Source organism: Buteo buteo, chromosome 28 (assembly GCF_964188355.1).
Source record: "Buteo buteo chromosome 28, bButBut1.hap1.1, whole genome shotgun sequence".
Lineage (NCBI taxonomy): Eukaryota > Metazoa > Chordata > Aves > Accipitriformes > Accipitridae > Buteo > Buteo buteo.
The window spans coordinates 3,203,214-3,347,392 of NC_134198.1; the positions used below are offsets into that span (position 1 = coordinate 3,203,214).

At 41.6% G+C, this 144,179-nt stretch overlaps 1 protein-coding gene and 1 long non-coding RNA gene across 3 annotated transcripts; one reads left to right on the forward strand and one right to left on the reverse strand.

The window, feature by feature from the left end:
• Window positions 1-21,401: 21,401 nt before the first annotated feature.
• On the forward strand, window positions 21,402-25,021 carry LOC142045470 (uncharacterized). Its single transcript, XR_012654611.1, has 3 exons — window positions 21,402-21,509; window positions 22,177-22,237; window positions 24,849-25,021. It is a non-coding gene; the product is annotated as an uncharacterized LOC142045470 (long non-coding RNA).
• Window positions 25,022-30,786: 5,765 nt separating this feature from the next.
• On the reverse strand, window positions 30,787-111,419 carry ANO6 (anoctamin 6). Of its 2 annotated transcripts, none has more exons than XM_075059224.1 (20): window positions 111,297-111,419; window positions 82,365-82,441; window positions 72,430-72,558; window positions 63,551-63,616; window positions 61,665-61,943; window positions 61,194-61,307; window positions 59,265-59,380; window positions 58,697-58,831; window positions 57,284-57,389; window positions 56,284-56,344; window positions 52,863-53,008; window positions 51,312-51,389; window positions 49,596-49,821; window positions 48,557-48,726; window positions 47,881-47,978; window positions 45,058-45,188; window positions 44,059-44,264; window positions 37,844-38,046; window positions 37,277-37,382; window positions 30,787-31,948 (listed from the first exon to the last, which is right to left on the reverse strand). In XM_075059224.1, exons 1-20 carry the CDS (start codon window positions 111,376-111,378, stop codon window positions 31,832-31,834), a joined length of 2,646 nt encoding a protein of 881 aa, XP_074915325.1. In that variant the 5' UTR covers window positions 111,379-111,419; the 3' UTR covers window positions 30,787-31,831. The 2 variants fall into 2 exon arrangements, with proteins under 2 accessions (XP_074915325.1, XP_074915324.1); XM_075059223.1 differs by lacking the exon at window positions 30,787-31,948 and adding an exon at window positions 32,054-36,442.
• Between the last annotated feature and the right edge of the window lie 32,760 nt (window positions 111,420-144,179).

The window sequence follows — 144,179 nt, forward strand, 5'->3', positions numbered from 1 at the left end:
TCTTCAGCCTTCTATTGTTAATGTAGTGCCCTTCTTGTTGTCCTCACATCCCTTGCAAGTCTCAATTCCAGCTGAGCGCTGGGTTTCCTGAGATCATTGCCGGGGCAATATTTCTAAACTTCTCCTTTGTAGCCTGTCCTTCTTCCACCTGTATGCTGCTGTTCTGCGTTGGAGCTCTGCCATGAGCCAAGCCAGCTCCTCTTACACCCACCCGTCTTCCAGAATATCAAGGTGGGCCCTGCCTGTCCTCGGAGGATGCCGTCCTTAAAAGCTTGCCAGCTCTTCTGAGCATCTTTCAGAGCTGCCCCATGGCATCCCACCTACCAATTCCCTGAACAAGCAGCAGCCTCCTCACCTGGAGTCCCAGGTCTGTGCTGCAGTCCTTTCTCACTCCTCACGGGGTCTTGGACCCCACTATTGAGTGGTCACTACAACCATGGATACCACTGACTGCCCTGTCCCCAGCCAGCCCTTCCTTGTCAGTGAATAGCAGGTGCTGGGGAGTATCACCCTGCACAGTCCACCCAATACCTCTATCAAGAAGTTCTCCCTTGTTCCAAAGTGAAACATAAAAAATAGGGATTGAAATGATAAAAATATGAGCAAGGTTTACAAGTTAGCATTCAGTAAACCATCCTCTGTATTTCAAGCCATCTCTGAGTTTGATCACATGCCTATTTTATGTATTAGTGGAAGAAAGAAAAAAGAAAACTTTTATTTTATGTCAAAGGAACAGAGTGGAAGGAACGGAGTAGAAGAACGGACCATTTTAAACCCTGGCTTCCTGCATGAGATTTTCAGCTATTGAAAGGTCAGAAAGAACCCCGAAAGATTCATAGATTGTCTTCTGGAATGTGAGAACAGCCAATTAGGTCAAATTAAGTCTCTGTCACATATAATGCTGAATCTAATACTGATCAATATAGGATGCCTAGGGTTTGAATATTAGAAAGAATACAAATGAAGGATGCTCTTGTGTGGAACACCATCTGGTACCCCAGGACACACACGTCTCGTCTTCAGCCGTCATTGGGTTTGGACTGTTGGGGCTGCAGACTGCACCTAAACCAGTCCTGGTAGTCCCACCCTTTACAAACTCATCTAATTTCCTTTAGAGCTCATTTATAACTTTGGTAACAATAAATTACACAGTTAAATTGCGTGTTGTGTTGGAAAAATGCTTCTTTTTTTTTGTCTTAAACACACAGCCGAGGCTGTGCCTAGCTCCTGTGTAACAGGAAACAATGGGGAACGATGAACAGCAATTCCCTGTTCACCTTCTCTCCACTGTACACATAGATCCCCATCAAAGCAGCTCTCGAGCGTTTTCTTTACTGATGAACTTCCCTTGGGATACATTTCATATGTCCATCTGTCTCTTATCCCCTTCCCATGTGTCTCTCCCACAAACACCAGTTTGAGAACTGTTTACAAAACAGTCCACAGATCTCCTGGCAGGCTCTTAAGCAAAACACAGTCTCTAGCCAAAGTCTGTGTTTTGGAAACTGTATTTCTTTAGTAAGTATAGTTTCATTTTTATTTGATTATCTCCATTTGCTAAATGTGGTTAGCTAGCATTTTACAACAACTATATTTCATCAGCTGGAAAGGCGGGAGGGACACTGGTGCTGCATTTGGAAATGGGAGTGGGAGAAAGATGTCAGGAATGGCCTTCACCAAAGTCTTTTAAGTTTTATGTATGCAGAGGGCTCCCCGCATCCTGTGTCAAGGCGACTGCCCCATGGAGGTCATCCCTGCCACTCAGGAATTCAGGTGGGAGGCTTTGGAGGAGGAATTGGAGATTGTCCAGGAGAGGCAGGACAGGGGTGCTGGGGTGCTCAGCCCCAGCGCGCAGCACGTGCTGGGTTTGCCCCCCGGGCTGCGGCATCCTGCTAAAGCCAGTGGGATTTGGGGCATTTTTTGCTTCGGCTTTAGTGCCCGTAGGAGCAATAGTCCTATAAATCGGTGCTAGAAAACTCTTTGTTGCCATGAAGGTAGAGTCTCAGCACACAGCAGATGGCAGGGGTGACGAAGCAGCACGTCACGGACCAGGTCCCCCCACAACTCCCTGCACTGATGTTTATGATTCAATATGTAGCGGAGCACCGCCTTGCCATTTTTTTTCCTTTTGGAGCTGGTCAAGGTGCATTTTACCCTTTTATTCGCAAGCCAGCTCCACTAGAAGTTTTAATTCTCAGGGGAGGACTTACTTTGGGTGTAACTCTTCTGGTCATTCAGTTCAGAGACACATGTGTTGTCCTTACAGACCAAACTCCTTCCCCTGCCTCTCATCCTCTCTCCGGTAAACACAAAACCCAGCAACCAAAGACATTATTCTACATATAGCTGGGACAGGACAATGTTTTTTCTTTTCCTCACAGTGCCCAATAATGCTGATCGAGATTAAAAGAGGAAAGAAAGGCAAGGCAAGGCTATTGATTCTTTCCTTGGTGACGTTTGGTTTTAGTCTCGGCTTTGGAAGACCTGGAGAAGTTTCCTCAAGTCTATCGTATTTTATGTCTGTCTGACTTACGTGTCAGTTTTGAGTTTGAGCAGAAGTCTTGGCTGTCAGACGCATGTTCGTAGGTTGTGGATGGAGAGAACCAGTGGGGAACTTCCTCAGATGTAGCCTCTGAACTTTCATTTTAAAGAGTCATACACTGTTTAACCTTTTTTCTAAGTAGTGTAGTAAAGTATATCAACACTCATGTTTTCTCTTCCACAAATAAAGCCTTTTGTTTTCTAGCAGCTCCGTTGCTGTAGCACACCAGCAGATGGATAGTTCTTTTTCTAGCTGTTTTCTCATCACAGTAAAAGGAGTAACTTGAAGGTACTTAACAAAGTTGATGGGCATTTCTTTTGGCAATAGTGTCAATATTTTTAAGACTTTTCACTTCCTTTTGGTTTAACCATTTAGCACATTGTTTTAGTTTTCTTTAGTACCATAATGTGCTAGACCCATTCCTCTTATCTATCCAGACTTCTCTGCTAATGGCTGCAAGCCTTAATTGTGTAAAGTTAAAAAGAGAAGATCATAAAGCATTCCTTTTGCCAGTGCAGATAACATACGGGAGATAACAACATTTACCTATGACTTTCTCCAGCATAATCTCTTACAGAGTATACTGAAAATATGCAGACAGGCAATCTGTGTAAGGTTTCTGGGAGTGCTCTGGACAATATTTCTGACCAGATCCTCAGCTGATTTAAGTTGGCATTAGTGTGTAGACTACACTTTTAAATGATTTCAGTTATGTGCAGTGAACCCATGTTTATCTCAAATTTAAACATAGTTTAAAGACGGCTGAAGATCACAAGCTCTTCTAATCAGGAGCCCATTTATTCCTACTTGAAGGATAGAAATTTTAAAGCTCGTTAAAACTGCTGTGCACCCAGATGCTGTTCACTGGGCAAACTGAAAATCCTGGTTCAGAAAGGCTTCCAGCACATATTCAGTCTCTTTGTAGAAAGGATTGATATGGTGCAGAAAAGTTCCAGAAGTTTTCAGGAAAAATAAATATTTTTCCCCTATTTATTCCAGGGAACTCATATGGGGAAAAAAAAAGTAGAACTAGATTGAAAATAAATTTTCATGTGAACCATTAAATTACAAACCTACTGGTGAAAGAAACTGACAAATATTTAAAATGTTCTTTCCACAGGCAGTATTTCAGATGATGATACTTTATTTTGGAATTTATCAGTTTGGAGTTACAATTCCTATGCATCATCAACAAAATGTACTGTTACTCTTTAATGTGGTTCTATTTTAACTACATTATGATGAATACTAACAGGAATACCATGGGTATTTTGAAAAATTTTCTCTATAGATGTCTGTATTCCATATATGTATTATAACATCAGGTTAAACTCAATTAAATCCTGTTTCAGAACTCTACAGATAACTCTTATTTTCATTTACAATTAAAAAATATTGATGGTTTCTGTTTTCAATTTTTTAAAAAAGATAAATCAAATTTCTATACCTTAGTTCATAGTACATCTTCATCTCTATAAATGATTAATTAGAAGTAAATAATGTACACATTTCTTTTATATATTATCTAATTGCACTTTATACTATTGAAATTACACATGCTACTTTTTTTTTCTTTAAGATATACATACCATTTAATTTCCACTTTGCTTAGTTGTAGTTAGCAAGTAACTATTACAGATTTTATTGCTTCACTCGTCTGTTTTTTGGTGACGGTATGTTCCTCTCAAAACCACACTCATCCATTTTTCCAGGTGTAGCTGTAGATGGACCTCTACTGCTGGAGAAATTGGAACAGTTGTGGTGTTCTCCTTCATTAGTGATCTTGGTGGGCATACTTTATTTTTATAGGACTTGTAGGAAATGTGGCTATAATTTAATAGGAAACATTCAGTTTAGGATTAAGACTTTCAGTTAGACCTTGAAAAGAGTCTGAGGAAACTACAGTACTTCATCAAAGTGCTTGAGGATCCTATTTCCTAAAGTGTGAGGAAAAAAAAAATCAATATTTTATTAAATAAGCTGTTAACCACAAAGGTTTAGATCATCCAGCGTGAGTTTTTGACAAGGGAGAGGCCAAAAAAAAAAAAAAAAAAAAGACGCAGAGACTTTGTGCTCTGCACCCCCATGGAGGGGCTGGGTGTATTCCCACCAACGTGCTGAGCTTTTCCGTGCCAGCCGTGGCTCAGTGGGATCCGGGGGGAAGCGGAGCTACCACAGCCCATGCTGTCCCACCGCCGCCGCAAAGAAAATTGAGCTTGTGCCTCTTTCCAGCAAGAAGGATTACCTCTGCATTTCTCCAAGCTCTGCAAAGGTTGCGGTTTAATCACTCTGTTTAACCCCAGGTTATTAGTACAGGTCTGTTGACTATTGAGTCGGCTCTTCTATTTTCTTTCAAGCAGGACAGAACATCATCTGATGCATTTCTAAGCGGTTGCAACGGCTGGAAGCACATCTGCTTGCTTTCCTGCATGGAGCTAGTTATATACCCGTTGTGAATGGAAGAAGATTTCTACTTCTCTAATTTTTCAGCTGCCATTTTTCACAGTCTTATCTGTGTTTGGAAGGTTTCCAACATGGAAACTGCTAATTCACAATTTTTTGTTGCACGTTATTGGATTTGCAGTTTTGGGAGTTCTTAAGAATCGATCTTCGATCAGCAGCTTAGACATTTTCCCAAATGCCTATGTTCAGACTGTTTAAAATATTATATATTTATATAATGTATGCCGTATATCAAACATAATTCAGTTTTGCAGTTTTTTTCTGAGGTTGCTTGCTGTGGAAGGATCACAGTTCTGATCAATCTGTTAGATCTACAGACGTTTCAGTGTTTCCTACCCTCTGTCACAGTTTTCTGTTTCACTGTGCGTTATTAGGACCCTTTTGAACTTTGTCCTCTAACTGACACCCCAGGCGATTACTCACTGGCCTTGTGCTAAAGGCAGCTCTGGATAATCTACCTACAGCAAGGGAACATGCTTCCTTGGGATTCACAGCAAGTATGCTGTCTTTCTACTTAGACACTATGCTGTTAGAGGATTAAGAAAGGTTTAAGAAACCACATGTTTATTTGACTTATCTTCCATTACGCACAGGGTTTCTCCAGCTCTCAGAATCCTTCACTCTCGGCAGTCCCCTGCCTCTCCAGTTGCATGGGGTGCGATGACCCTTCTTTCAGCTTTTTCTTTGTTTTCTCCTCTGCCGTTTCCCCTAAAGGTTGCCCTGGAACATCTTCCTTCTGCTGTTCCCACCCACACAGCACCTCCCGGGAGCTGGCTCCAGGACAGTACGGTGGTTCACGGCTTTCACTCCTTCAGGTTCAGACCGATGCTGTTGTCAAAATGCCAGTGATGACAAGCTAGTTCTGAGACTTACATTTTCTTCCTTCCATTCATGTTGGTAGAATTACAACAAAGAGTGAGTAAGCAAGCATCTTCTCCACACCACTCCTGGTTTTATTGACATTAAATGTCTCTTTTCCACATAACGAGTCCTGCTGATTTAATTTTTCCCCATTCAGAAGGTGTTCCAACCTGTGGACCGTCCCCCTTGTCTTTCTCCTACACCTGTACTATTTCTACAATGATTTTTTTCAAATAGAACCTGAACCATCAGCAGTAAGACAGGGTAAATTCACACCATCTACACAATGCCATCATTTCATTTCTGGTTTTTGGTTTCTTTTATTTTTTTTCTTTCCTATATGCTGACACAGTCCGTAGGCTGGGTCTCTGCAATCACTTTGGCAGAGCACGGGGGAGCAGAGAGGGCGATGCTGTCCAAATGTTCTCTCCCTGTGATCATGGTTAATAAAGCTCCCAGTCTGACCTGTTCTAAATTGCACCTGTGTTATTCTGCAGCTGGAGTCCCCAAATCTCCGACACTTGACAAAAACCCGTGTGTCTTTGTGACCGCTGTTAACAGTGAACTGAGAGCTTCCCACAGACCTACCAGCAGCGACTCCTAGTTCTCTTTCCCGAACGGTAATAGCCAATTTAAAATCCATTAAGTTATATATGTCTAGTTAAGGTTGTTTCCCTCCATATTCATTACTTTACATTTATTGACATTGAATTTTGTCTGTTATCTTACTGCCTGCATACTCAGAGCGTGTTCATCACACTAAATGTGTGCTCCCGTTACAGGCGGCAGAGAGAAAGAGGCATCTCTAGGGCGGTGATTCCCCCGATTCTAATGTATATATCCCAAACAGACCAGGGGAATCGAGCCTTAAAAGTGCCTGTTTCTCTCCACGGAGTACGAAAGGAGCCTCAGGTGACTCTCGGTTTCTCTAACAGCTATGTTGTAGATGTCCGTGGTTAGGTAAGATGAATCCCACGTGTGTCCTATGGCGAGCTGTCTCTGTCACACCGCAGACGGCTTTTGTTTATATTGCCCTGAACTATTTTGTGTCATCAACAAACTCCGCCACACTGCTTTTCACTTTTCTCAGATGATTTATGGGTAAATGGAGAACACAGCTTCACAGATGCTGTTGGGACTCCTCTGGAAATCTCCCTTTTTTAAAAAAAAAGACCTTTAGTTCCTACCCTTTCTTTTTTACTACAAGAGCTTTATTTATTTAAAAACCTTTTGGGAGGGACCTTGTCAAAACCTTTTTGGAAACACAAGTATGCTGCATTGACAGCACCACCGCAGTCTGTGCTTTCACTGACTCTTTCCAAGGAGCTCAGTGGATTTATCAGTGAGATTTTCCTCCCTACAGAAGTCATAGTATTTTTTTTCCAATTGTATCGTGTTTTCCCAGTGTCTCTTAGTTCTACGCTTTATCATAAGTTTCCCAGGCCAGTGGTCCCAAGTCAGAATTACAAGTCTGTAGATCTCTGGACCTTTTCTAATTTTCTTTTCCAAAACTGGGATCACATCTGCCTCTTTATTCCCTTAGGAGCTTTTAAGCAAGGGGTTGTGTGCTGCAGTTAGCAGTTCTTTTACAGTCCTGGGGAAATACGATACAGTCCTGCTGATTCATTACTGCCCATTTTATTGATCCATCCTAAATCTTCCCCTACTAGATTTGAGCTGCTCTTATTTGTTCTCACCAGGAAAGCCCATGCAATGGGAATCTCCCCGAGATCTTTCGTGGTTACCGACTCCACTTAGCTTTTCTCTTTCTGGAAGCCCCGTGGGCCTTATTGATTACCCGACAGACTGCCAGCTCGCAGGTTTGACTGCTGCTTTGGATTCCTTTAGCCAGTTGTCTCTCAAAATGTTTTCCTGACCTGCCTCCTTATGATTTCACCTTTTGCTTATCAGACCATATTCTTTACTGACCTCCTAGCCATTTGTCCTGTATGTTGTTTTTATCGATCAAATATTTTTTCTTTCTTTTTATGTTGTAAAAGAACAATATTCTGTTTATAGAGGATTAGATTAGGTGAAGCAATGAGCTACATTAGGCACATATTATTTCCTGATTATTACAGCAAAGAGGTATTTTGCCCATTTCTGCTCACAATCTATAGTTTTGGTAAAGAGAAAGAGAATAATTTCCATTAGTCTGAGATGGCCAAATGTAGGCAGCAGAGGTATTTGTGCTCTGGTACCCTTCCTTTCCATGCCATTTTTAGAATGTTCTCTGCTCCGTTAAAAAAAAGAAGAAACACCCTCCATTTTTAAATTAATTGAGTTAATACTGTTCTCACAAGAGAGGAACTTCCTCAGAGGAAGGGCAATAACATAATTAGCAAAACATAATTAAGAAAGTGGTGCTGAAGAACCGAGTTGCTGGCCAGATGCTTCCCTCAGTACAGCTGGTAGACCCATGGGGCGGTAGGTATATCCCTGACACCAAAGGCCAAATTCTGCCCTGAGAGAGCACAGCGATGCAAGGTGAGAGGCAGGGTCCATCCTTTGGCTAGGCGTGTAGAAAAGACAGAATTTGGCAAAAAAAAGCTCTGAGGGCTGAGTATCTGGTACTTGAAATTCAACACATACTATGATTTGGTTTTATAAGCACTTGGTCTTTTGCAGCTTTGTGTCACAAGTGTGCACCAAAGGCAGCATATATGTTCTTTGCTTCAAAAGGTAGTTTTTCATCATGTATTCATTTGTAATGTTCAATGTTTTCAATTTATGCTTGGATATTTATTTGCAGGTATGAGCCTGACTAAAGCCTGAAAAAAACCCATATAGCCTACTAATGCAGTCCACACTCTCAAATTTTTGATCTTAATGAACCCTCTAATCTCTGGAAGGTTTTTATAGAGGGAATCACAGCTAGTTTGGAATAATAGCCATATTTGAAATTTTGGACCTTTGTCTGTGACAGTTCATAAAGAGAAAAAAACAACGGTCATCCAATAAATTGCTGGCAATGAATTGTTGTCCTTGCTCTATTAATTATCACAGGAACAGAAGAATTGCTGTGTTTTAACAGACCACTAGTCTGACGAGTCCATTAACATTTCTTGCACAGTGGCCAATACCGTATGTTTCAAAGAAAGGTTCAACAAACCCTATGAAAATATTATGTAGTAAACCACCCATGGGAACAATTCTTAACTTCTGGCAGCTAGTGCCTGATTTATGGCCTCAAGCATGGCAACAAAAATCCTAAAGGGTTTCACATGCCTTTTCCCCAAATGACCCCTTTGAGTACCTGAAAGACTATAGACCAACACCTGGGTTCCGCCTGCACATTGTGGTTTTGGTTTTGTTTTTATTTTTTAAAGAAAAAATAAAAACGGCAGGAAAAGGACACTTGTATTTATCTCTGTAACAGATACTGGAAAGGCAGTGGAAAAGGGAATTTCCCCACACTGTTCTATGGGGATGATTTAACCACAGCATTAATAGAGGGAATGAAGTCTATCTTACCTCCTTATTTTGGCTTCTCAAACTCCAGCCCTTGTTCCATCAGAGCAGAAGAAGGTTTAATAATACAGCTACCTTCTCACTGCTGGTAACTGGATTAAGACCAACAACTAATTTTACATACAGGAATGTCATTTTCCAATTGCTAAGCACTGTTATCTTTCAGTCACTACTATGCAGAATCATTTTTATTAAAAAGTCAAAATCTCTGGGGATTTTTTATTGCTTGTGACCCTTTTTCCTCCTAGGATTCAATTCTCACCTGGGTATATAATACCAGTGAGACTGTAAACTCTAATAATTTGGTCATGCAGAGTGCATCGTTAGGTGTTTGAATGCTCTAAGTATGGATTTCCTGATGTTCATTGACTAACACGTGTTTCCAGATTTTATTTAGTGGCCTATGATTGTTTCTAAAAATACGTTTGGCCATGGACTGAATTCATTTGGCAACACTACTTAGGCATGGATGACTGATGGACCATTACAAGTCATTGACTGTGGAGAAGGTTAATCAGACAAATCTTCTCATTAACCTGAATCTGATTCTCTTCTTCATTATTGAAAGCCAGATAATTTTCATTTTCACTGTGAAGTTAAGCAATGAGTTATCTTATTATAAAATATGTTTATATACATATTAAGTATGTGTGTAGTTTCTATGAGAGCTTTATAAAATAAGGAATATATTGCACAAAAGCATTTTGTAGTGCTTTGCAATCAGAACCCCCCCCACACCAAACAGTACATGTAAATGAATAGAAGACTATTCTTTTCCAGTGCACAAATGCATGAAAATGCTTTTCAGAGACTTTTGTCAGCTGATTACCTTGATGGCTCTTCTTCTTTTCTACAATTTTTCTATTTTCTGTGTTCTTGGTTTGTTTTTTTTATCCTGCCCAATTTTTTTTTTCATTGTTTTATGTTAATGTTTCATTTTCATTTCATTTTCCTCAGGCTGCTTCCTTGCTTAAAATGACTTTCCATTCCCTTCAGTGGTTGTCTCCTAGTAGTGTATTTATGTTTTTAAAACAGGTCTGCCCGTTGTGAACTTTATTCCTCAGACCACTAGGTAAAACCCTATATATTTATCTTATTTGGCAAACACTCTGTGCCAGTATTCCATGGTGAGTGGTATGTAGATAGCAGGTCAACTCATTCCTTGTGTCATTCAAAAATGACATATTTATATCATTTTGAATTATTAATGGCAGTGTGCTACATGTATGCCTCCATCTACATGTGGGAGAGGGAACAAGACTAAATGAGTCCAGGGTGTCGTCTTTGTTTGCAGTCATTGGACTTCCCTGTAAGATTCATGTTGTAGAGAAAGCTGGAAGCAGTAGTATCTCTAGCACATCCTACATGCATATGGGGATGTCAAACCATAAATAAATACTTAAAATCTTGTCTGCTGATCCTGGCAGGATCTTAAGTCTCTACGCACCTACATTTCTGCCAGTAATGTCCTTAATTTCTTGAATGATAGGTTGGGAACATGACTAACACGATCTTATTGCTGAGAGTACCTAGGTATTCTCGGATATCCACTAAACATGGTCGTTTCTTCTATCAGATCAAGGTTTTGATTTTCTCTCCAATCAATGGTTCATGTCAAATAACTGAATAATCATGAGAGCAGAAACTGGAATGCAGTCCTCTTCCACTCCTCCTCCAGGTGACTAGATTAGAGAGTAATTTTCTGGCTTGCTAACCCAAAAGACATGTAATCATCTCATAAAAACTTGAACAATTTACCGGGAGAAACTGGGAGAGCGCCATCCAGTTATATGCCGATGGCCACAACAAGAGCTTGGTTAAAATTGCCTTGGCCAGAGAAGAGTGGCCAAGGCTCCCACAGACCTGGATGGGTGTCCTCGCTGCTCCTAGAAAGCAGGGAAAGGGAGAAGGTCACATCAGCAGGTTCCTGGGGCTGAGGGAGAAGAGGCTTTCACCCCCAGCCCCTTAGTGCCAGCTAGGGGAGAGGGTTCACAGTCCTTCTGGTGGCTTTCCTAGATCCCATTTGGAATATGCGGATGTCTCCACGTATTCAACCGGGAGACTAGGGACATAACGCAGGGCTGGTTATTTCTGGGGGGAGCCAAGATCTTGGATTCATCCCATGTAACAGTCAGCCTAAATTATTGCCTGGAGTTCTCCATTGACTTCAGAGGAGCTCAGCAAGTTTTTTGTTCCCGGCTAAGGTTCCCAAAGTTAGTGGGATGAAGCTGTCCGAAAGTGCCGAAAGTTCAGAATTGCAACACTTGATATTGCAACATCTAAAGCCTTTTGTGGACTGATCTGCTGGGGAAATTCTGGTTAGGTAAACGCAGTGGTATTTTACAATTGACTTTAATGGCCCTGGAAGTCATTTAAAGAATTCTGTACAAAAGCTAATGCTGCTACTCTAGAAGAAGGTATTAACTGCCTTTGCTCCGATAATATTGAGGGATCAAAGCCATTCCTCCTAGGTCTTGCTGTAATGAAAGATGGGTTTTAACCGTTCTTTAAAAGCAGTGAATCTTTTCAATTCTTTTTCTCCTAAAAGCTCTTTCTATCAGATGTATTTTGATAGAGTTAGAATCATGTCCCTGTTTTCTTACTAAATGTTCCTATTTATATGTTAAAAAACCTGGCAGGTTTGCAAGTGCTGAAAAAAAATCTCAAGGGGACAGCATTTTTTAAATGGAATGGGATTGAAAGTGAGAATTCATGAATATCCCTTTTGGCTGGGTATGACTGCAAATCTTACAGAGATCTGTGACACGCTCTTGTTCAGCAGAGTCCAGCTGGGAACCGGCAGGTTGTGTCTCTGCAGCCCTTTCTCTCTGCCTTGGTAGAGAAGGAGGTCAGCTCCCGGGGCCAGCTCCGTGGTGGGGAAGGATAGGGGTGCTCTGGTGCGGGTCGGAGAAGGGGCCGGTGCTTGGACGGTGGCTGTGGTTACAGCTGGAGAGGAGGCTGACTGCAAGGGTTGACAAAACCTGCATCACTTGCATGAAACTGGGCTACTGGCAGCCTTTTGTTTTGGTTCTTGATGGAGAAATTCAAGATCCTGGAAACTTTTCCGAGCTCGGCACTAACACACATATCGCTAGACCTCTGTTGGCTTTTGCTGGTTACTTCTCTTTTAATACCAACTCTGCCGACATCTTCAGAATACAAATCACCATATTGCACCATGCATCCTTAATACGGGAAGCAATTATAGTCGCTGCCAAGTCAAAAACATCTGCCTGAGGGAAGATCTTGCAGGCCTGGGCCGTGAAGGTGTTTTGGTGTGAGATAGCCCAGTGATGGGTTATTCCAGCACTGCCCTCTTATGTGGTTCAGCTCAGTTCACTTCATCTGATTGTGCCTCCATCCTACTTTTTTTCTACGGTGCCCTTAAACTGATGGATGAAAAGAAAAGAGCCCCAGGAGCTGAGAAGGGCTGGAAGAGCTGCTGTCAGCTGCCATGGGATTAGATCAAGCACTGCAAGGGCCATGGGGTGGTAGGAAGGATGGTACCACTCAAGATACTGGTCCAAATTGGTATGCCTGATTGACAGTCATTAAAGCTCAAGAATATACACAAAGATAACTCATTATTAGACTTAATGAGAGGTTGGTTCTATTGCATCAGGTTTCCTTTACGTTACAGAGTCATCGGACAAAGCAGAGTCTTGCGACACCAAGAGGCATCAACTAAAAGCCTGGAAATAATTCTGTATAAAGAGAGACGGGGGGACCACAGCTGCTCGATTCAGAAAGCAGATAAGAAAGTAAATGTATGAATAGAGTCAATATGGAGTGGAAGATGCACAAAATAATAAATGTTACAGAAAATCAAGGTCTCCTATTTATTCTTGAGCATAATGCCAAAACACCGCAATTTTAAATGGGAGTGAAAAGCACCATATCCTGAGTGGCCTATTATTAATTTATGGCATTGATTGATGCATCAAAATGAAGGATTTAGTAAAAATAAAAACAAGGAAATGTCTCTGTATGGAGAATGAGAAGATCTAAACCCTGTTAGACCGCACAGGATGACACAAGCCGTGGGAACAAAAGGCAGGCCCCTAATTAATTGGTAGTGGGTTTCTTGTCCCTTTCTTTTGGCAGTGATCCGAACAGGAGTCTGAGATGGCCAGATCATTTCTCTGGGCAGGTGTTGCAATGCTGTACAGACAGGTTCAGGCACGATTTTGCTAAAACGCTCAGGACAGCTTGCGTGTATCCATATTTCCAGCTAAAATATGTTTGACGTGACTTCAGTTGCATGCACTATGGCGAACCTGTTGTCAGCAACAGTCTCTTTTCACAGCCTAAGCAATACTAAGGAAAGTGAAGTTGGCAAGAAACTTAACTGAAGAAGAATACACTCATTCCTGACGTAACTCTCCTGACCTCGCTAGAGCTGCTCCAGAGTTCAGTCTAGCCTTGACCTGTTTTTCTGCAGTTCGCACGTCTTGCGGCTGGAGAACTGCTTCTGCTTCTGCTGTTCCATCCATCTTTGTTCAAAGTAATAACAAGAGAATTAAAAAGGGTTCAGGGAAGGGTGACAAACATGATTGGAGCAAAGGAAACCTCTCATATCAAGGGAGATTGATAAGGTTGGAGTTGTTTCCCTTAGAGATGAGACAAATAAAAAGGAGACATAAAAAAGGAGACGAAATAATAAATAGTCTAGAAGGACTCATCCGCACACCCCTTGTGATCCGCTAAAGGACCTTTAGAGGTCCATGACAATGTAATCAAATTAAGCTGTCGTTACCTGCCTCTCCCTGCCAGTTGGCTGCAGTCAGGCTCTCTGCCCTGTGCCTCTTTTGCTTTTTGGGGGTAAAAAGGCTGCAAACCATTAATATAGGGAAGGTAGGGCAGGGGCAGCTGTCGTCCCTGCTTCCCACCCGTGAAAATAGGGGCAGTCAGAGAATATTCCAAGCCAGAGGGAAGGGGGATACTTTTCCATATAATACACAAACATCCACTGGGCCAGGCAATAAGTAATGTTTGAAGGGATTGTGCTTTGTAAGAAGACTTTCCCGGGTTATAAGAGTTGCTGGTAAAGCTGGGTGCAGCTGTGCACACCGGGGGAGGCTGCACGCTGGTTTCTGCATCCCATGAGCCACAATGGGTGCACCGGTGGGTGCTGGTAATTAAAGGGCTACTGCCCTCCCAGCCTCTTGCTGTAAATCCTCCCCTGGTTACTAACAGGTATGCTAGCCTGTTTTCAACAGCTTACAGCAATTACCCTGAATCCATAACAATTCATTTCTTCCCCAATAGGGAAATAGCTCCTACTTTGACTCCAAAAGCAGCTATGTGTTGTCCAGAAGAGAAGTTTTTGCAAATGATTTTGTTTTAGAGAGGGGTCAGTGCTTTTCAAACGGGTCCTCCTGTGCTGTTTCAAACTCCATCCTTTCTTAGTTACATCTCATTCCTATGGTGGAGACGACCACCTAGTACCTTTTTGGATCAGTTTGGGCCTAAAGTCATCAAAGTTTGAAAGCCATAAATGGAAATAGGCTAAAATTACATGACATATATTGAGCTTTTCTAGCAGCTCATTGCTTTCACTAAATGAAACGGGTGCTTCGCACCCTGCCATTCCCACCTCCACCTCTTGCCTACCGCTGGTGTTTGCCTTGGGCTCTGTTGAGCTGATGTGACTCACCACGTGGGCAAAAACCTAACACAACAAAAACCAGGAATAGTCATCTGCTGGGATGGTGACCTGAACTGGCTGATTGCAACTGAAGCGAGTGATGACTGGGTACTGCTTTTAGTTGCAAGACACCCAGCTTAGTGTTTGGGGGTTGGTTTTTTGTTTTCTGCTTGAGATAATTTAAAAACTTTTAGATATCAGTCTTCTACAACCACTTTGCTAAGCAGGTAGGTGATATGGCATTGTGCGATGCAGCTTTCCCAGCTGCAACTAGTCCAGTCCTCCTGTTTAAAATACGCATTAATCCCAAAGGAGCACACACAGCCCAGAGCAGGCTGACTGTACTCACCCGGGCTGGCAGACATCTAGGCTATTGTTTCTGTGTCAGTGTTTCAATATTATACAGTAAGTTGCTTTTATTTGGATGAACAGTTTGATAATTGATGAACTGATTAAGAATCTCTTGCTCTGTTGGCACTGCTTGCTCTCCAAGAACGAAGTTTGGACTCATTCCTGCTTTTAGAGTACCCTGTTTCACACTACAGGTTTACAACATGCAGCTGGGAAACAGGAGACCTGCCCTCCTCTGCTTTCACTGCTGAAGGAAAAGTTAATTTCCCTTAATTGCCTCTCACTTACCGAGAGCCCGCTCCAGCATGTGGGAAGACGCCTGGCTGCTCCTGCGGGATGCGCGGTGCCCTGGACGGATGGATGGGAGAGGGGATGCGGAGGGACGGGCAGCGAGCATGGTTCCCAGGGAATCATAGAATCACAGAAACATTTAGGTTGGAAAAGACCTTCAGGATCATCGAGTCCAACCATTAACCATGCCCACTAAGGCTGAGGTGTCTGAGGCTTCAGCCACACTGGGGAATTATCTGCCTGAGTCAAGCCGTTATCCTGCATCAGCCGGGCTGCGATTGTCGACCTAGCACGGGTACGCTGCCCGTGGTCAGCGCGGAAAGCGGGATCTCACAGACGGATGGGTGAAAGTGGGTCAGATCGAATGTGGTTTCTCAAGCGTTTGCAGTAGACTGGCAGCAGAAACACGTAATCCGTTACCACGGTTCATTTGGTGTTTGGTAACTCTGGGCGCGGTGGTGAGATATCATGAGACCAAGTCCTAAAAACACGCCACCTCGTGCCTCTGTGTTTCGTAGGAAACAACCATCGTAACAATCTCTGAGGACTCACTCAAACGAGTTCCCTAAGTAGTCAATGACAGCGCTGGCCTTTCCCAGTAAATTCAATTTTGTGTCAGTGTACTTCATCCTATGAATTTTTCATTTTTTGCTGCACAGCTTCAGTAGCAGCAGGGATGGAGAGTGCCATGTCCTCGCCGGTTCGCTCACAGCAGACCTGGGTTTGTAACCTGGCAAGCCCCAGAAATAGTAAAAAAATGCATCTTTCGTGCCTAGGCTGGGTACTCTGGCTGGTCATTTGGAAAACGGGAAGGGCCAAGGCAGGTGCCGGGGCATCGGGATCCACTCGCAGGGACCCAGCCCTGGGGACGGCAGTGGATCGCTGCTCACATCCTTCTGGGAGATCTGAGTCTCTGGGGCTTTTCTTTCTAACTTCTCTTTCTTCCTTAGCGAGTCCTCGAATTCCAGGAGTTTATTCTTGTCTTAATACGAAGGGGTTTACACTGATCGTTCTTGTTAACAGCTGCTAATGGGAATTTTATTCTTACATCTCCTGTGTTTTGAAGTACCATTTAGTTTTCGACACAAACTCAAATTTGGTGAGCATTCATGGGAAGAAAAAAACCTACCAGCCTACCCTCTGCCACTGCCTAGCTGATGTTATACAGCCTTCTCTGATTAGGTCTTTAAAATTATTTTTGGCTTAAGTATGTAGCACAGAGCCCTAGACACAGAGCTTTACGATGCTTATCACTTCAAACATGGTATCAACAACCTCCACCCCCAAAAGAACAGAATGTAGGTGTGTAAGGGACTCCTTTTTTTCCTCCTGGAGAGAATCTTTACTCTTAATATCAAAAGGCTGACTCCAGCGATGGCTGAGGCTGCAGGTGAGCTCCCTGCAAAAACTGGAGCACCCCCCCAAGTCCAAAGCGAAGCAGCTGGAGCTGGATGGGATGCGCTCTGCAGACACGTCTCCTTTCATTATTTTTTAAATTCCCTTTACTATATTATTTTGCTATATTTCTCTTCTATTTTTCTTCTCGTTTTTCTGACCCAATTAATGTCGTTTCACTTGCAGTGGTTTGTACAGTGGTTAGAGGAGATATGGGGAGAGACAGCAGCTGTAAAGTAGATGCTGGGATGCTTTATCTGATAGCCCTCTGTGACTGCCCCTCTTTGTGTTCTCAGAGGCCTTTGTACATGTTAACCTGACTTAGGTGAGTTTATCTAAGGAATTTAGGCAGTCCTACAGATCTCAGTTTAGGGGGGGTTGGGTGGCTTTGGGATGCTCCCATGAAAATGGAGTATATATGTAGACAAAAACAATCGTAGAATAGAAGACTATGTAAAGGAATTGCCTTTCTAACACCCAGACAAAAAAAACCAGGTTTGTGTCCCCTAAAATACATAGGATGAGCGTTCTGATGACTGAGTGCAGGAATGCTTATTTAGGCCCCAGATATCAGGTTGCTAGGGTTTTTTTATTTTAATGTATGTGAAGAAGTGAAAGATCATTTGCAAAGTCAAGTCTAAAAGTAATACTGCCATGCAACAATTGCAATATTTTTTCAGGTGAACTTCCAAAATTTAGTGTTTGTGTATATATATATTTTTTAAAAGCAATAATTAAGAATATGTAAGCTTTTCCATCCTAACCACATCTGTTAAGCTGGTGTCATATATTTGTTCTTTTCTAGAATAGAAGTCACTTGCTTTTAGACTGAGCAAAATTTTCTCAAGTGGTCTTCAGCAGGAAAATGATAGAAAACATAGCATAATCATCTTCCTATCTTGTGAGATTTTCCCAACTTGAAAGATTCCTACGCCACTCTTCAGAATATGAATGCAAAAGTTAATTTATAAAGATATCTGGCAAATTATTTTTATAATGGAATTAGAAAACTGCCCTGCATTGCTGCAAGTGAGGAGGGCGGCTATTTACCACTCCTGCCATACCAGCCAATCTCTAGAAATGTGTCTGGCCAAAACAAAAAGAAGGAAGACAAGTGTAACAATCTGTATTTGTATTTTATTAACATTCAAAGTAGGTTGCCTTTTCACGTTAATAGGCTTTTAATGATTTTGCATGGGAGAATGTCCTGTTTAAAGAAAGAAGGACCAGCTGATAAGTTCAAATATAGGAAAAATAGTTTAACGTAACTCATGTAGCACGGCAGCATATTGAAATTTATAATGTAACTCGTGCTGCCTCAGTTGTGAAATGCCCTCATCTTTATTCCACTCCATACAGTTTAGTAGTCAGCTGAAAGACTGTTGCTAATAACTGTTTATCTTTAATACCTTCACTAACAGCATTATTTTGCAGCCTATTTTCAACACACGCTGCATTTTAGAAATAGACCCTGTATTAGATCACATCATAACGGCCTCTCTCCCAGAGGGCAGAAACAAGCTGCTTAAATAACTTCATTATTGCCTTTGCGAATGCTTTTATGGGCAACTCTGAGACTTGCAGCTTGTTGGACGATGGGGCTGGATTGCTGAAGTGTGTCTGCTCACTATTAATAGCAGTGGTGGGGTCTCCGGTGCCGGGGGGGGGGTCTTGGCTTTTCTCACGTACCCCTGGGGACCGGCCGTCAGCAGGACCTGCCCCACCGTCATTAATGCTGCGTCATTTAGGAACGCGGTGATGGTTGGCGACAGGTTTGCCTCTACCTATAGCATAGGCAATTCTGAATTTTATTAAAGCTGCCTTTCACTTCAGCTAAAGGGAGGAAGGATCGAGAGCTGAGGGGGGGCTGAATGCACTAAAAAGGAAGCAACGTAAAATCAGAAGCACGATAGATAAATGAGTACAGAAAAAATAATTCAGTTGCTGCCCTGCTCCTGTTCACCCTGTCTTTTGAAAGCACAGTGAAACTCCATACTGCACCTTTAGATGAAGAGCAGAGTGGTATGTGAGTTACGGGCTTTACCTTACACGAGGAGGAATCGCTCTCCTAATCCATCAGACAGGTAAATTGCATTGCATTTAGCCAGTAAAAGGTGGATATTGGAGGAAACAGCCCATTAAGTTACCATTTACTAGTCCTAGAGAGATGTTTCTGAAGAAATAGATCACAAAGGTGTGAAAGAGCAACCACGTCTCTCATCAGCTCCTGGTTTTGAGTTTGGAAAAAAAGACGGCAGCGCTCGGCTCCGGGTGAGTCACATAGCTTAGAGTAAGTCCCTTTAAAATCTTCTTATTCGTTACCGCACAGACAAGAGACACGTGTGCCACACGTGTCGCGCGTTACGTGCAAGTGGCACCTTGGATGCTGTAGGGGACTTTTCCACAACCGAACCCCCCCCAAAACGCCTCTGGTGAGCTGGGTCAGACCCAAGGGCTTGCAGCCACCCCTGGAAATCAAGTGGGGTTATCCACTCTTTACTCCTGTTTTTTGGTTTTGCCGTTTATTTCGAATCCAAGCAGAGGGTGGGTGAGGTGGTGGGGCCATTGCACGGCTCGGCGAAGGCCTCGGGGATGAGGGGGTTGCGTGCGGGGCCAGGGCCGTCTGTCTCTTGGGACTTCAGCAGAAATCCCACCTTCTCAAGAGAAAAAAGTTGGTTGTTTTTTTTTTTTCCTTTTTCCAGTCTGTTCCCACTACCATATTTCTCCTTGAGGTTTCCCTTTTGACGAACTGGTATTTTTTCCTGAAGAAAAATAGGTGGTGTTGAAAAATTCCCAGTCAGCTGTATCCCGGACGATTGAAAATCTTCCCAGAGAGCGGGTCCTGTTAGCAGCACAGCGTGTTGCTAGAAAACCAGCTTGCGACCATGGCCCTCGGGACTGGACCAAGCCTTCGGACACAGCTCGGGGTGCTGCAGGTACGTGGGAGCAGGGAAAAGCAGTGGCCAAGGGGTGAATTCCAGCACTGGGACTTCTTGTGGCTCTGGTCCCGCATATGAACCCATGCTGGCCATAAGCTGGTGAGGATAAGTTTGAAGGATGGGGTCTTAAGTTTGTTAAAAAAAAATAAAAAATAAAAAAAAAAAACCAAAAAACCAAAAACCAAAAGGAAGAAATTAAAAGCTTGACTTCTTGTGTCTGTATCTCCTGGAAATAAAATCCTGGAGCACTCCCCTTCTGCTTTTCATCATTTAAAAACGCAAGCTGAAGCGCTGATCCCAAGCCCCTCCGCAGTGCGCCTTCGGGAGGAGTGGGAGCTGGCACCCATACTGCTCGTCCCCATGGCGGGACTACGCTTTGCCCTGAGGCTTCCCAAAGCGGTGGGAATGCTTGTGCTACTATTAGTAAAACTACTCTGGTGTTACGGTGAAGAAAACAGGTTTTAAAATAAATCCGGTCTTTAAAAAGCAATGCAAATCAGTACTTCATTTCATGCAGTACCATGCGTCTCGTTTTATTTCTAAGCTAAAACAGCAGCAACAAATGTAAACTATATATCAGAAAATATTGCATACCTTTGTAACTGATGTAAATATCCAAGTTTTTTTTTTAAATTGCAAGATTCTTTCTGTATTGTGCTCTTTCCTAATTTACAACCCTGAAAATTTGCTCAGTCGCATTTGGTACATACCTAAGATCCAGATCCAAAAGCACTCACATGTCTCAACTAAAAATTCTTCTAACACCCAAATTTACAAATGTGAATCTTAAAAACCACCTAGCATCTATGTAGCTTTTTTACTGATTGATACAAAAGCAATGGAACTTTTCCCACCCTTCTACAAGTTAAAATAAACATATAAAGCACCGATCAGGTTTTCATCAAAACTCCCAACAAGGATGAAAACCAAACACACTTCTTGACAGATGCACAGCAGTGAAAATCAGCCTAAAAGCGAAACAAAAACAATCTTAAAATCAACTCTGTTTGACAACTAAAATTTTCAGTCCTAGCTGGTATCAGCTTTTAGACTATAAATGGCCTCAAAGCATATATTAATGTCACTAATGGGAAAGGGTCACATAAAATCTGGATTTTTTTATTTCAGTCAAATCGCATGACAAAGCTAGGAAAAGTTAGGCCTCTGGCGTTACCTACTCTATGTTATGGAATTGGATGTATTTTAGCAGCAGTACTTTGGTCTTAGGGCTTTGTAGAATTATGTTAATTTTCACACTGTGAGATCTATAGATCAATATGAACATATATATGTATTTTTGCTCATTCGCACACTTTCTGTGGAGTAAAGATCTTTCACTCTTTTTTTTGTCATGGCTAAGCTGATTAATCTAAAGCGAATCTGTTAATGCAAAATATAGTTATTTTTTCTATTAACACACACAAATCCATGCAGAAATGTTCTTGGCTAAAGTATGGTGTTTCTGGTCCAAGCTGGGAGGAAAGAGGAGGAGGAGAAGGAAGGAAAAGAGGAGCAGGGAGGAACATTCCTCCTCTTCCTCCCACCACGGGTGAGTAACCGGGGCCCATCCCGGGATGCTGAAGGCTTTGACTCAAATCAGACTTCCCTGGCTTCAAACTTGGCAGGAGTGCACCCAAATACTGCAGGGTAGCTGGGATAAGTCAGCTGGGATAAGAGTTAGCTGGGAAGCACTCTCTGAGTTTCTTCTACTGAAATCATTTTATACTATCATTTTAGATAATTAGGCATTGGCATAGGGACCTCAGTCTGCATTCCCCAAATCCCAGGTGAAAATGCTTTACTCCAGCCTTTTCTGGGCTTTTAAAGCTGTTTGTGGAAAAATTCCCAAGGTCTTGCGTTTGCCTTGGGTTGTGGAATATAAAACAGTTTGGACTCTTAGAAACTCTTTGGGGAGGGAAAATATTTCCCATTCAGTTCTAGTGAAAAAAAAAAAAAGGTTTTTTACTTAATTTTAAAGATAGCTAAGAGATAGATAGTTCATTCCTTAAAGTTGCCTTTTCACGGAGCAATTGATGTACAAATGTTAGCAGATTAAACAAGCTGGTCTTGCTGTATCGGAAAGCGCTGCAGACAGCAAGCCTGTAGATAGATTGAAAAGAAAAAAATGCTGGGAAATGCTTGCCATGAAATTAGTTAGGTGTTTAAATAGGAGGAGCTGATTTCTGTAAAACCAAGGGTGCTTTTTAATTTTCCAGAGTGGTTCAGAGATTCAGTCCTCAAGTGGAAGAAGTCCTGGAGGGCAGCTCTAATGTGTTGGTAAGCAAAGGACACGGACCAGTGACTAAGAAGGCAATATCTGTTTTATAAATACATAGAGACAGCTTCATCTCTGTAATGTATTCATCATGAAGCAGTAAAAGCACTTTGGCCCCACGTCTTGAGGAACATTCAAGTTTTACTGTTATTGCAGTGCGTTCCATGTCCTGCTTGGTGTTACTGCACACTCGGTATAGCTTTGGGGCTTGTAACTGGGGTGTGTCGGGGGGTATTTCTTTATACTTCACTAATCACGGGCCAGATTTTCAAGGAGTGTCAACATGTCTGGCTGCACTGGAGTCAGTGGGACCAAACTCCTTTATAGCAGCTAAGGATCTGGTCCTGTGTGCTTAAAAATAGCCTAGTGAGGGAAGGACCCATCTACCTACCGAGAGGTTTCGTGACCTACTTCTGGAGCTCTCCTCCTCGTTCGGGAAGGCTCCGCCGGGCTCCTGCTTCTTCATCTCCTTGGTCTCCCCCAAATCGCTCACAAAAGCAAATTCCACCAGAGAGAGAGACAGCTGCTTCTGCATATATTAATAATACAGAGCTCTATAAATGATTAATGAAAGATACCACTGACTTTGAGTTATGGTGTAGTAATTCACACTTAGCTGTTTAGATGGCTCTCAGCCTTCATCCCGGCATTGCACGAGGCACCCGGGATGAATGATTACCCTGTCATGCAGACTGTTGTTTCTAGTTGCTTAAATTGAGCATGGCACAAATCGGACGGGATCATACAGCTGATTAGGGCACACCAGAGAGACCTTGCCCACCACACGGATGGTCAAACTCAAAATGATCCATTTTTCAAATTGTTTAATGATGCGTCTGTGGGAACGCTGTTAGCCATAGACTGCGAGGGCTCCGTCCTTTGGTGTGCTGGGAACCTAGAGCTGGTCCAAAGAGCTGTTTAAACTTGTGATCGTAATTAATCACATGTGCAGACATTTTGGTGGATCCTACGAAGTGCCTAGTGCAGAGCGAGGTCCTGCTGCTCCTCCGGTGATGGATGTGGTCCTGTTGTCTTTTTCCAGCTGTTCCCTCCATGGGAAATCACCGCACTTTCTGCTGTGCCTCTCCGTGTTCTCCGTGATGTTTGTGTGTGTGTGTGAGATCTATCCCTAGAAAGGGAACACTTCATTTTTAAAAAGCTTTGCAAAGAGGAGATTGTGTTTAAAAAAAAAAAAAAAAAGAAAACTGAGAAGCTGGCGGCTTAGTAAATTGACTTGTCCGTGTGTGATGGCAAACAGAAGCAGAAATACAACCTTGCCTGATCACCTGCAGACAACTGAGCCAGTTTACCTCCAGGTGATTCACCACATCCCAGTGCCAATCAGAGGGATCAGAAGGCTCATGCCTGAAAAATGCCAGTTTTTCTCTGTTAATTACAAAGGGATCCTAGGCTGGCTTGCTCAGATACAGATGTCGATGCTCCGGAGCCCTGAAACTTGGGGAGGTGAGGCTTAGCATTTAAATCCCTGTTCCCCCCCTCCTCTACCACATTCCGTTGAGGTGACAGCACCCAGGAGATGTTTTGTGTGCTGTCTCCTTAGCACAGGCGAGTGAAAGGCCACAGTCATCACTAACATCCTATTCATCAAGTTATATTCAGTGTTCAAATGCTGGAGTTAAAAAAGTGACTCTGCTGATGTGGAGCTTGTAGGGGGGTAAAATCCGCACAGAAACCTTCTCCCTGATGATGGTCTGCACATGGGAGGTGAAAAACCTGGTTGGGTTGTCCCAGGTGGAAGGATAAACTCCAAAGCATTTAGATCTGCAGTTGAAGCCTCAGCTCCTCTTTGGAGGAGAAAACGGGGCCTCAGGAAAGAGTTTGGTGCCTTTGTGCTGGTTTCTGAGTGAAACAAACCTTTCAGGGGGAACAATGCTAATAGAGTCATCGCTTTGGCACATGAGCCCTGCTGGAAAGAAAGTCTGTTAATCCCCTCCATAGTCTCTCTCTTTATACCCTTAGGCTGCACATAAACTGGCCAAGTCCAAGAACAAAAGCTGACTAGAAATATCTCCTGTGACTGTTGTTCTCACGAGCTATTATCCCCTTTATTAAGGATCAGGCGAAGAACAACCTCTGTTAAGGACAATGTTCTGCGAAGAAACGTGATTATCATGCTGATTTAGGTGAAACTTGGCCCTGTGGCTTGCCTCTCCCTCCGCCCTCAGTGCCCATTTTTCTTATTGTGCTTTTAAGTGGTGGTGCCATCAGCCAGGCTGGAGGAATGTCCCCAGCCCAGCTGTGTCCCTTGCTGGGGGAGCGAGCCCCGGGGGCGGCTGGGCTTGCACATGCACCAAGATCAGTATCAGCCTAGAAGTACAGTTTGTCTCCTCAGCCATTACTTTGAGATATATCATTTTTACAACGAAAAGGGAAAAAAAAAAAAAAAAAAAGTCTTGGGTGTGTATTTTTGTGTCACCTTAGAGATGGGTTCTTCTAGAGAAGGGCAAGGTGTGGGACTCTTCAGCAGATCACCAGTGTCCTTTCTTGTGTTTCTTTACTGACAACCACTTCAGAAATTAATGTATTTGGTATATCATTTGTTTCTTTAAGATATCTGAAGCTCCTTAATAATTGGGATTATCTTCTCTGCAGTTTTTATTTCATGAAAATAAAAATCCACATCAAAGCCCTGTTTCACCGTGGCTGAATGCAGAGGTACCTTCTCGACCTGGAAGGCAGTACAGCCCAGGTTCCCCCGTCTCAGTCAAATCCAAAGAGGAAAAACAGACCAAAGATGGCTTTTCTGATCTTTCTGCAAAGTACATTTCCAGAGGCTTTTGGAGAACTTTGTCCTTCATGGAAATGCACCATCGACTGAGAAGATGCTTTGGAAATGTGGAGTGCAAACAGCTCCAGTGGTTTTGTCAGAGAAATTGGAGGGTGGGTGGGTGGGGGTGGGATTCATCATACTTGGCTGTACTGAACATGAAATTTCCTCTTTGGAAAGCTGTTTGTCTGCATCAAGAATAGCTGTGATGTACCTTATGTTCCTGCAGTTAGAATTGTTGAAAACAGCTGATTAGACTTAACTGTAACAGTTTTACAAACTGTGACCAAATGTAATGTTTCCATTCCCATACTAGAAGTGTGACTGAGGATAAATCATTAGATAATGTGGACTTAAGGAGTCTATGAACTGAATGATGGCGATTCTTGAAGTAAAGTAGTAAATTACTTTTTCAGACTATGTGGTTACAATTTTCTAACCCTTCCAGTATTGGACAATCAAAAATTTTATCTGCAGGGTACCCTGACCTTTCAAGACGTAATCCTATTTAAGGCCAGACAACAGGAATAAATGAAGTCAATGCAAAGAGCAACACATTAATTTGTGGGAATTTTTTTTTTTACTTCTTGAGCTATGATACTCATTTGTGAACTGAAAGTAAGCTACTCTAGTAATGGCTTAATTACAGATAGACCAGATGAGGCTGTTGGTATTTAAAGATGAGGATGTTTATATTTAAAGAGATGAAACTGCTGTCACACTGGAAAGACAAAACAAAAAAAGATAATGAAATAAAGAGTGGTAGGTGTCTAGGCTTATATCTGAGGCTGACAGGGGCCAAGTGTTGGACTTTGATGTGGTGGTGCTGGAATCCTGTGAGTGTGCTGCTGCTGAGAGAGCCCACCAGTGCGGGGCAAAGAAGAAGAACTGCCTTGATGCCATTTTGACCATAAGCAAGTACAGTCAGTCCTCTTTCTTTGCAAGACCAACTGAAAACCAGAAGCAATAGGAGAAAGCAAAGATTTGGGAATTTTTTGCACAAAAGTGACTCATTCTGGGATTTCAAAGTGGGTCAATTGGGTATTTCTAATTTTTGTGAAAGCAAGACAAATCAGAGTATGTTTATTAGGTCATGTGCACAAATGAGGCAATCCTGAATCTGGAGGAGGGAAAAGCATCCACCTCAGAGTCAGGGTTGAGGCATGCTGTATCTTATTCCTGGGTGAAGAAGAGGGAAGTTGGAGAGCCTACCGTCCACCACGCTGAAAATTGTCTCTTTGGGCTTGACTGCCTGAGTCCACAGCTCGTCTCTTGCCCGTTAAATCAAGAATGAGCTCACCTCCTACCTAGGGTGTTGTACAGAGCTGCTAACACCCATGTAGGAGCTACAGTAGCAAATATGGGAGGACAACCACTGCGAATGTCCTGACTGGTTATTGTAAGAGTTTCTTTCTCTATTAAAAATGTCTATTTAAATGCTTGATAAGTTTTTCTCTTCCTGAGAATTCAGCTTTAATTGAAGAGGGGTATCTGGAAAATGGAAGTGTTCCTCCTGAGCCAGTTTTTGCCGGCGTTGTTAACGTCTCTTTGAGAAGCCACTTCTGAGATCAAGTCTCGCTCCTTTGCAGGTCCTCCAGCCGCCTCCTGGCCAAGCCTTGGTGGATGCTCAGCTTCCTCAGGGGATTTGAATTCGGCCCCCTTTCCCTTTCCTTCTGGCCTTGACTCTGCATTTTGAAGATGCATACTTACAAGTTAAGACATTACATATTGCTCACTCCTGCTCTAGCACAGACAGGATTTGATATTAATCTTTGTTTACTCAACAGCAAAAGTTGTATTTAATCTAAGATCTGTTAAATTTAATACTGATAAATAGAGCACTTGCTTAATGTATGTTCACATTCTGTCTTAGTCTATTATATATGTGCTGTACAAACGTGATGCATTGGCTTTGTAAACACACAAATAAAGACAAGGAGAAAAAAGCATTTGCAGACCAAGTTACTTTTCTGTGAAGTAATGGAGCTGTGAGAGCTGCAGTTCATCCCGTGCAAGGCTGAAGATGGCTCAGCTGATCTAATACTTATCATTACCCCTGAAAGGGCAGGTCCGACCCCCCAGCTTCTGGCTGTGTGCTCCCTCACCCCTTGCACCGGTTCTGGTGCTGGCTGGATCTGTAATGAGCTGGTTTGACTCGCTGATCCAGACTAAAACTGAATAGGTAAAAATGGAGGTAGTTTTCTGCTGGGTTGGTGAATTGCACCGTCTTCACGAAGGGCCTGAGGAACGCTGTGCAGAAGTGCACGGTGAAGGTTGATGGAGAGGGGGAGTGAGGACCCTTTTGGTAGCAGCGATCTGTTAGACCCGCTCAGCTGCCTCTTCCACCTCCCCATCCAGGACACGGGTCCATGAGGGTTTAAAGCAATCCAAGCGGGTGCTGCTATCCTACCTTGCTGTGCCCTGCCGCGATGCCCTGCTCTTTCCGTGCACCAGCAATTGTGTCCATCTGGCCCCGCAATGAGTTGGCTCAATGTGCCAGACTGGCAGAAGAATATTCAGTATTTGTACTGGTTTAGTTTGGTCTCTCCCAGTTCTGCATCCTGAGCTAGTTCTCCATGGTGTCAAATGAACACAAGTGATAGTGGAGAAATGTGCAGGCAAGCTTGCTTGGGAACACAGGGGGTGGTTGAACTATGACAGAGGTGGCTTAGATTAATTGAAACTGTGGGCTGCAGTTCTACAACATATCTGTTTTCTGCATTTCTGTTTCCCCTCTGCTTGGATGAATTTGGGAGGCACAGTTACATTTTACATCTGACTGATTTTTCAGCTTTACAAAGCCATATGTATACAATGGACCTAACTCTGATTCCTGGTTTGCAAAAATCTCTTCTTACCCACAGGATGCTAAGAGGAGCCTACAAAAAGGAGAATCTAGCTAAAGAACAAAGGTACATTAATAATTTTAATAAGATCGTACACAGACATGAAAAACAAAACCCAAATCACCAACTCATGTTCAGTCATCAGAAATGTCCTCAGCTGGTCCAATTAATTTGATGAGGTACAAAAATTAGCAAATAACTTTGCTTAGGCTCTGGTAAGGCTAACCCGGGCTGTAAGAAATGGATGGACCTGTATTGCCAGGCCCATCCATACATCAAGTACAGCAGTGAGAAAAAGTTCCAGCATCGTTCCCATACGTGCCGTAGATCATACTTTAACTGCTTGCTACTTTGGGCATCCTTCTCGTAGTAAGGTCCCCATACTTGATTGAGTTTGTAGTGCGGGTGATACCTCGGTGAGCTATGCACACCTTCTCTGTGCCTGGGACTGCTAAAGGCCATTGGAGAACTAGAGCAGTCATTGTCTTTGATTTAGTAGCAAAACCTGTTTTCATTACTTGGTCTCAAGTCCTGAGGACAGCCCAAATCCTCCAGCACTGGAGCTTTCAATAAGACATTGTTTGTTCTGCTGCGCTGTCAATAAGATGTCATTACTTTAGCTGTGAGATAAGAAAGGATTTGTTAATGGCTGCTCTTGGGGGATGGTGACATTTTTTTTCCCCTTATAGATCACTGGGGAAAAAAATATGGGAGCAGGCTGACAAGGAAAGAAAATCAGTTCGGCTTATTTTTTGTATTTATGCCTCCCAGTTAAAGCTTTAAGTTATGAAGAGCACAAATGCAGCCCTCTTCTTTTATTTGTAGTCCTGCGTGAAAACAGTGATATAATATGTAATGTGCATATCATATATACCTTTTTAAGAGAAGAAAAAAGATACTTTAGCATCTCTTTAAAAGAAAACTGCTGTGAGCTGTAACAGGTCTATAACCTATTGTTAATCTTGACGTACGGTGCTCCAGGAGAGGCAGATCAGTTTTTGCCTTCCCCGGATCTAACTAAAAGTAGTTACTAATTAACAGCAGATATGGCAAGAATTTGTCAGCTCTTGGTTTAGCATAGCTGTCAGTGCTGTAACCCGGGGGGGGGGGGGGGTTGCTGCTGTTGCCCCTCGCCCCGTGACCTCTGTCTCTGGCCAAAATCTCTTACAGATACCCCTGTCTGGTGTCACCTCTGTCCCCAACTGCACCGCAGGCTTCTGCCACAAAACTCCCTGGTCATCCCGGCGGTTTTCAGAGACAGGTGACACTTTGGCAACCTATCTCAGAAATAACAGCGCGGTATTCTTTGCAAAACCGCACGTAAGACAATGGCGAAGGGCCCGATTCTGCCAATTTTTAGCCGTCCGCATGATCTTCTACGTAGTTGGAGTTACGAGCACGCAGAGGGCACGTGGGAACTTGAAAAATTCACTTGGCTCCAGGTGAAGCGTGAGCTCAAGGCACAGCAGCTGCCCCTGAATGGAGATATTCAGAGGACCCAGACCAGGTGCCAAGACCAGCCCTGCCCGTTTGCAGTCCTGCAGGGGACCCTTAAAGGCACAGCCCTGCCGGTTCAGCTGGATACCCAGCTCAGGCAGGCAGGCAAGTCCCTTTTTCTTCGCTCATTAAAATAATCGTGGGATGAGGCGCACATTCGGTTGCATTCTGATAGATTTCTTGGCTGGCCTGCCTCTCCCACTGCCCCGTCCCCTGATTCCCACCCGGCGTGACCTTCTGCCCGGCTGCCCGTGCCAGCACAGCCACCCATGTGGCCACAGCCACCCATGTGGCCATAGCCACCCGTGGCCAGCAGAAGCCACCCACGCCGCCCTGGGGTGGCTGGGAGGAGGCAGAGCCCCTGCCTGCTTACGCTGGCACGGCCATCAAAATATTTTCATGGGACGAGTAACCTTATCCCCGGCTCACCTCTTGGTAGCCAGGCTGCTCTCAGCTCCGTAAAACCCAAGAACGTGACAAAGCCCAAGAGCCACCGACCCTCGGCAGAGCGGATGGATGTTCAGGGCTGAATGCTGGGCTGGGGGTATCGGTCACTATTTTCACCAGCTTGCCAGGCTCTGGCAAGCAAAGGTCCTGCGGTGGCCTTGCTACAGAGGCTTACGTGTAACTCTGCTCACTCGGAGCAGCCAGACCGGTTTAGAAAATGACTGCATGAATGAGCACAATACGGCTGTAAGAGGAGCCCGAGCGGGAGCCCAGAGAACGGGGACGTAAGGCGATAGCCGCAGGTGGCTGTGGCTGCCAGCACAGCTTATTTAGCCACTTGTTGTGTGACATCCACCCAGAAGCTGAGAAACGACGCGAGAGGCTTACGTGGGTACTACATGAATAGCTAAAAAAAAAAAAAAAAAAATCCCTGATACTGCATTAATGCTATCAGAGTTGGCTGTAATTTCCCTCGTGTTGCACAGTTTAAGAATTTGAGTTTCTCTCCCCCTCCCCCCCTATAAACTCTCTCTTTTCATATGCTAGAGATGGCTTTTTGGTGTCTTGGTCTGTGCTCACTGCACCATGGCACACAGTAGGATTTTCTCCATGGTCTATGTTGCATGCTTTTTCTTCTTTTTCTTTCTCGTCAGCATTTAGGAGATTACATTAGCCTGGAGATTTATAGAGAATAATATATCTTGATACAATTGGATGGAAGCCTTTTTCTCTTTACTGGAAAAGAGCATCTTGCAGCGTGAGGCAGGCCGTGAGTTACGTTCTTTATAGTTGGCAGAACACCCGTCAGTGTGTGCATGTATGTGTGGGCTTGAAAGAGGACAGAGGATACATATTCACATGTGCACTTCCACACCCTGTGCTAGGACTGCCTGGAATAACCAGAGAATTGATGAATCCATTTTAAAAGGAAGAGAAATGATTTAATTTCTTTGCATCATTGCTGACTGATAAACTGTAACTTTAATCCCAGTGATTAGCATCGCTTTTACAGGATAGGTGTATCACAGAATGCAATAAAAATTGTAGAAAACAACTTTACAAGGCTCTTGTTTTAATGCACTTCCAGCATGTAAATAAAAGACACTTTCTTCAATGTTCCTGGAAAGAATTTGTTACTATATTTTCTTACGAGGCAAGTATTGCCCCAAGCCATGTGGAGGTTATTTATGACTAACTACATCCATATCTTTGCAGTGTTTTGTGTACCTGTAACTGATCCACGGTTGAGGTCCATATAAATGCAAACAAAAATAAAACTTGCAGCCACCAGCGCTGCTCCCCTGTATAGGAAATGCAGCCTTATTTAGTAGACTGGAAATGACAGGTGGGCATACCAGAGAAAAATCTAGACTTGGTGTGAATTGCTGATGCCTTTGCTGACATCTCTGGTGATGTGCAGGTGGGGTGCAGTGACGAGGTGGGGTGTACCAGGTTGCTTTCATCTGGCACATACTGGCTATCCAAAATAAGCTCAACTCACCCACGCTGTGACAGAAAGAATTAAAACTAAGCAGGCACCACCAGAAGTAAGATGCTACTTTGGCTATTTGTGTCCTAAGTAGAAAAATACTAAAGCTTGTTCTTTGAAGGGTTTTAAATGTATCAGTCGATTTAAAACCACCCCATCCTCATATAGATTTGGCCTATGATGATACTACACCCTTCTGCTTGTAGGACAATAACCCTTATTATTCCTCATCACGAAGTTTCTTTTGTTCCTGCTCCGACAAAGCCAAATCGATGCAAGAGCGGCAGAAGGAGCTTGGGTACTGGCATCTGTATGACACATAGCCCTTGGTCAGCAGAAAACAAGTTGGAAGTGGTAGTACCTCTGCTTCCACAACTATCATAAAGCTACTGAAAGCAGATCTTGGGAATCCCAAAGGGAAACAAACAACACACCTCAGTGCAAAGAAGGTCTCTGTTTAAAATTACTCTCTAACCTTCCTGTTCTCTCAAGTCTGAGAAAAGGTTTTCCTCGAAGCAGAGCGGAAGAGTCAGAGCAGAAGCAGAAGAGAACTGATGGCTGGCTGGCAGGGAGAGACAGAGCGGGTGGACTGCCTGGAGGTGGGAGCATCACAGGCTCGATCCAGATGAAGAAATAAATGATGACTCTGAAACATAACACAGGGTTTATCATGACAGGAGTGAAAGGGTATAAAGACCTAAACTGTTTATTTGTATGAGAACATAATGGTCCTTGTCATCGACTTGGTGTTGAAAGGAATGACTTCCATCTAGAGGATGCAGAAAAAACAGGAGATAAATTTCAGTACTAGTAACAGTTTAATGGAAAAAGATTGAAAAAGAGGAGCAATATGGAAATTAGACAGGGATGACACTGTAAGAATTTAAATGGGGCATTTGGCAGCAGCAGTGTCATTCATGGAAAAACAAACAATGCCAATCAACATCAGATTCACTGTTATTTTAAAATAGACTTTATTTAATGACAATAAATATAAAGACATCTTAATATTCAGAAACTAATAGCAAACATTCTTAGAAAAAATACAAAAAACACATTCTTAACATTCTGAATTTTATCAACATACACAGAGTCTAAAACAGTGGTGACGGTCTGCAATTTATGGTGCTTGTTAAGGCAATGAAATGGTCACTGGTCCAAATTCACCCTGACTTCAACAGATCTGTACAAAGTAAGGGCCTGGCCTACATACCAAGTGTAAAAAAAAAAAGTAGAATTGATTCATAGTTTAAAACAAATGTTAATTTTCCCTTCAAGCAAATCCTTAAATATTATTAAAGTGACCTAGCCTAAAAAAAAAAAAAAAGTTACAAATACTCATATGTTGGCAACTGCTGCCCCCCCCCGAACTTTGTTCTGATGCCTCCGCAGAGCTCCCTGTGTACAAGCAGAGCACATTTCAGCAGTTGGAGGTAGAGGCTACAGAAATTGCACAGCTTAAATCAAACTATTAAAATGCAATTATTAGGCACTCTGTTGGTTTTCCTCTTCTTTCTCATTCAGAACTGTGCTGTGAATAACACTGTGCATATGGCAAACTGAACTGAATTCCTGATATAGCGTCTTCTGAAATGAAATGTTACAGCTACATTAGCAAGGAGTGTGGCACTTTAGAAGCAAATCACGAGAGCAAAAAGTTGATGTTGACTAGGTGATGCCCACACAGTACTCACTGCTCACTTCAGCCTAGCTGTGGTTTTAGCTCTCTGGACTAAGTGCCTGTCAGAGACCATTAAGTGCATATCTAAAACGTGCCTTCTGGTTCAGTTTAAACCAAGAGGGATCCAGTCCTTGTGCCCCGAGACCAGCCTGTGATGGGAAGCACTGCCCAGAAAGTGGGGACAAGTGGAAGACAAGTTTGAAAAGCACATTCTTGATCTGAACAAAAATGGTAATGTAGGAACACACCTGAAGCTGGTTAGGATTTTATTATGGGAGGAGCCCAAGTCATAGGTATACACGCTTTGCTGATGTAGAATTTTTTTAAAATCATTATTTTAAAGGCAGGAATATAAACTACAAAATATAAATGCTGCCAACTGATGTAAAAAGGGGCAACTGAGAGAGGCCACAGGAACCAAACAAGGAGCAGAGACCAGGCACTCCTGAAAGATCAGCCTTAAGCTCTGCCACTGCTCACAGTGTGACCCCGGGCAAGGCACTCAACTCCTTTGTTCCCTAGTCTCTTTACCTCTCAAAGAGGGCAATAAATGCTTCCTTAAGACCAAATAATGACCTGAAATGGTCCATTTGGTGCTGCATTTTTTTTCCTTTATCACAGGATGCCTCCTAGCCTTCCCCAGCCCTCCAACACCCCACCCGAAAGGTAATTAAGGCACACACTGGTGCTGTGATCACTGATGGGGGTATGAAAATGGCATCTCTCGGCTGAACAGAACTGCAGATGGGGAAGGGTCAGCTCAGAGCTAAAATCAAAAGCTCCAAGTCTGAAAGGAGTTAACTGGCCTTTCTAACCAAACTCATGTTGCACAGGGAAGTCCTGAGTACTTCACTAAAATTGTTCCATGAAGCAGCTTTTTGGACAAAAATTTGTTTTAAACAGAAGTTTGGCATACTATGCAGTGACAGAAGAAGAGGCAGTGGGCACAAAACTGAAACACAGGTTTCCTCTGAACATCAGGAAACACTTTTTCACGGTGAGGGTGACCGAGCACCAGCCCAGGTTGCCCAGGGAGGCTGTGGAGTCTCCATCTTGGAGATGGTCCTTGGGCAACCAGCCCAGGGTGGTCCTGCTTGAGCAGGGGGGGTGGGCCAGGTGACCTCCAGAGGTGTCTTCCAACCTCAACCGTGCTGTGATCTGGGAAAAAGGTCAAACCAGTATTGAGGGGATATATCTTGATAAGAAATTCTGCCCTGTTTAGACACTTCTGAGTGTTTGTCCATCTGCTCAATTTATATTTGCTTCCTGTTACATTAAAGACTTGTCATGATTCTGACAAAACCAAAACAAATGGCAAAGGGTAGAAGTCCCTGTGCAAAGAAGCACTGGTTCTATCGCTGCTCTGGTTGACTGTCATTTATTGTTACGGTCTATCTTGTTTTTCTGTCCTGCATCTGTGTTTTTGTTTTCAGGTGGTGTCTACACAAAGTTTTCTGAGCATTATAATAAGTAACCTTCCATGCCAGAAATGCAAGTGGTTCTGTGGAACCTGTGAGTTTCTGTCTTTCATCTTTCCTTGATTTTTGAACCAAGCTTTCTTCTCACGTTCTTCCATGCAATCACGCAAAGTCTTGCTGAGTGAAAGCTTGTGTATCATGACTGCTGCAAGGACTCCCCTCATGTGCTACCTATTCTGGTTTAAATGTTGCAGTTTCAAAGAATAGGCTTGAGGTGCACAGCAGTCAGTATTTGGAAGTTTTGCTACAAAACTCAGATGTTTGATTCCTTATGGTTATTAATGAGATAAAATACATCTTATAAATGCTACATAGTTTCTGCAAATGAACTTCTTAATATGTAAAAAGCTATATGAATAATCTGCCTAAAAATTCTGCATATCTATTAGATTTAAGAAGAGTACAAAATTACAAACACAACAGTAATCTCCTGGTTTACAGAGTACAGGCATACTTTTGATTTTTTAACAGGATTTTGATTTTCAGAATTTGTAGAAATTGATCCACTAAAACTGTTGAAAGACAAAGCAAATTAATAATCTGGAATATCACTGCTGCAGACACAAAGCGGAGCTCTACGTACAAGCTTAATCTGTAATTCCCTAACTCCCAGCTTGCAACTGGAGCCAAAATAGCCAAGCAGCTCTGCAGCCTAATTTGAAGATGACTGATGGCTCTAGCACATATATCCACACCTCTAACACCCTTCCTAGTTATTTAAAGCTTCATAACATGGTTAAGGCATATTAAATCGTTTATTGCAATCTCCAGTTTCAATAGATTCATGGTCTTGTCAGAATTCACTTTATCACGCGATGTTGTATCACAACAGGTCCAGCTGCACGTTCTTCCTATGTCGAAATCTCAGGGAAGAGCATGATGCCTCTGGGGTGGGAGAAATGCAAAAGACAGCCCTCCACAAATACTGATTTAGTACACGAGAAGACTTCTAACACTCATTACTGTTAGAGGTAGGAGACCTTCAAGGCTATGGTCATTCAGAGCAGGATGGGCAAGTGAACTAATGAAAGTACATTGACTGGGGAAAGATAAAATGCCTGAGGTTTCTACTCACTTGGAGTGCTGTAAAGTCAGTTTTTATGCATTGATTTCAAAGGCAATTCTCCTGTTTACACAGAGATTGATGAACAGGATGGGCTTACAGTCCTGCTGCTTCTTGTGATCCAAGTCCATGATTAATTGAAATATCTTGTTATCCATTTAAGTCTCAGTATGCATAGCTAATTCAGTGTAGCACACAAGAGCGCTTAGTATGTCAATTCCAATGGCTTAACAACATGATTTTGAGTTGCATTTTCCTTCTCTTTCCTTCATGTTTTGGCTTTTCCTCTTCATTTTATAGTTGGGGTTTGCATTAGCAAGTAATCAAAACTCCTTCAGAAAACGTGATGGTATTCTAACAACAAATCATTCTTGTTCTTAGGGTTTTATTCAAGTCAAACAAGACATCTAATAGGTGATGCCTAAATAAAGCACTCCATGTGTTTGAGAATTAATCTGCATTTTCTTAAGATGATAAATAATTTTTATCTTCACATGTTAACAAAATATGTCCTGCTAAAGTGTTTAAAAAAACCTCTTATCTGAGTCACAGTGGTTGCATATGTCCAAGGGAAACAAGTAAATGAGCAGGTAACAGTTGCAAGAAACAATGTTTAGTAAAAGGATTTAATCCAAAGTGTTTGATTAGCTATTGGTAATATCTGGACAAGTATTAGTTGTCTAAATACTGTTTTTCCATATAAAAAAGTATTTATTCAGCTTTCGGTCGGAAGGCGCTATCTACTCCTTTGAAAATTTTGTCGGCTATTTTCCCCATGGTTTTTTTCACAACTTTGAGATCGTTCTCATGCAAGAGTTTCTGCGTTACGTACTTCTCTCGTTTGACCTTGCTCTTGGTCTTTTCTGATACATCCGGAATTACATATGAAATAATAAACTTCACAAAGTATATGACATGCTGGGGAAGGTGAAAATGAAAAAATGTCAGTCAGGCTGAACAGGACATTATTATTATTATAAATGAAATGTCACATTACCTCTTAAGACTCTGAGCGGGTTCTGTACCAGTATCTATCACAGTAGAACAGTATTTTAAAAAGCAGACATGACTAATGAATAGAATAATTGTCTGATAAACAAGAATTTCTGATTTTCTAATTCTGATTTTAACAAGGACTTCTCTGCCTGCTGTGGGGGAACCCTGGTACCCAGTGCTTCCCCCCCTGCATGGAAATAGCAGTTACAGTTTCTTTTAAAATTGTTTTAGGTTTGTTCAGATGACTCTGGGGCAACGGAGTTTTCTCTGCTATGGGAACTCTGATCTAACCAGTCGCATGTTTCTGATGACTTCAGTAGTCCCTGGATCCAGACCTAAGTAGATTTTATAAGGAAATAATACTTAATATTCCTCTCCCTTCATGTTGGACTGACTCCCATCTTTCATAAGCCCAGATTGTAGCTGCAGAGGAAGGAGCAATTACTTTTTGATGCTCATCTAGAGACTCAACTCTTGCAGTGACCGTCTTTATAGACTTCACTCTGCTAGCGCACATGTATTATGTATATGTATTCATGAGACTGTGCGCAAACTTCCTCTAAGTATATGTAAAAATATTTTTAGTGTAACTGTCCCTTCTTAATTTACATCTCCCAAGCTCTTGCCCATGCTAGCACACCTCACCAGCTCTGATAGCCATGCCTGGACAGAATGTCTTTGAAGGATTTTCTGCATGGAGGGAAGAGAAGTTTAAATAAGTTTAAATAAGTAACGCTCAAAACTCCGTACACTTACCTCCATGACAATGATGAAAGCCAGCTTGGCTGCAATGACATGCCAGTAGTATATGTTATGCTCATATTGGTGCTGATGGCCAGGAGGGTAGCGGAAATCCCGGTATCTGAAAGCAAGGTAGGAAAGTCAGGAACTAGTCTCAGGCATCTCTGCAGTACGGCACTGTGGCCAGAGGATGGAGCAAGACATGTCCCTGCTTAATGCATCCAGGAACAGTTAGCTGCACATAACTAAAGTAATGGGTAAAATCATATCTGCAGAATAAGCTATATTTGGCTGAAATGTCCTTTTTTTTTGCCACTGTATTAAGAATTACTTACAAAACTTTAAAAGTGGTTTTTTTTTGAAGACTATCAATAATGAGAAAACCAAAATAAAGTAAGAATTTTCTGAGTAGCACAAACTTATGGGTGAATACTTCCACTCAGTTCTGCCATTCAAAATATGCTGGCTTTTACTGTGTTTTAACATTTCTTACTGGATACTGTTAACTGAATTAGATGATTTAGATATTAAAAAATTGTATTTATTTTTGTCATTGGAAAAGAATGGTTATTTGACACTTGCCTGCATGTCGTTTGGTTCCCAAACCAAGAAGGGGAAAATGGCTTGCTTGCATTCTTGAAGTCTGATATATTGAAGACAGAAAGCGTACTGTTTATATACCCTTTCATAGTGTGACTGCTGTGACTCCCATAAGGAGGGACCGAAAAGGACCAGTAATAAACCAGACGAGGAATCATGTCAGATGTAAAAGCAATGATCATAGCCTGCATTTCAGAAAAAGAAGACAAAAAACCAAAGCAGCATTTAAGAAATAAGCCTTAATATGCATGGCTTTGCCATATACGTAGTACCTCAAAAGTTACAGTATGAGCTAAAAATAGAAAATATGTGCTTTTCCAGTCAGTGGTTCCCTCTGTAAATGAGCACGTAGTCACTCATGGGCATAAAACAATCTCTTTCTGGAATGTGCACTCTGTACGGTTTTTAAATTACGCTAGCTCTGCTGGATGCCTTAAAAAAGTTATACTATAATATACATTCTCCCTCAGGAGCATGCAGTGGAGGTCAGCAGCCAAACTCACCTTAAACTACTCTAAGGTAACCTTCAGCAAACGTACTTGCTATCAGATGTACTTACAAGATGCTTAAAGAAATCCTGCCTGATGAAACTTGTGGAAACAACAGAAGAGTCGTTCAGTAATAGGAAATTAAATTTCACCAGGAACCCTGAGGTTTGAATAAAGGAATTAAATAAATTATATATATAGCTGATCCACCTCTGACCCTAGAAACGTCCCACTCTTTCTGAGGTGCTAGCCAGCCCAAATTCATTTGGCAGTTGTTGCCTCATAAGTTTCAATGTCAGTATATGTGGAAACTGCTCCTGATGCCAAGATAATTTTTTTAGTAGCAGCTGCATAGTGCTCTTTTACATATGACGTGACCATTTGTTTTTATCTTGCTCCCAAGAGAGTCCCTGTCCTACTCAGTCTGCTAGTCCCAAACTGGGTAGGAAATTGGATCTGTGGGTTTGTTGTGGGAAGTCTTTTCTAAACTCATGAACTTCCCAAAACATCCTATTCTGGAGGATAGGTTGACTATGTTTAATCCAATCTCCTCCTCTGCTATTGCAAATTCAAAAGCTTTCCCTGTGAGGAAGACTTTCCACTGGCAAGATCTGCAGCTGAGTGCCTAGCACCTAGGAAGGAGTGATGAGCTGAGCTCTGGCTGAAAAAGAAGTCTTTTGTCCCACAGCAGGGGAAAAAAACCAGTTGACAACATGGATGGAAAGAACCAGGGCAGAGAGGTGGAGGAGAGAGTTGTGAAGTAGGGTTCTAATGGGATCGGGGGAGGAAGGTTTAGGCAGAGATGCATAAAAAGGGCAGAAAAAAAACATAGGAAAGGCATGGGACAGAGGAAGGGGCAAAGTTAAGCAGTAATGGGTAACAGAGGAGCAGAAGAGCTGCTTAACATCTGCATTTTATTCCCCTTCATGCCAGTCTGCGATTCATGCAGTCCGTATTTCTTTATTTTCATGAGACAGGGTGAAAGCTGTCCACTTTCGTGCAGCAATCCCAGCAAGACAGCCCCAACCTGAGGAGGTATTTGTGACACTTGTAGAAAAAAGGAAGGGGAAAGAGGAGAAAGGATGAAAAAAAATGCGGACACCTCTTCTACAGTTCCTCAAACAACGCTTTGGTGGCAGTTCTAGGTAAAACAACCTGCCTCTGCCCTAGCAGTTCACTCATGCCCTGTACTGATCACTCATGCCAGATATATCGTGGTGCTGATCTGGCTGGGAATCCCTGCTGGATCTGTTCCCTGGTCTGGTTCATCGTACATTTGTCAAAGTGCTGGTGCCAGCACAACACAAGAGACAGCAGCAAGGGGAAAAGGCAGGAAAGGGAAAGGGCGGTGAGTTGAAAAGGGTGCAAGACCCACCCCACCTCAAGTAGCACCACTGTCAAAGGATGAACACTATCCCAATGGCTTACCTTTCGAGCTGGCTTACTTTGAAGCACCTGAGAAGCTAAACTCTAGTTTGCAGAAACAATACTTTTGAGACCGTGGTCCAAGTTCTATATTTGGTTCTCCAGGATATTGTTACAATTGAGTTCAGCTGAGAAAAGTTAATTTGGCTGATAAGAAAGAAGAGGGAGGCGTCCTAAGACTAAAATAAACTCATTTAAAATTTTCAAGGATAAGATTTTTTTTGTGTACTGTACTCTGGCTTAAATCAAATTTAGTTGGCATGCAGTTTTAAAAACTGTTTTTAAGCATTACATGCCAGTGTGAAATGAAGTGAAAATTATGTGTTGTTTATATTTACATGCAGAGTAGGTGTTTTTGGCTGACAAGAAATATATATTACGGTGTCTTGCAGTTGCAGGGAGACGACCTCACAGCTAAATTACTCTGTTTTTAGCTGAAGTGCAAGCATAGAAAGTTTCAGTTAAATATAATTTCTTTCTGTTCATTAGCTCATCCAGTCAGACCATAGATGAACTAATAGCAACTGAACAGTAAGGCAAAAACATCCCTTCTCCCTTTGGACCAAATGAGTTTGATGCTGCTTCTTTGTATCATTTAGAAAGATGCTGGAATATGGTATTTACACAACTTAATATTTGCTCTTACTGAATTTTTTTGCAAGGCCCCAGGTCTCTCATCATCCTAAATCTGAACCCTGTCTCACTCTCCTCCTTCTCTTGGAATGATCTCCAGATGTGCTCCAGAGAGTTGCAAGGACAGAAATACGAAAGCTAATCCTATGGTGTCCTCTCAAAGGAAAAATTTTCTTTCCTCCTGAATTATGGGCTGCATTTCAGAGTATTGCACTGGAGAACTACAAACAAATAGCACATTCTTTACTTCCCAAGCTTTACTGCACACAGCTTTCCATTTATACCGTAACTAATTAAAATCAGTCTTCAAATCAACAACAGATGCTTTGGTATCATGCAATAACTTGTCCAGTGCCTGAGCGGCAAGTCTCAAAACTGATAGTTTTGTGCAAAAGTTGCTTCCACATTACTAGCAGGTATTACAAAGGTAATGCATGAAGGAGAAGACGATATACTACCCAAGTCTAATCAGCTGTAACAAGTCACATAGAAGAGAAGAAGCAGTTTCTGTGTACTCAGGAAAAATCAAGGCAAGGATGGTAAAGGAAAGACTGATGACCTGTCTTAGATTCTGCATGTCAAACAAGAAAAAAACCTACTTAAAAGAAGAAAACTGCTTCTAGCATTTGCTCTAGTACATGGCTTTATATTCCACACTTCATTAGCAAGAAATACCGATCTCTTCGAGGTCCTTACAACACTTGCAGCAGGGCCTTTTGAACGTGACAGTCTCTGGTGCTGTGCCCCTTGCATGCTAATAGCCCCACCAATGTCAGCGGCAAATGCACTGCATTCACACTGGCATTAACTATCTAATCTAGGACACGAGACCTCCAAAAAGGGTGACTCTAAAAGAAACATGCCTGCAGTTAACAGTCACGTGAACGTTGGGATTGAGTGCCTGTCAAGGAGAACAGAGAGTAAAACCAAGTTGTAAATACACGTTTGCACATCGAGGACTCCATGTTTTCAGCGATGCCTTGAGGGGTGTAGCACGTAAAGAGGAATTTGGAATGAAAAAAGTTGCAAAGGTCAGATTGGCCTCCGGTGGGTTGTGACTGGGTAGTGACAGACACCTATTGCTGGGTCATTTTTCTGCAGAAAGCAGGGGACGAATACATTCCTAACAACGGAAGCCTACACATGTCTGAGTCACCCTGAGGTCACCAAGGGCAAATTAACTCTGCCCTGAATATCATAAGGACTATGACTAAAGTACTTGCAAGAATATTTTAAAGTAATCTTAAGAAGTATATACAACTTTTAATTTCATAGTGGTATTACAAGATCCAGCTGGATTGACTGGGAAAGACAGTTAGCTTATCCAATAGCATAACATATTTGTTTTTCTTCCAGGGCACCAGAAACTTTTTTGCCTTTTATTTTATAAGTTTTATAGCTGCATAGTTCAAAAGAGGATATTGGTGCACCAATAATGTTGACTCTACTTCTAGCTATGCTAGATGAAACTATGCTTCATCTGTGAATTTGCATTATCTGTTGGGATTTGCATCACTTGCTAGGAGAGTTATCATTAACAATGTTTTGCACAAGCACTAAACCAAAAGAGCCCCAAAGTATCTCTGGCGTCACCTGACATTTCTAACAATCTGAACATGTGTTACCAAAGTTGCATCAGTTTTTTTTTTTTTTTTTTTTTTAATTTTAACACCACATTTACTAGTAGGCTTTGGATGTTCACATGCCTATAGAACAGCTGGATTTATGTTTGGCTTGCCTCAGCATAGCAGTGCGAAACAGATGGAGCATATGCTCGAGCTTGTTGTCTGTCTCCCAGATTCTCTTGTAAATTTTCCATCCTCAAGCTCCTTTTTTTCTTCTGACATTTCTCTGTGCTTAATTCTCTGCCTTTTTGTCCTCCTGAGTCTCCTCTCTACATCCTAGCTATGTTTACCATACCTGTTGAATTGCTATAGTGCAAAATAAAGTTCTGAACAAGAATAATGGCCGTTTTGGGAGACCTTCCAATACCTGAAAATACATCTGGTAGCTAAGGCTGACATTTAAAATTTTCCTAATCACTGAAATCCATCCTGGACTCCTATTTCTATGTGGTACCACCTCCAGCCCCCAAAATAACGAAAACAAGCTACTGAGAAGATAATAACCCAATAGGCAGTCAGGTCATGGAAGCTCATCTATCCATTCTTCAAAAATAACCTCATTTTTCCAGGGGCAAAACAAAGACTTCTTTAAGGGGGGGGGGGGAAGAGAGCGGAATATGCAGGGACACTCATCTGGGTGTGGGAAAAGAAGGTGCACATACGTACCCCTATATTATTTCTGTAAAGCAGAAATCCTGGGGCTGAGACCCCAGACCAGCCAAGCACCTAATGACTATAGAAGATGCCTGAGATACAGGGCTATAAGTTCATGTCCCTATTTAAATTTGAATTATTCTTTTACTTGAAATAAGTCCCCAAACTATTGAGTTAGTAACTATAGTAGAATGCTCAGCTCCATCTCCCTCCTCTTACCCAAAGTCTACCATTCTCCAAATAGGCAGAGCCTCCTACAAAAGCTTGGGCTAAGTCTTGTCTTTAGACTCAACTGCTTTCGCCAGAAACTCCTACTGAGTGAAAATAAGGTACTGTTGGTGCAAGGGCAAGGTCCTGGAGGAAGTGACTACCTTTAAATGTGTCAGAAGGATTCCCTGATCTCACCAATAACAGCACAAAATGGTGACCCTGTTGAAAAAGGCTATTAACCATGGACAGTCTGTGGTGTTACTGTCCCTGCAAAGGAAACCAGAGGTCACTGCTCTTTTAAGAAAGGCCAGCAATGAGAGTTTTTTGAAAGATAATACATATTAGCTACTGTTTAAGAATAAGCAATCAAATAATTCACAGTGGTAAAGTGCAATAGATTATTTTTCTCCTCACAATGCAGTCTATGTATGAGATCTTGGTAAATCAATGATATTGGAAATTTGAAAGGTCTGAACTTCACTGTTAGGAGTATATTCATCAGAAAAATATTTCTAAATATTTTAAAGAACTTCTTTTAAAGTTAATTTTAAATCCAACCGAAAACCAGATTAATTTGCAAATTCTCAGAAAATTCATTCTGACCTCAAAAGGTAAGTGCTGCAATTCTGAGCACACATTGTATTTTTAAGTACAAGAAAGAAGCTGAATTTCTGTTTTAAGTGCAAAATTGCTTAAAGGCATATTCAAATATGAAGGCATTGACCATAAGAATTGTAACAATTAGAAACCACAATCAATTATAACTTAGCTAAACTGCAACCTATTTTTTTTCAAAAGTCATGCATTTAGCTGTAGACTGTCTACAGCTAAGAAAAGGTCTCTATACTATGCGCTATAATTTTAGGAAAGATGGGCTATAGTCTTCATATGTAACAGATTTTTCTGAAGGCTAGCAACTCTAAATAAAATTTCTTTTCTTTAGATCTAATATTTTAGACACAGTAGCCATATTCTGTTTCCAAAACATCTGGAAAGTAACTGAGAGCCTAATTCACAGGGGCTGAAGTCTTAAGGGACTGATGCTTGTAATTCATTTAGGATCATTTAAGTGCTACATTGCCACATGTGGCATTCCCCCATTTGGATGTAACACCTGCAGTGCAGGCATTTTGTCTTTCGCAACTGTTGGCACCGTACTTACATTGGTGACCACCGCCAGAATGGCTATGCCTTGCATGATGGGCTGCCAGGCACCGATGTCTTGTGCCTTCTGTGTAACCATGCGCCTGAACTGGGTCGTCAGCTTCCATGCATCCAACCGAATTTCCAACATGTTGTTAATAAGAGCCAGAAGAGGAGCCAGGGGGAACGATGCCACAAACAGAGTGACAAAGCCAAACTGTATAACTGTCAAAGGGAGAGGTTACATACGTCGATGAGGCTTTCACTTACTGGAGATAAGTATGGATGAGCATGTATACTTTATATACTTCAGCTGTGGGAGAGAGAGACAAGAAAGAGTAGCCGAGTTCCTAGCAAATCTTTTGTATGAGAAGATAGGAGCACAACAGTACTGAAAAAACCTGCTAGGTGACGGGGACAGGAAAAAGTTACAAGTCACAACACACCAAGAGGAACTATTCTGGGTATTTAAACATCCATTTCTTTCTTATGTGTTCATCACGAAGACCCAGAAATCAAATTACTATCATCTGTCTCAGTGCTGTGCTGCAAAGCCTGGACTAACGATCATCTTATGGGTGTCCGAGTGCTGCAACAAGCACGATGGCAATGCTGTGACAGAATGGATTGTAGCAACAAACCGGAGATCTGCCAGCAGCAAGTCCTGGTGACTGCAGAGCCCCGGCAGAGCAGTCCGACGCAGGGCTCTGCTGTACAACACCAGAACATGGCAGTGGTCTGCCTTCTGGGTGCATTTCTTGGAGGATGGGGCAAAGAAGCAGCAATACTCCTCCTTGTACAGTCAGTCACATGCTGCTTCCTACTTATAAATTGGATTGAGGCTTAGCTGCTTAATAAAAACCTGCAAAACAACCTGTAATGGCTCATCAAAACTTGTCTTGGAAAACATTCATGTCGCCTCTGTATACATTTATTAAGCATTGCTTGTATGAAGATTTTCTTTAGAGCATGTTTGTATCCAGCAGTGGTAGGGAATCCAAACTAAACTGCTACTTACCCATTTCAAGATACTCATAGAACAGTCCAAGTTTTCCAATGGGCTGCAGGTGGTAGTCCTGTTCCCAGCGTGGAACAACTTTTTCTGATCTAGTAGCTGCACAGTATCTTCCGATTAGATTCTTAACCCAACTATCAGCCAGGGAGAAAAAGACCACTAACATTGGTAAAATAACCTAAAAAGTTCAGTAAATGGAAAAAATTGACATTTGTGCTGCTATAGCTTTGAACAGTGGATTAAGTTATTCTTGAATTACTGAAAATTTCCTTCAAACATGAGCATAATCTTCTGTTGCCTTATCCTGAAAGTGGTTATTTACAACCATAAATAAGAGTGTGAAGGGCCAATATATCAGAATCATACTGATTTATACTTATGTTGTACAGCTGAATGACATGTAAAATTGAAGGTAACAAAAAATCGAGTTAAATGTAAGCCTGTGGTTAGACAGATGAATTCCTTCTGATCACAAAATTCACAGAATCATAGAATGGTTGAGGTTAGGAGGCATCTCTGGAGGTCATCTGCTCCAACCCCAACTGCTCAGGCAGGGCCACCTAGAGCTGGTTGTCCAGGACCATCTCCAGACAGCTTTTGAGTATCTCCAAGGATGGAGACTCCACAACCTCCCTGGGCAACCTGTGCTAGTGCTTGGTCATCCTCACAGTGAAAAAGTGTTTTCTTATGTTCAGAGGGAACCTCTGTGTTTCAGTTTGTGCCCATTGCCTCTGGTCCTGTCACTGGGCACGTCTGAGATTAGCCTGTCTCCCTCTTCTTTACTCTTGCCCTTCAGGTATTTGTACACACTGATGAGAACCCCCTGAGCCTTCTCTTCTGGAGGCTGACCAGTCCCAGCTCTCTCAGCCTCTCCTCATATGTGAGGTGCTCCAGTCCCTTCATCATCCTTCTGGCCCTTTGCTGGACCTTTCTTCAGTAGGTCCACGCCTCTCTTGCCCAGAACTGGACACAGTACTCTCAGTGTGGCCTCCCCAGTGCTGAGTAGTGGGGAAGGATCACCTCCCTTGACATGCTGGCATCAGTCCTTCTAATGCAGTCGAGGATACCATTAGCATTCCTTGCAATGAGGGCATCTTGCTGGCTCATGTTCAACTTGGTGTCCACCAGGACCCCCAGTCCCTTTTCTGTCAAGCTGCTTTCCAGCTGGGTGGCCCCCAGGTGCAGGACTTTGCAATTCCTCTTGTTGAATTCCATGAGGTTCTTGTCAGTCCATTTCTCCAGCCTGTCAAGGTCCCTCTGGGTGGTAGCACAACCCTCTGACTTATCAGTTTGGTGTCATCAGCAAACCTGCTGAGGGAGCACTCAGTCCCCTCATCCAGATCATTAATGAAGATGTTAAACAGGACAAGACCCGGTAGTGATCCCTGAGGAACACCACTTGTCACTGGTCTCCACTTGGACATAGAGCTGTTGACCACAACTCTTTGAGCGTGACCAAGTCAAACATAACTTCCCCATGGTGAATCCATGCTGACTACTTCTGATGACTTTCTTGTCCTTCGTGTGCCTGGAAACAGTTTCCAGGATTAGTTGCTCCTTCACCTTCACAGGGGTTGAGGTGAGGCTGATCTCATCTGAAAGGCTTACAGGAGAATTTAAGAAAACTGATGAATTGGCAGTAGCCATTTTCAGCAGTCAAAGAACCATATTCAAAAAAAGGAAGGTGGGGGCAAATGTCTATCAACAGAGAAAAAACCAAAATGATTCTTTTTATACTGGCAGAGATGCAGAATGAGGGAGCAGTTAAGAACCAGATCCAGAAGTGATACTCAGCATTTCAACACCTAAATGTTACTTGTCACCCTGGGAAGTGAATTCAAAATTCTGGTCAGATGAATGTAGTTCCTGTACACAGAAGGAGGAGTCAGTCGTTTATGGCTGGAGCTGACATCTGCAGGCATGCTCAGTCTAGGGACTCTTCCCCAGCTAAAAGAAGATATTGAAGAGAAGGATGGGGGTACAGGTCCATCCTGCAACCAGCAGCATATACAGAGCATTGGGGAGGCACCGTATCTCAGCAGAGCATCCTAGCCTCAACCCTACACAGTATTTATGACATGCTTTGAAGTGAGTGCAGCAAAGGAGCACAATTCATGGGCTTGGAAGAACCACAGCCAGAGGGAATACAATGCCATGGGCTGGTGATTATGGCATTCAGGAGGGCATGAGTAAACTGGGAGTTCCCTACTCCAAGCAACATAACAGCCACTGATCAGCATAAAATAAAGAACAAGTCCTGGGAGAAGTAACAGAGTCCTGGATAGTATCCTAACCTAAATTAAATGTAGGGCATTCATGATTAGCACTTTGCTTATTGTTTACATTAAAACATCACCTTCCAGAGATCTGCCCCACTGAAAGAGAACCTATAGGCACTATGAATGTCAAATATGACTGTAAAACTAAATGAGTTAAATTAGTAACTTATGCATGACTTTAAAAAGCCCAATGCATAACAACTAATCAATCCACTCAATATTAAGCAACAGTTTTTAGTTTAATAGTTTCAGAGCCTCTATAACCTCAGTTTTAAGTATCCAACCCAAAACACATTGAGTCTGATTTGCAGAGGAAGAAAGCATTTCTGATTACAACTAAAATCAAACAGAACGACAGAGACAGGAGCTCAGAGTTACCAGACCGAAAATATCCAAACTGTCTAAAAAGGCCCCAAAAAACTAGTCTGATGCTTTTTAGAATGCAATACACGTCTATCAAATTTAGTGACCAAATGCATGAACACATCAAGCAAAAGCAGTATCTTTCAAATATGAAAAAGCAGATCACTTAATAGCTTCAACTTACGGAAGAAGCACTTCTTGAATGTTGTTCCAGATCGCTTTACCTCCTACTATGATGGCAAGCTGAGTTGTGAGTTCGAGGAGACATCCACCTGGATCACACTGAAGGTTAGGAGAGACAGGAAAAATTTTTGAAGTTGGGTAACTTTTCAGGCACAGATGAAGCATTTAAAATAATGCATTCCTGGTTTATTATGAGAACATTTCTTAAAGCAATACAAGAAGACTATTTAGGCAAACCTTTCTAGTAAGGTATGCAAAAGCCAATTCCAGGCCATGTATGATCACGTATGATAGGTTGACAGGACACTAGTGAAAGAGTGAAATACCAGGTGAAGTCATGCAGGTCTGCACTGTGCTGTCATGAGGAGAGGGTCACCCAGCAGAATAGGAATGCTTCTGCTGATGTTCTCCCCTTCCTATGTGCCAATTCACAGATTGCTGGACCATGGGAAAATAAGCTTGACTGGGTACACGTAATACACTTCTAAGCGCAACTGGTCTCGTGGCATATTCTTTTATGCTAGGGGTTACTAAGGAGGCAATTGGCTTGGCAGGCAGTCACTTTTTGAACCCTCATGTTAAATATGTACAACTATGTTATACACTCCTAACTGTAGCAGAATACCTAGACTAATGGCTCCTGCTGTTTAAAAACAAACATTATCATACATTCTTACCTCTTCATTGCGATACTTTCCTAGCCAATAAACTGGATTTCCAGGGTGACCTACAAATCTACCCTTAAAGAAAGCTATGTAGAAGCATGAAGAATAGTAGTTGACAAACTGGAACAAGAACATCTTTGTGGTCAGACTGTTTTCATAATCAGTCTGTGTCCTTGGAAGCTCTGCAATTGAAAAAAAAAAACAAATTAAAAAAGAAAAGCCAACCTACAAGTAACATACAAGCTGCTTTAGAGCCTCAGCTGGAAAAGTATGTGTATGCCTTGTATTCCTTAATATGACTGAGCATTATAAATTAGATTGTACATAATTCCCATGTATACTGTAACCATTATGCTAATTCTAAAACTATATGGGTTGTAAAAAGGAAAGAACTTGTTCCCTGACAATAAAGAGAAAGAACAAGCAAAAATTCTGATAACTCAGGGAAAAAAAAAGCACCCAAATCCAGCACACTCAGGAAAGATGCAAATGCAACACTTTGAACTGATGAAACAGTATTAAGTGAAACTATATTAAAACACCGCACTACTTCACACATCTAAAGTAAAATAGCTACTTTAATGTTGATGGCCTGGATATAAAGAATAATAATATTTGTGACTGTTTATCTATTTAATAACATGGGAATGGTATCTAGCTTTGGAACAGTGACCTTATTTCATTTATTTACAAGAAAATAGCTATTTTCCCCATAAACAAAAGCTAATGTAATTGAATGCATTATGCGTTACAGATCTGTTTTCATAAAGCTTGGTTATTATAGTAATTTTCTTTGCTTTGTCTGTTTCACAAGCACAAAACTGTAAACAATTGATCTTTCATGCTGTCTATACAAGGAGTTTTCAGGCAAAGAGCTGAATATCATATTCCTTTGATATTGGGAAAATCCGTATTTGAAAATTTCTAGATGGTATTGTATGAAATATGTGGTACAGGTGTTCATTTATTGGAGTTCTTATTATACATGTACATGGTATTTTTTCTTCCTATTTTACCCCAAGTTTCTATCTGAGGTACAGCAGTGGCATACCGAAGTCGGTAATCAGGATTGCCATTTTTTCATAGACAACGTTGAGAACCATAATGACTATAAAGCTGATGAGTGAAGCAGTTACTGAAGTGGCTGTCTGCGGAGTCAGGTACTTGAGGATCGTCTCCGTTCCACTAATGTGCTGTGACAACATTGCAGAAAACACCAGGAAAACCGAGAGCCTGTAGACAATGATTCCAATAACTGAAGCAATAATCAAAAGAATCTGCCAAGGAAGCGCAAGAAAGATGTTAATGTTGAACCATTTGCTTTAGGAAGAAGTGAGTTTGAAACACTTTTTACAATAGGCAAAAGGAAACCAATTGTGTGCCTGTCATTCCATCGCAGAGGATGATCAAATAAGATAGAAGGCAATAAATACAGAATCCATAAAAGAAGCCTTTTTTTCATGCAGCATAGTCAATCTGCAGGAAAGAAAAGAGATGGTCTGTTTTATGACTAATAACAAGGTTTGTACCGATGCGAGCAAAGATAATGAGATGCGTAATCAAATCTTATGCCTTGAGGCATGTGATAGAAGATATCTCCCTCTTTTGACATTGGGCAATTGGTAGGATGGCAAATGTACTAGCAAGACTACATTGATTACGGAAGGGGTTGTACCTTCTCTTTTGCGTGATAATATTACAAACTACAGACCCCTGAAAGGAACAGACAAATTTTAAGCCAAGTCATGTATTCTGCAGGAGTCATAATAATGATCCATGCACCCCATCTTGCTTGCCACCTTCCCTCTTTCTGCTTCTCCTCCTGCTTTTATTTCTTGCTAGTTCTCTAGCTATTACTCAGATTGAGGTCCATAGAGCTGTGAATCTTTTTTCCACTATCTCCACAAACTGCCATGAATCCACCTACCTCCCCCTACCCTGCGCATAAAAAGAGTGCAGGAACACAAATGACAAACCCAGACCAAATCTCTTCCCTTCAACCTGAAGTCCTGCCTATTGAAATCCAACAGCAAGCCAGTATTCTTTCCTTTGTGTTTCAGAAGTGTTAATGCTGAGGCTCTCCTGGGCTGCCAGCCACCACTCTCTCTCTCTCCTTTCTCCTAGGATGAGGTATTTTCCAGCTGCTGTTTGTGCTACAGGCAAGGAGGACACACAGCATGCTAAACCACCGAGCTTTTCAAGCTGACCTCTCCGGGCGTGCTCACCATGTTAGATATTGTTTCATGGGTGACTGGACTGCTTTCAAGTTTTAGTTGTAATTAAAGCAGCAGCTCTGGAAGATTAGAGAACATCCAGCTTTGGTCTGTTACATGAAATGAAAAACCTGAAAGAGGCCCAGGACTGTGAGACACAATATTGAAACAAATGGCTGGAACAGGTAGGAGAGAAACTGGCAGGGAGGAGAGCATATAAACCAAAGTCTTTCCCCTACTCCCCCCCAAAGCAAAGCAAGACATTTATCTTAAAATAATGAGGGAAATGGACCACATTCACAGGCATAACTCACAAGCTACAACTGCAGAATATTATGACGTATTTTCTGTTGACTGTAAGCTAACGAGTATTCGGTGACTACAGCTACCTTCTCCATGTGGGTCCTTACCTTATGGGCTTGGATTATGCATCAGATGGAAATCCAGCTGAACCTGTTCCTTTGTTACCTTTTGTTCAGTTCAGGAGGATCTTTTTTTAGACACTTACTAGAGAATTGAATTCATGAGGTGAAAGAATAAGAGGAGAACTTTACCCAGAAGAAGACTGCACTTGTACAGAAAGTCATCCTTATGCACTTCCCACAGGCAGTGTATGGTACATGTTCTTCTTGCTGTAAAAGATTTAGAAGCAGATCAAGGATGCACCCAAGCTTTTCTTCATATTTTTTGGGTGCTGCAATTAAACCCTTTATGATATTGAGGGCAGAAAAAAGGAAAGAATTCTCTGGTTTTGTTTCCTTTTCTGCTTTGTTGTCCTGGAAACTCACATTTATTCATGATTTCAAAAGCCTTGCCTTTACATGTGTCTTTTTTTGCTGCCCATTCTAAGATAAAAATGACTTCCATAGACGCTGACTGTCCTCAGCTCTCACTGACTTCAGCTATGACACGGTACATAGTCCTCTTTAATGGACGCATCCTTCTCTGCTGACCATGGCATCCAAGGTCATTATCTTTCAAACCTCCTTGGCTAAAATTAGCAGGCACTAAGATTTTGGTCCCTGATCTCTGTATTTCCCAATTTACCCCATGGGAACAATGGGATGGCTTTCCCAAGGAAAATGCGTACCTCAGTATGGTGGTGTGAAAATTCACCGAGTCTTTATAGGATCTCTTGAGGATCAAGATCATTATGTTTTAGCATATTCTTCACTCTTTGAACTGTCTGAAAAGAACTTCCTAGCTATGCCTTTATACATTAAAGGAGGCATAGGTTTATAAGCTTTTAAACAGAACCAGGTTTTTTGTAGTACAAGATATAAAAAGAAGATCTATATAGGATAGTTTCAACCATGGCAGTTAATTTTGAAACTTTACAAGTGCCCTCTAATAAACATTAGTATAATGTGGATGGAATGTGAAAGCAATGCAAATGATCAGATAAACGCCAGAGTAATATATTGACAGAGAATAATAAAAGGTGAAGCTGAACTGGAGTGAGCTACTGAAGCTAAAGCTCCTCAAAATGTATAATAAATAGAGATCTAAACTAAGATCCTCATAAATATGAATCCTATTTCATTGAAATGAGGATTATCCTTGTCCCTGTGAGTTTGCTGTTATTAATCATAATTGCATCCACATGGACTTAGCAACAATACCTATTTATACATGTTTCAAACAGAAACATCTTTGGTTAAAAAACCAGTCTTGGCATGATGCATAATGTAACGACTTTCCCTCTATTTCAGCCTTTTTTCCTGGTGCATTCTTAGGCAAAGATAGCAAATGCTCTGTGATCTTGGCCTCTGGCAGCAACACTGAATCATTTCTTGGGGGATTTAATAAAGTAGACTTAGTCTCCTAAGCTGGGGATGATGCCTACTTCTGTTTATTTATGACACAGGAACCTCAGCAGTGCAACCTCCTCAAACAGGCAACTACTTTAAGGTGCCTACAGTTAGGTATAAATTCCCTGCCATGCATCTGTACTTTATAAGTTCACTATATCCAGGCCAGCTTATCAACTCTCCTTGAAGCACTGCTGATTTATACGGCTCTAGTCCAGATTCACCACATTCATAGTGTCCTCTCACAACATGTCTATTGCAGTAGCCATCACCAGTTATCAAAATATTCCTTACCTGTGTGATTTCATTCATTACTACATGAGTGCATCGAGCTTCGTATTCTGGGCGAACTTGTTCTTCTTGCTCTAAGTACTCAACTGTGTCCCATTCATACTCCAGTTCAGCCTGCTGCCGCTTCCAAAACTCCAAAAACAAAGTAACTATCCAGAAGATAAAGAGAGTGAGCAATACCATGTGAGCGTTGGACACTGCTTGACCCCTGGGCTATAACATGTGGCTCAGTTTTCCATATAGCTTTCCACAGACATGGAACAAAACCCTTATTGGCTAATGCAATAGTGAAAATAACTGGATCTACTCCTTTATGCAATTATTGCTTTGGATATATAGATAATAAGAGAATAAGAGAATATATTTAATAAGAGAAACCTCAGGTAAACGGTGTTATAAGCATATGCTGAAGGATGCATATACATTTATTTGCTTTCTGCCACTTCAGATTTCATATTATAGACTGCTTTTGAAAAAGTTTATCATGGGGTGCACAGGAAATCAAGTTGGTTGGATAGGTGAAGACAAAATGCTGGAGAGTGCAGGACTCCTAGAAAAGAAAAACTCAGCATGCCAAAAATTGCCACAGGGAGAAGCTCACGTTCATTCGGTCTGCAATTTTTGTGTGGACAAATTATCAGTTTGCAGACTACGAGAACCAATGATGATTTAGGTAAAGCTGCTTAAACACAGCTGCCTTTCCTCCTCACTAGCAGGAATCTGAAGGGGCTGCAGCTCTTTTTGCATGTCATGGAGCTTAGAAACTCTCTGGGCTGGGCCAGCTGTTTCCCTGGACTATGTGTGCTCCTACAACTGGAAGCGCTGGGGCACCAAGTACACAGATGCCTACGTGGTACTGGCTAGACATGAACCCAGCCAAACTCATTACCTTGTCCCGAGACATGAAGCAGGCAGATCTGGCGGCAGAGGCAATGACAGACCCAGCTGAGAAGGCTCAGGACAACGGGTGTCAGTGCCACGCTCCCCGGTACACCCGGATACCTTTTTACTGAAGACAGTGCATCCTCAGACTGAGTGGTGTGGATCTGCAGCACTGCCTCCAGGAGGAGTTAGTATCCCATCCCTGCACTCCTCATTACTCCCATTGTCTGGGAGTAATTAACCCTGAAAGTGTTTTTTTTTTATTAGTTTGGCCCCTCATCCTGAATGATGAAACATCAATGGCATGTGGTTACAAGTCCAAACACTAAAGGTTATTTCCAAAATCAGGTGTGGTCAATGAACCCCAAACTGAAGCATTTAAAAATGAGAAAACTCCATGGGCTGGGCTGTGAGACGTCCTTGGCATCTGCACACAGGCAAAACCCTAGGAAACCCTCCTCCCCTGATTATTCAGGGGCCTCTTTCACCAGGACTTCTCTGCTACTTCATGCTTAGAAGCACAAAGGCCATTCCAAGCAGTGGGCTAGAGGATCGCATCTGCCTTCTCCTGCAGAGCAAGATTAGTCGTCCATAAAGCTGAAACTGCTGCCCAGCCCAAATCACAGGAAGCTACAGGCTGTACTGATTTGCTCCAGCTGCAAATCCAGAAGTGCAGGACTTCCCTCTGTGATAGCCTCTGTGCTAACAGTGAAAGAAGGGCACATAACATGGGGACAGCTCTCTCAGCCCCAGTGGAAAGAAAACTTCTGCTAGCTAAAATAAGCCAGCAGCCAAGTTGTATCTTTCAGAGCAGGGAAGGAGCGGCGACTGGATTTGACATTTGCCTTTTTGTTTTGAACCAGCATTTTTTTTAACAGTGGAAACAAATGACGTTTCAGCATCAGGAGATCCGAGTGCTAATTACCTTGGGTATTCTGCCTCTGAAGCTGCGTCACCAAGGGCTGAAAAGTTGGAGAACATTTGTTTGTTTAACTGATCTTGTTCAGGGAGGGGATCCACTGGTGGCAGCAAGTGAAGTGGAAGCTGCCTCTTGTTCATGACCTTTGCCAATCTAATCATACCATCATGGGAGAAGTGGCAGAAGTGTTGGTCCAGAGCATTAATGTATAGAGGACTAATTCCTGAGGCCAAATTCCCTGGTGTTTTATAGTCCTTTAAGACCTTTGAAGGGAATAGACTAAAAAAAGCAATTATTAAAAGTGTATTGATGATAATGATGCAATAATATATCTAAAAATCTGATATTATTTTAATTGTTTTGGACCAGGAGGTCTAAAAAAGTATTAGAGCAAGATGAAAATTACAGCTGGAATTGCACCAGGACCATGGGTCGTTTGGATTCAGTACAATTTTGACTGAATTTCTGTAATACAATTCACCTCTTTATATAGTGGACTTATGACAAGAATACTAATAGACCTTGCAGCCATCACTATAACCATGCAGCTTAACTTTGTAATTATTACTCTTGGAACCATTCTTCAAAACAGGAAACACAATTTTAATTAAAAAGCAAATTGCAAATAAATTAACTATTCAGATGACAGGAGAAGATTACATTAGTATCAAACTTCTAATTTTCTTTTATTTAGAGAATATCCTACTGGTATTTTGATTTTAGCATATATTTTGAAAGAAATCTTCTTTTTGAAATTATATGTTTCATCTTATATTTCTTTAAAGCAGTAGCTATTTTGAAGCACTTTAGGTCATCATTGGAAAATAAAAATACAATGCGTTTTACAAAGAAAGCAAATTATGTATTCTTGTCAGCCTACATATGAATTCAAAACGTTACATGAGTTATTTTCTCTATAGTGTCCTGTATACAGAACTAATGTTGAGCTTATTTTGGTAATTTCTGGATAAGAAAGTGCAATAAAAGCCAGTTAACAAAGTTCATAATATGAACAAATGAAACCATTTCTAGGAAAATAGACCCTGCCTAATGCCTTGAATACAGCACCAAGTGGTTTCACCCATGGGAAACATCCTGGTTTCAGATACATTTTCTCTGCTAAAAGATAAATCTAGTGCTTGTAACTACTACACTTTTTACAATCAGTTTCTTAAATAAAGACAGGAGAAAAAAATTCCTGGGAAACATGATAAATGACTATTTTTCAATTGCCTTGCACAGTCACACAGCTGTTAATAGGCACAGGCAGCTCCAAAACGCTTTGGAAAAAAAACAGCTCCTCTGCCAGATACACTTAAGCATGTGGCTGGCTCCTGCTGGATGAACATGAGGCAGCTCTAATCACTTCTCTCGGACTTTTCTCCAAATCAAATGAAACAAAACAGACACTGAAAAACAACTTTAAGTTCTACAATTTTCTGTTTTCTTATGCTGCTAAAAAAGAGTTCCTGTGAATGTACGTATCTTCTATGGAACTACCTACTAGTGAATTCCTGAGTGCTAGAAAATGAAGTTGTTGCAAATTTATCCATGTTTTCTTGGCTGATGCTGGAGGCTTGGCCAAAATTAGATGACAAACCACAGTTGTTGAAATTGACTTACCCCATATGCCCATAAATACTGCAAACACCAGTGTTCCAAAGCTATCAAATATACAGAGTTTCTGGAAAAATGGAAAAGAAAAAAAGGCTTAAAATATAATCAACCATTTTTTTTCTTCTACACTGACCCAGAACAGAAGCTGCTTACTGAACATGTTGATTTGTAGCTTTTATGTAGTTTAATAAACAATCTTTATTGATAGGGTTTCCTCAATTTCTGTCAATGTACACCATCCTCCAGTAAATTAAGGAAATTAAATGCAAAGCCCAGAATTAAAAATATAAGCAACATTAATTAATTTTTTAAATTTTTAATTAAAAAATAAATAACACCACAAATTATCAATGTGAGGGAGAATTAGCACTCAGTTCTCCTGATTTTGAAACATCATTTGTATAATTAAATATTTTTTAATTAAAATAAAATAAAACCAAATCAGTCTGGCTGTATCACATCTAACAGGACATGGCTGTGTCACAGCTTCTGTCATGGCCCACATCAGCCTCTCCATGTACCCGTCTCCTGCTTGACAACACGGGTTAAATTCAAGGCATGGATCCAGATAACTTCTTTGGGGAGGGATGGGGCAGAATTTAGAAATGTCAAAACATGCTTTAAACATTTCCTTAGCAAAATTGATTCAGAGCTACTGATTTAATAATTGAATGTGGGTTTTCTTTCCCCCACCCCCAAAGGAAAAGGTACCCTCAAATGAAACCAAAGTGTTTAATTTTTGATTAAAAATCCCTTTTAGTCCCATATCACATATTTGGGGATTATGTGAAATAAAAAAAAACATTTTTTTCATCTTAGATCAAAGTGGAGTGATTATTGTTTTTACTTTTCAAAGTTCAGTCACTGTATCAAAAGACACAACTATTTGCACAGTTCTAGCAATTCTGCAGGACATTAGTGGAGGAACAACATTGTTTTATATGCACTACTAGAGAAACTGCAACTAAAGTTCAATAGCATGTCTATAAGCTGTAAAAGTAGTTACCTTGGATGATTCACAGGTGATGGTGAGGTTCCAGTAGGTACACGCTTTATCACACTGAGGGCACATTATGATATTACCTCCTATGTTGGGATCACATACTTCTTGGCTAAAAACAAAACTATTCAGTCACTCACCAACACTAAATTATTTAGTCTTTTTTCACACATAATCTCAGGGAATTGAGAAATAATTTACCAGTGATCTGCTCTCAAGAATCCCCCTTCCCCACCCCAGCAACACATCCCCATTTCCATTCTTAGTCCTCATCTCAAAAATGGTTGACATGGGAGGAGAATAATTTCCATCCATTGTACATGGTGGCAATTCTCAGAACTGCTCACATTAAAAATAAAACAATTCTTCAAAGATCTCACATTATTTAATAGGAAATCCACACTTCCATGCTCACAGGTGCTATCATAGCAAGAGTGAGGGGAGAAGGAAGAGCGTACCAGAGCAAGGGAGAGCTGCAGAACTGAAATGGCTACCTAGTCCCTGTGGTCTTCTAAAGAGGATCAGATTGGAAAACATGCAGAGTTGGGCTGCTAGGGTAATTCAAGGGATGGCAGGTCTGCCTCCTAAGAGATGGCAAAAAAGTTGCCATCTAACTAGTATGCACCAGCCTAGTGTGGTGGAGGCTGAAACGTGATGTAATTGCTTTCTACAAATACATCAGCAGGGTAAACACCAAGGAGGGAGATGAACTATTTAACTAAGTGATAATACTGGCATAAGGCTAAATGGGTATAAATTGCCACAGGAGCAGAGCTCCGGAACAGCCCTTCAGCACGTTTTATAAAGATGAACACCCTGCCTGAAGGGGGTACACAGTGTGATGGCCCGTAGACGATTTGGCACAGTGACCCAGGCTGTTTTCCCTGGGTCGTGCCATGGTTGAATTTTGGCATGATCTGGTGAGGGAATCTGTGTCACGGCTGTGCCTCTCCTCCCAACGTATCCTGGGCAGCTGAAGCCCTCTGTGCTGTTGTTCTTCCTGTTTTCTTCTCTCAAAAGAGAGGGAAGAAATTTTGGGGGTTTTATTCAGGTCTTTGGGTATCTCCTTTAAGGATTACTGCAGTGAAAAAGATGTGTTATGGCAATTTGTTTTGACTTCTGACTGTCACTCTTTTCTTCGTGTTTCTGCCCTAGGTGTGGTGAACCTAGTGCAAAATATAAAGAAAATGCTGAAAAAACAAACTCTCTGATGTCTCCCACTGTAATGGTCCATGGGCATCCATTACTCCTCTAGCTCACATTTTATGTGTTTACCTTCAAATCCATAACTGTTGTTGTTCTCTGGCTCTTTCATTTTGCCTCTTTTATTATGCAGTGCCTTGCAAACCCCATACAGTTCCCCGCTGTAGGGGACTGATCAAAATTGCACGTGATATTAAAATATGCCTGATCAGGTACCTCCATGTGCAGTTGTCCTTTGTCAGGCATCCATACAGAAAACAGCCAACTCCCACAACTGCAGCCACGATCAGCATATTAGTGTAAAAGCCCAGCCAAGCAAAGTAGATTCCAATTTTTTCTCCATAGTATTTCCTGTGGAGGTAAAGGTTTTTTTCTGAAATGCTAGTAAATTCACATTTCTGTTTCAAATGGCTCTTCATTTCAGACATTTTGTGCCAATTCATATGGTCATATTCCTCCAGTTTGAACTTTGTGATTGCAGAAGTATTACAGCTGGGTATTTCTATCACCACTTTTATGCTTTTACAAGAGGATAGGAAGGGGGAAAAAAAAAAGGAAAAAGACAGAAAGATCATACCTTGCAAAGAAAAATTTTAAGTGATTACCTTTTCATAAATTGGTTTATCATGAAACTGTGCTCAAAGTATGCTCACATGCCTAAGCTGGTGCGGGTGTATGTACCTGCCCTCAGTACTGAGCTGTGCCGCTCTGATGTCCCCAAAACCAGACCTGCTATGTAAATTCCTAGTTCCCTCTGCATTAGCCCAGCCTCGGTCACACCAACCTGATGAAATCCAGGGGTTGCAGTTTGAAAATGTTTTTAGGATGAGCCCATTCTCTGTAGAGAAGATATCGTTCACTTGGGCAGTCAGGATCGGTTGACAGGTGCCTAAAACTAGACTGCAAAACAGAAAGAGCGTGGGAAGAAGATACTATTAATCTAAGCAGCACGGATCTCATCTCTGCAGACCCCGTGCCATGAACCCAGCGTCTGGAATAGCCTTTTTGCCCAGTCTCACTGCAAGCCAGAAAAGGAGCAGGAAAGCAGCTCTGGGAGTCCACCAGGATTCAGGATAAAGGTTGTCAGAAAGGCACCTAATGCTAAAGCAAACACTTTACATATGTGAGCTGAAAATAACAGAGACTCATAATGAACTTAAATCTAAGCACATGTCAGCATCTTGGCACTTATGCATAGAAAATAGGAAAGGATCCATTCTAATTAGAGCACAGGACTGAATTAAAATTGATTTTAAGTAGGTCTAACATGCTTTGCTTCAAAATAATATTGTACTAGAATGAAGGCTGGAAAGTCTGAGGCATAAATCCAGGGCTTCTAGTCTCTGTTTTAAATTTAAAAGAGAGTTCACATGGAGATAATCCTTGTATTTTTTACTAGGTTATTTGAAAACCTATTTCAATAAAGCCTATTTTATTTGAGGGAATTTTCCATTCTATATCTGTGATACAAGAAGACAAGTGACATTTGTAGAAATCTATAGGCTACTTCTGATTTTCACAGTAGCTGTGATATATAATTTTAATTGTGTAAAAAGACAGTCATTAATTACTAGGCATACTGAGTCCAAATTCCCCATGCCATGATAGAAATAGCCTGCAAGGCAGGTTTTAAATCTTTAAAAGGAAACCTTAAAAATGGATAGTCACAATGTTATTAATTCTACCCTGTAAAGCTTTGGGTCACTTACAAAAAACATGATTTGTCTTGATTCTGCCTTAAAGGTTTCCTTGAAATCCTTGGAAGCCTCCTGAATATGTTAAGCAGAGTCCAAGCAGCTGAAGCAGTTACCATTCCTGACCTCCCATGTTCTCAGTAACTCCTCAACAGAACACACCTCAGACACAGAACGGTGGCTCTGATGGGGAGGAGGTGTGGGGGTGTGGGTATATAATAGATATAATGCAGTCTTTGCTTCCTCTATCCCATTTGCAGCCTCACATGCAGTTTTTTCCTTAGTCAAATACTCTGATTTTTTTTCTCCTTCATTTTCTTTTTCTGTGCTATTGCTAGCCTTTGTACACAAAACAGTTTTCAGATAACTTGCTTTTTTAAATGATCTACTTTAAAAAGCTTCAGAAGTATAGGTACAAAAGCTTGCATCTTATTGCAAGATGAAATTCAACCTAGTTAAACTTTTCTCCAGACGATTCTGACACTACCTCTGAGGTGTTGGACTGGCCAGACAGAGCCTTCCTGCAGAAACCTGAGTGTCCCTGCACATATGTCACCATGTTTGGGAACTGTGGGAATGCTTCCCACTGTGTGAGACATTCACGCATCCTAAGATGAGATTTGTATTCTACATCTTTATTAACAATGTTGATTTTGATAGGAATTTTAATAATGAAAAAAGAGACAATGTTAAAATTGATATAGAACTGATGATACAGTGCATCATGGGAACGATCACTCAGGCCAGGCACTTTACCAAACTACATCTCCCAGAGAATATAAGGTTAACACCTCCTAAATGAAATATATTGTTTTTCAGTTATGGAGCTACATTTTTAACCAATAGTGCTTTGGAAGAACACCTGTTTAGCCAAACTGTGTCCTATTCTAATATGTGGATGTAACAACCAGTCAAGGAGTGAGGCAACCAGTAGTGCTTGTAACTTTTGATATAAACCCCATAGAAACAGTTCAGACCTCTGTTTCAAAATACATTTTAGTTACAAGCACTGGACTTACATCATGAAGGGGAAATGCCGCTTTGTAGATTCCTGTGTCCAGTAATTTGTTAATGCCAAACTTTTTCACGTTGTTTTTAGTTGCATATTCCACACGGGACAGGATAAAATGAACCTGAAATTTAGAAAATATTTTTGTGTCTCTTGCAACCTGAAAGTAATCATACACAGCTATACCTGTTTCAGCATCTACTTGAGTCAGGAAAGGGTAGGCGGTGCAGAAAAAATTAATTGCACTAGGTATATGAACCATTCAAATCCCTCCTTTAAATTCAGGTGGAACATAAATGGGACAAAAGTAAGGTATGTTTTCCTTCTGGATTGCCCAGACTGCTCCATAAATGACGCAGGACTATTGCATCCCAAATATTTCTAATTTTTCAGGATGTTTTCATGAATGTAATTGCACTGATTTGATTACAGGAATCTTTTCTTTTTAAGATTAAATGCTAGAAATACTCCACAGACTTACAATTCGGCTTCTAGTTGCAGGATTGAAAAATGTGTCTTTGTCTTGAATATAGAAGTTGGACAAATGTTCCTTTTGAAAAGGGGCAGTGAAAAACTCTTGCTCAGGTTTGATGATATTTTCATCCACTCTGAAGAGTCTACTAAACCAGTTGAAAGCTGAGTCTTGCGTTTTCAGGTCATTGGGTTGCAGAGGCAATTTGATGTGCATAACCTCGGCGTACATGCACAGCACTTCCCAAGGTGCATGCACTTTCACAAAAATAAGTTTTTCATCCAAAACCTAAAGTGAAAGAATATTGAAAATATGTGTGTAAGGAAATGAAAGCAAAGATTTTTCATAACCGTTCTTAAACTATCCAGAATTTTTTTTTTACATCTCATAGATGATCTATTCAAAGATGCATTCATTGTCCATCTTAGCAAATACATCATTAGCTTCTGGAAAAGCACTGACGTGAGGTGGACATACTCGAGCATATAAAGGCATATAAAAGTATATTAAAAAAGACAGCTAAATGTTCCCTTAATGCTTAATGTTTACAACTCTGCGAAGTATTTTACAAAGCAATTTAAGTTTAACAACACTTCTCCCACACGGGTTAATTAGGAGTGTTTGTACGTGTAGCCTGGCAGGGCAGCTGTGGCTTTGGAGCTGCCAATAACTCCCCAGCACTCAAGTTCAACCCCAGGGTGACGTGACTTGATGAAAGCAGGCTAGGCACCCACGGGTGCTCCTGGGCAACGTGAATTCCCAGCTTCACAGGGAGAATGGGGAGAGGGAAATCAGCCAAGACTGCTGAGAAAGACAGCTCGGGGCACATTTGCTCCCAGTTGCACACCAACACCAGCACCAGTAGGCAGTGGGAACCCTGACAGCTACTCTTGTCTCCGGTCTACGCATGGCCTGTAGACCTTCTATTGACGCCCTGCGTTAGTGAGCCGCAGCCTCGTGAAATTACATGATGAAACTCGTTGGCTCAGGAACATCGGTCAGGTATCTGATCTAGCCTGGGGAAACTTCCAGTTTTGAAATTTTTTTCAGTCCTGATCGTGGCAGAACTATTGAAAACTGCAAGAGGGCCACGTCAGACTTGCAGCAAGAGGTTTACTTTCTTGCGAATGTGAAGAGCCAGACCGCGTCCTCGGATGTGCAGCAGGAGTCCTCGCAGCAGAAATCAAATAAATACCCTGATGCCATGGATTCTGAGTCTAATTTGGGAGGAAGAGGCAAAGCGACCTTTTCTGGAGCTCACTAAAGACAACCAAATGACAACCAATTCAGACTGGAGGTGACTGTCCTGGATGGGAGGACCTGGACGGAGCGCTGCAGCCCTGCAGGGCAGGAAGGGAAAGGGGCTCTGAGGAAGCCCAACCCTCCCTGCAAGAGGCAGCGGCTCCGGCAGCTGGTGTGCGTTATCACAGCGCTCTTGAACTGCCTGCAGGCAACATCACAGCCCAAAATATACAAAGCATGAGAGTTATAACCGCTTGCACGGTGTCAGGCCTTGCGGGGAGCAGGGTCACTGCTCTTCTGGCAGGGGTGTTCCGCCCCAGACACCCACTGGCTTCCCACACGTCCTACAGAGTCAAAGTGGGGGGAGAACCTCTCCTCCGAGTATAGCCAGTAATTTTTATCTTCCAAGCGCTGAGCAAACACAACCTGTGTAATCTCCCAGATTCCCAACTTTTATTTTGCAGAGGAAGGAACAGACACAAAGTTTAAAAGATTTTGCATCAGATCAGAGACACTACTGACAGAAAAATGGTGGGCCTTTTTCTCCTGAGAGGAGAGAAATGTTACAGTAAATTCATATACCCGGTTTCCTTATTCCCATAGGGGCAGCTTTGCTCTCAGACACAGCCGTTCACACAGAAAAGAGCACTCACCGATCTCGTTGCTTCAAGTTGCAAGCCGTTGTTTATCAGGTTTGATTCATACACTTGTCTCTTCCTCTGTTAAAAGGTATTGAACACTGTAAAATATCTGTTCCAAATTTCCCAAATATGTATGCATAGAAGAATGGAATTGTTGGGTACTTGACAGCTACTGTGGTCATAGGTACAGCCTTATCTACTAATGCTGATCAGGTTTTTTGTCTGATATGCAATATTGCCCTCAAATGCAATTGTGGAGAATTCACCCTTTTAGTTTCTGGTACATTACAGGGTAAAAATGTGCCCCAAATTTTGAATTTTGAGAGCAGCTACCCCTGAAACTTGTCATCTTCACCTTTAGTCATTAATTGGACTACTGACTGCAGCCTCCCTCCCCCCATTGATCTGCCCTTTAGAAAGTCTTCATCTCAAGGGCTTTCCATCACACTTTCCTTCCAGCAACCTGTAACTTTATTCTTCTTTCCCAGTAATTGTATGAGTTCACACAGTGGTTCAAACTGTAGTAGCCCTCTACGTTTTAGTCCACGGATAAGCATCCCCAAAGGAAGAAGCCGAGAGCTGTAGCACTTGTAGAGTCAGTGGTGCTGTTCTAGGAACATTCAACGTCCCCAGAAGGACAGGACAAGTTTTCCTCAGTAAAGATGAAATTCACAGATCATTTTAATTTCACTTCACAGTTACCAGCACTTGGCAGGTACTAAGTTACAAAAAATCTGAAATGTCTTTGCAATCTTAAATTTGCTTCTCTGCACACATGACCACCCCCCAAAAACCACAGAGACAAGCAGCCCCTCTCCCCTCCAAATACAAAATATACATCTCTATAAGGGTTTTATAAGAAACTTTGAAACTTCATGTGAGGTAATCCAACTTAAAAGCTATGTGCATCAACCAGATAGTTCCCAAAAAGCTATTTCTTTATGTAAAAGTGAAGGGTAGCCAGCTTTCCCTGGCCTGCAGACTGCATGTCAGAATATCAGCATGGGTATGGGTGAGGGATTCTGTGAGCAGTTTGCCAGAAGAAGGTGTCGTTAATGCACTGGGGACTGATGGCTTTATTCCTGAACCAGGCTAGGCTAGGCATGCAGCAAGGTTCTGAGTCACTTAGTGATACTGCTTTCTTACTTTCTGATTGCTTTCATGCTGCTGGCCAAGTTTTTAGCTGTTTATATGCGCTGTGCTTAAAGGATTCTGCACCCAGCACTACAGAAATTTAAAAGAAGAATGGTCCAATGGTTTCTGTCACCTGGTTCTCTATAGCCAGACCAACTGCCTTAATATCTGTGCTTAAGACCCAGGCCTGTTGCTACTGTGAAGGACCAGAGTCAATGAACGACCCTATAGATAAAGTCTTAGGAACTTTGATAGGTACATGGAAACTGGTCTTCAGGACTAGACCCAAGACCCACTCACTCCGGGGGGCAAATCCCAGATGCTTCAGCAAAAAGGGCAAAAATCTTCAGGAGTTCCACAGAACAGGCCAGTTGTATGTCCACATAAGTTTCATCCAGTTCTTTAATGTTTAAAGACTGTTGTAAGTCCCCAAAGCAGAAAGAACTATTTTTCCAAAACTCTAGCAAGTCTTGCAATTAGTAATTATAAAAGTGAGTAATAATATAAACAGCCTACCCCATTTATACTTCATTAGTTCTGAGGTGCAGCACCTGCATGTGGCAATGGTCACCATGGACTAATTTTGTATTTTGTTAGAAGGTATTTCATTGATCTGTTTTGGATCTTCTGCCTTTTTATTCCAGTGAATATCACCTTCTTCTCAGGTTAGGGACAGGAAGAGCCAAATTTTTCAAACAGTTTTCTTCTTTCATCACCACTTACCACATTTCTCCTTATTCTTCTCTTTTCTCAAGATAAAACCACAATCCCAAACTTTGATAGCACTCTTCATAGAGGTATCTCTCCATGTCCCATTAATCCACTTGTTTATTGGCAACAGCATAATGCTCTTTATATTTTTTCATTGTTTATATAACATTGTATATATATATATATATGTAGTATACATATTTATAATGTATATATGTAATCCTTTCTATTATCTAGAATTTTGATGGTAGCTGAACCTTGAAGAGGACACTTAATATAGCCATTTCCTGTGACATCTAAGTCTCTTCCTTGTACTAACAGCGCTAACTTAGAATCCCAAATCTGAATGAGTTTTTTCCTTGCAGTAACATACTTCCTTGCATTTTTCAACATTTCATAGGTAATAGTGCTCTCATTCTCCTTCAAAGCTAAAGGTTCACAGTCATCTTGGCTTCTGAGTAAACTACATAATGATTTCCTCTACAATTTGGGTTATATCATAACTCAACCCCCTTACCAGATCATTAATATATGTAGTACACAACACAGGAGTTGTTTGTTACTCCACTATTAACTCTTTTGCCATTTCATCCTACCTCTTTGCTTCTTCCATATTCACATGGTTCTTTGTAAGGTGAATAATACTGAGTCATGAAAATATTTCAACCTGAGTTCTACTTTGTTTCAGCAAATAAAAAAGGCAGAGGGCTAAATACCTGTTTCATTTCTTCCTAAATAGCACAAAGATGGATGCAGGGCAATTCTCATTTGTAGAAGTCTAATTTTTATTTTTTTATTTTTTTTTTAATCTTACCATTCAGATTGATTTAATAATTTATTATGGCAAGGAGTTCCCCAAATTAATTTTGCCCTCAAAATCTTAGAGGAATGTTGACAATATTAAGGTTTCTAATAATGCATTAATGCAAGTAGTGAGAAACGAAGCCCCTGGGAGGCTTTGCTAATTAGGGACTTTGCTATTTTATATAAATGATTGAATTATGCGCATGATGATCTATGGAGGAGCTAAAGTTTTACCCAGAGGAGTCTATAGTGGTTTTGCCTTGGCTGGGGAATACAGCATAAAGATATGATAGCTCATTAGGCTGGAAGGTGGAGACTGTCCAAAGTTTATTTTAGTATCCAGCATTTTGTTCAGCTACCTGCAAGGCTAAGCTGTAATAATAATGTAATCATGGCAATGCTGCTGATCTAAACCTGACATAGATTTTGATGATTGAATGGCTAGCCAATAGACTAAGACACTATGGAATGCATAATCATGTACAATCTTAAGAAAGTCAAAACATAGTGTAAGTAAATGCCAAGTATTACAGGCATGTAGAGGGTTAGGTCTTGAGAGCTACTTTTTCACCATAATCCTTTCAATGTCTGGTGACTGTCTTGCCAAGCTGAGGAGACTAACAAGATTGTGGGTCTGGAAATTGGTAGCAGACCACTAGCAGCTTTTTTCTCTGTGTTTCATAAATGGTAGGGAGCACTTGCTTTGATTACAGTGATAGAAGGACGCCAACTCCTATCTTTGTTTAGTTTCTTTTGCACAAAGAGAAAAGTTCTCCACAACAATATCTGTGTGGCTTCAAGGGAAAAGTCCTAACAAGGAAGGAGTGCTTGAATAGCCACCTCTGCCTTACCTGACAGGCAACAGATAAATCACAGCCAGTAAGAGAAAAAGCATGGGGCCCAAAGCCTCCCCCATGGCAATCAGCTAAAGGGGGTGGAGAGGAGAGGATCACTGTATCAATATTAGCTGCCAACTCTCACAGTTTCTTTGATGGTGTTTGGAAGCTTTCCTGAAAGTCCCAGCTGTCAGCATCAGGAAATTAATTGATTGAGAAGCTCTGCTTCTGTAAGCTTCTTTCCCTTCTGTTTGAAGATAATCACAAAAATGTGAAGCAGAATATGCTATAAAGGCTGACACAAAAAAAGTAAACCCAAAAAACTCCAAATACATATTTTCTGAGATACCCTCTGATTTTAAGGCAGACTCGTGATTTTCTGAAACCTGATTCATGACCACACAGAACTGGCAATACTGCAGTCTAGCCCTGCTCTCAACAGTGGCTTCTAGTCACCCTATTTGGAAAGACCCATTTCTGGTCCTATGAATGTATGCAGTAACTTCAGAGCAACTCCCTCCTTCCATTTGTCTTCCCATCCTTCTGGCATCCTTCCTTCCGCCCATTAAGCAAAGAAGTAAAAATTTGGGGTGGGGTTGCCTCAGGAACAGAGGTTTTATTTCAGCGAGTTCCTGCTTCAAAACCAATCCATCCAGCAGAGACCAGGGCCGGTGTGGTTGCCCTCCTCCCAGTGTCAAAGGTCCCTTTCGTCCTCGTTATCAGACTTACTGGGTAGGTCGGCTGAGCACACCACGGGCACGTAGAGCCTGCCGTCCTCTACTGCCTCAAATCACTGCAGAAAATGGCACCCAGGTACCCTTCTTTCTGTAAACCCAAGTATTGTTCTCTCACCGTAGGTATGACACATGCTCAACAGTGGAAGAAGTACAATTAAGTTTTTGACAGGTTATCAAAGTTTTTTTTTGTGTTGGTTATCTACACTAAGTAAGTCTAGAGGCGGGAACTGATCATTGTTTGCTTATGAAGACAAACTTCTCTAGCCCTGCTGGAGTTCTCCATCAGATTGTACTTAAAAAAAAAAAAAGATGCGTGACATGCATGTAATATTCTCTGTGAATTATAGTTTTCATTTAATTTGGAAAAAAAATCTATTTCTGTAAAGCACAGATTACTTCATGGCTGGAAATGAAGGTTTTGCCCACATTCCTACTTAAATTACTGACAGTTTTTCTGTTTGTTTCTGTTGGAGGGAAGCAGATGGACTAGAATGACATTCTGCATCGATTTATTTTGAATTCACCTTTCTGGTGCTAACCCTTTAACTTTCAACAGTGAGCTCCTTGAGCACCTCAATGGATAAAACTGGCATTTTGGAGCATTCCTGGAAAGACTGGTGATACTTAATTCCTATTCTGATGGTAACCTATCCTGACAAATAAGGTACATAAATTGTAGGTTTAAAAAACATGCTTTGGGCAGGAATTTCAATTGCTTGCAAGGTACAGCTTCTGGAATCTGCTCCTGAGAGTTTGATTTTTGCTAGTGCTTGCAAAATTAATTGTATACCGACTTAAAAACATTTGGAGTTCGAATTGAGTTGCATATATGAATCTTATCTGCTGACTTTTGGATCTGTAAATTATGTTAGAAACTTCCATGAGGATGTCATTTCATTAGTTTGACTTTGCCTCCTTTAAACCAGATTTCAGAAACACATGAAAATGAGGGAAGCACAGCACCACTGCACATCTCCAAGAGCTTCAGAATCCTGTATTTTTGTTCCTTCTATCCAAATCAACCCCATGCTTTTAGTTAAGTTATTTCCTTCTGTCCTCTGAGATGTTTTCCCAAGAACACTGCTAATGAATATAAATTTAATGCTGGGCCATTTTCTCAGTTACTCATGTAATTCTTTTGGAAAAGGACAGAAAGCCATTCAAATCAAATACAATGATAGTCCCAGGACCTGATTCTTCTCTTGTTGCAGAATAATAGGTAGATCTGTGCCCTGTTTCTCTGAATCCAGTAAATTGGATACCTAGGTCTGATTTTCAAATCCTTCTGACAAAATTCAGTAAGTGCTCCTCCACTCTCATTATCATACAAAGCCACTCAGTGCAGCACCCAAAACTTTTCACTTCAGATATGTAGACCTATAGATGTCCAATGACAATTCAAATTCTGCCCCAACTTCCACGTCATGCAATCAGATGGGGTGCAGTGTGCATCAGACAGAATTTGTCTCAGCGACTACACTCCTGGTCCCTACAATTCACAGACCTGTAATGTTGCACATGGCCAGTGGAGACCTTGCTGCTGACCTCAGTGAGGTGAGGAGAGAACAGACTTCATTGGATCTGCTATCCTTTAATAAGCTGGAGTTTCCGAATTCTGTGAACAATAAAGCTCTGGATAATAGCTCTATAAAACTGTCAGGGGAGTCAAAGAAAGAATAGCAGGAGCAAGGAACCTATTCAGGCTTAAAGCACCTTGAATTACACAAGATACTGCTTATAAAATTTGGCATTTTCAGTTCATCATTGATCAGAGACAGGCAGTGATGTTTGTAGTATTTAAAGCTGATAGTAAATGGCAATACTCCTCATTTTGGTTGTATTTCATCACAAGGCTAGAAGTTGTTTGCCCCAGAAAAAAAATGCAACCAAATAAACAAGAGTGTCAGTAGGACAAGTTATCAAGTAGGTTTTATGCCAACACTGATAAGACTTGTATGTATCTTGGGCAACATCATCCCCACACCATTCTGGGAACTGTGGTAGGCCAAAATGTTAATTCTCTCCCTGGAATTCCAAGGATGCAAAACTGTACCATAAATGTCACCTTCCATTCCATGTCAGACATAAGGTATATGTGTTTTGTTTCTTAGTTTCAAATATTCTATTCACATTTTTTTCTTTATTACTTCTCAGTTTCTCTCCTTTCACTCCCAGTATGAGTGTAAGGTAGGTCCCAAGGCAGTGTCCCGCATCCCGCTTGGGAGGAGGTACAGGAAGAAAAATATTATCAGTGCTGCCAATGTCTGTGCAGCCTTTGCTTAGGGAATGAAGATTTGCAGCACATACAGCTTCTTCCACTTGCATGGCAAGTGATCTCAAGTGAGACAAAGGACCTCTCTGTCTTTGAGATGACTAACGCGTTTGTGTGCTTAGAGCTGACCTGCACCCATCCCATCCAAAAAAGTTAGAAAGCTTACATCTATTCACATTTTAAAAGACTGTTCCTCCAACAATAGATTTAGAAATGCATTTCTAAACTGCTGACACCTGTCTGTGAGGCTCTAGAGAGAGGGAGCCAGTACTTCTGAGTTGTATCACAGGAGTTTGGTTATCACCAGGTGACTCATTTCAGCTTATGTGACAGACTCATTGAAAAAAATCCTCTCCTCGCTCCCTCTTCTCCTTCCTCCACTTTTCAGTGCCCTCTGGTACTTTACTCTATGTGTAGTGTTTTGTCTGTTTCATGGCCAACTTTGGATTTTTTAGTTATCATTAGTTCTCCAGCTCAGTGTCATCACACTTGTATCCTTTGTTCTTGTCCTTGGAAGTCCTCTGCAACTGCCACTTCTTCATCCTTGTCTCCTTCTATGCTTTCTACTGCCCTTTCAGCACCGTATGCATTCCCAGTATCAAAATTCTTGCCTATACCTTCCACAGTACCCCTATGGCTTCAGATTCTCCCTGTCCATGGAAATCCTGGCTCTGAAAACTGCTATCACCACTGTTTTCAGCTTCCTTCTGACATATCCATGTCACCCCAATCAAGCGTCTCAATCTCCTGGCTGTACTTCTGTCCATACAGACCTTGTCGGCCACTTTCCTGCCAGGCCACAGAGCTGGCTCTTGTTCAGCTTGCTGTCCACCACGACCATGAGGGCCTCTTCCAAGAGCTGCTCTCCAGCCACCCAGTCTTCACCTTGTCTGACCATTAGTCTCATATACTCTCGTTCTCACCTTTGTTGCGTGTAGGTAGACCGCTTCTTCCTCAGCACACCACAGATTCAGTGTGGCTGCAGATCTTTGTAGGACTGAGACCTTTGAAAGTAAACTTTTTTTGCAAGCACCTAGCGCATTACCCACAATCTCCTGGTCTAATTATTCATGATTTCATTCTGGTTAATGTCCTAACATTAATGCTGCGTTAAAAATACTACTCCATTACTCACATTTAATTTCCATCACTGTTTGGAAGACACTCATTATATTTTTAAGTATATTTGGGCAATGGCCAAATATTAAAAACATAAATGTAAAATGCTAATTGATAAAAACAATTGTTTCCAAAGGGGCAGCTTTTTGTTTCTAATTACCTCTTTCAATTAATTTTTATTGCTGATCCTGTGATCACGTGTAATGCAACATCCACCCACTGCAGGACTCCCTCAAACCCTACTAACGACATTCCTTATGGCTGCCCCACTAATGCCAACGACAACACTGTGTAATGAATATCAACCAACTTAGTACAGGCCTTTTTACTCCTACTCTTCTCTTTCCTAACTGCAAATCATTATTTGTATATGAGGTCCTTTCAGTGTTATCTTTGTCCTTGCCTGTCTCTACCAGAGGCTGCTGCTGGAACATGGAGAGTTGCTAAATCAGAGAAGGAAGCGGGTGGGTGGGAAAGCGCAGATGCCAAGGGGACTACAATCCCGTGGATGGATATTTCTCAGGCAGTTCACAATTACAATAGCTCAGTGGCATGGCTGAGCTTGTTTTTGTGGCCCTGGGTACCATAATGAATGTAGTCCACTGATAGAACTACTGAAATGATTAAAAAATAATAGTTAAAAATAATCTATGATTGTCGTTCATAGTTGCTAAGCAGCATCAAGCAGTCAGTGGCTTGAGTCAGAGATTTTTTGCAAGGTCCCTGGGGGGCGGGCCAAGCTGTTGAAGTGTCAAGGGACGGAGTGTTACAGGGAGAAATTCTGATGGTAAAGTGACATACAGTTATTTCCCATAAATGACTTGGGTGCTTTATTGGGTAGAATGTCAACAGCTATGTTTATAACTGTGATCTGGAGCACCTGATCAGCTGCCTCCTTCTATGGGTTCCTCTGAATACCCTGATTTTAATAACAAAGTCCGTTAGGGACCTAATTCAATCACTGTAGGTACAGAATATTGCCCTAGTCTGAAGATCAAGGTGTCTAATTCTAACTGGGAACCTGACACTAGCATTTTTCTGCTCACATCTCCTGAAGGATTCCCTCCCAGGATGATGCTCTGAGGTCACCTAGCACACACTGACAGACACGATGTGCAGTGCTCCCTACTCAGTTTGATGGGCTTCAGTCTCCCAGCTCCCAAGAGTACTCCTAGGACAGGGCAATGCAATTGCCATTCTGGGTGAGGGCACTGTCCTTCCTGCCTACTGCTCTTAACACCCAACAAATGATTCAGATTTATCCTGAAAATAACTTACCTTTTGCTTTTTACGATCACTCCTCTTATGAGTCATTTTTTTGCTTTCATCTTCATACACCAAAACAAAGTCAATTCTTCGCTGCCCATCGTTGAAGAACAAGGAGTCAGGCTTATCATCAAAATCAGCCTGGAAGGTAGGTAGGATAGGTTAATATGAAGAACTTTACTTGTCGGTACCTTACTTGCCTCCTGTTACACAGTATTTCAGTGAACAGAGAAACTCAACACATCAGACTCATAACACGAAGACCACCAAAGTGACAACAAAAGTAGCATGGAGTAGAATGGAGAAAAAAAGTTGGGAGGTCTCTGCATGACATAAGAACAGTAGAACTTTGACCTAATTTTGTTCTTTAAATATAGCATATTAGCTTTTGGCAATGGGAGGAGCACTGGGATGGAGCACCATTCCCGAACAATGCATCTGTCAAGAAATTTGCATGTCATCATGGATACAATGTTAGATAGTCTATCTACAAGATATGCTGTTGCCTAATGGGAGTCTCAGAATTAGTGCATTCCCATCTGTCCCCTTACCCGCCAGAAGTATCACTGCAATTAAAAAACCCCCAAAACAAAAAGCTCAGTAATTTCATGGACCCTAATACCCAAACCCATCATTGCCCAGAGAACAAAGAACATGACCAGGCTGCAGATGAACTCTCAAAATGGACACATCCTACGTGGATTTATTTCCCTTTTCATTCGCAACATCTCAGCAACCAAAAAACATTGTTGTACGCCACACATCCATCATGTTATAATATATGCCAAAATCAAAAGGATTAATATATCCATAAGCCATTATGTAGTCCCCGGAGGAAAGTAGGATAGATTGTCATATCCACTGATAACATCTTAATGTGTTATTTCATGTGTGAAACGATACAGACACTGATGACAGGGGAACCTGAATCCTCGAGTAATGATTCTGTAGTTTCTTAGAGTACTCTGAGGGCACTGTCACACGTAACAACCCCTTCTTTCAGGTAATATATAGCTGTAACGTTATCAGAATCGTCATGTAATGAGCACCAAACTCTCAGGTGCTTGGCCAAATCCCTCCGTGGTGTTAATGAGGGCAGTGCAACTGAAGTTGATAGATATCAAATGTCTGAAATGGGACTCAGCATTGCATTAGAGATGGTAAGATCTCCAAAGGTGGCAAGAGTCCCATAGAGAACCGCAGGGGAGCCTTGGCTTCCAGATATCAGGGCATACAGGGTGGCTCAGGGCAGGATCAGGCCAGGCAAAATGACCCAGAATGATCTCTTGAACATGCTATGCCTTTGGGGACATGGAATAGATTCCCAGATGTCCTATCCCTGAAATTTCCCTGTCAGTGCAGACCAAACTTCATGAGGAATGCCAGGTCCAGTTTGGGGAGCTTTGGGATGTCCGGTCCACAGAAAAGCACATGGAAATGTGGTTATGGTGTCAGAGACCCCTTAAGTGTGGACTGAAATGGTTGTTCTTCAACTGTGATAAAACTGAGAAGAATGCCAGTCTTCAGTCAGGAGCACCCCAGTTCCAGGGAGCATACAGTGTTTTAGGAACCACATGTGTCAGTGTTTCCAAAACAAAATTTCCCAGGAGTTTTATTCTAAACCTCTCCCTGTGGACTATTTTGTTACTGTTTCTTGGCTGAGCCAAAACAGTCAACCAAGATGTGTCTCCCCATAATTATGACAAAATTTCCATAGTTTAAATAAACTCAGGGGAGTTTAACCTCACTAATTTTTTATGTTGTATGTGCAAAGGCTAGGATCTGCTGCAAAGAGGTCCTGTTAACTTAGTTGCTTCAAACAGTCTGAGCAGATTCTTGGTTAGAAAAGTTATCTTTGAATCCCACCTGTGCCTAGAGATTTGTGACAAACCTGACAGCAAGCAGCTGCTGACATACATACATGCGTGTATATATATATATATGTACACACACACGCATGTTGACATAAGGCCAATATACATGTATATTCTATGTTGGTTTCACAATCCGGCCTAGCTTTCAGAAACTACCTAGGCAGTCACCAAATCAACATACAACTGCACACTGTGAAGAAAGTTTTAGGAAAAAAATTGCTTTAAACTTTCAGATGGGATCACCAGACCACAATGACACTGAGTATCACCCAAAGCAAGTCACAGATGGGCTTGCGCAGAAATTCTTCTATATTCTTGAGCGCTAGCATTGGCATAGTCCCATCAAGCAATCAGACCTGACCCTGACAAGTTTTCCCCCCGCTGAGGACTAGCCATGGGTGTAAAATGCAGCCCTGCTACGACCATTTCCAGTCTCATTTAAAATATAATCACGATGATTTCACGTTGACTAGATTCCCATAGGGAGGAAAGTGTCGACAACAGCCAACGGCCCCTGTTGGGAGACAGCTTGGGAGGTTCTGGGGCAGCAGCAGCAGCAGCAGCAGCAGCAGCAGCAGCAGCGAGGGTGGGGGGAACCGAGCCCACCAGGCACCGAGCCCAGCCCCGCCACCGCTGCTCTCCCCCGGGACCCCAGCAGGCTCTGGCCAGGGCTAAAATTGCTCTGTGTTGCAATGCTGGAAACACAGAGCCCAAACCTTGTGATAATGAATAAGGAGGGGAAGTGTTACCGCTGCATAAGCCAGAAGTTTTTTAAATTGGGCTTCTTTGTCTTTTGAATCTTAGAAACAGCATTTATAATAACTTCTGTTTAAAGTGACAGAGTTTAGTTGTGAAATTCAAGCACTTGAAAGTGTAAAAGCAGTAATAGCTTTGAGTTTTTTTCACTCCAGCTTTTAGTTCTTTTTCCTACATGACCTATCCACAGGATAGAAAAGAAAGAAATGGCAGACAGCAAACATCAGATCAAGTTTTGATCTAACAAGTTTTGATCATAATTTGTGATTGCATAACTTCACCATTTAAGTACTTTTCCTTTAAATGTAGTCTCCTTTAAACTTATAGAACTAGTATGTAACTTAGTGATAACTGGCTTAACAGGATTGTCAATAACCAGATGAAAGACTGCCTGTTAATCAGTATTCTGACTCATGCATTTACTAGATACGTGGTTTCATCCACATGAGTATATACATGTTACCATATACCTACATCTTTCTTTCTTTCTTTCTTTCTTTCTTTCTTTCTTTCTTTCTATCTATCTATCTGTCTGTCTATCTCAAACTATGCATATATATATAATGGAATATAGCTGAAAGATTAATCAATATTGGACTGCATGAATCCAGAGAGACAGAAGTTCACACTTATGAAACTAACTTCTTAAATGTAATCTCTATTGCTTTTAATCACGAGGGCATTGTCCAATTGACCTATCCATGGACACTTTATATATCAATAAAATAATAAAGAATTGATTCATTAAGCTGGAATACTTAAGAGATCAAGATTAAGACCCACACAAATAAATTGTAGTGTAACATTAAACGTAGCTCAATTAAAAGTAAGAAGTAAAATGCAAATGGGAATGTAATAGTTAAGGTTCCGACAGTCACATTAACTGAGATGTGTGGTGTATCTTGTAATCCCTACTGGATAGTTTGTAATGAAAAATCATATATTATTCAATATAATTACCAGGGGAAAAACAAGACTGGAAACCAAAAAGATGTGCTGTACTCTATAGTTAATAATTCCTTTGAGACAATGTTTGTTTTTTTAAAAATATGTAATATTATTTGACAGTATTACAAATGTTATTATCATACAAATGCACACAAGCTTGTGTGCATAGACACATAAGTTAATGAGGCTGAAATTCCAATACATAATTTTTCTTAAGTATCAGTAGCAAATTATAACCCAAAATAATGAACAGGCCCATTGATACCTCTTTGTTTTAGAAGAAACAAATGCCGGGTCTATTTACTGCACTTTCTAATTTTCTTAGCCTCTGCATAATCACATTTTAAGTACTGACGGAGGCAATCGGTTGTGCACTCTAATGTTATAATAATACCCTAGTGGACAGCAGGTTAATATTGATTAACATCATTAATAAATAAAAAAATATAATACATTTAGCTGTAAAACACTAATTATATTTAGCACATACTCCGCAGCGCTTCTGAACTCTCCAGGTGCTGTACAATCAACTGCTTGCCTACCACTGGGAGTCGGGGAACTATTAGCTGCTTTATTAACAGAAGGAATCTGAAGGAGAGGAGGACCTGGCCGTGGATAAAGCTTTTTGGAACACTTAGGTTACACCTATGTGGGCTAACCTAGAGGCAGGATGGCCACGTTCACGTGGGGGTACCTCCGCGTTTCAGTTCAGAGCAGGGTCAGGTCAGGTGAGCATCAGTGGCTCTTCGCTCCAAGGAATGAGACTGGAGGTAGCCAAAAAAAAGCCCAGACACCACCTCCTCAGCGCCAAATGCCTCGTTCTACAGACCCACTGCTTGGGTCCTCGCTTCCAGAGGACGCACGCACAGCTGGAGCTGGGAAGCGCTGCCCTGATGCCATCAATCGCGCCGCCAGCCCTCTGCCCACGCACCCCTTCATTTACACACTTCCCCTTTGTCCTCCCTGACTCCAGCCCCCTGCGGCCACGGAACAAGAAGCTTCCTGCGCTCTTTGCTAATTCAGCACAAGCAGTTGTCGGTAAACAGCATCTGCTCTCCCAGCCCCCGGCACAGACTGGCGCTTGGAGGAGGGACAAGCTGGCCGTGAGGACAAGCTGGCCCCTCCACGCAGGCTGAGGTAACCGGTGTGACTTCAAGTGACAACATCATGGCCCCGACCCTCAGCCCCTTGACTCGCAGCTCCTCAGGAGGGAGACTACTGTGTGCTCCTCCGTGCGGATAACCGGGATCGCTTGCCGGGATCTGAGGGGAGTTGTCGTGTCTTACTCTTGAGAGCGCTCCTGTAGCCATGGCTACACGCGATGCCTGCGGCGGGAGATGAAAGGAGACCACGCCAGTGGAAAGCTCCCTTCGGCAGCCGTGATGCTCCACGCCAGGGGAGGAAAAATGGTGGCGTTATGAAGAAACCTGTCTTCGCTTTTCTGGGCTTCTCTAGGCATTATATTGTTAAACATTCAGTGGGGGCAGCGGTGGGAAGGGCGGCACGGAGGCAAGCGTGAAGAAAAATATCTGCTCAGGAATTGCAGTTATTTATTCTTTACTACACTCTGAACAAGCACAGTATTGTAAGCTGATTTTTTTTTAAAGAACAAGAAATTCTGCAGGAATGACTTATCTAACTGGAAGGATAAAAATGCTTTATTTTGTCCCCATGAGCCTTTGGCGTGACTGTCAATAGCACCAAATGTAATCATTACTGGAGGGATAAACTACTTGTCTGCGACCTCACATAATTTTCAGATATGCTTCAAAACAGCTTCCTGCAGCATGCCAGGGAATAAATCAGTTCTGGGAAACAAGGGAGCAGAGCAGAGCCTGTGTAACATCGCCTCTGCTGACAGGTACCTGCAAAAAATCCTCCCGCCGGAGCACGGCAACAGTCTTGCGGGGGACCCGCAGGTTACACTTCAGTTGTGGGTTTTACGTAGGTGAAAATTTCAGACTGCCTGTTTAGGAGCACAGTTATTTCTCTCTACAGGCCTCAGGAAACTTCAAATCAAGTAAATAAAAAGGAAACAAATTATATTACCAGGATATCATGAAACATAATTATCTGTAAAGTGCTTTGAGATCATCTGAAGAAAATGTTGCAGAAATATAAAGTTCTTCTTACTGTCACAGCTATATAACAAGATCTTTTATTACTTTATGTTCTGAGTGACCAATAGAGACAACTTTCTGACATTAAGACGAACACAAGCATTTACTTCTGGAAGATATAAGATACATATATACAATATATAAGATACTTCTGGAAGATATAAGTTTATTTGCATATCACATACTAATGTGGGTCTGTCTCCGTAGGGCCATAAAACTGTTATGTCTTTAACGTTTTTCCTTGTGACTCATATTTGCTAATAACAACAGAGGACTGTTTTAGTTCTGTTTTTAGCAACAATGAGATTATTAGCAAGCACTTAATCAGAAGAAGGTGGGTTTTTTTTTTTCCACTTCCTCAACATGCAAAGAAATTTCTGCTGTGTAACAAACTGAAATAAACTGAAGCTAAAGACAAAGTAGAAAAATACGGGGCGTCGTTACAGTCACATTTCTGTCAGCAGAAAGCAGTTGGTAACCGGCCAGGCATTGGGATGCCTTGTCCCCTGAGCTAAGTTTGGACCAGACACCCACTTGACTTCCTGTCTGAGCGTCAGGTCACTGCTGGCTGCAGAAGGAATTCCAGTCACTCCTGATTAGAGAGAGACCAAATGGACTTACTTTTAAAGAAAGGTGAAGACGGTACGCTGCTGAAAACCTGCTTTTCAGCACCTCCCATCTCTTCCTGGGATGCAGGAGTTGGGAAATTCACTCTTTCAGACTTCCCTGAAGCCTCTCGCTGCAGAAATTGTATTTGAGGGGCAGCAGTAACAGAAAGTTTGAAGAAGTTATCCTCCCCTCTGCAGATGTTGACTCTCAAGAAAAAAATCTTACTGTTGCATCCAAATTCAAACTATCTACCTATAAAGCAGATCAGACTGCAAAATGAAACGTCTGAGAGCTGGAAAAGGCTTGAATGAATGCTGTCTATGCAGTTTTGTCTTCCTTGTACATACTGTTTATGATACATGACTTAATTGTACTACCACACGCCATACTTCTACCCTCCTTGTAGTAGTTACAGAATACTCCTTATTATCTTCTTCATTCAATGCCTTTTTTTGTTACACCTCATCTAAATAGTCCGAATGCTTAAAATAGGGATTTCCTTCTGACTATGCCTGTGGTACTCTCCTCATAGAATCTCAGTGTTGTACAAATGTTGAGAAGTTTAATTTTACAAGATCCCTCAGGAGAGAAATTAACACTATAACCCTCATTTTAAAGGTGATCACGTAAAGTATCTAGAGATCAATGCTAAAACCTGTTGACTGTCTTCTAAATTTGGGGTTCCTGCTTGAGACACCAGGACAGTGACATCTTTCCAGAGAGCTCAGCAATTCTCTCTTTTCAAAGAGCAATGCACTCACTTTCAGGTCCGTATGTGACTATTTTGAACTAATGCAAACAGGGCCACAGATGTTCCCCTTTGACACTCAGGAAATAAACAAAAGCTGGATGTGACTTTGCAAGTCTCGCGCAGAAACCCTGTAGCAGGAGCAAGGATAAAATCCAATTATCTAGGACTGGACTGAGTTTCTCTAGTTGTAAGAGCCTTTCATTCCTTCCCTGCACATTCCTTCCTGCCACATCTACACCATGCTGAAGTACTACAAACAACATTCTCGCAGAATTTGGGCTTTTTGGAGATTAATATCCTACTTGTGCCAGATGAGGCAGGGATCTTGTGGCAAACTTAGCATGTGGTCCTCTAATTGGAGACGGCACAATGAGAAGAACAGGACCATTTTTATTAACCAATAACTTAGTCCTGGCTACTCCAGGATGACTTGCAAAATCAAATCAAATTTCCAGAATACTTCCAGCTGCAAAGCATGATCTAAGTTTAGACAACAGGTGCAGTACTTTTCTTCTATTCAATCGTTTAAGGTTAGGCTTCCTATTTAGTTTCCATTTCTAGCTACAGTTAGCACTCATCCATTTCACAGACAGGCTCAGTAGATCTCAATTTTATCTTTCTGGCCCCTCCACCCCACTGAAACTGCCCAGCGGCTGACAAGGAAGACCTGACTCGGAAGGAGCAGTGCAGAAAAGATGCTGCTAAAACTGAGCAGAAATTACAACTGCTGGTAAACATGAGTAACCAAAAATAAAAATTGATTTTGACAGTCGATTTTCAGTAGAAATAAAAATAAATTCTACCAAGACTGCTCGGAGGAGACTGTTCTAACCACAAGGTATATGACATTCTAGCTGTTTTGATGCTATTTCACATCATATAAATACAGAAAAAAAAATTTCATTGAACCACAGAGAGGCTAAGAAGGATTTTTATAACATCCTGGTCAGGGCACTCAGTTGGGAAATGGAAGCTCTTGGTTACACCTCATGCTCCAAAAAATGTTTAAATATTTTTCCAGAGACCAAAGCAGCTTCAAACAAAGAATACCCTGCTGCAAAACACTGGGACAGGGGCAGGGGAGGTGAGGGTATCCAGCTCCCAGAAGGAAAGTAATTTCCTGGTGCTTTGGGTATTTGTTTCCTACACCAGAGGGAAGGACAAACCCTCCTGACCCATAACTATGACAAGCACTTTGCCAGCTAAGCTGCTAGAGCAGCTCCCCAAGGCTCTGGTGCACCTTGGTGCAAGGAACAGTGAATCTATCCCTTCATTTACACTGCTTTTGAAATGCACTAACACCACAGAAATCCTTTGCCTCTTTCTTTTATGACTATTTCCCATTTCAGTTTGATATGAATCAAAATAGCTTTCAGTCTGGTGGCCAGGCTGAAAAATAAATTATCTAAACATGTCCAGTCATAATATCTACATATAAGACAGGGCAGGCTTAATTCAACCCTCTGAATCTGAATGCTTGATTTGCGTCTTTTAACTTTTTAGCTCACTCTTCATTGTATTGTATGTTCTCCTAGTCATATAAAGAAAACATATTTCCTTATAGGCAGAGAAGTCAGCAGGACCTGGACCTCCACAGTCATAACAGACCTCTGTGCAGCTAAAGGGATAACCAGTAGCAGCGGTAGCAGGCTGTCATTCCTGGAGCAGGATCTAGTAGGCAGTGGTAAAGAAACACACAGGCAGGTTCAATTATTTGTAAATAGCTGATAGTTTAAATGTCAATGCCTTGGATGGGGCTGACTGGGAATCAGCTCCAGCTCACATTACTTGGTGACACCATTACAGTACTTTCTTGAATGATTTCTCTATGTGAAAATTGTCATGAAGCTCTTAGGTGCTCAAAATTAATAGGTCCAACAAGCAATTCTTGAAACTGTTGGTCCTGTTTCTTTATGCCTTATTCTCCTGTAACACTGATCCACTCGTAGAGGTAGCTTGAATAGAAAAGACAACCTATACACACCCAAAGCCAGTGACACTAACCTCTGTCATTAGAGTAACGAAACACAGAACAGGCTTTTTTTTTATTTAAATGGAGTTGCTCTGTTAGATTTAGGATAAGTATATGATTTTACACCTTTTTTAATCCAGGCTTATAGCTATCTCCTTGTGCAACTGCAGACCACACTTGTACCATTCTAGGGGAAAAAAGAAAATTGGATGTATCAGCATGCCAGTTGGGCATAAGGTTGAGAAAGCATGTGCCATTGCAGGGCTTTTTTGGGGTCAACTGGCCAGCCCTTAATGATAAAGGAGATCTGAGGAGATCCTGAGTTAGAGCCAGAAGCCTGTTAGCTGCAGAAAACATTAGGCGAGCTGGGGAACCTGAGCTTTGGATAAAAGGAATGGACACCTCCAGGTCTTTTTTCTTCTTGTCACTTCAATCTCTGATTGGAGTAAGGAATTTCTTGGTGTCTCCAGGCTTTCTGTAAAAATGAGTCCTGAACTCACATGTCAGCCAACTAATACCTGGCTGTGTATGGACTCTATAGTGTATGTGTGTTTATATGTAGGGTGTGTTCATAACTATTTATCCTTGCATACACACACAGAAATCCTACACATGCATGTACAAAATTATGTATAGGGAGGAGGTGTATGTGTGTGTATCAGTTTATAGTGAATATATATTGGTCACTTTTAATTGAGTCCAGCGCCTGTGTCAACCTGCACTTTCACATCTGAGTCAATGACTTCAGGTATCTTTTAGGGAAATAGAGATAGAGCAACCCAGATTCAGTCACGCTGACGAACTGCATGTGCTGCAAAGGCAAAGGAATGCTAGTCTTCCGGAACAGCTACTGACTGTTGCATATCTATATGAGAAAAAATTACAAGTAGTCATAGTTAAAGTAAAGAAGTACCCACCCATTCAGGAGTATGAAGGTTTTGCTGATCCGGCACAGTTCCGTAAGTGGGAATAATCACTTGGTTCAGTTCCAAGACTAAAAATAGACATAAAAAGTTAAAACATTTCAGCATTTTGTGTGGTAGGTGTTGGGGTTTTTTAGAATTTTGCTAATGATTTGTGGAGAAGCCACTTTATTGCATTTATTTAGTATTTCAGAAACAGAAAGTTTGTATCTCATGCTTCAGTTATAATCAGCAGGTGGCAAGAGAGCAAAACATAAATTTCACCAGGATGACAAGCTAAGGCTAGGAGAGCATCCTGACCAAGCTACAGGGATGCAAAGCATCCCTTTGCTAGTATGTGTTATTTAATGTTTCAAAACTCTATCCATACTCTAGCAGTAGTTATGTTTATCTTTCAATGAATAAGGGTACCAGAACTGGCTCCACCTGCACAAATAACCCTACCCCATGCTGACCGTACTTGTCAGGCAATAACAAATAACAGTACCAGGGAATTCTTCAAAAATCCCAGAATGGATGTGATAAGCAGTGATGCTGTAACGTTCACTCTATAACAGGAATGATTTTCACATCATCTAATAACACACCTACAATTCAATGTGTATTGATGCCCCAGTTACTCCTCACCCATTTCCTCAATACCTGTTAAAAACCAACAACCTGCAAACTGAATTGGTTTCCTGAAAATACAGCATAAAATTAAAATGATCTTATGAAGTATGCCACTCCATAATACTCGCCACCAGATCAAGCACTGGATAACACACAAATTCATCCTAATAAAGCTGCTGGAAATAAGTTACAGAAGCTCTACAATTGCTGCAAGGTATTGGTTTTAGTTTCTTAACAAATATTTTTGGATCTTAAGAGAAAGCCAGATAACAACCTGAGGCTGAAGATAACATCAAGTAGCTGAAGGGAGAAGGCTGCTTTCTACCTATGCATGCCAGGCAGATGGACCCCATGTGTTATTTTTAGATCCTTAAAATAGAGAGGTGTCTTAGCTAAGTCTGTCCTGCACTGAGGAAAGGGTCATGGATATCAGTGGTACCTAAATGCCGGTGTTGTTGGGAAATGATAGCCTCAACTTATCAAAAAATACTATAATACTAAAAGAAAGCCCCCAAACTCTAAAATAATCTATAGTACTGTTAGGATAGCGAAACACCTATTAGATACTATGCCAGGACAAACATAACTGATATGCCCGGCTTTTTTTTTTTTTTTTTTGGCTTAAAAACTTCATTGATATGTGGCTAAATTCTCAAGAATTTTTAAGAAGCTTTTTTTCACAAATGATGCTCGTTTATACCAGCTGAAGATATGTCAAAACACTTAGAAACAGAGCACAAGAAGACCGCTCTTTACAAATCAACAGAATTCTCTCATGGCATCTAAGCATCTGAATTCTCTGGTTTAAATACTCTTTCAGAGAGTTTGGTAGGGACGTCGTTCCAGATGTTGAGCTGTCAGTCTCCAGATCTCTACTGTGATGATAGTGTGTACTCTAGGGAGGAGCCAAAAGCAGCTCCATGAATTTTTCCATCAACACTGCTTCAGAAACATTTGAGTCATAACCCAAAGGTTGGCCAGTTGAATAATCAAAGTCTGTGAGCTCTCAAAAACATTAACATCTTTAGAAACATTTCCCAGCATTTAAAAACAGAGCAGGAAAATGTGGACTAGTGCAGCACACAAACTTTACATGGTGAGACAATAATATGAGGACTCGGAAAAAATGAGCATCTCAGCAGCTACTGCAAGATTGCTGTATATGCACATCATTATGTTTTAATGGGTTCAGCTCAGACTAGTGTGAGAAGGGCAAAGACATATTCTTGATGTCAGTGTAATGGGCATCACCCTACATTCCTTGGGGCATTCTTTATTCTCTATCTGGACACAAAGATACCCAGAGACAAAGTGCTTGTGCAAACCCACAGGAGAGGGAATGTTTCTGCCCACATATAATGGGCAGAGTGAAGGAGAAATATAAGCATCTTGCTTGCTTGGAAATATAAACATCTGCTCTGAAGCTCTGTGTGTCATTACACAAAACAAGCAGATGTGGATACAGACACGAAGACTTCTGCCAGCCACTGAACTGCAGTAACGAGAATCATGAGTTAAAATGGACTTTTTGCTTAGGCCTCACGATGTGTAACTACACAACCCTCATCAGTGCTGTCTAGAAATCCCTTCAGCCAGAACTGAAGAGGGAAACATGGCATTCACAGCAGGAAGGATAACTCCAGTTCTCCCAAATCCTGATGGATTTAAGGCTGCTCAGGAATATCCTCCAGAGAAATTTATACATGAGTACAGTTTGATTCTGCCTCAGTGACTCTGGCCAGCACATCTTCCCCATGATATGGTGAGTGTCATGCACACATTATCATTTTATCAATATTTAGCATCTTAACACATTTCTACTTGAAATACCACTCAGTACAGCCCCCGGGGCAATGAAAGGACTTATGCAAAAGGGACCTGCCACTCTCACTTCTTATGGGACATTAGCCCAGAACTTCTCTCAAATTAAATACAGATTAATGTTTGTGTGAAGCCAAAAATACAAAGCCTTGACACTACCTGAACGTGTACTTAGATAAGATTTGTTCTGGCAGTGGTTTGCAAGGACAGTTGTGCCTATTTGTGCAGATTTCAGCTGGAAGAGACGGTTCTAGCATCTCAGAAGTACAAAAACGGTACCTGCAAAAACTCAGCTTTGCCAGAAAAACCTGCACCCACACAAAGTGCTTTTCCCTACCCCCAAAATCACTTCATTCATTTCTCCCACCTCCCCTCCAGCATTATGGTAAGGTCAGTTTTAAGTATGGAGGACAAGAAAGAAAATTGCAGCACAAAAGTTTGGGTCTGGACATTAAGGAAAACATTCTAAGAGTGAGAGCAGTAGAAAAGACTGCCTGGGAAGGCAGGTGAGGTCATGTGAGGTCTTCAACATCAGAGATTCTTCAGTACAGATTAATTAAATATCCTGGAACAAGCTAGGCCAAGTTGAATCTGGCATGAACCTTAGGAGGATGACCCAGATGAGTTTTTGAGGTCCTTTCCAGACCCAGTTTCCTCTGAGTGTAAGGCTGGTCATTGTGTTCTCATAGTTATGTCCAAAAAAGACCAGTGTATTGAGATTTTATATTAAAATAATAGTTCTCCTTACCTATTTCTACTTCAGAAGCATTATCACTCCTGTTAATGTTTGGGTCAGAGCACATCAAGTGTAGATGCTTATTTTCTACCACCCAGCCAACTAAAGCAAAGAAGGTGTAAGAGAACAAAGAAATCTACTGGATTTGTGCCGGCATACTCTGATTTTAATTGACCAATATATCAATTTCTATCTTCAAGTAATCCTGGCAACATATGCTTTTGTCAGAACATTTTGTCTAATTTCTTTGAATTGTACTCATAGATTTTGAGTTCCTGCTCAGTGATACCAGTTGGTCTTTGATTTAGTTCTTACAAAATATGCTGTTGTAAAAATTTTAAGTACTGAATCTGTGCATGCTAATTTACAAGAACATCTCAGTGGTATCTGAGCTGCCAATGTATCAGTGGTATTTCCAGCTGCCTGGAGATGGTTCTGCAATCCAGGACACTGAATTGCGCTGTCAGCATTTCACACCTTACCTCAAATATGCCTATACACAAGTACTAAGAAGCCTATGTTAATCCCATGCTGCTTCTTTATAACCTGTGTACATCCCACACTTTGGGCCAGGCCCTGGGAGATGAATCCTACTGTTGATTCTACCTGTGATTTGTTTTACGAGTTTTCTCTATGGCTTTGCTTTCTCAAAGGTCAGCCAGCATTTCTGACTGCATTGAATAAAGATCCTAAAATTCCTTGAGAGCCAACGTAAGATGGCTTTTCAATGTCTTTTCATTAGTTAATTGATATTGACAGTGAATGGGTTTGTAAGTTCAGTGATCTTCCCATTGAATAATTCAATTTTAAAGGCTTTCATTAACATTACTACTAGCAATCTCCACCTATTGCTATGGCAGAGGTGAGAGGCTATGGAATGCTGGGCATGGAAGCAGCTCTCCCTTTAGGATAACTATAAAGAAGAATTAAACCCTTCCTTGGAATCTGAATAGTGAAATAAGAGAAGCTGCCTAAAGCACAGGCAGTAGGGATGAAACAGCTTTTTTGAGACTGTAAATTAAGAGGCCTGGGGATGGAAAAAAAGCAGTATCCAGAAGTGAAAAGAAAGATGCTGCCCAGAAAAACATTAATGACAAGAAACCCACAAAGATATTGGATAAGCTGATGTCTGAAAAGACCACTGAGCTTGGCTCTATAAGCACAGACATTGCAAACATGCCTGAAGTTGCCAGACATTTTGTGCCAAAGAAGTTCTTGGCTATGATCAACTTCCTCTCTAATGGAAATAATCAAATGTGAAAAAGGGCAGCAGCACTCTAAGCTTGTAAATCACCTACATAAGCCAAATTAATAGGCACAGAATTATTCTGAGAAATCCAAAAGGTTTTACAAAACCAAACTCATAGCACCTAGTACTTCACTTCCCTCAACAAACCTGTGAGACATTGCAAAGGACAAGATCTCAGCCCTGGCACTGAACATGGTACCTCATGAGCAATCACGAATGTAAAGCCAGGAAGCGATGTCTGGAATCCCCAGGCATTGCTGCTTTGCTATAGATATTATATCACCTCTCACTTTTCCCTCAGAGTATTTTGTAATTCTGTCTGTCACAGAAATTTTAAAAAGTCTAAGTCCCAAATCCTGTTCTTACAGGGGGAAAAATAAATTAATAGAATACTGTGCTCTCCTAAGTACAAAACTGATGTGCTCAAGAATATCCACTCAGCCCCTCGGTGGGATCTGCCTGCTGCATAGAGTGCCTCCTCCATAAGCAGGGAAGTTTACAGCGTGATTACAGAAAACGAGTTGTTGCAAAGCTAGACCGCAGTGCTGGGGCGCATCAACTTCTCCGCATTGCCTGGCTGCACACACAATGCTGTCGCACGGCAAATGCAGGTGGAAGGCATGGGAGGAAAGGGTAGCAGGCATTTACCAAAGGAGAACACTGAATAGATGGTGTGCTTCAAACACACACTCTAGCTTAGCTCACAGCACTGCCCTCATGTAGCTGTGCCTTAGGCAACAATGGTCACGACACACAGAAAAGTAAAAACGTAAATACACAATTAGACACACTTAAGTCTTTTAGACCTCAAATAGATTGCAAAGAAAATTAATAACAAAATACTTCACTGGCTGGAAAATATCAGGAAATGTTTACATGCAATTTTTATCTGAATCGACACATTCCCTGAAATCTTTGTTTGACAGCCCTGCTGCCACATTAGAACAGAAAAAATAGTCATTAGCAAAGTCTATCTGTTCTAATGAAGACCAAATGAAAAGATCACATCACGTTTGCCACCGTGAGGCTCAGAGAACTGGATGGAGTCAGATTGTTCCCATCTGCTGGGATAGACGAGAAGATCCAAAGACGGTGGGCTTTGCCCCGATGATACTGCTTTCTAAGTAGAGCTGATCCTGCATCACCCACCTCCTCAGAAACCAGACCAACATCGTGGCAGTACCTCCCCACCTCGGCAGGCTGCAGTCCTGCTAGCAGAGATCAGTTTTGTCATACCATCACACACGGTACCCAAGAGGCAATGAAGCAAAAAGCCTCACCTCGCAGGTAGTGTCTCAGAAGCCAGGAGAAGGCATGAGGTAAAACACTGGATATGAACTGAGTCCTGGAATGAATGAATGAATGAAAACTACTCTGAAGCCCATCCTCTAATCAAGTCCAATTACTTTCACCTTATTGCATAAAAAAGAACAAACTACTGCTGTTTCGGAGAGACTAATTTTCTCAGAAAGGATGAGTATTGACATATCCAAGCCAGGCCACCCTGTGAAGAAATGGCAATCACTGTAGCAAAACTGTGGAAATAATAATGGAGAGCATCATTAGCAGGTGAATCAGTCTAAAGATCCAGAGTCATCCCTGAATACCAGCTGGGGACTGCAGTAAAGCCACTGTCCTGGAAGAGTCTTTATGTAGATGGCAGCTTCCTTAAGAACGTCCAGCCCTCTGTCTCTTGGTCCAAAAATAATAAAATTATGGTATTGAAGTATATGATTCTGTCCTGGCTTTTGGGGAGAGAAGGGGGAGAAGAAGGGGAAAAATTTATGCCATGTTGTTTTAAATGCTCCAGAAGATCAGAAAGGCTGAGAACTGACAACACAAAGGAGTTTCCCTACTGAGCGAAGATTGTGCTTTTCCAAATCTTAACACTTACCCAGGAAGTGAAGATATTGTTATAAAAATGACTACAAGCTCTGGGGCTATGAAAAAAGAAAACTTTGAACACATGCTGTTTAGACTAGACAAAACAATTGCTTTCCTTCCTGTTAATTTATATCAGATTTTATATATTAATATAACTATATATATTTAATATATCAACACATATAAAATTAATATATTATTTTATACATTAATTACACATGTATATATAAAATTAAAAAATTAATCTAGTAGTTATTACTAAAAAAAGCCCATCAGAACAGATCACAACCTGTTTTAAGGACTGATCATAGAACAAATATTTTTTTCAGTTAAATGTCAGCTATTCAAGCCATATGTAATACTTGCTGAAATCTGAAATGAAGTAAAACCATTGCACAAGTTGAATTTTTCTGGAAACAGAAACTGTTGGACCGATATACTGGTTTTTGACAGCTACAATCTCTTTTGCCGGTGCAGAATATTTCTTTATTGTAGTTTATTTCATATGTTCAGTTCATTGTGTAGGAGTACTCTCAGAGCCAAGAAAATATTTAGCAGCTGAAAAACCAAGAATATGTATTTTCCTTTTTAAATATATGAATCAAAGAAAGAGGCAATGAGATCTATAGCTCCAAAACAAAATTAATCAAGGCCATGAAGTTCCTTGAGCTACTTCCTTTGTTAAAAAGATAAGTTTTAAATGTAAAATATTCTTGATGGTCTTGATCCTTATATATCAAACCACATATAAAATAGTTTCGTTTAATCACCTAAACAATTTTAATCAAAAAACCCGCATCAAATCCTCCTTAGCTAGGATGATATGTTGGCCTAATTTCTTTCACTTCACAGAGTAAATGAATAAACGCAAAGACTTAAGAAAAGAATGTCTTAGGTTATTCTGCCAAAATGTAGGTCTGATGTTTTTACCTTGCTCCTTGCTAGGTGAAGACATTATTATTGGGATCTTTTTGATGGTTAAAGGTCTGTCTGGGTTGAAGTGACTTTCCCAGATTAGCTCTTCTCTGGCATACAGTCTTTTCTCCACTCATATATGAGGGCTGCCATTATGATCACAAATTATCAATGGTTTCACCTCATTCCACCAAAATACTATTGGCTTGCATTTAGTAGCATTCATTCTTTTAAGTTCAGTTATTTGATTGGAATGTATTTAAATTAGTTTTGTTTCATACCTGTAGACCTTATTTGAAGAATACATGCTACTAAACCCCATATTCTTCACTTTCGGAAAAGCTAGGTATTAGAAGCGAAATTGAATTATTTTTATAACAAACTATACTTATAGTATATTATTTATAGTTAATAAGGGATCTATACAGCTGCCTTCCATGTGAAAGTCTTGTTCTCTTCTTATGGTCGCCTGCAGTCTTACAGCATGTGAGAAAACCAATGACAATTAGTAATGCCAAAATGGCTTTTCAAGCTGTCAATAAATTACGTTCTTCGCGTACTCACACAGAGCAGATCTGCAGGTATCATCAACTCAAAAGCTAATCTATGCCACAGAAAAAGAAAAACGTTGATTTTCATTTCAGACACCCAAGTATACCCAATATGAAGCTATAGATGCTGCTGGATCACAAAGGAAGTGAAATGTCTGTCTTGGAAGATGATTCTTTCCTGTTTGAAAGACTATTCTTTCCATTAAGTTATCTTCTCTTACAGCTGTGCAAACAAAGGATTGGGAACATGTGGTGTGACTTTCAAAAATAAATACTCTTTCATGGCTAACCCTAAACAGGAAAATAATCAGTTGGGAATATAATACAGAGTATTGCTAGTCTAACACCCCATGTCCTGAAACAGCCAGCTCAGATTCGGGGTAGCTCACTGTCCTGGTTTTGGCTGGGATTGAGTTAATTTTCTTTCTAGTAGCTGGTACAGTGCTATGTTTTGGTGTGAGAATAACTTGATAACACACTGATGTTTTCAGCTGCTGCTGAGCAGTGTTTATACCAAGTCAAGGATTTTTCAGCTTCTCATGCCCAGCCAGCAAGAAGGCTGGAGGGGCACAAGAACTCGGGAGGGGACACAGCCAGGACAGCTGACCCCAACTGGCCAAAGAGGTATTCCAGACCATGTGACATCATGCCCAGTATATAAACTGGGGGGAGTTGGGCCAGGAGGGGATCACTGCTCGGGAACTGACTGGGCATCAGTCAGCGAACAGTGAGCAGTTGCATGATGCATCACTTGTTTTGTGTATTCCAATCCTTTTATTATTATTATTGTGATTTTATTATTGTTATTATTATAATTATTATTTTCTTCCTTTCTGTCCTATAAACTGTCTTTATCTCAACCCACGAGCTTTACTTTTTTTTCTCCCCAATTCTCTCCCCCATCCCACTGGGTGTGGGGTGGGAAGTGAGCGAGCGGCTGCGTGGTGCTTAGTTGCTGGCTGGGGTTAAACCATGGTACTCACCAAAAATAATAAAGTAATTAGCAGGCAGTTATAGAACAAGAAATTAGACTTTGTGGAAATGATTCTGCTGATAGCAGTGCCTAAATATTTAAGAGGCACTGAGTTGGAAGATTTAAGGGGCTCAGTAACCAAATTGTCAAACAGTTCTTGTGTGTTCAGAGCTCAAAGTGGGACACTTGCCCAAAACCTGTGGCAAAAATCCTAAATCATTTCAATGAGCCCTGGACTAGCCCCAACTTCGGTTTCGAAAACAAACACTGGGCTAATGACTTTTTAGTTACAATTCTGTGAAACCAGAGTAATCCGCTAAAATGCAAATGCTGGCTCCTGGTTTTCACTGCTGCAATTGCACGCCAGAACCAACCTGTCTGCATCCAGTCTGCGCATCAGACACCAGTTGACTGTAAATCACTGCAGAAATTCAGTTGCTAATTAGACTATTCCAAATGCTTTTTCTGAAGCTAAACAATTTACCCACCTTCAGCTGAAACGGCTGTCAGGAAGAATTATTTTGGGTCTCATCTGTCAATAAGCAGTATATAGATACAGAAACAATTTTTGGGTTTAGAATGTATTAACATGCCTACCTGCTATAATTTGAAACAATATTTGGTATGCTTTTTGGTTGTACACTGAATGCATACATGTCAAACAGCTAGCTAGCTTTGTCAGAGTATAAAATAATGGGCTAAACTGATTAAGTCAGAAGGCTTTAGGCTGATAATCTTTTCAGGCATTAATCTCAGGTTGGAATGTGGGCTTGAATCATTCTGTCTTCTCCACATACACCTTCTTATAATCTGTTAAGTAATTTAAATATATTAAAATGATGCAACAAATGAGCCTTCTTAAATTTTTCAATTAAGGGCTGTTTTGTTTTAAATATGTATGGAATCAGGTAGAAAACTGCTGTAATGTTGACTGCCAAATGAGCCTGTTTCATGATTGATTCAACCTATATCACGTTGTTACAAACTGAGGCACACATACATATATACTTCATTTCTTTCATTTTTAACAATAGTGCAAACATTGTCATTCCTGCTGTCAAAAATGCAAGTTCTTAATTTCTAGGGTTAAGGAAAATAACCCTAGAAATAACCCTCAGTCACAGTAAGAACATAAGACATACAGGGATCAGCTGGGTCACTGAATCCAGCACCAGCTTACAGACAACTTTTATTTTTAGTTTTGTTAGTATGTTCTGAGAGAAAATTTTCTTTACTTGGAATAATCTGTTTAAGTCTGAAAAGGGGATCAAGAAGAACAGGCTGCTGTTTTTTTCTTGCAGTAAATAAAATCCAGGTGGCAGAGGATGAGATCCGCTAATTCTAAAAACCCAAAGGGCATTAGGACAGATTTGCGGAAGGTGTTAGGCATATGAAGTTACAGATAAATTCCTGCTGGGGTACTCAAAAGTGTCCAAGCAGATTGACAGTTTTTATGCCAAATTACATCAAACACAGCGTATGGCCCTTAGTGACCAGAATGAATCCATCAATTTCATTAATCAATCCATCAATTTCATTAACTACAGTTAATGCTTCCCTTGCTTAATAAATTATTTTAAATGCAAAATGTTTTATAAATGCACATTCTTCTTAAGTATTCAGCATCTTTAAGACAACTAATAAACATGTTTGCATGTTGTTTTTCTCTATAATTAACTCTACTTACCAACAAGATGCACCTAAATACAAGTTCAGAGTAAATAGTTGTTATCTAGTAGCTAAGAAGGAAGTCATTCAACAAGAAATTAAAAATCAGAGTAAGTGTGCATTGAGCTATATACTTGCTGAAATGAATGTGTGTCTATGGAATTAAAGAAGGGATGTAGGTACCTAAAACAGGATTTGGGAGTAACCAAAACATTCGGGTCCAGAAGTACAAACCAAAAAAATAGTCATGTAGCCGCTGGCTGACGGGAGCCTCCTGCCTCACTGTCACGCACCGTGGGCATCTCCCCTGGGGGTCAACAGGGACCAGGCTGGGTGTAGCCCCTGTGGTACCCTCAGCAATGTCATTATCCAGCAGAACACAAGGGTTTTACTGTCTTAGCTGCTCTACCAATCAACAAGAAAAACCTCTTTCTCTTAGAAAGCCTTTAAAATAAAAATTCAAAACATGATTAAGAACTCTGTATGGGTTACTACTTATTACGAGCTGTAAATTGAATCACTAACTTCAATCATTCCACTTTAGTTAATACTGCTCTACATGGTAGAATCTGATTTTCAGGGCTTGTAAAAAAAATAGAAATTTGTAGCCAAATATGGCAATTGAGCAGATCAATAGGACTCCAAACTCAAACTCACGAACACTGAAATAGTGCTGGTTCAGGACTGTCTGTCATCACTGATGCTTATTTTAAGGAAGACAAACGAAGAGATTGGACCCTGCTCATCCCATTTCAGAAGTGGTTCTTACTCCATAAAAGGTAAAAGGTACACAGCAGTACCACTTGATCTAGCGCAGGAGATGCTGGTGGATTTTAAAGCAAAGGAAGTAATTTTTCATTATAAACCCCAAATTGCTATTCTTTTTTCTTCAGGACCCTACCTCCTTTTGTATACCGCAACGAGGATGACTCCAGGTTTGGCCAAGGAAGAGAACTTGTCTGTCTAGACCTTTAACTTGTTTTTGCAAAAGATGGATAGGATATAGAGACTGTAGGAAAACTGAAAGGAAGAAAGATTTCTGATTGTCAAAGAATTTGCATGCGGCCTTGGCGAAATGCTCTATGTATGCCCCAGCTTTGGGATCTAATACACGTGATGCTGAGCAAGCTCCTTGAACAAAGTTTTGCCGAGCTTTCCACAGCAGAGTTTTCAAGCTAACTGCCCAGGGTGTTACAGCTGGGAAACTCAGCACTTTTACAGCAGAGCTGGGCATTTGTCACTAAGTTAGCTGGAGAAGTACAGTGTGGTACTTGGAATAGCAAGATTGGAAAATGCTCTTATTTCTGAAAATTCAGTCCCAAAGCTTTGGTGATTGGTGAGCATTTTTTGGACAACTTTGTGTGAAATGCAGAGAGTTTATCAACCATAAACCCAGAACAGTGTTAAGACCCAATTGTACAAAAGTGGTTGAAAATGAATTATTTTCTCATGGTCCTCCAATAGACATGTTCCAGGGACGCCTGCCGGTGGGATGTGGGTGTCTCTGTTCAGCATCTTGCCTCTGCACAATCCATTCAAAAGTGTTTTACAGTGCCCACATCCTATCACCTCAGCAGCCTGCATTCCTATCACGGGGGTCTGGATTCCTGAGACTCCCATTCCTGTTGGATATAGTGCTCAGATGTGGTAAAAGCACCATAGAAACACAGAGGAGGAAAGGAATGAAAATATATGCTGTACAAGGCTTGGATAATTTGAGTTAAACAAGGCTTGGAGCCATGCTCTTAATGAGGAAGATAAAAAGAAATCCGCAATTACTACCAGTTAACTGAATGAAGCAGTGGACTTAAGAGGGGAAAAAAGAACAGTGATTGTGTAATTAAAAACTGTAACATGCATGCAAACAAATGGCAGGAAAATTGAAGTTGCCTGGGTAACGTTAATGCTGACATTGCCCAACTTCTAAGTGCTTGACTTCATAACCTTAATGTTAACATTTTTTAGACATAATATATAATTAGCCGCAGCCAATTAGGGATGCTATGGTTCCTGTTGGCAACCGGTAATATTTACATTTAAATATAGAGAAAGATTACTGCTGGCTATACTGTATTATTTAATTATACAGTCAGTTTAGAAATGAAATTATATCTGAAGCATTTGAGAGATTCCCTTGAGCAGAAGTGATGGAACAATTATTACTGCAATTTGGCATGAGGAAACTGCTGAAAGTCTAGGATTTCACCTAATCAGACAATTTGATTAGTGGTCCATGTGTAGAAGCACTCTGTGCTGCTGATGAGTAATTTCAAAATGCACTGTAAGAAAAGTAATCATCATAACTATGGACACTTTTCCTTAGCAACTCACGTATCAAATTTTTAAGTTTTAAAAGGCAGTTCAGAGTAATGTAATTAGTGTAAATTCAGTACCATGATGGAAAAAAACCCCGGTGACAATTCAATTCATGATGCCCAGCAACTACAGCTGGGCAAGGTCTGGTAGCTTCATGCCAAGCAGCTGTGGTTTTGAAGACACAGGTTTCTAAATTACTTTCTGGGAAAAGAGGCATTAACAAGAAGGATGCATGTGTGCATGCAGCTTTCTAGTAACAGTAATGTGGGCAGACTGATGGAAAATAAGAATATGCTCCCTCTGCCTGGCACTGAAAAGTCCACTATACAACTAGAGAAAAATAGATGCATGTGAAAATACCAACTCAAGAAACTTATACACAAACACATTTGGAAAATATTAAGGCAATAAAAACAAACCCCAGAGTGACTACAAACATTTCGCCCTGGACTTTGAGAACCTGGAATTAGAAGGAGGTAAGATCTCAACAGTCATTACAGTCTTCTTACAAGACAAGGATGGAAAAATGCAGTGGATTCCTTTGGAGAAAGAATGCCATGCTGAAAGTCCTGATTGTTTCAGTCACTGGTAAAGAGCCCCCAGCTTTAGGCGACGTGAATGCACAGATCAGGCATTGCACATTTACCAGATCAAGCCTTGAGCTTACGCAGGGTTGGTAATGCTACTGGCTTTCTAAGGTAATGCCACCATCAGACCGCACCTTTGGCTGCAGTCAGCCTCTTGTTGGGATGGATGAGATGTGGTCTGGCTTGTGAGCCTCATTGGTGGCTTGTCATTTCTATCAGATGTAAGAAGGAAACTCGGCACTTGCCCGTGGTCATTCAGCTGCGGGCCTTAGCGCTAGCACCTGGCTGTTGTCCTTGGACAGACTGCCTGCTCCCAGTCCTCAACTTTATGTTATAATGGAGTCTTTGTCCTATAGCCTGCCTTCTGTCCATGTTCTTGCCTTGCCTTTTGACTGTAAGGCTTTGACTCCCTTCACCGGTTTTGCACAAGGTCAGTGATTTTAAAAAACAGAGTGCCTGTGCAGCCACAGAAGAACAAGGGCACATAAGAACACAAGAATGTGCTTATGGATCACCCCAGTGGTCCACCTAGCCCAGCCTCCTGTCCCCAAGAGTGACCAATGGTGCTCAGGGCCAAAACCACCACTCAGTGTTCTGAAGTGTGAGATGAAGGCACAGAGGCAGTAAAGCTCCCATGGTACGCAATCAGACAGAAGCAGTATCTTTTTGGTTTTAGATCATCTCATGGCTTTTTAATTAATTAATTTCTCTCTACACCTTTTGAACCTACAACTGCTGCTTACACTTCTTGACCCTGGGAAGACTGAAGACCAGTAAGTCTTTATTCCCCTCCACTCCATGAGGTGGCACAGTAGAAATCTTCTCAGATACATTATGTATTACACCACACCTTAAGGCAGATGCCATAGATACCTGAGGAAAAGTATCAACAGTGCTGCCCATGGGATAGCGAGAGCTTTCTAGTGCTTGATGTGCAATGATGTTAATAAAGCATTGGGTATCTAGAGATATTTGTGTTTATTAGCAACGCATATAGAGGGATCATTCCCTGGGTCATGTCACACTTCAGATTTCAGCATTGACCACCATTGTCAATAGGTCTTTCAGAGTGGGAACAGTGGAGGCAGCTATAGACCCACCAAAGTAAGCACATGATAGTTCGGCATAAGTGTCATTTCTAGAATTCTCTAACAATTGTTGCACCTTCCTAGAAGATTAGGATCCCAGAGTGAGTAAATTCAGTCTAAGGACTCATCAGGAAAGAATGCAGGTGAAATTTAAAGTACAAGTCTCCTTTTGATTGGCAGGTAGCATAAAAATGTGGAGAATAGGTATTTTGATAGCTTATCTCAGGAGAAAGCAAAAAGAAGTCAGGACTGTACACTAATGACGCTGATAAAAATGACTGGCTTTGAATCTTAGATACCGTTCAGCTATAACAAAACCAAGCAGCAAGAATAATAAGGAGTAAAAAGCCAAACAGAAATTCTTTTGTTTTCCTCCTGTCTCACCTATACCGTAGTGTAATTCCATGAAATTTTTAATTAAGCCCACAAAAGAGAAGATGCAAGCTTTGCTTTGGAAAACATGGAAAGAGATTTTACTTTGGTGTCTACAGAGTCCTCCTAAACTGTGTTACGATATTATGAACATATCAGACGGCAGTAACACGGGAACAACCACGGGGCTTGCTCATTTCATACAGCATTGCAGATCTTCATGAAACCACAAACAGTGCTGAGGCACCCAGCCATACCCCTCTTCACAAACTCATTTCCACTGAGATTCTAACCCATTTCTTCAAAACTGTGGAAGTGAGAGGATATAAAAAAACAGTTTTCAGATAAAAAACCCAAGCAGCCTCTACAGATGTGTTTTTCATTTAAGCTAAGGTAAGATTGCTTACACATCTGATTATAACAGTAGGGAAAAAGCAAGTGTGATGGGCTGTTAGGAGGCTAGTCATAACCCCTTGACACTGGTTACACTGAGTTTTGTTTTATTTTTAACAGGAGACCAGAGTCGCTTCACTGCAGATTCATTTTTTTGTGTGGAGAGGAAGAAAAACGACCTTTCAAAATGCGTGAATCCAGTTCACAGATTGTAAGGCAGGAAGGTGTACCAACAAGGTCATCCAGTTTGATCCCTGTAACACAAGACAGAGGATTTAATCTCCTACTTCTTCTGTCAACTTCAACTTCTGGCTGAAGGCAAATAAACTTCTCAGCTCCGAAGATACTACTGAATTGCAGACTGATAGCATGAAATCAAGGAGATCTCTTGAAACTGACAACAAAGTAAGATCCAGTAAATCCATCAAGAAAATAATCTGTTTACACTTTATCCTAAGTATGGACTTCACAAATCAATAACTTGACATTTGGCCATACTCATTTATAACTCAGTGAAAAACCACACAAGCTATGAAACAAATGCTGTAAGCAAACATACAGAAACAGACGAATCCAAAGACAAACCACTATCTACTTTCTCTATACTGTTTTTTTAGGCCTACCTGTATTGATAAACCAAAACTCACAGTGCCATTATATTTAGAGCTCTAAGTTTAAACACAAACTTAATTTTGGAGGGATTTAGCACTCAGCCCTTCTAACTGATTATCAGTTTTCTTGAAAGTCCTTAGAGTGACAGGTTGATGGAGATGCTGCAGCACACGAATCAATCTCTGTATCTTCTGCTAGCACAGTGAAAACACTACATTATGCTCTCCCTTCACATGGTGGAGGCAGGACAGAGAAGGAGGAGAAGAGGGCTTCAGGACTAGCAAACACCAAAAAGAGACAGCAAATAGGTGACAGCATTAGTTGTGCCAGCCACTCTTTAATGTAGTCACACACTGGGGGGACTGCAAGGGGTCTCTCGCAGGCACAGATGGTCTCCGGTGGCCTCCCCTCTGAGCTCTCTGCAAGGGGCATGCCTTAGCTTTTAACGAAAAACAAAAATATCACAAACTTCAGGAATATTTAAGGTGGGACAGCTAAATTCCAAGCCATATTTTTGTTACTGAAAAACTACTGTTTATGCCTAGAATGAACGATGCAAAACATCTCCACTGATTTCAATAGCAATGTACATTCCAAAAAGCAGGGATATACATTTAGGACCAAAACCTTTAGCTGAGATTTGGCTTGCCCGACTTCTTACTGTCCCATATCAAGGGGACGTGTTAGACAAGGGTCCACAGATGTGGTGGAAAAACCCACATTTAGAAAAGTGCTGGCACTTTCATTTCCCTTCTACTATGAAATGAAGCAATCATGTTCAGTTAAAAAATAGCGGAAAATTCTGCTCATAGACTTTCAGAAACAAAGAGAAAAAGAGCGGTGCTGATCCCCAGAAACACACATAATTCCACATTTCAACCTCCCTGAAAGTAAACTTTGCTTGCTAGACTGCAAGGAATTTTTAAAATATCAAATACACATTTTCTCACTTCTGTAGACTTCAGTTCCCTACATTAGCACAGTTCGAAAGCTGCCTGACCATGTAAAAGAAAAGCTTTTTAATCTTACTTATTGTATTGCAGGTCATATTTTTGACCTGCATTATACACAGACAAAACCTTAAAGGTTGTAAGTACTCGCTGTATCAGTCCCCTGCTGCACACAGCCCTGATGGGCTATGTTCATGCTGAACTCACATAGCTGGGATTTCAATGGTCACCCTCCCTGACACCACAGACTTTGGTTTAGTATCTGCAAAGTGGAGCAATGCTGAAACATGAAATGGCCACGTAACTCCTCTCCCTCTGTTTGCTGTAGGGTGGCACTTTGACTGTGCAGTCTGGAGCCTGAGAGCACATTATGTCACTTCTGAGTGACATTTCTCTTCTGCAAGCACCAGATCTGCTCATATGGAGTCAAATTCGGCACTCCAAAGGCCAAGAGAATCACTGACCCTAAAGGTGACACAGTAAAACCAGGAACAAAATAGTGAAGGGGATGAAAAAGAACTGAAAGACTTTTTCTGAAGCCAAACAGGATTTCTCTGGAGCTTATTTTTGTACACAAGGTGTTCCTATGGAACCTTCTGTTGAGGAGAACGGTCAGTGGGTTTGTTCAGTGAACTGTACGCAGTGAGAGATGCAGAAACTCCTCTGACGGACACATTTGGTCTCATCTTAGAGTGCAGGATAAACATCTATCTCCAAAACATTTAATTAAACTCAAAGGAAACAAAAAAAGAAAGACGATAAATGGAGTACCATTGTTTAGACAGATATTTATGCTTCCATCATGAATAGCTTTGGAAGATAAACCACTGGAAAAAACCTCCAACACAAAAAAACCCACTCAGCAATACACAGTCTCTGGGGGCTGAGACTGCAACATTTACATACTTAAATAACTGTATGGATGCTGACGGTTCCACTTAACTCAAAAGGATCGTTCTCGTGTTTGTGTCATGTTTGGCTTGTAATACGTCCCTATGCGGACTGGTGCGCAGAGGTGAGCAGCAGCCTGCTACCTCAGAGGTTTATGCTGTTGTGTAAGGACTGTAGGAGCAAGCTGCAGGTAATCCTGTAAAAATCAGGATTCCTACCATGGGCTTAGAGGAGTACGTGAAATTGTGGCAATGTAACAGCTATCAGAAGCACTACACTACTTGGGTCCAAACATCATAAAATGTCATTGGGTTTACGTGTTTTCTTTCCCTGAGAAATTTCAGAGGAGTTGTTAGTGAGATCTGACTTAAATCAGCTCTGTTAAACCACAACATTGCTGATATTTTAAGAGGTACAAAGGATAAAATCAAGAAGCAGCATAAGCTGTTTATCATTTTTGTGTCTAGATCACATGCATGCCCAGAACCTGGCCTAATAAACATGCATATCTCTGAAGGCTGATTTGTTGAAGGACTGTGACCTAATGCTTTGGCAGGGACTGTAGTCAAGAGTGTGATAAGTTGTTTTTTCACCCGCTCCAGCGCTGAAGCCCATCATTGAACAAACGCACCTGGACTTCTGCCAGTCCCCGAGTGCCTTCTCAAACCTGAAGGGGTTTTTCTTCATGGCTTAAAATAATGTGAGGCTGGTTTTTTTTTTTTCTTATCCCAGAGCAACTAACCCAAATCAGCTGTCCTTAGGCTGGAAATACAAAGAAGACAAGCTGCTTTTGCCATGAGATAGACTTGCCAAGATCAACCCCAAGCATACTGTCAAAATTACTGCCCAATTACATGGGAAACGAGTGCGTTTTACGGGAGGATAGCCCATACGAAGCCGTTGCCCCAAGATACAAACGCAGCTTTTTCAGCAGCCAAGCTGATCCCAGGGTGTTCCTCACCAATGCCAAGCCTCCAGGCAGCTGTGGAGCCTTTTCATTGGGAACTGAAATGATTAACCAAATTGTAATTGCAAATCGCTGTTTGGTTAGACTTCAATGCCTATGGATCAATGAGTTATCTAATTAGGAATCTTAAGTTTGAAATCTGTTTATAAAATTATACCCATTGCTCTTAAATTTACATGTCTCCAAGGAGATATATTTGAATATCTGTAATGAGTTTCTCAGAATGTTTGCTTTAAAATATTTCCTACACTTAGCTGTTATACAGTGTGTTTACAGGAGACTCCCAGCAAGATACTTTTAATTACTTTGACTATGAAAATATTAAGTTTAAAGTCAAAACCTACAGGCATTTTTGAGCTACTTTGTGTGTGTAGGTGCAAAGGCTCATGACTGCAAGCATTCCCAGTGTTGGACCCAGGATTTAGAAATAAACTGTATTCTTCTGTTTCCTAATCAGGAAATACTTTGTAGTTTTAGCAATTGAAGGACTCTTCAGATTTTTCTTCTAACAAGTGGAGCTTAATAACAAACTCCTACCTAAACCCACCCTCTTTTGTGTGTAAGAGGTCTAAAAGAGACCTTTGCTCTTGCAAATACCAATAAAATTAGAAAAACATCTGGAGCTCTATTTGGCTGGACTGCATTGCCCCTGAAGCTTTTTCTCTCCTCACTTTATTATCAGCAAGGAACAAGTTAAAAGAAATAAAAATCCAGCATTGACTCATTTATTCTTCAGGTCATATTGATTTGGTTTGTTGTTTTTTTTTTTTAAATAATACATTACATATTTAAGTCTTACCAAATATTGTAGGAGTTTTTGCTGGGCTGTTTGTCTTAAGCACAGCCATCAGTTTATAGATTAAACTGTCCTTTTGTGCAAATCCCTTCTTGTCTTTTATAGACAGCAGAATAATTAAATGAATTTAATTATTTTTCCTAGAATAAATCAGTATATATGAAGATGATGAAAGATTTAATAAAGATATTTCCTCCATTAGGGACTAGTTCTGCATTCTCTACTATGAATAGCATTTACAAAAATAATGCTATTCCCACTGTAGTCAATGGGACTACTCACAAGGGTAAGGTGTGCATTGTTTGACCTCATCCTTGTTCATTAACGTCTATAAAAACTCCATTAGACTACTTAAGGAAAAAACACATAGAAAGAGAATGCTAATAATTTTACTAATATTGCACAAAAAAATAATAAAACTCTCTGGCAATGGTAGAGCCCTCTGGATCACCATCTCCATCTTGTTTCGTTAAATGTTATTATCTCTAAGTGCAGCGCCAAACTTAGAGCACTGGAAGTTTTTTGCAAGTAATTAATGGTATAAAGACTGTCTTTTTTTCCTTCTGGATAAATTACCTTTGAACACATTGTGATTTTTACTATATATTAAAAATATGCACAAAAACACCACAGATTAATTGTTTCAATTCACTGCACCCACAGTTATATTACCTTAGTCCCTTGCTGTAGCTTATTTTCCTGATGAACTGACTTGGAAGAATCTTTATGCCACTGCTTATGAGTTCCTGACCAGATAAATAGGTGAAGAGCTGCACTGGTCAGCTTTACCCTTATGAATACTGTTAAGAGTTCTTCCTCTTTCCCTTTTACTTACTTTCTTTCTTAGTCTGTACCCAGGGTTCAGTGGATGTTTTGCCTTTACTTCCATCTCCTAACACTTTTCATCTCTTCGACACTTCTTATTTTACCAGACCCTTCAGCCAAGACCCCAGTATGTGCGACAGGAGTCTCTCCACTGACCTAAGTTCTAGTTTTCGGTGCTTATCTCAGGCTCCCTCCACTGACAGCCACAGACCACAGCTTCTCCACAGCCAGGACGTGGGTGGCTCTTCTTCAACTCCTGCACTGTGTCAGATCACAGCAGGTTGGATTAGCCTTGGATTACACAGTCCTTGGATTACTCATATCAGTCCCCAGCATCTTCAGCAGGGTTGCTACACTGACAACATTTTATTATCGGCTCTCATACTTTCCACCCTGATCTGCAATCCAGATGACGTTTTCTAGTTAAATATTCCTCCCACAAAGGAAGGGAAGAACCCACAATCTTTCACCCACTGAAAAATCACTAATCTCATCCTCTTCTCCTGACCAAACCCCATCAGCACCACCACAGCATTGGAGACTCAATGCATCTCAACACAAGTGCTTCTTGCTCCCACTCTTCGTTCCAAATTCTCTTCTCTACCCAGTGAAGATTCCTCATCTGACTGTAATTTCCCAAAGTAGTTAATGGTTGAGGGACAGGTCACGGGTCTTTGCTGCAGCAGTGGAGCAGGAACAAAGATCTTCCTGTAGACACTGCGACAGCCTTAGCAAAAGATCCACCCCAGCTAGAAGCCCACGGGACAGAAACACACCATGGACACCCAAGTTATCAGACATTCTGCTGCAGCAACTGCTCTCAAACAGCGCTTGAACAGAACAGAGGTGGTAGCTGCTTCCTACAGAAGAACACTGGCACAGCAGCTCATTCTGATGACTGTACCGTAAGCAGTCCCCTATGCAAATATTTAACGTCCTATGCTAAATCACATCTAAAAAATGCTGGAGAACCTGACTAACCAGATTAATGGGGTCAGGGGAAACCCATCAACATAAAAATGAAGGGAAGGGAAACTATACAAGCAAAGCAAAATCTGCTATTGGTGGCAGTTCCTACAAAACTTTGATGTTCAGTTATGTCTAAAGAATATTGATGATTGTGGTTTAGTTGGAAATTACTTAATGTAAACACTAAATTGAAGGGTTCAATCTTATTCAGCCTTTATACAATATTTTGAAACTAAGCTGCAATTTCTACCACATGAGGCATAAAATCAATTAAAGAATGTTTATGCTCCAGCAGACTTGTAACTACACTGCTTAAAGTTCAGTCAGTTTGTGTTTTAATACATTTTTGTTAATTTTCCAATTTGAATCTGGTGTTCATTAAAGATGTTTAAATGTGGTCTCTTTCCAAAACCATTTGGTCTTCCTGGTTCTTCCTGCTAACGAGGTCTATGCTGGTCTGAATCTCGCCCTTTTACAAACATAACACACACATTTTATTAATATGGCTATTGCCGTTAGCAAAACTATCTAGGCTCTGCCTATTTTGCATTCAGTAATATTATGCCCTTCAACAGGTCAATTGCTGTGTAGGAAACGGACCATCTATATTGATAAGGTTTGGAACTGAAAGGCCTGTGAAGAGGAAATGGCTCTGACATGCAGGACATGAATGGGAAAAAGGGATTATACTCCCATTTGATAGTTTCATGCAATGGAAGAATATATGCCAGGCTGCCTGGTGCTAATGCGAGTGTTAGTCTTCTCCATTCTCTACCCTTCACCACTCAGCAGCCCATCCCTGCCAAACCAACAACTGCTTTAGGTGAATTATCTTCTCCTAAGCAGAGTGCTAAACCACGTATATACAAACATGGGGCCTGGGCACACCTCTTGACAGAAGGTATCCCATGTGTACATAAGGAGGTTGGGGAGTGATTCTGAATCCTGCAGAGGAGTGGAGACTGCTCAGAGATTAAATCAAGCCAACTTGAGGTTAAGGACTTTTTTTTCATTGGCTCTAGTGATGCTTCAGGATGTCACTTCGGAAGTCCATGCAGGGCATTGTGCCTACATGTGTCCTGTTGTTATCATATGCTGAGTTTGGGACAGCTCAGAACAAGGGGTAGAAACAATTCCATTGAACCAAGCAAAAAATATATTTCAGATGCCTGCATAATTCCTCAGGAAGCAATCAAGACACTTATCCTGTCACGAAGCCCTTAGATAGATGTGGGATGCCTGAGGAAAGTGTGAAGGGTGGAGAGGACAAAGGGTTCTGTGCTCAGATGTTTGCTTTCTTAGGCTGATTATCTAACATAATCCATTGTTTGACGGAAATTCACATGACTGCCAGTTTTCGTTTCCCACAGAAGACAGTGGAAATAAGAAAATAAAGGGTACAGTGTCCTTCTTTATAGCTTTGCATTCCTACCACACTGCCACTGATACACCCCAATGAAAAATAAGGCCAAAATGCCACGAAGTATTAAGCTGCCGCTGTAAGGTGGTTGTGGGGGGAATACTTCTTTTGGTAGCCAAGCCAATTGGCGCTGGCTTGACGTGTTTGTGGTATTACGGCCTATGGCTTTCATTTCAGCTTCCACATTCATCAGACCTGAACCCTAACACAGAATGTTAACAAGGTCCCAGCAGGCTCTCATCGCGGCCAGTGCAGCGAGTGAACACATATGTTCTTCAGTGGGAAAACTGTTCCAGCTACATTCACTGTGAGTGTGGATTTGAATCAAATACTCCTAAAAACTTACAAGTGTTACTAGGCCTGTGCCTTGGTGAAATGCTTTTTTAATTTTATATTAAAAACATCAATCAAATATCAGTTTAATAACATATATATTCTACAGAGCAATACTTCAGACTGTTAGAAAGGACTATGCCAGAGACATGCACTTAAGCAACAGACAATCCAGTAAAAGCAAGCTTATTTTTTCTATTCATTAGGATACAGAGATTAGCACTTGCTTAATAGTTCCGTCCCCACCTTTGTTTTCTGAATGTACAAACAATACACAATCCAACCCACGTCACCACCATTCTTCAGTGCCCTCCTCTGTGACATTCACACCCTGTTAAATGCATTATCCTGTTAAACACACACCTGCAGCGGCTACATATGCTTAAAGCCTGCAGCGCCTTTTTTCAAAGATCTTCTCATGTCGAGCACAGGACATTTAGTTTCATTATTTGTGCATTATTTATAATTCACAATAATGAGCAACTCTTTTTCCTGGCCTGCCCCAGTTAATCCCAAACTTAGGCTAATGCTTTTTTATTTCACTTTTCTTAGGGGGGATACAAGAAAGTATTATCTCAAAATAAAAATAAACAATAGAAGAAAAAAATCCATCATTCTTTCTAAGGGCTAAGCTGGACGGCATTACAAAGACTATTTAACCTATGACAGTCAATTGCACCCATACAAATCATTCCTGTGTTTTGTATTTTTTTTTACCACAGCAGAATACATCAGTTTTAGTATCAGTTCCCCCTTGGAGTTTGCCACATGTCTGGTGGCAAACTAGGCCTTAATGCCATAGCATGCAACCCATCATTTCCTAGGAAATGGCAGGTACCAAGAAATACTAGGATGAGGTGATTTAAATGATAACAACTTTATTGAACTTTCCATGCATATCGTAACAGATCTTATTCATAATCCTTCTCTAATTACTTTTGAAAGGCCCATTTGTGTGACGTCTGTTATGGCATACACAGATCACCCCTTCCATGTCTCTGGTCTCCTGAAATTCAAGCTCTCTACCTGCAGTTTGATATACTGTGTAAATTCCAAATCAGCTGATACTAGGACATTTTTTGCGAGTTTTTGATTGCATTACTTTCAATAACTGCAACAACTATGGAACTGCTGGAGTTCTGTACCATGTAACACATGCCTGGCTGTTTCCTACACATCAATTTTAATAAGTTTTCTTTTTTACAAATGTTAACGCTTGAAAAGTAATTTAAAAAATCTAAGATGTTGAGCATAAAGGTGTATAGGGTGGTTTTCCTTTTAAAAGAACTTGTGAGCTGTGTAAATAGAGGAAAAACCTTAAGGAATCACCTGTGATAAATATCTGACATAAAATTAATGACTTAATAACCAGGAAGAAATCCAAAACTGTTACTATTAACCTTGTGCAAAAGGCACAAGTTGATACAATGGCAGATAACAAGTCTGTCCTACAGATTGCAGACTTACCTGTAAACCGCGCTCATCTGTTCAGTACAGCTAAGTCTAAAACACAGGCACAAAGAATACTTTCAAAGTAAAGGAAGTTTCTAATGGACAACTGGGAATTCTGTTATAGTAGAAAAAACTTTAAAAAGAGAAAGATCTGGTAAATTTGTGAAGTCTATCAGTTTCCTAATTTCTGATTCTTGAAATACTCTGATCACCTCCAGAGTTTATGAATTATAAATAGCTGCAAAACAGTAATTATATTGTAGTTAAATATTTATACTCTCACTATGTGTTTTTTAGTAGTTTTGTAGAAAAATCATTGAATCAGAATTAAAAAGTGAGTGGTACCAGCAGCATAGCGTTCAAATACAGCCATACTCGGTGACAAGGCTGTTACGCCTGGGTGGTTTGGATTCAGTGAAAGTGAAGTGGGTAGAAAGTAAAAAAATAAAATTACTGAAGTATGAAGAGAGAAAGAAACACAGGTAAACCATCACAGTAACAGATATAAGAGGAACAACATGAAGGCATGAAAGGTAGTTTAAATTTTGACCAGTATCGCAGGCCAGCGTTTCCTGGACCTTTACAAGTCCCAGCTCACCATGAAAAGTCTCTCACTGCCCCAGTAGCAAACCAGAATAAATGAGACCATTCCTGCTTGCTCCTGTTCCTCGTCCCCTGGATGCACACGTGCGAGAACAGAGTTGCGAACAGAGCACAGAAATAGGGAGTAGAAATTCTTGATTCTCAGCTCATCAGACATCCCCATCCTCCAGTCTTCTTCAGGGGAGTGGGTGACTGAAATGTGCCCCAATAATTTTTAGGTTGATTACAAAACAGAGAAAAAAAGAGAAGAAAACCAGGTGTGGTAAGAGTGGGCTGGGACAGTCTTACTCATTGTGGTAGATGGACTGAAAAGCAAGATATTGTCCTTCCAGAAACAGATTATTTTTTTAAAAGAATCTGCTTATAAAGCCTTGCATGTTATGAAATTATCAGATCTGATCCCTGCACCTACTGCCGAGTAGACCACTTTTAAATTTCCCACAGTGTGGGGATTACAGTTAATAAATGGCAGGACAAAGCCACATTTGTCAAACAAGGAATCTAACTGTTCAGGCTTTCCAATGCCTTCAGAAGACTTCTGTAGAGAATTGACCACTTCACAGCATCATGAAGGCAAACACTGGAGCAATTTGTAGAACACTGTTGGTATCCTGTATATTCATATTGGAGTACAGTATATGATATCAATAATATTTGTAGGGTCATGTGAGAAGCAGGTCACGCTAATGAAGGTATTGAATAGGAAAAAATAGAAGCTCTAGGCAATACGATAAAATTCAGTGTAGGCCATGAGGAAACAAGCAGAGAACAGAAGAGTGAGAAAAAGTAATGAGGTGAAGAATAGCTATGCCTGCTCTTCACCATCTGGACTACATCACCACCCCTTAGGACAGGGTTCCAGCTGTACAGTGGGCTGCACACACCTGCTTATTTTAGGCTGCAACTCCACAAATAATGTTGCTTGAATAAGCCAGCACCGCTCTACATTTTTATTGTAGCTGGTAAAAATGTCTGCTGAAGAACAACATGCAATCCCTTTCAGAAAGAAGAGCTGGAATCCTCATCAGCACAGTATCTATACTGTGTGACAAGAAAAAGGTTAACATGTGAACATCCATTTCTTGGTCATCTATAACGCATGGCCTAATGATTACTGCAGCGGTGTCAAAAGATGGGAAGATGTTGTACACTCAAGGCTCAGGGAACAACTAGGAATGTATTTGAGCAAAACCAAGACAACAAAGAGTGAGCAAGATGCTGACACAGGCCAATGAAAAGTATTTCATGTGGAATGGTTAGTCAGAGTGGATGCCTCTGAATATTGTCTGCAGAAGTTAATTTTTCTGGAAAACACACTCAGATATTCTGTAAATCCCAAAACACAAACAAGCAAACTAATTTAGATATGGTATGAGGTTTGGCACCAAGGAAAGAAAAACTTTGCAGTTTCTAGGCAGGAAATAATGGGTTTGGAGAATTGTAAATGCTGTGGCAACCGCAGGTCAATGTCCTTCCCATCATTTCTGCCTGGTAATAAGGTATCTCAAAAAAAAAAATTGATGCCACTAATGTAACAATCCTCTTAAAAACAGTCTGAGTCCAAAAGAAAAAGTTGCCCATCTTGTTTAATCACTAGAAAAAAAGGTTTTCAACTTGTCAAAAAAGCCTAACCTTAGGACAAGACTTTCTTCCTTAAGCACAAGTCTGACCGAAACAACCCATTTCAAAGCTATGTACAGCCGGCAGTGCGGTTGTGGTACCCTCCTGTGGGTTGGGGCTCATGAGTCCAGCTCTTTTGCTGGACTCCTGCCAAAGTCTGCTTCTGACATGAGTGGTTTGCTAGTCATCAGCACGGATAACCAAAACCAACTGTCTGCCAATATGAGCCAGAGCTCTCCCTTTATGTGCCATGACTACAAGCTTTGATATGCCATAATAGTGCTTTTCCTGATGAGCTATAAACACTTGGGATTGATATTGAATAGGACTGGAAATAGTTCAGAAGTCCTGCTTCCTTGTTAAAGCAGGGATGGCTTTCTTGGGAAAAAAGCAGATGCAAGTGGTACAATAAAACTGGAGGTAAATGGATGATTTACAAGTTTGTCAGACCAATCAAATAGATCTCCCGTAATTATACCTAATGTCAAATCCTCGAGACTGTTATCCATGCATTTTGCAAGGCAGAACAGCAAATGTGACAGAGCCGGGCACTGCGTAACAGGCTTTGCGAAACAACTCATGAAATCATCACTGCTCAATTTTTAGTCGATTTTGCCACATAGCATGTGTTTTTCCAAACTGCTGTATCCTGCAAGCAGAACATGCAGCTCATGATTTGCTGGCTCTGGGAGCTGAACTAACCCCAAATTTGATAGAGTCACGAGTAGGAAACAATTTCATTGTTCTCTGGGGTGAAGAATGGAAAGAAAAAGGCATGTGTTGATTACTACATTGCAGTGCTGATCCACCCTTTGATTCAGGGAGTGGAGTCAAACAATCCCTCCACCTCACTTCATATGGAAAACTGAATTTGTCTTTGGACTATTGCTGTAAAGCAAAGGATACTCCCACAGCATCTGAAACAAAGGCTAGTCATGTTGGGGGAATGACTTTCCCTGATTGCCACAGACCTTGGGTGAGACTCAAACTTTATACACTTTTGGAGTGAGCTAACTGAATAAATGAGGCAAACTGTACTGGCCATTATTAAGGATTAGTATTTGGAAGCAACATAAGTGTCAGAGGGAGTTAATGCCACTAGAAATTTTGACTAATGCAGAAATTCAGTCCCAATATTAAAAAAAAAATTTAAAAAATCAAAGTTCAGTACTTGTCAGTAACAATATCCACAACCTTGTGAACACAAATGAGCAGGAACCCTTTTTATTTGATAAAACGTATATATACAGATCTGTCTTCTACTTGCTTGTCTAATTGACCTTTGCCTGCATTCCTTGTTTGTCAGATTCGTTTTAACAAATTAAGTAGAAATAAAAGGCTTCAGAACATCTTGGGTACTGCAGCTGAAAACAGCTTCTGAACTGAAGTAAATCTGTGAAATGAATAGACCCCTTCAGCCCGAACCAGCTGGGAACCAACCCCTTTCGGGCTGTTTTCTGGAAATACTTTAATAGAATTCACTCCCACAGTACATACAAATGTCATTGTCCTGGGCTGCTGCTCTTGGGACGAGACTAAGATACACCGCCTTTGAATTTAAAACTCTCCGGTCATTTTGCTGTCTGCATTTCTGGCGGACACAAAAACGCATTGTTTCCCAGCAAAATTACTATCTTTCTATGCTTTGCCAATTTTCTCCCCCCCTTATTTATTGGGGGGGGGGGGATAATTTCCCCCCTCCTTTCCTTGGCTGTCAAACGAAGACAGGCAAGCCTGGCAGGAGTGGGGCTAGCTGCTGCCCCTTGAAGCTGCTGCCAGCCCCAGGGATCGGCCCCGGGGGCTGCGGCGAGCCCGTGGGTGTCCGTGGGCGATGGCATGCTTCGCATTTTCCACGGGAGACAACCCCCCCCCGGCCCCGGCTGTGCCTGCGGGCTGGGAGATCGCTGCCCAACACCGCCAGGTCTCCGGCATCGCGCTTCATCCCAAGTGCTGCTCCCCCGCCGCCTCACGCTTTTCCTTCCCTCCCTCCTCGGGAGAGGGAAGGGAACCGGTCAAGTTTTTCGGTGTTTCTCTGAAAACTCCCCCGGGCTGACGCGGTGAAAGCGGGAAGGCGGCAACGCCGCTCCCTGAGGAAGACCCCCTCCACCCCCACCCCCCCCCCCCCGGCCACCCCCTTCCCCGGACAGCACGGACAGAGCCAGCACGTATTTTCCAGAGAAAAACCATCAGAAGTTGTCCCAGAAGGAGGTGAGCTGAGGGGCGAGCACCTTGCGTGCCAGCCCGGCGCCAGCAGCTGCCCCCCCCGCCCCGCCTCAACTTCCCCGGGGGACGACGACCCTCCCCGCTCCAGCCCCCTACTCACCGATCTCCCCATCATCATCTTCCTCCTCCTCCTCCTCCTCCTCCTCCAGCTCCAGCAGCACATCTTGGTTCTCCGCATTCATCTTCCCGAAGTTGCGGTGTGTCGTTCCCCCCCCCTCCTCCTCGCTCCCCCCACCCCTCTCCCCTCAGCCCGTTCCCGCCGCCGGGGAGGCGAGCCCGCCCCGAGGCCCGGCCTGCCCCGGAGGCGGAGCGGCGGGGAAGCGCTGAGGGGAGATCCCGCCCTTGGCCCTGGGCAGGAGAAAGGGAGAGCGAGCCTGTGGCAGCTCCCGCCCGAAACCGCTGGATTTGGGGAAAGGTGAGCCCCAGGCGGGATGCGGGACCGGCGCCATGTCCTCACGTCGTTGTCGGGGGATGGCGGGACGGGGCGAAGGGACTCGGTCCTTGGGCTGAGGGAGGCGGGGAGGGTGGTCACAGCCCGCGCTCTGGCAGCAGGTGCGCTTATTTACTTCACGAATAGCATCCTGAAGGACCGAGAGGGGGGACGTGGAATAAAACGTGTGTTCATTGTCCGTTTTGTTCTGGTTTTTTGCAGTTGGCCCCATCGTCAGAAGCGTATACGTGATCCTATCACAAGCCGAGCAAACGCCGTCTTAAAACTGTTAGGGAACAGTTTTTCTTGACGGGATCCAGGGTGAAGATTTTACAACGATTCCTCTGGTTTCGCCCATATCTTTACCTTTTGAAAACTGGCTCAGGAGTGAAACCCCTGGGTCTTCCTGAAGTGGGCCAAATTATGTACCCAAGCATTGAAGAACTCACCATTGCCAAATACTTCTGAAAATGGGAAGCCCGCATACGTAAAAAGCCCCAAACTGATAATACCGGCAGAGTTATTTGGAGAAGGTAGCAGAAGTTGGAGGGAGAATGCTCACAGACTGAATAAAAAGCCCATCTCTAGAGCTCTACTGATGTATTCAACTCAGTTGACTGTTTCACAAGAGCTTGTTCTCAGCTCCATCTTTGTCTCCAGATACAAACTAGGAGAGTCTTGCAACACAGGGAATGCAAAATGGTCACTATGCAGAAACGCGGTGGGGGCAGAAGTACTCACAAAAGGGGCACTTGAGTCCTCAGCAGTACACCAATCAACCTACATGTGTTGGTTCCAGGGGGGAAGTAGAGGGTACCTAAAACTGAAAGACATCTGGAGGGGTGCCCAGAGAGGAACTGGACCGAGCTTGAATAGTGGGGAGAAATGGAAACAATACTGGAAAAATGGATTGAAGAAATGGGGGAGTCGTGTTCAGGGAAAGGAGAAGATAAGAGAAGAGCAAGATAACCTTTTTTTTTTTCTGCATAAAGCAATAAATGCCCTATAAGCAATCTATTTTCAATCTCTAGTCTATTGCTGATACCCAAATGGCCCACAGGAGCCAGGATGTCTAAAGCATAGAAACCAAGAATCTGGACCAAAATCCATTTGTCAGATAAGCTTATCGCTTGCTAATATGGTTATCTGTTGTCAAGCAGCTGTGCGTTAGGGTCATAGCAGGGCCTGGCAGTACAGCGAGTCTAAGTGCAAGTGCTTTCTGACAAAAATGAGTTGAGAAATTTAATTGGAAAGTTTTGAAGCAACTCTGCTTAGCAAAGACCCCCCTCACACTCATCGCTCGAAAAGAGAAATGGTCTGTAAAGACATAAGTGAATCAATCAGAACAGAAACTACCCCTCTTGACCTTATTGATGCTAGCACCCCTGTTAGCAAAATAGCGTTATCTGCGCCATCTGACACCGAGCATTTTTCTCACTCTGTTAGATAAAGAAAGCCTCACAGAGCTGAACTGGAGACGGAGGGCAATACGGTGGGGTGATACCCAGTAGAGGGTAATGATGCATAGTAAGACATGTGGGTTTTTGTGTCCCAAGTTAGAAATCTGGTGTGCTGCCCTGTGACACAGCAAGTCTGCCTCTGACCATCCCGGCATGTGCCTTACTCACTGTTAGGATGACTTGTCAGGTTTTGCACTTAGTGAGGTTACAAAGAGAGAGTGAATTATGCCGCTCCAAGGAACGCTTACTCCAGGCTGGCTCAGCTGCAGACACCACATGGTTTCAGTGCATCTGGCAAACAGTTGCAGCCACATCGTTATATACCTGTATTCTGTAATAGTCAGCTGCCCTCCTTTCTTGTGGGTCCTCCCCAAACTGTGGTCCCACTGGTGAGACCTTATTTCCTAAATGGTGGGAGGAGAGCAGGGATTGTTACAGACAAGGTCCAATTTAGGACTCTGACGTGAGATTTGTGCACTCTCGCATACACACCAGGGACATCATTGTTACCTTAGCTACACACTTCCTATTGTCGCATTCTATGAATGAAAATGTAATTAAAAACCTGCAAAGTGGGGTGGGGGTGGGGGAAGTGTAGAAAAGAGGAGCATTTCAAAACCAGAAGGCTATACACGAAGTGTGGGTTTTTTTAACTTGATCCTACTAAAAATACAGGTAGAGGATCTACCTCTTCAGTCGACTGTAAGATTTCTCCCAACAGTTACAGAACATGAATGTTTTGTAGGCTTCATTCAGCCCTCAATACCTGAACATTCAATTTCATAGATTACTATAGAGCTGAGTTTTGCAGTTATCTGAAAAGGCAATGAGAGTACTGTGTCTAAAATTCCCATAAAACTTTTTGAAAATGTATAGCTATTTGTTTTTTAACTTTATGCCTGAAGCAAATATTTCCATGTGTACTTCTCGTAAAGCACCAAAGCTTCAGAAGCTCGGTTTTGTTACTCCTGATAAACAGAGATTAAAAAAAAAATAGCAAAGGAAGAGAAAAATGCAACAGCACCACCCTGCTGCCATCTCTTTGTCAGACTGATAATAACAACAGATCCACTCAAAGAACTGTGGTTGTGTAACCTCTAGCCAACAAACAGACTTTTTCAGAAGTCAGCTGAAGTGAAGAAGTTAGGTTAAACCAAATTCTTTTCTCGCCCCCCCGTTCAAGCCTGGCTGTTTTCAATTTTATTGAAGAAGAAATAAAAATGTTTTAACATTCCTGGTAGTGAGAAACAGAGCAGAAGACCATGGAGCCAGTGGAAAAATTGCTTCCATGGGTAAGGGTTTCATAGCAACCATAACAACATAGGTCAGGAAGAGACGAAAAGAGATTGTTTAGTCCAGCAGTGACAAAACTTTGGCGCAGGCACCAAGTCTCTAACTGACATGGATCTGGGCTGGCACCAGGGTCTCTGAGTCACAGGGCCTTCAACAATGAATCTGGCACTGAGCATCAGAAATACGCTGTCGAACGCTGGTCTGGTCCAGCACCCCCGCAGTAAGACAGGTTTGAACGTATCCGGACCTTGGCGACAAATATTTGCCGGTCATGTCCTTCACAGTCTCCGGTGAGCAGCCCGTTGTGGTCCCCAGGTAAGCTCTTGCCAGAGTTTCGCTCCTGTCGCTACACAGCCAAAATAATTTTGCAGCAATTGAAGCTGTTTTCTTCTTGTCCTTCTCCCAGTGTCCATGAGAACAGCCAGTTGTGGTCTTCTTAATAATAACATATTACATGTGGAAAACTATCGCCTTAATGCCTCTGAAGCTTTTCTCATCCAGACTACACAAACTCAGGTCTTTCAGCCTTCCAGTGTGTATCAATGTCTGTGCTTTCCTCTCTGATAAAAAGTTAGTGTAAAAAGCTCAGCGTGAGACTCTATGGAAGGAGAAGGTGATGTTATTTTACAAAATCTCTTAAGTACATTAGCTTTACCCACTCACAGTCATTTTCTCAATGATTTAATTCACTTACACTCCCACACTCACTCACTTAGAAGAACCAAGATCAAAGTGTTCAGGTGGTCTGGCCAGGGTTACTTGTGTCCAGTACAGAGGACTAGGGGAACATGGAGTCTCTGTCCTTGGAGATATTCAAAAGCCATCTAGACATGGTCCTGGGCAAATGGCTTTAAGTGGCTCGGCCTGAGCAGGGGGGCTGGACCAGATGACCTTCAGAGGTCCCTTCCAACCTGTGAATCTGCGAACGGACACAAGGTATCAGGCCTCATCACATCTGTTAAGCAATGAGAAACTAATTTTTGGACAGGTCTTTTATACTCGAGAGCCCAAAATCACTGTGGCATGATTCTTCTGTGTCAGAATTTGTTCACTTCCACCTCCATAAATTTTAGGCAAGTCTGCTCCAAGTTCCTTAAGGCCATAGTCTGTATCCTAGCTGGGCTGAAAGGAAAAGGAATGGCATATATGATGTGCCGTTACCTTCTTCCCATCTTCCTCTTGTTAGAGGGTAGGGTCTTCTGCTGACAGGCAATCTGTTCTCTGGTTTTACTGGAGTGCAGGCCTCCTGGGCTTAACACAGGCAACAGTCCTCGATCTTACTGTTGTGGACTGTGTCCTTGTTTACAAATATAGTCCATTTTTTACATTGTTCTCATGCTCATGCAACTATATCTACTCATACTTCATTTCTGACATCTTAATATTTTCATTACGAGTCAGTACCTCTGTACACCTTCTTTCATTGCCTAACCCTTTATTTTAAGGTACAGCGCCCAACAACAAATACTGTATTCCAGGTAACAACTCACCCGCAGTGAATACAATTGCTGTACCAGTCTGAATGTGATGCTCCTTCTAACGTATCCCAGAGCAACAATTACTTTTTTTGCTGCAGTATCACATCGTCTGCTCATATTTCTATTGCACTCTGCAATAAGTCTTAGATTAATTTCTGCAGTTGAGTTCTTTGTCACGCTATTTACCCGTTTGTATTTCTGTAGTTGATTTTCTGCTTCTAAGTGGACATTTTTTCCCCCTTGCTTTTATTATCTTTCCTCATTTGATCAACTCTTTCTCATTCATCAAGATAACTTTGGATTCAAATGTTGTCTTTCACAGTGCTTGCGAACTGCTGGGGGACAAAATCCATACTGCTTAAACCAGTCATAGCAGAATAAAGACCATGAGCATCAAGGAAGCAGACAGTCAGCAAATGTGGAAGACTGGTAGGTCAAGTGTACTTAAAAAAACTTGGAGGGAAAGAGTTTTGTGGGAAAGCTGTCAGCTATTGAAAGAAACTGTGTTAAGGCTGCTACAGCAAATTATATCAGTGAAGACAAAATTTGGGAAGAATAGCAGGAGACAAGTATCACTGTGTGAGGAATTCTTTAAGGATACGAAGGTCGAAGCGGTCCATCACAGTGGGATTCACTCCAGAGCAGAGAACACAACTGTCTTTCTGTTCTGCATTCTTAGGTGGAATGAAAGGAGTAATTATCCTGGAGACCAAACAAAGCCTATTATTTCACATTTCATAAAACATTAGACTTTCTAATAACTGCTGGGATATTGTACCTTTGTGTCTGAAAGCAGGTGAAATTGAAAGCATTACTGGAACTGTTTGAACCTCAGTTAACAGAAAAGAGACTATTTGAAATGCTGTATTAGATAGCCTGCAAAGCCCTTGTTCTAATCGAGAAATAAAATCAGAGAGAAAATAAAAACAAATAAAATGGTCATTCCCCACAAGAAATTCCCTTAAGTGCACTGAATTATTCAGAAATTTGCTGCATTAAAAGTCAGCAAAAGAAGATGTAGGAGAATGTACTTCCAGTTCACCAAACCATATATTCCCTGGTACTGTTAAATTAGTGCTTATTATCTGTTCAAGACTAGAGAAGACTGACTGTGAAGAGTTTGGAGTTCATTTTGTTTCACCAAGCTCTGGTGAAACATATTTCAGTGTGATTCACAGATGGGGAGAGCAGTGAAGCATTAAGGGAAATTAAAATTACCGAAACCCCATCCAGCTCTAGTATTTTTCTTTTACTTTGGTCATGTTTCCAATTGTTTGTAATCCTCCCAGATTTCTCAATTCTCGTTCTTGCAATGCAACTTCCAGTCTGAGATGACAACTTCAGTCTCTTTTGCCCTCTATTGAAGTGAATTGGTAATAACAATTGCCAATAAAATGTGAACTACAATATATAAAAGAGGATATAAATACCTGATCTCAGACCAGTGGCGTGTGTAATTACTTTATGTAGAAGTCTCATAAGTGCTGCCAAGTCTTCCGCTGGCTCCTACCTATGTGTTCATTTTACCTTCTTTCACTAGCTGTCCTTAGTATGGGATGTAGACATGGTAATTTTACAGCAAACTTTTTGTCTGATGCTTCTGACCTGTTTAATACAACGCTTTTAATTCTTAGGAAAGGTCTATATATGGCCAATGGATATCTTAGAATAATAGACTCAGAGTTCAAATAGTTTTATTTTTCTAACACAAATGTTTGAACTCAAATAGTTCAGCATATTTAAATTTCAGGGGGTTAATGGGGTTATTTCACCAGGTGAATTACGAACGATGGCATACAATCATTTAATTTGCAGTGTGCTATAGTAGTTTTACAATATTTTAATTGTACTTTCAAAAAACCAATTTAGTCTCATATCTGTCTGGATATCCCTAAGTCACAGGAAATGACTATAGCAGATCTTACTCATTCCTCAAGAGAGAGCACGTTCTCAGTTATCCCGACTTACGCTGCAAGTGCTCAGTAGACTGCAAGCATTACTATAGGTAGGTGGTATGGAAGGCAAAGTCACCCACGTGGGTTAGTTAGTTCAGGTATGGTACATTACTAACATGACTAGTCCTTTCAAAGCCTGTGCTAGTACCTCTGCATTTTGCTGCCCTTTACATGGGGATATACCAAGCTGCTCTGAATTAGCGGCAGTATCTGGGCATCACGATCACCTGATGGACAAGGTATGTCCCACACTTGTGAGACTGCAAACAGATTTTGTCTTAGCGCTCTGAGAAGATATAACTGAGTGTCCAGGCTACACTGGGCAGTGCTATTAGTGGGACATACAGTCTCGGAGGAAAAACCTGAACTTACCTTGTGACAAATATGCAAACGGGAGTTTATCGATGGTAAGGTCGGAAAGGGTTGTCTTGGCACAGTCAGACTAACTCATGAAGGTTACATCCCCTCCCCTCATCGTCACCACCTCCCCTTACTGGCACTGCCAATGCACCCCACACTGCAGCTAGTTGTTCATTTCTGCTGTACTTCCAGTGGCATAAGCAAGTGCTCCCTCCACATGCTTTCGGAAAGGCTCTGTGTTTGTGGTAAGGAAAGTGCTTTCAGTGACTGCTGTTGTACATCTCCCCCACCACTTGCAAGCACAGATTTTCCGTTAGAAGTTGAAGGGAGAGGAAGAAAGAGGAATTCTGAAATCAGCTCCACAATTAGATAAGTGAAGATTTAATGACAAAATACTTCACAGCACTTTTAAGGATAATTTGGTTCTATCCTGTGGCCATGAAACAATCTTAAAATAACTTGTCAATAACTGTATTCTGCAGGGAGAGAATAGGACCTTCTGGCTTTAATGAAAAACCTGGCAATCAAGTTTCATAAGGCTTTACTTATAGCTGAAAGCATGAATATAAAAGCACAAGGAAACACTTAGCAACAGTTTGATTCATGTCTGAGGTTTTGATACTCAGCAGTTCCTCCCGACAGGTAGAGGGAAGCTTCAAACTCCCTTGGCTCCTTCTCTTCCAGCAGAAAGGAAACAGCTTTCTGCTATTTCCGGATCAGACTTTTTATATCAGGATGGGTAGCTTTCCTGCTGGGGCTGGTCTTAATTTGCAACAGTCCCTCATTCCATCTTCAGTAACATCCCTGTTGCTGGGTTGTTCCGCCGTTAGATTAGCTATGTCTGTACTTGCTTGTGGTCATGTAACTGGTGTACATCAGTAGATTCCACAATTCACGATGTGAGAGTGTTCTGTGACAGGCTCTGATGCTTGCGCGGGAGCAAGAGGAGAACAGATTTCTACATGTGTGTCTCAACTCCCCTTCCTCTCTGCTGCAAAAGGGAATGGTCTTGTCACCAGTCCTTCCTCCTTCGCCACTCCGTTGTGCCATGTTGCACCTCACTGTATTGCCCCTGTACTCTGGGAAGGAATTACGCTGATAGGCAGATAAGGAGAATCCTGGTCCTCCTGGAAGATGTGGAAGGAGGGGTTCTGCTATATGCTGGTTTGGAGCCTCAGGAGGAATACCAATGTGCTCTGCAAAGTCTCTTTATTGCACTTGAAAGAGAAATTGATCCTTTTTCACATATCTTCCATGTCTAGCAAAATGCAAGATAGAAAAACACTCTTATTTACTACTATGAAACTTTAAAAATATATATATATATCTACAGAGTGTGAGAATTTCCTAACCTCAAGGTATGAGTTGGCTTTAAGCAGCTTCTTTTTTCTTACCCTGTGTCATTTTTCTCTTTTATCTTCTATCGAAAGTAAGCTTATATGAGCCTTAAGCTGTTAGTTGGATAAGACCGATATCCTTCACCAGATAGAAGCAGGAAAGGAAGCAGATAGATGTGTGAGGCAGCTGGGACCGCAGACTGAGTTACCCATCCTTTGCCGTGTGTTTGACACCTGCGGTGATTTTAAAGTGAGGAGTTTCCTCTGTTTGTCTCTGTGGCTTCGGCCTCCTCAGCTGGCAGGCTGCTGCATCGCCAGGAATGTGGATGCTTTCTGCTGCACGGGATCTTGTTTTGTTACCGCTTCCTCCTTCGGCTGCTTGCCAGAAAATCACCTTGGAAACCCAGGCACCAGTTTCCATGGTCACTTGGAGGAACATATGTTTCCTCCCATTGCATTGGGTATTAGGAGGAGGAAACCCACGAGCTTTTTTTGCTAGAGTAAGTTCGGTGGGATTGGACTCAAAGAGTTGCATCCTGACCTTATTTCCTTCATCAAATCCCCAGCGAAACCACTGGGGCTGCAGAGTGTGGACAAGGGCAGAATGCAGCTTTACATGAACGTGCTCACAACAGAGCTGTGAGATGACATCTTGCAAACAACTTGCCTCTGACGTATTACCAACCCAGAGAAACTCAAGAGTGAGATAAACAGGAATTAAATAGGACCTTGTTCTCCCCCAAATGCAGGTACATAAAATTCCATGAACAAGAAATAAAAGCCTTTGAAAGCACTCACCTGATGGTTGAGGTGAAAAGCAGCAGTAGCTGCTCAAACTAAAGGTATGACTGTGCCAGTATCCTGTACTCAGAACTGGCCTGGGGCTGGTTGTAGAAAAAAGGGCAAGAAATAGCACAAGCATTTTTCCTGACACCCAGGTTCCTGAAATCAGCTAGTTGGGTTCAAGCACTGTAGGATCAAAGGCTAACCATGCAGATGAGGAACTCGTTGACTTCCTCTAAGGAGAAACAGAAATATTTCTCAGGCTGGTGTGTGAAGACCTGAAGCTCCTCGCTATTGTGACCACATAGGCTGCAGCAGAAACATCCTCACATCAGGTATTGTAATCAGACCAGGGGAAATACAGAAAATACATAATGCTCTTCTGTGGCTTGAACTTTTCCAGGTAAAGGTTGTCACCGTTCCCCTTCCATCTCAAAGCGAGTTTCTTTCTGAAGGTTGCTATACCCATCTCGTTCCTTACAGAAACAAGGTGCCCAACCACAGGGTCCAGGATGCTGATGAACTGGTAGATCACAAAGTGGTCAAGGCCGTACTGTGATCCTGCAGAATACCAGAAGATCTGTTTAATATTTTGCAGCAGTTTTCCCGATTTGCAATTTGAAGCCATGGTGATTGCTTTGTGAACAGTAACTCTGCTTATTGCAATTGGAAATTAATGTTTCAAAGCAAGAAATTCCCCCCATTTACAGATGTGACCGTTCTCAAACGTGGGTCTGAGACACCAAATCACTACAGCTCCTGCTTCTTCATTCTTACTCTTCCTAACCTTCCATTCTGAAGGAAAAATATTAGGGAAACAGTAAATCAAAGTCAAATACCACGAGAATATTTTCTGTTAAATTCGATGTTTCAGTGTGGGGATGTGAGCGGAGACACATCCCTGCCAATGCACAGAAGGGCGTGAACAGATTTGGAGCTTGTTTTGCCCAAGCTATGAGCTGACTAGCTGCCAGTCAGCCAGTCCAGAAGCTACATAAACATGGTAGCATGCCTGATGTGTTGCACTCTCTCTCTAAGCCAATATGCCCTTGCAACCCAAAATAGCCCTGCATATTATTTTCCACATAATACTAAGTATGCAGAAACTAAATTACACGATTGCTGTGGCCCTTTCAAGGCAAGTTTAAAGAGAATCAGTTCAGTAAATTCGGGTTGTTTGGGGCACGCTTCACCCACACTGGATAGCCCATTAAATCACGCTAACTCTCACAGCAACACATTCGTGGAAGGTACTGTTGAACGATCAGTCGGTTCCCCGTTATGTGATATCCCCTCAGGACACCCGGGATGCTTTTCCTTTATTTGTGTTGCCATCAGCAACTCTGATTCCCCTGAAAGCAGCCGATGGTTTTCAGTAACCACAGCTCAAGTGAAGAGTTCACCTCTGCGTTGATCAATTTTGTGCGTACCCTGCAGAGGCATGGATAGAGTTACAGCCTTTTACTGCTAACAAGCGAGAAGAAGATCAACTCTGCTTATATTAACTTGCAAGTTCCCTTCAGAAACACTACCTACTACCTTCGCTACCTACTTGTTTGCAATTTCACCACCATATTTTTGTATTGCATCAATTATGAAGTTCAGTTTCTAAACAGATACAGTAAATTCTGTGGAAATACTGCAGTACAGCCTTCATCTTACCATGGGTAGGGTGCAATGAGAACTGGACCCTTCCCTCCACCTCAAGACCCCCCCAAGAGGTTGTGTTCACTTTTAGTGATTTTTTTGTTGGCCATATACTCCAATTGCCCTGTACATGAACTGTTCCAGCAAAGTCTAATATTGGGCCTGGCTCACTAACCTTTATTTAATTCTTTGCTAGGAGACTACCCTCTTTCTAAATATCCATCCCTAAACTGCAAATGTCACCCTTAACTGGACAAGACTAATATTAATTCTGTAAATTTCTGCTAAAATTGTTTTCAATAATCCATTATTTTCTGGTGCACTTATTTAAGCAGGAGCCACTTGGCTTGGCTGTAGGAATGTGGCATGTCAAACTACCGTATTATTTGTCACTCTTTCTAAAATGACATTACAAATAATTAAACAACATGAAATGGCTGCGATATTAATTGAGAAGAATTTAGGAAATGCCAAAATTCTGTCTGTCTGCACATCCTTAGTGGGTTTACCCAGTGTGTGTACTTTAGTTTACACTCCATAAGACAGCATCATGTTACTTTTTTCCCATAAGTCTTACAGGAGAAACAGCAACAACAACCACAACAACATAATTACACATAATTATTATGTGGACAAAAAGGTCCACATTATAAGTAGTGCTTTCAGGAATGGAGCCTTAGCTAGCTAAAATAAGATAATATTAAAGCTCTGCTGTGGGAAGCCTCATGAATATGTGCTTGTGACAGAGTTGCTTCAGAGAAGGAGTGTCGGAGCAGAGCCCATAGGAAAATTAGTAGAACACAGCCCTGCACACGGACCATGGTAGATGCAGGATAGTGTGGCTAAAGAAAAACACCAAACGGTTTCTTCTCTGAGTGGGTCCCACATTCTGCCCTATGAGTGATGTAAGGGTCCTGTGGTGAAAATAGTATTTTATAATGTAACTGCAGTTAGTGTCAAAATGTAAGTTGCAAAAGCCTTTGCTAACTTGAAGATCCCAGACCTTACAAGTTTTTTCAACAGCAGCCTTTATGTGTGTGTAATACAAACAAGTTTATATTATCCATACAGTATTTACATCATTTGCAACAGAGAAGGAAACTTGCATAAAATAATTTGCCTGATCATTTCTGTGAGTGATGGATTTCTGCCACTGAAATGCCACAGAAAATACTGTATCCAGTTTTATTCTCAGCCACTGAATATAAATGTCTTGCTCCATGCTGGACTCGGTTGCCTCTGCATGGTGACTTTTTCTGCTTCCAAATGTGACCGGCAGTTTTTGAGAAGTCTCATCGAACAACATACACATGCTGCAGCTACCTGTGGGTGCAGCGCTGTGAAATTCTCTTGCATTTGCCATTTGCACGTTTATGTTTTGATGGTTGGTAAGACCTTTTTAACACAAGGTCACGCATTAGAGAAGAAGGACATGGCATTTTAGCCAGGCACAGGGACCAGCAGTGGGCTGCCTTGGCAGTGACTGACCCTTTGCATTTGCAGCAAGAAGCTCCTGCTGAACACCCACTGATCTCCAGTTCATCTCAGCACAGAGAAAATGGATTTCGATTTGTTTTTGGGGCTTGGTTTAAGACACAGGGAGGTTGTACAAGCCAGAAGGAAAACACCCCATTGCTCTAGTCTGGAGGGCTGTGAACAGCACTCCAATATTTCAGGGAGGAGATGAGGATTTTAAACCTTCCCATGCCATTCCTGGGGAATGTGGGAATCCATCCATCTCTCTGTTAGCAGAGGTAAAGGAGGGGGGCAGCCCTTAGTGGGGCTCACCTCTATACTGGTGTGAGGGAAATCTGGTCCCTTTTCATCCCTTCCATGCCTGTCTCTCTGCTTAGGGCCCTGGAGAGCCTCCTTCACATGTTTGTGGTGCTTCTGCCCTTGGAGACACACTTCTCCTGGTCCCACAAAGGGCCCTAAACATGCTTTTCCCCAGATGTTTCTGGGGATCATCCTCCTGGTATGGTCTTCTAGCAATAAGGAACAGTGATGCTCTGTGACATGCACGAGACATCTGAGCGTGCAGATTAGACGCAAGAGACATCAGACACAACTGCTCTTTAAAATTACAGCCCGGCACACCTTGGCTGTGAGCTGAGACTGGTGCGCTGATGGGTCGGTTGATGGTGGAAGGACCCCAGTGTAAGACAAGAGTCCTCTGTGGTCATGAGGGGAACAAACTGAGGTGCTGAGCTACCCCCAGCTATACGCCTGGAATTCCCAGACCAGCTGCAATGTCTGCCTTGCAGTAACATGATACAGTATTTTGGTCTGGTTTTATATTTCTTTTTGTTGAAGAAGAACATCGCCGACTCCATAGTCTGAACTTTCAACTTTGATGATACATCCAATTAGCGCAAGAGGTTTTCTCTAGGAACCTCAGACCTTTGTAAAGGTCAAATCTCAAAGTCAGAATTTTGTTCTGAAAGATGGTTTTGGTGAGGTTGGGTTAGGGTGCATTAGGCTAGGGCTTGGACAAAATCTCCTTGTAGCTGTTGGTCCTAAGAGCTGTTTTTCCTTCAGAATAAAATGTAAGAAACAGTAAAGCTCCTTTGTGGAATTAGATAGCTGAAACAAAAAGAACTATTGCCAAGAACATATCAATGTACACCACTGTAAGGATCCCAGATAAAAGAGAAGGTTTTCTTTGGGCTGAATACAAATGCAAAGTTGTGGGCACTGTTTGATGGAGCTGGACGTGAAGAAAAGCAGCAAAACTATCACAGGCTGACACAGACACATTAGAAAAGCAAGGTGATAACCATAGCAAGTATTAGGCATGTGGCCTCTTAAAAAGTCTATAGACAGAGATGTCTTTCCGTGAGAGCTCTGCTGAACGGATTTTGAAATTGAGAATAAAGTGCTTGCCCTTTTTTGATAACTTTGTTTTTAGTCTTTGTACATAAAAAGGACAAAAGTCAGAAAAAGATCTGACTTTAACAGCAGTTTTTCTTCCTGAAGGAAACTTCCAGTAAGACTCCAAACACTGAATAGCAGCTCATATCCAAAAAGGAAAAGCATCTCTCCCCAGAATCTTGCCATCGTGCCAGCAGGCTCTGGGAGGTGGGCTGGGGCAGCCATGGTCCTGCCTGGCAGAGCAGAATTCAAATTGTAACCATTTAAAAAAATTGTAACCGTTTAAAAAAATGTCAAAAAATGTAAAAATTGTAAGAAAAAAAAGAAGTTAAAAAATTAAATTGTAACTATTTTAAAAAATGTGAAACTCTTTCAATGTACCATGCCATGAATAATTAATAGGACAGTAACAAGAGCACCAGATAAACATCGTTATAGCCTGTGCTTGTTTCATACCTCAACCAGAAGGACTCCACCTCTCCTCCCCTACTTGCACACCAAGGTAGGGGTGATCAAGCGGGCAGTGGTAGCACCTCTCTGTGCCCAGCCCGCAGAAGTGGGGTGTCTCACCCCAGCGCTCCTACCTCAGTCAGCCTGGAGGAACCTCCCTCTGCCACTTACTGGGAAGAGTAATGCTGTTTCCAGACTAACTGGCTTCGAGCAGCATTCGGAGCCTTGAACGCCAGGAATAGTTTCTTTCTGGCCCCACAGGGAGCTATAGCGGGTCATGGAAGCATCATGGAAGGCCAGCCACTAGGTCTAACCAAGTCTGAGCATTAGATTCTCTTCTTTGGTGGGTTCCTCATCTGTACGGTAGCTTGGGCTTCCTTGAGGATAGCCTCTTCCTTCATAATCCGCAAAGCTTCGTTATAGCTTCCTCAGACGAGGAAAATCTTCCTTTCCTGTGAGGTCAAAGGATCAGCACCTGTGGAGCATCCTTTTGACTCAACTGGTCAAAGTTTAAAGAGACTCCATACACCAAGATGTATAAAAAAGGAAAGAGTGGTTGCTTCAGGGGCTTGTGCAGACAAAGTGAGTCACCAAGGGAAAACGTACATTAAAGTGAAAGTAGGTAGGAAGCTCAAGCCTGGAAGCACAGACTAGCAGCAGCTCCTGTGAAGTTTGTTTGTGCATTCATTAGCCTGAGCCTTGTGGGACTAGTTAGTTCTTTAGTGAATTTCCATTTCCTAGAGCTCTTTGAAACTTTCTGTTGTTGCACTCATCCCTGAAAATCCAGGCTGGACTTAGTATTTAAAATGCGTTTATTGTTTTTGAAGTGCAGAATATAGGAAGAGGATGCTGACACCAACAGGGTACAGACAGAAAACAAAGCAAAATGGTAATTTTCTAAACATATGCTTTCATTAAGAATGAATTACCAGATGGTTCTGGCTGCTTTGGTTATGGCCAGTGGTACAACACACTCACAAATTCAGAGGAGACATGTTATCTCTTGTGAATAGGAGAACAGCTTAGTAGAGGAAATAGAATAAATACCACCAGTACAAAGAAAAAAAGGCCACCCATTAGCTCCTAATAAAACTAGAAAATAGGTGATTGTTTTAAAGAGAAGTGGAGTGGCTCTTGCAATTTGGCTGTTCCTATTTACATTTTGAAATAGATATGCACATAGATAAGCACAAATACAGGCTGGACAGAGGATGGATTGAGAGCAGCCCCGAGGAGAAGGACTTGGGGGTGTTGGTTGACAAGAAGCTCAACATGAGCCGGCAATGTGCGTTTGCAGCCCTGAAAGCCAACTGTATCCTGGGCTGCATCAGAAACAGCGTGACCAGCAGGTTGAGAGAGGGGATTCTCCCCCTCTGCTCCGCTCTGGTGAGACCCCACCTGCAGTACTGCATCCACATCTGGGGCCAGCAGCATAAGAAGGACATGGACCTGTTCCAGCAAGTTCAGAGGAGGACCATGAAGATGATCTGGGGGCTGGAGCACCTCTCCTATGAGGACAGGCTGAGAGAATTGAGGTTGTTCAGCCTGGAGAAGAGAAGGCTCCGGGGAGACCTTACAGCAGCCTTCCAGTACCTAAAGGGGGCCTACAGGAAAGATGGGGAGAGACTTTTTACCAGGGAGTGTAGTGATAGGACAAGGGTTAACGGCTTTAAACTGAAAGAGGGTAGTTTTAGATTAGATGTAAGGAAGAAGTTCTTTGCTATGAGGGTGGTGAGGCACTGGAACAGGTTGCCCAGAGAAGTTGTGGATGCCCCATCCCTGGCAGTGTTCAGGGCCAGGTTGGATGGGGGTTTGAGGAACCTGGTCTGGTGGAAGGTGTCCCTGCCCATGGCAGGGGGGTTGGAACTAAATCGTCTTCAAGGTCCATTCCAACTCAAACCATTCTATGACTCTATGATTCTGTGATACGGCCATACAAATGTTATGGGCTTTGAATATCTGGACATTGAGAAGTTGCCTCATCCTGATTCAGGAAAGGTGCCCATCAATTAAGCCAAACTGCCGGGATCTGTCTGGCTTTTGGGAAAGGTGTGGGAAAGCAGAGCTACGGGCACAGCAAACAATGTCTTCTGGCTGCTTTTGGGAGCTCCGGACGCTTCAGCCGTGCCTGCCAGCCCATAGGAACATTATGGAGCTGTCCCCACTTCCCACTGCCATATCAGCCACCTTCAGATGGTCTCAGTGTCAGTAAGGGAGCCAACTGTCTACCTGGTATTGTGGATATTTGGGGTTTTTAAGGGGTCTAGATGAATGAAATTGTTAATCAGAACTATAAACGAGCCCTTTCCCCAGTCATACCTGGGATGGCTTTTCATGGAAACATAGGTAATTTATTAACTAGTGTTCATTAGGATCTATAAAATGGTGTGTATAACGATGGTACTGAGATGGGGTGTGTGAAAATGGCATTTGTAAGCTGCTTCACCCCTACAGTGTCACTCACCACTGTCAGAAGCAAGCTGTTACTAGAAAGCCTCGGCAGATGTTATTGCACTCTCTGGGGGAAGGGATGCTACTAGGCATTTTGGCTGGAGGGAAAGGCCATGATGCTTCAGAACTCCTTTCCAATCCCATAGAGGTTAATAACTCCTGATGATTATTTAGTTGATCTTGATCTAAGGATTACAAGACACTGCTAGGCTAGGAAACTCTCCCAAGACCACAGGACAAATCATTGATAGACCAAGGAATGGCAATGGAGAGTCTCCAGACTCACAGATCAGTAAAGATGAGGGGTTTTTATTTACAGAGCATTGTGCCTGTCTATAAAAATGGATCTTTACGGAAAAGGTTAGCTGAATAGTCCAGGACTGGATAGTTAGATTCTCTAGAAAAAAGAAAACTCTTCATTAGCTTTGGATAAAATATTTTTTGGATGTATAGATTTTTGCACAAATTACGTTAAATAAATTATCAGAGACTGTGAGGGCAGCATGTAGCTGTAGTACCAGCATTTTCCTACAGAGAAATTCTAAGGGAAAGCTCTTCAGCTGGTACATACTGAGGTAGCTCCACTAACAGTTGCGTTAGGAGACTTACACCTGCCCAGTATGTATGTATATGTCTGTAATCTAGAAATATACTTAAATTGCCACTGAAAGTAACTGAAAGAAACCCCACCCTAATGCAAATATAATGTTTTACTAGTAAGATTAATAATATCAAATTGTCATGTTCTTATAAGAAAGAGTACATAGTTATTGCATCTGGGCACTTAGTTTCCTGAACCCGTTTTGAAAGAGTCACCGCTAGCGCGGAGTGATTTCCACCGCTGTCTTTAGCAGTATGTGGCAATCATGTTAGTGCAATTAAACACACATTCACTCATGCATGCCCAGTGTAGGCACTAATAGCCACTTAACTAAAGTCACTTTTAGCCATAATTTATATGCAGCCCTAGGGTAGCTCATTAGTTCTCCCTTATTGCTATTTATATACCCACGAGCCATGTCCAAGAGCTGGGGATTGTTTATAAGCTGCCTTTGAAGCAGAAAGGGAACTGCTGGAGTGAAACCCAGAGCAAGGCAGCCAGCCTCCTGGTGGCAGCATGCTCTCATTTACCACCTCAGCCCAGGGCTACAGCAGAGTTCACTCACCCAGAGAAAGGAGAAAAGAAGAAAAAGGGGAGGGGAAAAGGAGAGGGGAAGAAAAAAGAGAAGAGAGAAAAGAGTAAAAGAGAAAATAAGAAAGAGAAGAGAGACAAAAAAGACGCTTGTTATACTAACAGGTTGGGGTTTGGAAATGGTGTTAAACAGCAGATTAGGTGACATTTCTCTAGGGAAAAAAATGCATTTAATTATTGTTTTAAACCTCTGGAGGCCTTTAAACAATTGAAAAAAATTAGACATTTGCTGGCATTTTGATCTAAATTTGACCACACACAATATAAGGAGGAAAACATTTTGTGTGGTTTATGCACTCTATATTCAAATATACTAATTTATTTTCCCTCTATGTAAGTTCCTTCCATAAAGAGGATTTAACTCATAACTTACACTGAATAAGGATGTTTTGGTATTTTTAACCATGCAAAGGATTAATACACAAGAAAATACACAAGTGCTGGTCACATTTTGCCTCCCAGTTACTTTTTTCAATGCCTAGTAGATGCTTTTTCAAAGGAAAAAAAAGCCTTCACTTGCACAAATGAACTTGTGGTACTGAAAATTTAGGTTTGCCAACCCAGCATGGGGGTTGCAACATGGAACAGCAGTCCTGTTCACCACACAAGAGTCTGAGAAAGACTTCTAGAAAATCGATCCCCAAAATAGGTGGTGTTGGTCCTAGGGAGTCCTTTCTTGACATACGTGTACTGGAAGCAAATTTGCAACAACAACAAGCTGCCCTGGTGCAGTGTACTCATGGAGTTTCCATCCATTCCTCCTGTGGATCCTCATGCCAAGAATTAAAAAAATAGGCAAAATTTAACAAAGAGAAAATAAGAGAGTGTAATACTGAAGATTTTAGTCAACTTTAAATTTTTTTGTTTAGATATATTTTTTTCCCTTTCCAAACCCTAGCCCACTGAATCCACTCCACCAAAGAGAAAAAGGCATTACCCCATGGGTTTTTAAAAAAAAAAACTTTTTTTTTTTTTCCAGCTGGGCCACTCTAAGTTGCATTCAGTACAGCTGAGCAGAAGAAGGGTGAAGGAGAAGCTGTCGGGGAGCTTACAGTAATTCCTTGAGTTTCATTCACTTACTGCTGTTAGAAACTCCCATTGAGAGGCAGGCATGTCCCGTCTTGTCCGGTTGAAGTGAAGTCTGTCTGGACCTCCCATCGGTGGAAAACCAAAGTTGCGAAGTTCCAGTTTGCCATCTCCAGCTACTCTCAGTGCCGGGTAATCTCCTTCCTCGACCCCGACATGCCCATTTCCCCCTCTTCAGCAAGGAAACCCCAGGTGCAGACAGAAAAGCAGCAGCTTTCACCAACTGGATCTCAATGTATGTTGATTTTACAGAGAGCGAGGGAACCCCCAGCATGGAGAGCCACCAAGTTGAAGTAATGGCAGGTGAACTACGATAGGAACTTTCCTTTTGCAATAGATAAGGAAGCAGGACTAGGCAGTAACATTTGGGGAGGATTGCTCATTTGTTTGTTTTCAAATGCAAAACCTGAGTTCTGATCATGAGTCCCGTGTGCTGGATAACATGTTTTTGTGTCGAGAGTGGTGCTCAGAGGCTGCGTGTTCACTGCATGTTTTCAGTTTAACATACTTTTCTCTGTCTCTGTCTTCAAGAGGCACTATTTTATTCCCCAGAAAATAATAATCCAAAATGGAGGTTAACCTTATCCAGCATTCCCATCTTTGCCAAACCCTTAAGTAGAAGCAGTTGCCTTAATTAACAGAAGAAATAGGGTCCCTATAGGACCCTAAGGGGTCCGCTATGGGACCCCATTTTGCTGTGAAAGTAATCTTCCCAAGTTCTGTGTGCTGAAGTAAAGTAACTGGATTGAAAGTGTTTGCCTTTATATTTTACAGTCTTCTTCCTCTACTCTTAGCCACTTAAAGAAGTGCGTTATCTCTGTTTTCACTGTGACAGACTGGTACTTAATCTGATTCAGTACACTGCAAATCCATTTGTAAATAAAAGGAATTCAGACAGGATGCAACCATTATGCAGGAGTGATTCAGATGTTTGATTTTGCCTACGAGGGAAATGATGTCTCATGGGTTATAAAAATAGAGGAAAGTTAGTGGTGCTTACGTGTCCTATGTTGTCTCTCAGCGTCCTTGCAAGGCTTCTCTCTAGCACAATACAAAACAGAGTTGATATATTGACGTGATTCTGCTTGGAGTGTAGAAGAGACCCTTCAGTACTTAACTGGATGGGAAAATATTGGTTGTTACACATTTTGTACCTTCACACTAGGAAGAGAAGATCCATTATTCTGATCATTCGAGTGTAAAGTTTTGAAGATTTGCCTAGGTTTGAGAACAAAGTATTTATTCTTCACTTAGTCACTGGTTTTGTTTCAATTCTGTCTATGCAAATAACTGTTATTTTACAATTACTGGAGAGACAATCTAAGCCCAGGACACTATTGAACAGGCAGGCTTTCCCCCCAGGCTACCTATACTCGGAAACTTTTGTGGGCAGAGATCTTGCTACCATTGCTATACTGAAAAATGGTCTTTTTTCATGTTGGAAAAACAGTTCCAGATTTCCAGGAAAGGATTGGTATTTCTCATTCCATTGTTTACACTATAACTTTCGGCAGATGGAAGCCTTTTGCTTTGGAGTCACATGTACTTGTACTCTTGACTAGCATGAGTTGAGTTTGAAGTAAGTCGAGTTAGCCTTCCCATACCCATTCTTCTCCACCTGGCAGATGCAGTCCAGGATTTCAGTGGCAGTTGGGTGAGAAACCTGGTCACAGCCCTGAACGGTTGTTTGCCAGCTGACTTGTCTGTTGGTCTTAGTGCGCAGCCTTGTGTGAAGGCTGTTACTGGAAATGCATTTACCAAGCTCTGTCATTGCAAAGGAATGTAACAGGATAACAGGTTATCGCTATATTTTTCTTCTGTCATCTTTGTCAGGGAGAAGATTGTACTGTGTTTGCTGTCAGACGACTGCAAAATGGCATATGTTATTAATCTAAGTATATTAATATGGTAATATATATTAGACGCTACATCATTCCTGAGGAAGGCTTTCTACAAAGCTAGAATTTTGTGGCAACAGCTTTTGCATCCCGCTTCTGTTCTCTCCATCACCAGGACTGAGATATGCCACTTCTGATAAGATCTGTTCTGGACTCTGTGAGCACTTATATAAATGTACTAGCACTTACAGTACGTCTTTGCTGAGAGAGAGAAAAATTCCAGCTAAAAGCTAAGTGATACATGAAATAATGGAATGAATATTGGAATGAATGATTATTGGAATGAATACTTACAGTCTAAATACAAGAGACTTCAAGATCCAAGATATATGGCATTGCATGTTCTGGAGAGTTTGGTCCAGTTGCTCAGAGTTTGCTAGATCTCTCTCATTTATTTGTAACAGTGTAAACCCAGGAAACAATAGGTTTTTTAGATCTACAATAAAGCAAGATGGAACAACATCTGGCTAAGTGACTATTTTATTAATAGTAGTAGTAGTATAAATGTTAAAATATAATTCAGAAGTTATACAGGTCCTGAGAGAGAAAAAGCATTATAAAAGCACATTCCTTGCCTACAAATGGGACATTCTGCTTCCGTTCCACAAGAGGCTCTGAGTGTGTTTATACTCCTGCTCTTCAGAGCCCTGCATAACATAAGAGCTTTCTAAAATTACTAGTTCCTGTTCAAAACTTCCATAGACACATAGGTCAAGACCTCATATCTAGGCAGAGAGATATAAACCGGTATAAAACTTACTATGTATAAACTTCAGATTCCTGTATTTTTCAAGGTTTATTATTTTTTCAAAGTATGTTGTACTTTTTAAAAATACATACACTTATATATGTATACACACATAGATGCACTTAGTGTTCTTATTCCTTAGGAGGGATTTTTATTCCTCATAGAGAAGCTGGGAGACGGACAAAACAATTTCTGGAGTCACCTCTTCTGGAGTTCATGATTTGTATATTTTGAATGCAAGTCTGCTGCATGCTAGACTGATGTCCAGTCGAGTATGTGCCTCTGAGTATGGACTGTACTTTCTTATTGAGTTAGAAAACCTGGGACACATGGTTTTCTCTGGAAAACACCGATGTCTTCAGGCCAAATGAGAACAGTAAGAAGCCACATACCATGCTAGCCTGAGGAGCCTCATGATTAAAGAGAACTGCATGGTATGAAATATCAAACAGAAATTAAATTGGCTGGCCACAGCTCTAACCCTTATGTTCCAAAGACCGTACAATCTGAAGATGTTATCTTTTTCCTTACCTAATGCATCATCTACACCAGACTTCATGAGACATGTGGTCTGAGCCAGATCATAAAAAATCAGAGCATAGGTCCCCATTCAATCAGTGCATCTCAAACCTGCTACCTGAAATGACACCTGAAAAGTGATCTGGAAGACCTAAATGATGAGCAGGAAGCTGTCTAACCTTAACCAGTGGAAAACACCAGACAGAAAAGCCTAACCTCCCTACCTGCCTCTTTAGCTAAGGCATATTTCATATGCGTGTATATACTCATATTTCAATACTTCACATAACACTTGTTCAAGAACTGAGACAGCAGGTTTCAAGTCTTCCTCTGAGTTTGTGTTACATAAATTCATGATTTAACGCACACAGTGTTTCCTTGATGATTTCTCCCACTGCTCAGAATAATTTGTGACTGCATAATATTTTATTTATACAATAATTACTTTGATTCTCATTAAGCTTAATTCATAACTGGATTGTTTCATTGTAGTTAGTTTTCCTAAAGTTAGAATAGTTTGGTTTGGATTTTAATTAACTTTGAATTGCTGGTTTAATAATTTTTCAATAAAAAAGATTAAAATCCTGCAGAGCTGTTGTTTTCTTTCAAGGCTGCAACATATGTTCGCCAACTGTGGATGGTATGAAGTAACCTCAGATGATAAACCTGAAAGTCACTTTGTTCTCCTTCTGATCTGATAGTCTCTGGTCACTTTGCTCACATTGCAGTGAGGAAAAAGGCACCTATTCTCCTGGATTGCCGAGTATGTCCTCATTGACAGATGGAAGAAGTTGTTTTTTAAGTGTCCAAGTCAAATTCAAAATGGAACAGAGTCCTAAGTCAGGGAAGAGGTTTTAAAGATGTTACTTTAATTTCACTTAGTATTGATACAATTTAAGCTCATACTTCATGCAGACATGCATACTTCTGTACTAGAGCTGCATTTCCATCCAGCATGGTGGTCTAGCACAGCCTCACCTTCCTGACTATAATTTTGGTGGCCTTGTTCTTGAGGTAACTTGCCAGCAGTGCTGCTACTGGAAAGTGCCAGGTTCAGCCACATCGGGCTTCTGCATGCAAAGCTTTGAGCTATACCAAAGTCTGGGACATTATATTAGAATACATGAGTTCAACGAGCTTTCCTTCCCTACTCAAGAACAGTAAGTTTTAAAACACAGAGAACCATTTTTCAAAATAATTTAAGAGTAATGATTAATATTTAAAGGATTATTATGTTTTATGATGTTTTCATGATTAAATGAAATGTTAAACCACTAACTTTAAAAAATGGAGGACAAGCACCGAATACTTCTGCAACAGTGTCCTGGTTTCAGCTGGGATAGAGTTAATTGTCTTCCTAGTAGCTGGTACAGTGCTATGTTTTGAGGTCAGTATGAGAAGAATGTTGCAGTTGGTAATATTAACGCTCTCTGCGTGCCTTGACAATTACCTTGGTTCCTCATCTTTTTCTAGCAGTCACGAGACAGAGGTCAGTGAAGCAATTTGTCTCTTTGCTTTTCATACCCTCCTCTTCCATTGTACAGCCTCGCTTGCCATCCAGGCCTGAGAGGTCTGGAAATGTGGACAGGCTCATCAGTTGAGAATAGAATAGAATAGAATAGAACAGAACAGAATAGAATAGAAATAGAATATTTCAGTTGGAAGGCACCTACAATGATCATCTAGTCCAACTGCCCGACCACTTCAGGGCTGACCAAAAGCTAAAGGATGTCATGAAGGCCATTGTCCAAATGACTCTTGAACACTGATGGGCTTGGGACATCACCCACCTCTCTAGGAAGCCCGTTCCAGTGTTTGACCACCCTCTTGGTAAAGAAATGCTTCCTCATGTCCAGTCTGAACCTCCCCTGGCACAGCTTTGAACCATTCCCATGTGCCCTATCACTGGATCCTAGGGAGAAGAGCTCAGCACCTCCCTCTCCACGTCCCCTCCTCAGGAAGCTGTAGAGAACCATGAGGTTGCCCGTCAGCCTCCTTTTCTCCAAACTAGACGAGCCCAAAGTCCTCAGCTGCTCCTCACAGGACATTCCTTCCAGCCCTGTCACCAGCTTTGTTGCCCTCCTCTGGATGCATTCAAAGACCTTCACATCCTTCTTAAATGGTGGGACCCAGAACTGCTCACAGTACTCGAGGTGAGGCCGCACCAACACTAAATACAGTGGGATAATCCCCTCTTTTGACCAGCTGGTTATCCCGTGTTTGATGCCCCCCAGGATGGGGTTTGCCCTCTTGGCTCCCCGGGCACACACTGCTGGCTCACATTGAGCTTGCTGTTGACCAGCACCCCCAGATCCCTTTCTGCAGGGCTGCTCACCAGCCGCTCCTCTCCCAATTTATACTTGTGCCTGGTATTACTCCATCCCAGGTACAGGATCTGGCATTTGGACTTGTTACATTTCATCCCATTAATCATTGCCCAATGCTCCGATCTATCTAGATCCATGTGCAAGGCCTCTTGTCCCTCAAGAGTCAACAGCACCTCCCAGTTTGGTATCATCAGCAAACTTGCTAATGGTGCATTCAACTCCTGCATCCAGATCATTGATAAATATGTTGAACTGGCCCCAGAACAGAACCCTGAGGAACACCGCTGGTGACCGACCACCAACCAGATGTAGCCCCATTCACTACAACCCTTTCATAGATCATAGAATCGTTTAGGTTGGAAAAGACCTTTAAGATCATGGAGTCCAACCATCAACCATGCCCACTAAACCATGTCCTGAAGTGCCACGTCTACGCGTTTTCTGAACACTTCCAGGGATGGTGACTCCACCACTTCCCTGGGCAGCCTGTTCCAAGGTCTGACAACCCTCTTAGTAAAGAAATTTTTTCTGTTATCCAACGTAAACCTCCCCTGGCACAACTTGAGGCCATTCCCTCTTGTCCTATCACTAGTTACTTGATAGAAGAGACCAGCACCCACCTCACTACAACCCCCTTTCAGGTAGTTGTAGAGAGCGATCAGGTCTCCCCTCAGCCTCCTCTTCTCCAGACTAAACAGCCCCAGCTCCCTCAGCCGCTCCTCATCAGACTTGTGCTCCAGACCCTTCACCAGCTTGGTTGCCCTTCTCTGGACATGCTCCAGCACCTCAAGGTCTTTCTTGTCGTGAGGGGCCCAAAACTGAACACAGGACTCGAGGTGCAGCCTCACCAGTGCCCAGTACAGGGGACGATCACCTCCCTGCTCCTGCTGGCCACACCATTTCTGATACAGGCCAGGATGCCGTTGGCCTTCTTGGCCACCTGGGCACACTGCTGGCTCATCTTCAGCCGGCTGTCGACCAGCACCCCCAGGTCTTTTTCTGCCGGGCAGCTTTCCAGCCATTCTTCCCCAAGCCTTTGAGCTCTGCCCTTCAGCCGGTTCTTCACCCAGTGCACCGTGAACCTGCTCATCCCACAGTTGGACAACTTGTCCAGAGGGATGCTGTGAGGGACAGTATCAAAGCCTTACTAAAATCCAGAAAACCTACATACACCGCCTTCCCTTCATCCACTAGGCAGGTGACCTTATCATAGAAGGATATCAAATTAGTAAACAGGACTCTCCCTTTGTGAACCCATGTTGTCCATGCCTGATGATGGCATTATTCTTTAAATGCCTTTCAATAGTGCCCAGTATAATCTTCTCCATAATTTTTCCAGGACCTGAGGTTAGACTGACAACTGAAGTTGGCTTTAGAAACACAACTGCTGTGGGCTCAGTTTTCATGCTGGACAGGGAGGTCTTCACCGGAGTCCCACAGTGAGACAACCATGGTTTTGTGCAGTTTCTGCTGCCACCTCCGGACATGGGGCCAGCCCAGCTCAGCGTCTCCTGCCATCTCCCTGGCCAGCTCAGGGAAAGCTCAGCAATGTGTGAGTTTCTACACAAAGTCCCCCAGAAGAGGACCTGTTCTCCATCAACCCATCAACCTTCAATTACCCTCAGAAGGAAAAAACCAATCTATGTTTTAGGCAACCTGTTTGCAGCTGTCCTCTGGCAGAAAAGGAGGCAATGCTGCTCCATTATTTTCATTTGCTCCCCAAAAGAAGAGACCTCCTGCCCAGGCAGCTGGGGGCCATTCTTCGTTCCCATCAGCTGCAAGCGCATACTGGTGAATGCCAGGTCAGAATGATGTCAGGCATCTACACGTGGGGAACTTTCTTTTTTTCAAAGTAAAAAGAAGTTATTTTTGTCAAATTAAATATTATCAGTAACTTTACCAATATTTGTTTTGCTTAATTTTTCTGTTTTCCATTTCGAGCACCACACATCTGTGTGGGGCCTTATTTCAAAGGGACAATACACACTCCTCATAGAGTGGCTGCTCCTTGAAGTATATATTTGGAAAGTATTTTGCTCTCAGTCAGTCATTAAAAGACAAAGTAACCTCTGCCCAATGAAAAATGTTTTTTTAGAAATACCTTTTTGCCACTTTCAGAATGCTCACCAAATCACTATTTATACCTACATTTTAATTCTTCTAACGATACAAAGTGGAGATAATAAAAGATCCATATCTACAAATAAAGTTTCATATAGGGCTATTTCAAATATAGTGTTAGGCAGTTCTGGGCTTACAAACGTTTGCCTATGAAAAGAAGTTAAATAATTATCAAATAGGCTGTTGAATTGCTGATCCCTGGTGTTCCTAAATATCTGTATTTATTCCTTTGCTTTAATTGGGGCTTTCATTAGCACATGCTACTTTATTGTTTCATATTAAAATGCATGTTAGAGTCACAAAGGCTCAGGCCCCACATTGATTCATAAACTAGCATGAGTTATCAATTAACTTCATTAGTCAGATGAGATGCTATATGCATAAGTAAGCATTTCAGGGCTAAACTAAAAGTGAGAAATCTCATTCACTTTCCAATCAAATCGTTGATCTGCCAGTACTGGAATCTCAGCCACTGAATGAATAAACTGCTTCTCATATGCAAATATTGTCTTACTGCGATCTGATAGATTAGAGAGGTTTTCTTACACTTAGGTTTTTCAAGGTCCAAGATTAACGTGAAATTCTGATGAATATTATTGGCTAGATATGACATTTAACACACATTAATTAATCATTTAAGGCATGTAGGTAAATTGTGGTGTTTATAATACAAGGCTGCATTGCAACTTATTTCATACATGGGGGATTTTCAAAGTCCCGCGTGATGACATTGATATAGTGCCACTACTCTGTTATAATCTTTGTATATTATTTAAGTGTAACAAATACTTCATTCATTGCCTGCCCTAAACTTTGCATTTGGTGACATTCTTGCTGCTGTGTTAATATCAGGTCTATTAAGCTGGACCTCATGGTCCATTACCCTTTCTTTAGGCCTGACCCCATGAAGTTTAAGGGTCTTGAGCACAGTGTGAAAAAGCAAAGGGTTTCACTCTCACCCAAGGAGCTCATTAGGACTTTATAGAAACACAAAAAATACTCACACAGTACCAACATTTGCACTGAGGGATACTCACCAGACAAACAGCCTGGTGTCAGGAGGTGTTCATTGTTCTCTTTTTCCAGGCCTGCACACCAATTTAGCAGGCTAACTAAAGGGATCGCTCATTTGTAATCCCCCATTTCAGCCTTTGTAGCAGAGATTCATTTGCCAGCATCTTTTAACTTTGCTTCCTTGAAATTCCTGTTTCACTTAGGACAGCGTATTTGAAATGAACTGAAATACGCTGGGTAGGATTACACTTGCCAATTGCTATAGTGGGAGTTGGAGGTTGTCTTTGTTTGCTGCCTCAAGGCAAGTAAACAGTCATTCACAGCAGGTTTTTTAAAAGACCTTTCTGCAAATCGCTTGTTGACCGAGGGCCAGGTTCTGCTCTGTTTACCTGCCTTGAATAATGCTCCTTTTCTCCTGGATTGCAGTTGAGTTACTGAAGGAGTAATGCACTACCAAAGCTGCAGAAGGCTGTCAGAGTCTGACCCTAACCAAGATAAGACTAAAGAACTGCTCTTCTGCCATCTACAAAACATGTTTGCTCTTCTTGGGCCGCAGTCCACCTGTCTACCTGTCTCTACAAAGTGTCAGCATCTTCGGTAAATATCCTGTGTGCCATTAGTGGACAACAACACAGTTCATTATGGCTTTGGGTTCAGTATAAAACATCTCCCCGTATAAGATGCTGGATTGTTAAGGCTTTTGCAGCATTCAGCCTCTGAGCACAACAATGTAGGTAGTGTCTCGACCGTATTTTAAACTGGGTTTTTTGTAGTTAAGGCTCTGACATGAAAACCCAAAGTACTGATTTTTAAAACATTTTTCTTTCTTTGAAAGCTGGTGCTCATTGCCTTGGGCAGCTGCAGGCAGCTCACTGGGCGGCAGCCTTCGGTATCATTTTCAGAATTTCTACACTTTCTGTAAAGACTCTAAAAACAGATTTGCAAACCAAAGGGACCCACTTTACATCAAACCCTAAGAGCTTTTTATTTTTTAGGGAAACAGGAAAATTATGTAGATAATTTTTTCTGGCAAAGATGCCTTTCAATATTTCACAATAAGGTATCCTTCCACCCAGAGAACCTACTTAAGTTAGTGGCCATTTCCCACATTCACTGTGTGAGGTTTTGCTCTAAGAAGGGGCAGCTGACATTAAAATAACTACAGCTTTGGGTTTGGCTAGGTGTGGGAAGCTGAAGTAGGAAAACTGTTGTCTGCACATAAATGGCATCTAGGTGGGGTATTCCTCTTATTACATTATGCTATGAAATCAGTGGAGAAACATATGGCAAGTATTTGTTATTCTGTTTTAATATACCAGCAACACAAAAGTAGCACTGCGTGACACCCGTGTATCTTCCCCGGGAGCAAAACTAGTTTTGTTAGTCAATGTGGAATTTTTCTACTTTAAAAAGAGCTACTGTGTAAGTCAATTTGGTGCTGTCAGTGGATTCAATGTAAAATAAATACAAACAAGACAGTTTGCTAAGGAAATGTCATATCCCTTCAGACTCACCAGAATGGATTTGGGTCACTGGCACAGTGCAGGAGTGCTGTACGTTTGCTGACAAATAAGTTCATAGTCAATTCTTGGCCAATGAACCCTGCCTGGCAAATCAGGTGTGATTTATTCACGCTCACTGCCTACCATAGAAAAGCCTGTGCCCTGCTTGTTTGAGAGCCATTACAAAGCAAAATCCTGGGATTTCCACAGCCACAGTTTGGTTATTTTTAGTTACTATGCCATCTCCATGTAATTGCCTCGACTCATAAGATTAAAACTCTCAGAGTTCCTTAGCTCCAGCCCCCCAACTGTTTCATCTCAGCTTACCTTTAACTAAGCCCAAATAGTTAATATAATTTTGAAAGGAATTACAGGGGGGAGGAAGAGGCCAGTGGAAAATTCTGTGCTTCATTCAAAGGCAATTAGAAGAGTGAAGGGACATGCTGTGAAGGATGCAATGAGGTGAAGTGGTAGACCCACTGGTCACACGCAGTATGAACGGGGAATTTTTGAAGATAGCAGCCACCTCCAACTTCATGGTACCTTCGACAAGTGGGAGGGCCAAAGGGCAAAACGTGAAAACAGTTAGCAGCAATTTCAACATGGCCTCAAACAGCAGCGTGTCCAAAATGGCTCATGTGAGGACCCACACTGTCTTCGCTGCAAAGTCACTGAGTTTATCCTAAACAGCTTTTCACAGCTTATTAAATGTATCGATATTGCTGATATTGGGATTCAGGAAGATGCAGAGCCACTTACACAATCTATTTTGGCATCTCTGCTTTGGGGATGCAGAGAAAGGGGGAATGGGGGGGTCAGCAGCATTTAAACAAGCACTTCTGCAGTGAATGTCTGATTGTGGCCTAGGATTTTGGCCTTTGGCCTCCAAATATATTTAATCAGAGACATGGTCAAGACACTGTAAACATGAAGGCTCCTGAAGCTATCACAGCAATAATCTGGGATTTTCACTTTGTTGTCTCAGAAGCAGCGCAAACAAACAAATGCAGAAAATGTTCTTCCAGCTGCTGTTGTTTCTAATTACAAGGCAGAGGAAAAGTTAAGTCGGCAGTTAATTGAACTGAGTCCACTAAAAGTCATTGCTCTTTAATAGCAAAACTATATGGCTTGAAGCCTTGTTAGATAAATTGTAGCATAAAAATCACCAGCAGATCATTGATGATTTTAATGTTTCCTGTATGGATTTATTGGCATTCTTAAACAGGCAGAGGCCGTGTGTAACATCATTCTTTCAACATTTTTCAGGATAATATTTTTATATTAGATGAAATCGTTACTTGGAATAAGCTTCATCTTTACTCTGTGTTTTGTTGTGTTCACCAGAATTTCACTCCCAGGTGCCTAGGGATAAGTCCTTGGTGAGATGGGAGAAGCTAAAAATGAACGTCTGCTGCACACCACCACAGGTGCAAGAAATAAAGTAATAATGTATTAAAATCTGACAAATAGCATGGGACCCTCACTGCTGCATTTCAAGGGTCCATGCTCTACCTGATAGTACTGCTCAACTTCAAAGTTTTCTTCAGACTGACTTGAAATAGAAATTGAGGTTTCCAAGTGCTGTCAGTGAATAGTCATAATGTACCTATGGCTAAATAAAACTCATACCCATTTTTATAGCTGCATATGCAGTTCTTTGCACAATGGACCATGAACAGCTGATCTCTAGACTTTCCAATTCTATTACCACTAATGTAAAAATAATATAATATAGTAAGTATAATATAGTAGCAGTAATTAGGATAACTAATAGGACAACTAGAATAGGAGCAAGATAAATGGATGCTTTCCAGTGTGACCTTTGTAAAAAATAAACCAGATGTACAGCACCTATAAAGGATCATACATGAAATTCAACAAAACCCCATACAATGGTATGATCCTGTACAATGATATAAGAGTGTTAGGCCTTCTAAAGTGGTATCAAATGGCAAAAAAAATCATAAAGGCGGGTTTAACTAAGACCAAAGAAAAGGGTGATTGCATGAGATCTGAAAAGGAGGAGAGATTTATTGTATGAGGTGCAAAGGTTGGGCAGGGGTCTAACAAGGGCAGATGATGCTAGGATATTACAAATGCATCTTCAAGTGGAGTTATGAAACTATACCAAAGTACAGCCATGGGTTTGGTATCTAGGAAAAAAACAAAGAGGTGACTGGACTTCAAATCAAAACAGAGTAACAGTAAGAAAAACTCCACATTGTCAGCAGCTGATAAGGTATTGCCTGTAAGTGTCAAAGGGAAGATCCTGTAGCGGTGACTGGCAACGCTGTATTTCAAGTAGGTTGAGAATAAAGAACAACCCTCCCGCCGAGGACAGTCAGAAAACCACATAGCCATAAACCCTGCAAGTAATCTAATTCATGATCACTTCTGACCTTTTGAAATTGCATTCCCAACTGGAATAATAACTTGGGACATTACCATTTTCTACAAAGGGAAATTTCAGGTAAGTGTTGCCCCTGAAACATGTAGATGATTTTACTGTTTTGTTTTGATGGGAGTGATTACTTGGTATCTTAGCATCAAAACCAAGTGCCGATAGTAACAATACGTAAGTTTTCAGTTTTGTTAATGAACTTCTAGACAAAAACTATTGTGGTATTTTCAAATGGCTGTTTTCCAACCAAAAACATTTTGTCAGCAAGTGTTTGACTAGCTGTAACGATTTTAATAACGAAAAGGGAATGGTTCTTACATGGTACCATTCAGATGTTTTTCATTCTTCTGCAGGGTAAAAAAATAAGACCTTTAAATTATGTGAGTGTCTGGGGAAGAAAGAAGAGAAGTAATTGTATACAAGGGAGTAGGTGCTATGCAAATACCTGGCTAGATTACAATCTACCTTAATTGAGTAATTGATCACATCCTTTTGAATTCTATTTCAATGAGCTGAGAAGAGGGGTTAAACAGGGGTTACTGGGTGGAGTAACATGCTTATAGAAGGTTAATGCACAATCAAAGTTTATGTACATAGGACAGACAGACTGACAAACAGTGATAGGTTAAATAACACATGGTAAACATGTCAGAGGGCCATTCCCTGGCAATTATGTCTCTTTGTAACATTAGGATATCGCCTAAATAATTTCTCCTTGTTGGCCCAGTGTCTCAGGGCCAACTGATCTCCTCCCAAATACATGCTACCTAGGTATGATTTGTTACATTAAAAAACCAAACCAAACCAAAACACAAAAATTGTTTCAGTAATTATCTTGAAAGATAACTGGGAAACATATGAACAGATATGCACTAGTCAGCATGGATATATAAAGGGAAAATTGTGTTTAACTAACGTGATTAACTTCTTCATGGGAAAGACAATGAAAACTGGCAGGTGTGAAGTAGGGAGACATCTGAAGTTGACTACAAAGAGGCTTTTTGATTTAGCATCACATAAAAGATTGATATGCAACATCATCAAATGTAGTATTGATGGTGACATTTTACATTGGGGAAAAGTGGTTCCTTAAATGAAATAAGAGAGCGGTATTAAATGGATATAAATTGAGGGACGTCATCAGAATTGTAATTAGGTATATAATTTTTTCCAGTAATATATAAACACGCTGTAATAGATGCACATTTGTGCAAAGCAGAAAAAAATTGTAAGGCTGAATTTTAGTGAAGAGAAAGAAAACAAATAGTTGAAAGTATTGGAAAAGATAGATATTTTAAAGTAATGAATCTTAGATCACATTTATTGTCAAAATTTATTCTCACACTTTTGTGAAAATAATCAGAAAAAGGTTTTTAGAGTAATAACAGAAACTCAAATACATCGCTTGATACTTGTAAAAATTTGGGAAAGGAAATGGCTTCCCTGCTATTTGTTTGCTTGGAGAGCAAAATGTAAATGAACATCTACAGCTTGGTATGCTAATTTGGCCTCACATTAAAAGCAGACAAGTGAAGACTGAAAAAGACACCAAGCACAGGTAATAACATAGTGTATCTCACGTCTGAGGAGCTTCTAATCTACAGAAACAATTCCATGCCAACCTGTAAGGTATGAAAAGAAGAAAAAGAGGATTTCTTAT

Coding starts and splice junctions, on each gene's coding strand:
- ANO6 (XM_075059223.1), bottom strand. CDS start 111,378: ATGAATGCGGAGAACCAAGATGTGCTGCTGGAGCTGGAGGAGGAGGAG. Junction 63,617..72,429: donor GTGATCGTAAAAAGCAAAAG/GTAAGTTATTTT, acceptor ACCTTTTAACAG/AGGAAGAGACAAGTGTATGA. Junction 49,822..51,311: donor CAAGTGCAGTCTTCTTCTGG/GTAAAGTTCTCC, acceptor CTTCCTTGGCAG/ATTCTTTTGATTATTGCTTC.